Genomic DNA, 144,179 nt, shown 5'->3' with positions numbered 1-144,179 from the left:
GCAATTCTATACCGTTCCCATCCAACAACTATGGGAACAACAACACTTATCCTAGCACCAAAAACTCCACTTCTGAATTAGAGAGCATGCTTAAATACTTTATCACTTCTCAAAAAGCCTTCAACAAGAGTGTAGAAGAGAAATTAGAAAAATAGATAGTCTCTCTTTGAAGGTAGACAACATAGCTCATGATGTAGAGATGCTTAAAATTAGAACTCCCCCCTTGAGGAAAGGAAAACCACACCCATGAATGCTATCCAAGTCCAAATTAATGACAACATAAGATTGCTAGCCAAACTTAAGGATGGATGGGCTAGAGAAAAATAAGAGGGAGATAGGATTAAGAGCCTTCCTACACACACTACCCTTGCTACTATACAAGTTGTTGAGGATCTCAAAACTATCAGCACCCATCACATCCCTAGTCCCAATGGACCTATTAATGGTGATGCTAATACCTCAACTTTAGGACAAGAAGGTCCTTTGAACTTAGAGACTACCAAAAGAATGAGCTTAAATGACATCACCGCCGTTTTAATTAATGGTAGTAATCTTGATTTTGATAATTGTAGTCTTTCTGAAGTTATCACTTTTTTGCAAAGAATGGCTATATACCCCCACACCAGTACACTCAATATTGCCTTCACCGAGCATATTACCAATGCTCTTATAAAAGCTAGGGAGGAGAAGCTCAGGATAGAGACTTATATTCCTAGAAAACTAGAAGATGGTTGGGATCCTATGGTCAAGATTAAATTGAATAATTTCTCTTGCTTTGCTTTATGTGATGTTGGAGCTAGTGCCCCCGTTATGCCCAAAAGAATGTATGATATGCTTGATTTGAAACCTTTTGATCAATGTTATTTTGGTGTTCGTCTTGTTGATTCTTCCATAAAGAAACCTTTAGGGAGAATTGATGATGTTCTTATAGTTGTCAATGATAATTATGTTCCCGTTGATTTTCTTATTATGGACATTTAGTGTGATCTCTCATGTCCAATTATTTTGGGACATCCTTTTCTCTGCATCGTTGGTGCTATATATCATTGACACGAAAGAAGGGACCATTAGATTCCAAATTCCCCTTAAAAGGGAATGGAACACTTCCCTCGAAAGAAGATTAAGTTACCTTATGAGTTCGTTACTCGGGCAAGTTATTCTTTTGGAGTTGATAATACTTGATCTTTTTGCATCATGCCTAGCTCAAAGGCATAAAAGAAAGCGCTTGTTGGGAGGCAACCCAATTTGTTTTTACGTTCAGTTTTAGTGGTCTTGATGCTTGTTACTACTGTAGCAACATCATTGTATCTTTATTTTCAAGATTTGTGCCAAGTTTAGCCTCCGATTGCAAGAAAGTTCAAAAGTTGTGACATGTTGTCCAAAAACAGATTACGTCTGCTTGACGGTGAAATTCGCCAAAAATCACGAGATCATCTTTTTAGTCTGAATTGTTTTGACAATATGCTCCATATACTTGTCTTTCGCGCGTCTGTTCTCAGTTTTTTTATTTGAGTTGCAGAAGTGCCCTGAAAAAATTATTTACTACATGATATTCTGTTTTCCCAGATTCTGCCCTATTTTGCGCTTTCATTGTTTTGAAAATATTAAGCTTGTTTTTCTTTGCAAAAAACTTTTTGCAATCTTGAGAAACAGTAGCTCTTCCTGAAAATCTTTATTTCCAGTAGAGAATAAATTATTTTATTATGGGCACTAACCACTCTAATCAGCTTATGATGAGTTTCGTATGAAGGGAGTTTTCAAGTATGCGATGGAGGATAATGAAAGAAGATCAAGGAGTGTCAAGCGCTCAAGCTTGGGGATGACACCATGAACCCCAAGAAATATTCAAGGAGACTCAAGCGTCTAAGCTTGGGGATGCCCCCGTGCATCCCCTTCTCCATCAACAATCATCAATTCGTCCTTCTCCATGCTATATTTTTATCACTTCATATGTTATGTGCTATGCTTGGAGCGTCCCGCTCTTTACTTTTTAGTTTGTTTTAGTTGTGCTTGCTGTTCATAACAAGTTGGAACCTAGCCTTCTTTGTTTGGGAGAGAAACACGCTCCACTCCACCCTAGAACACAACATATGTTTTCATGCTTATCTTTTTTGTGTGTTCTTTATCTTTTTATAGTTGTTGTCATGCTTAGCTCTTAGTTCTCATGCTTTATCTTTTTAAGAGCTTTTATTTAGGTTGCTTTTGGATCTCGCTTGAGTTATCATGCTTATCTTGTTTAGAGAGTTGGCTTGTTGCACCGAGTTGTGTGTCTTGCATGAGTAGGTAATTGAGGTTGCTATTTAAGTATAGTAGTAACTTGCAATAGTTGTGAGGTATTGATTTGAGTAATGTTTGGACTATTGGTGTCAAGAGCTTGATCTTATTAGTGATAGGTGTCGTATTTTCGGAAATCCGTGTGTATTTTCAAAAACTAAAAAAAATAATAGTTGAGTACTCTAGCTACTACATGGATCGCTAACCTCTGGAGGGGTTGGAATATATAGAGTACCCTCACGTTATCATGGGTCGAGGATGCGCAAGGATAACCAAACCCCCAAACACTCGTCCTCAGGGTACTTTTCTCTTTGTGAATCTCCTGACTAGATGGAGAGTTACCGATAATAAGTGCATGAGTTCTTCGGATTAATGCGAGTATTCGATTGTTGGCACTTCCACCATCCATATTTTGCTAGCCTCTTCGGTACCGTGCATTGCCCTTTATCATCTTGAGAGTTGGTGCAAACTTCACCGGTGCATCCAAACCCTTGGCATGATAAGCTCTGTCATCATAAGCCTCATTATATCCTTCATCAAAACAACCACCATACCTACCTATTAAGGCATTTCCATAGCCTTTCCGAGATACATTGTCATGCAACATCCACCATCTCATGACTTGATCTTCATGTCATACATGCTTTTACTTGATCGAGGAGCCTGCTGCCTCTTGAGCTTGCGTTTTTTTCCATGAAGAGGAAAGGGTGATGCAGCACAAGAGCAGTAAGTATTTCCCTGTGTTTGAGAACCAAGGTATCAATCCAGTAGGAGAATCAAGCCAAGTGTCCAGAGTACCTGCACAAACACAAACGAGCTTGCACCCAACGCTATAAAGGGGTTGTCAATCCCTTCAAGATTGATTGCAAAGTGAGATCTGAAGGCGGAAAGTGCAACGGAGTAAAAGTGTAAGGCTGAAAATAAGATGTGAAGTAGACCCGGGGGCCATAGTGTTCACTAGAGGCTTCTCTCAAAATAGCAAATATTACGATGGGTGAACAAATTACTGTCGAGCAATTGATAGAACCGCGCAAAGTCATGACGATATCTAAGGCAATGATCATACATATAGGCATCACGTCCGAGACAAGTAAATCTATACTTTCTGCATCTACTACTATTACTCCACACATCGACCGCTATCTAGCATGCATCTAGTGTATTGAGTTCATGACGAACAGAGTAACGCCTTAAGCAAGATGACATGATGTAGAGGGATAAACTCAAACCAATGATGTAAACCCCATATTTTTACCCTTGATGGCAACAACACGATGCATGCCTCGCTACCCCTTATGTCACTGGGTGAGGTCACCGCACGGTACGAACCCAAAACCAAGAACTTCTCCCATTGCAAGAATCATAGATCAAGTTGGCCAAACAAAACCCACAACTCGAAGAGAATTACAAGGATATGAAATCATGCATATAAGAGATCGGAAGAAACTCAAATAAGATTCATAGATAATCTGATCATAAATCCACAAATCATCGGATCTCGACAAACACACCGCAAAAGAAGATTACATCGGATAGATCTCCATGAAGATCATGGAGAACTTTGTATTGAAGATCCAAGAGAGAGAAGAAGCCATCTAGCTACCAGCTATGGACCCGAAGGTATATGGTGAACTACTCACGCATCATCGGAGAGGTCATGGTGTTGATGAAGAAGCCCTCCGTATCTGAATCCCCCTCCGGCAGGGCACCAGAACGTGCCCCAGATGAGATCTTGCGGAGACAGAAGCCGCAAGCTTGTGTCTCCGCAAGATCCCATATGGGGCACGTTGTGGTGCCCTGCCGGAGGGGGGATTCAGACACGGAGGGCTTGTTCATCAACACCATGACCTCTCCGATGATGCGTGAGTAGTTCACCATAGACCTACGGGTCCATAGCTAGTAACTAGATGGCTTCTTCTCTCTCTTGGATCTTCAATACAAAGTTCTCCATGATCTTCATGGAGGTCTATCCAATGTAATCTTCTTTTGCGGTGTGTTTGTCGAGATCCGATGATTTGTGGATTTATGATCAGATTATCTATGAATCTTATTTGAGTTTCTTCTGATATCTCTTATGGATGATTTCATATCCTTGTAATTCTCTTCGAGTTGTGGGTTTTGTTTGGCCAACTAGATCTATGATTCTTGCAATGGGAGAAGTGCTTGCTTTTGGGTTCATACCGTGCGGTAACCCCACCCAGTGACAGAAGGGGTAGCGAGGCACGCATCGTGTTGTTGCCATCAAGGGTAAAAAGATGGGGTTTTCATCATTGGTTTGAGATTATCCCTCTACATCATGTCATCTTGCTTAAGGCGTTACTATGTTCGTCATGAACTCAATACACTAGATGCATGCTGGATAGCAGTCGATGTGTGGAGTAATAGTAGTAGATGCAGAAAGTATCGGTCTACTTGTCTCGGACGTGATGCCTATATGTATGATCATTGCCTTAGATACCGTCATGACTTTGCACGGTTCTATCAATTGCTCGACACTAATTTGTTCACCCACCGTAATATTTGCTATTTTCAGAGAAGCCTCTAGTGAAAACTATGGCCCCCAGGGTCTACTCCAAACCATATTTTCAGCCTTACACTTTTTACTTCGTTGCACTTTCCGCCTTCAGATCTCACTTTGCAATCAATCTTGAAGGGATTGACAACCCCTTTACAATGTTGGGTGCAAGCTCTTTTGTGTTTGTGCAGGTACTCTGGACTTGACGAGATTCTCCTACTGGATTGATACCTTGGTTCTCAAACAGAGGGAAATACTTACTGCTCATGTGCTGCATCACCCTTTCCTCTTCAAGGAAAAAACCAACGCAAGCTCAAGAGACGACAGAAGGATCTCTGGCACCACTGTCGGGGAAACACTTTTGTTGATGTAGCAGAAGGATTTCTGGCGCCGTTGCCGGGGAGGATCAAGTCAAGAACTCATCCAAGTAGGTGTCGCAAACTCATCTCTTGCATTTGCGTTTTTCGCCTCTCGTTTTCCTCTTCCACACTTCTGAAAAACAAAATTTTACAAAAAAAATATTTGCCTTTTTTCGTTTGCCTTTCCTTTGCTTGTGTGCCATGTGCCTTCAATATGCTTGCATCTCCGCTTGCTGAAAATCTAGTGATATGGATCCTCATCCACTTGCTAATCTCTTTAAGAGATCCAATTATGTTGATCCAATTGCTAGTGAGTTGAATGCACTTGACTATCTTTATGGAGTTTTGCTTGAGATGTGTGAATCTGAAAATTGTGAGGGAGAAATTTATGAAGTGATTCACGAGGGCTCCTTGGATGAAAAGCATGATTGCAATGGTTTCACTATAAATTCTATTAGTGACAATCATGCTAAAAATATGCAAAACCCTAAGCTTGGGGATGCTAGTTTTGCTATGTCCACTACTTGTTGCAATGATCATGAGTGGGGCGATGATTTTTCTTATGATCTTGAAAATTTGTTTAAGCCTCATGATGAATATGATATTTGCAATATTATTGAAAGTGGGTTTGGAGAAGTCATGACTTTAGTTGATGATAATCCCACTATTTTTGAAGAGCGTCAACTTTGCATGCATGTGGATCATGAAAAGAATATCCTATGTGATAGTTACATTGTTGAATTCGAATATGATCCCACATGTAATTATTATGAGAGTGGAAAATATGGTGGTAGAAACTTTCATATCACTAAATCACCTCTCGTTATGTTGAGATTGCTATTGTCTCTTTCTTATTCCTTGCATATGGTAACTATTGGTTGTTTTGACAATCTGTTTTCCTATAAAATGCCTATGCATAGGAAGTATGTTAGACTTAGATGTGATTTTCACATGCTTTATGATGCTCTCGTTGTGCTTCAATTCTTGTCTTTTGTGTGAGCATCATTGAATTATCAATGCCTAGCTAAGGGCGTTAAACAATAGCGCTTGTTGGGAGGCAACCCAATGAATTTTTTTACTTCTGTTTTGTTGCGTACACACCATCATAATCCTTTTATGATTGTGTTTCTTTTTGTGTTTGAGCCAAGCAAAACCTTTATGACTAGTCTTGGTAGTGGTTGTTTGATCCTGCTGGAAAAAGACAAAAACTTTTCGGTCACGAGATGATTTTTCATTTTTATTCAGAAAGAGATTTTGAGTTGATTCTTTTTGCTGCTGGTTGATATGCCTTTTCCATAGGCAGTCGTAAATTTTCAGATTTTTGAGGTACCATAAGTATACTAAGTATACAGATTGCTACAGATTGATCTGTTTTTGACAGATTCTGTTTTTGTTGAGTTGGTTGCTTGTTTTGATGAAACTATGGATAGTATCGGGGGGTACTAGCCATGGAAAAGTGAGAATACAGTAGCCCAACACCAATATAGATAGAATTCAAGTTTGCTACAGTACCAAAATAGGTGGTTGTTTGTTTTCTTGTGCTAATGATATCACGAGTTTCTGTTTAAGTTTTGTGTTGTGAAGTTTTCAAGTTTTGGGTGATGTTCTCATGGACGAAGAGATAAGGAGTGGAAAGAGATCAAGCTTGGGGATGCCCAAGGCATCCCAAGCCAAATTCAAGGACACCAAAAAGCCTAAGCTTGGGGATGCCCCGGGAAGGCATCCCCTCTTTCGTCTTCAATCCATCGGTAACATTACTTGGAGCTATATTTTTATTCACCACATGATATGTGTTTTGCTTGGAGCGTCTTGTATCTTAGGAGTATTTTCTCTTTGTTGTGTCACAATCATCCTTGCTGCACACCTTTTTGAGAGAGTGAGAGACATGCACTCATCGTGATTTTTGCTAGAATGCTCGTAGTGCTTCACTTATATCTTTTGAGCTAGATACTTTCGCTCATAGTGCTTCACTTATATCTTTTGAGCTAGATACTTTTGCTCTATGTGCTTCACTTATATATTTTAGAGCACGGCGGTGCGTGACTTTGTAGTTGGCTTATGCTATGAAAGTAGTCCCAAATGTGATAGGTACCCAAAGAGGATGCAAAAACCTCCATCTTCATGTGCATTGAGTAGAAAGGGAAGTCTTGATTCCTCTCAATTAGTTTTGAGACATGGATTTGGTAATATTAAGAGCTATGTTAGTAGGGTGTTGTGAATCTAGAAATACTTGTGTTGAAGTTAGTGATTCTCGTAGCATGCATGTATGGTGAACCGCTATGTTAGGAAGTCGGAGCATAATTGATCTATTGATTGTCATCCTTTGAGTTGAGGTCGGGATCGCACGATGGTTAACACCTACCAACCCTTCCCCTAGGAGCATGCGTTTAGCACTTTGTTTCGATTACTAATAAAAACTTTCGCAACAAGTATGCGAGTTCTTCATGACTAATGTGAGTCCATGGTATAGATGCACTTTCACCTTCCACCATTGCTAGCCTCTCTAGTGTCGCGCAATTCTCGCCGGTGCACAAACCCACCATATGCCTTCCTCAAAACAACCACCATACCTACCTACTATGGCATTTTTATAGTCATTCCGAGATATATTGCCATGCAACTCCCACCGTTCCGTCTCATGACTTGTGCCGTCACTCTCATATTGCCTTTGCATGACCATAAGATAGCTAGCGAGAAGTTCCAACGTCATACGCCATGCTAGATCGTTGCACATCCCGGTACACTGCCGGAGGCATTTCCTATAGAGTCATTTCTAAGCTTTGAGCTGTGAGTAAATAAAAGTGTGATGATCATCATTATTAGAGCATTGTCCCATGTGAGGAAAAAAAAGAGGCCAAAGAGCCCAAAAAAAAGAGAAAAGAGAAAAAAAGAAAAAAAAGAGGCCTAAGAGCCCAAATGGAAAAAGGGAGAGAAAAAGAGAGAAGGGACAATGCTACTATCTTTTTCCACACTTGTGCTTCATAATAACACCATGTTCTTCATGATTGAGAGCTTCTTGCTTTGTCACTACCATATGCTAGTGGGAATCTTCATTATATAACTTGGCTTGTATATTCCAATGATGGGCTTCCTCAAAATTGCCCTAGGTCTTCGTGAGCAAGCAAGTTGGATGCACACCCACTAGTTTTCCTTTTGAGCTTTCACATACTTATAGCTCTAGTGCATCTCTTGTATGGAAATCCCTACTCATTCACATTGATATCTATTAATGGGCATCTCCATAGCGTTTTGATACGCCGAGTCAATGTGATCATCTCCTCCTTTTTGTCTCACAACCACCACCACACTCTATTCCACCTATAGTGTTATATCCATGGCTCACGGTCATGTATTGCGTGATAGTTATAAAAAGTTTGAGAAAGTAAGAGTGCGAAAACAATTACTTAGCCAATACCGTGGTTGTGCATGATTTATATTAGTTGTGTGAGGATGATGGAGCATAGCTAGACTATATGATTTTGTAGGGATAACTTTCCTTGGCCTTGTTATTTTGAAAGTTCATGATTACTTTGCTAGTTTGCTTGAAGTATTATTGTTTTCATGTCAATAGCAAACTATTGTTTCGAATCTTACGGATCTGAACATTCATGTCACGTGAAAGAAGTTGCAAAGGACAACTATGCTAGGTAGCATTCCACATCAAAAATTCATTCTTTATCACTTCCCTACTCGAGGACGAACATGAGTTAAGCTTGGGGATGCTTGATACGTCTCCAACGTATCTATAATTTTTTATGGTTTCATGCTATTATCTTGTCAAACTTTGGATGTTTTGCATGCCTTTTATATATTTTTTGGGACTAACTTGTTAACTCAGTGCCAAGTGCCAGTTCCTGTTTTTTCCATGTTTTTGACCCCTTTCAGAGGAGATTTTGAAACGGAGTCCAAACGGAATAAAATCCCCGAAAAGAATTTTTCCGTAACGGAAGAAGATCAGGAGACTTGAGAGCCAAGGCAGGGGGGCCCAGGGGCCCCACAAGCCCTCACCCCGCGGCTAGGGGGGAGGTCGCGGCCCACAGGCTTGTGGGCCCCCTGGACCTCCTTTGCCCTAGGGTTTGCGCCTATATATTCCCAAAAATTCCACAAAAAATCAGGAGATCATCGAAAGTACTTTTCCGCCGCCGCAAGCTTCTGTCTCCGCAAGATCCCATCTAGGGCACGTTCTGGTGCCCTGCCGGAGGGGGGATTCGGACACGGAGGGCTTCTTCATCAACACCATGACCTCTCCGATGATGCGTGAGTAGTTCACGATAGACCTACGGGTCCATAGCTAGTAACTAGATGGCTTCTTCTCTCTCTTGGATATTCAATACAAAGTTCTCCATGATCTTCATAGAGATCTATCCGATGTAATCTTCTTTTGCGGTGTGTTTGTCGAGATCCGATGAATTGTGGATTTATGATCAGATTATCTATGAATCTTATTTGAGTTTCTTCTGATCTCTCTTATGCATGATTTCATATCCTTGTAATTCTCTTCGAGTTGTGGGTTTTGTCTGGCCAACTAGATCTATGATTCTTGCAATGGGAGAACTGCTTGGTTTTGGGTTCATACCGTGCGGTGACTGATGTCAACTGTTCTTCCCCTTTGCAACGGCACGATAAGAATGTTGTTAGCACTCTCCGGCAATTGAAACTAGAAGAATGTTGTTGACGCCCACCAGCGTGTGGGATCGTAGCAGTTTTTGAGGGTAGAGTATTCGACCCAAATTTGTTGATTCGCACGGCGGGAGGTGAGAGAATACTCTCAAGTATCAGCAGCTGAATTTATCAGATTAAACCACACCTGAAAGATTGGTATCTGCAAGAAAAGTAGTAACAACAAAGTAGCGAGTAACGGCAGTGGCAAGGAACAACGATAGTGACAACAGTAGCAAGTAGCAACAGTAGCAAGCGACAGTAGTAGCAATAGTAGCAGTAGAGCAAGACAAGTAACAACAGTAGCAACAGTAGTAGCAGCAGCAGGGCAAGACAAGTAACATCAGTAGCAACAGTAGTAGCAGCAACAGGGCAAGACAAGTAACAACAGTAGCAACAGTAGGACAAACTCGTAGGCAATGGGTCGGTGATTTGTTTGGATGATATTCATCATGCAACAGTTATAACACGGAGAGAGATGTGACCATCTCCCGTTCGTCAATGTGATGTAGGCATGCATTCCGTGTGTCGTCATACGTGCTTAGGGAAAAGAACTTGCATGACATCTATTGTCCATCCCTCCCGTGGCAGCGGGGTCCAAAAGGAAACTACGGGATATTAATGTTCTCCTTTTAATAAAGAACCGGACCAACGCATTAGCACTTGGTGAACACATGAACTCCTCAAACTATGGTCATCACCGGGAGTGGTTCCGGTTATTGTCACTCCGGGGTTGCCGGATCATAACACATAGTAGGTAACTACAACTTGCAAGATCGGATCTAAAACACACATATATTGGTGACAACATAATAATCTCAGATCTGAAATCATGTCACTCGGGCCCTAGTGACAAGCATTAAGCATGGCAAAGTAGTAGCAACATCAATCTCAGAACATAGTGGATACTAGGGATCAATCCCCATCAAAACTAACTCGATTACATGATAGATCTCATCCTACTCATCACCGCCCAGCGAGCCTATGAATAGATTGCTCACGAATGACGAAGAGCTTCATGGAATTGGAGAGGGAATAAGGTTGATGATGACGATGGCGACGATTTCCCCTCTTCGGAGCCCAAGACGGACTCCAGATCTGCCCTCCAGATGAAGAACAGGTGGTGGCAGTGCCTCCGTATCGTAAACGCGACGAAAACTTCTCTTCTTATTTTTTCTAGAACGAAAGTGAACTTATAGACCTGAGGTTGGGGGCGGCAGAGCCGTGTGGGCCCCACAAGCCTGCCCACCGCCACCAGGGGGGTGGCGGAGCCAGGGCTTGTGGCCCACTGGCCCACACCCTCAGGTGGAACTTGGCGCAGATATTTTTTATATTTTCCAAAACTGCTCCCCGTAGATTTTCAGGACGTTTGGAGAACTTTGATTTCTGCACAAAAATAACACCAAGGCAATTCTGCTAAAAACAGCGTCAGTCCGGGTTAGTTCCATTCAAATCATGCAAATTAGAGTCCAAAACAAGGGCAAAAGAGTTTGGAGAAGTAGATACGATGGAGACATATCAACTCCCCCAAGCTTAAAACCTTGCTTGTCCTCAAGCAACTCAGTTGACAAACTGAGAGAGAAAGAAAAATTTGACAAACTCTGTTTGATCTTGTTGTTGCAACTATGTCTAACTCATAACCAGAATTTCAGCAAGATCACAAGTTAACCACATAAGCAAATGACACAAAGGTCTCACGGTAAACTAATATCAATGGCATAATCAGCTAACGAGCAAATAATAATGAGTTTCAAATACCAACACTTCAATCAAAACAAGCATGAAGCAATATGAATAGATGGTATCTCGCTAGCTCTTTCTGAGACCGCAAAACATAAATGCAGAGCACTTTCAAAGATCAAGGGCTCACTAAACATTGTAATTCATAGCAAGAAGATCCAGTCATAGTCATACTCAATATCAATCAAAAGCAAAGCATAAAAATGACAGAGGTGCTCTCTAATTGGTGCTTATACAAGAGGAGGATGACTCGACAGGAAAATAAATAGACAGGCCCTTCGCAAAGGGAAGCATTGATTTGCAGAGGTGCCAGAGCTCAAGCTTTTGAAAACAGATATAATAATTTTGGGTGGCATGCTTTCATTGTCAACGCAATGACCAAGAGTTCTCAATATCTTCCATGCTACTCATGCTATAGGCGGTTCCCAAACAGAAAAGTAAAGTTTTAACTCCCTCACCACCAATCAATCACACTCCACGGCTAGGCGAATCCTCGGGTACCGTCCATACTAACATCAATCCGGGGGGAGTCTTGTTTTACAGTTATGTTTTCGATTTAAACATGGAACTGGGCATTCCAATTACCTGCCCCTTTCTCGTGAATGACTGTGAATAAACACATGTCGAGGATAACACTCCTAGCATGGAAGATACCAATAGCCCCCTGTCACCACATGAGCGCTACGGGCATGCAAAACCGATTATTTCTTGAAGTTTAGAGAATGGCACATGCAAATTTACTTGGAACGGCAGGTAAATACCGCAAATAGGTAGGTGTGGTGGACTCTCATGGAAAAACTTTTGGGTTTATGGAAGTGGATGCACAAGCAGTATTCCGCTTAGCACAAGTGAAGGCTAGCAAAAGACTGGGAAGCGACCAACTAGAGAGCGACAACAGTCATCAAGATGCAATGAGTTTGACTAACATTAAATGCAAGCATGAACAAGATATAAATCACCATGAACACGAACATCATAGAGGCTATGTTGATTTTGTTTCAACTACACGCATGAACATGCGCCAGGTCAAGCCACTTGAAACATTCAAAGGAGAATACAATCCTATCATACTACATCATAGTCATCTCAAAATCTATGTTGGCAATCAAGACAAACCATTATAAGCTCTCAGCTAAATAAGCATGGCATCAGAAACTATGATCTCTAAGTTGTCATTGCAAACATGGTTCTCTCATAACAAAGCTAAATCTGGGTCGACAAGATAGTCATATTTATAAAAACAAAATAGATAGAGTTCATACCAGCTTTTCAGTCTCAGTCACTTCATCATATATCATCATTGTTGCCTTTCATTTGCATGATCGAACGATGTGAACAATAATAAGCGCATTGGACTAATCTGAATCTGCAGGCAAACACAAAGGAGAAGACAAAGTAATATGGCTCTTTGAAATCTAAACAGGTAAGCATGCAAGAACCAATAAACATTGTAACCAATATCTTCTACCTTGACCCAAAGAAAAAGAAAACTATTTACACGGGAAAGCTCCCAACAAGCAAAAGAAGAAAGAAAAATCTTTTTGGGTTTTCTCAAAAGGACACAACACAAGAAAACAAGAAAACGAAAATAAACTAGCATGGATAATAAAGTGGCAAAGTGTAAACACCGGCTAACAAAGTGAAAGCATAAGCATGAATGTAAAGTCGGTGAGAACACGTACTCCCCCAAGCTTAGGCTTTTGCCCTAGCTTGGTCTACTCCCAAGGTGGGAAATCACCAGCTCGAGGATACTCTGGAGCAGACTGTGGATACCACTGCTATGTGAGCTCCTCTGGCTCCCACTGATAAACTGCCGTCTGGTACTCGACTGGCGGCTCGGGCACATGCGCCTGTGGTTGGGCCAAGCCCCAATATGCGTAGATGTCTGAGGGCATAATAGTGTACCTGCCTGCATGAAGATTGAACAAAGAAGGAGCAAGCAAAGTAATAGTCTCACGAGTACCCTGACCAAATACCAGGTTATAAATCATCCGTCTACTAGCATCTCTATCCAGAAAATCATGGCGAACCATGCTGTCATAATCCAGATATTTCTCAGGGAGAAGCATCTCTCCTTCCTCTCCCAGTCTAATGGGTATCTCAAAGTGTGTGGCAAGACGGGTAGCATAGATACCTCCATAGACAACACCTTTAGAACGGTTCAGGTTCAACCGTTGAGCTACTATAGCGCCCAAGCTATAAGTCTTATCGTTATAAAGGCCTTCGTGCAAAACCGCAAGGTCTGGAGAACTAAGTGATCCAGCTTCCCCACGGCCAATCAAACATTTTCCTACAAATAATGAGAAGTACCGAAGCATAGGAAAATGTATGCTAGCAATTCTAGCGCGAGACACTCCTCTCTCCTCTCCAACAGCAATAGAACCAATGAAATCCTCCAAGTCCCGTGGACGAGTGTCATGGATATCCCCAACATAAGGTAATTTGCATACATTGCAAAAATCCTGCAGCGTCATGCACTGGGGGACATCATATATCATGAACTCAACCATGGGAGGATTCTTCCTCGGATAAAAGTTGAAGCTTTGAACGAAAATATTGGTGAGGAGGAGGTATTGTGAGCACTTATCTTCAAAGAACGTAGTAAGACCTGCGTTCTCCACCAAGTAATAGAAGTCTTCATAAAGTCCGGCGGTGCGCAAAAAATCATCACTTGGCCACTCATACGCTCGAACTTCTGTGACTCGAGGGACTACGTACTTGGGGTGGTTCTTCTCATCCTCCTTGGGGTTACGGCTTGAAGAGCCTCTCAAGAACCTCCTCATCTTTTCCTTTTTCTAGCTCTGGAAAATTCTGAAATTTTTAGAGACTTCAAAAGAAAAGTGAATAAAGATTAACCCAACCTGTAGCAACTACTCCTATTAGTGCCTAGAGACCGTATCACGCGCTAAAACTACTTGGGACCAGCTAAAATAAACATTTCTAGCTCAAGAACACATTCACCAAGGTAGCAAGAATACGCGAAGGATAAAGCACTAGAGAAAAAACTAATTGGACCAATGGAGGAGTCACTTACCAAGGAGTAATTTCCCCAAAACGATTCGGAGAATGGTGCCTTGAGCAAGGAGATCAAAAATCACAGCCAAATGAGCAAGAACACGGGTTTGAGCTGCAAAACAATTTTTTCTGGAGGTGGAAGAAGAGGCTGAGAGCTGGAATATGTGGAGGGGGTGCCTGTGGGCCCCACAAGCTTGCACTCCGCCACCAGGGGGGTAGGTGGCGGTGGCAAGGATTGTGGCCCACTGGTCTGGCCCCCAAGCCAGCTCTCAGGCCCAGAAATTTTCAAATATTCCCGAAAAAATCATACTAATTTTTCAGGACCATCGGAGAACTTTTATTTTTGAGGTATTTTTCTCCGGGACGCTAAAACAGAAAACAGGAAAAGCTAAACTAATTCTATCATTTTTCTTCTAAGCAAAATAAATGGAAAGCTCAAAACAGAGGTATGTGACTCTTTGATTCATCCGTTTCATGGTCATCGAAAGAAATCCGTCAATAGGATTGATCAAGTCCTTATGACAAAACCTTCTCGAATTGCAACAGAGAACAGAGAATTTTCTAATTGCCACTAAGTCACCTCAATGGGGATATGTATCTCCCCAACAAGCAAATCATACTTCATCTTGACACGAGGAATAGGGCATTCAAAGCTCCCAATGAGAATCGATGAAGTCTTTTAGGTAGCATTGATGCAATGTACTGGATATCGTTTCTTCGGGAAGTGCACTGTGTGCTCATTACCGTTGACATGGAAAGTGACATTGCCTTTGTTGCAATCTATAACAGCCCCTGCAGTGTTTAAAAAGGGTCTTCCGAGAATGATAGCCATGGCATCGTCCTCGGGAATATCCAAGATAACAAAGTATGTTAAGATAGTGGTGTTAGCAACCACAACAGGCACATCCACGCAAATGCCGATAGGGTAAGCAGTTGATTTGTCGGCCATTTGCAGAGAAATTTCAGTGGGTGTTAACTTATCCAACTCAAGTCTACAATAAAGAGAGAGCGGCATAACACTAACACCGGCTCCAAGGTCACATAAGGCAGTTCTTACGTAGTTTTCTTTAATGGAGCAAGGTATAGTGGGCACTCCAGGATCACCAAGTTTCTTAGGAATTCCACCTTTAAAAGTGTAATTGGCAAGCATGGTGGAGATCTCAAGATCTGGTATCTTCCGTTTATTAGTCACGATATCTTTCATGTACTTGGCATACGGAGACATCTTGAGCATATCAGTTAACCGCATCTGCAGAAAGATGGGTCTTATCATCTCAACGAAGCGCTCAAAATCCTCATAGCTTTAGTAGTAATAGCATGAGTAGCACGACAACCCCGATGGTGACACGTTGATGGAGATCATGGTGTGGCGCCGGTGACAAGAAGATCGTGTCGGTGCTTTGGTGATGGAGATCAAGAAGCACGTGATGATGGCCATATCATGTCACTTATGAATTGTATGTGATGTTAATCCTTTTATGCACCTTATTTTGCTTAGAATGATGGTAGCATTATTAGGTGATCTCTCACTAAAATTTCAAGACGAAATTGTGTTCTCCCCGACTGTGCACTGTTGCTACAGTTCGTCCTTTCGAGACACCACGTGATGATCGGGTGTGATAGACTCAACGTTCACATACAACGGGTGCAAAACAGTTGCACACGCGGAACACTCGGGTTAAGCTTGACGAGCCTAGCATGTGCAGACATGGCCTCGGAACACATGAGACCGAAAGGTCGATCATGAATCATATAGTTGATATGATTAGCATAGGGATGCTTACCACTGAAACTATCCTCAACTCACGTGATGATCGGACTTGAGCTAGTGGAACTGGATCATGAACCACTCAAATGACTAGAGAGATGTACTTTTTGAGTGGGAGTTTAGCAAGTAATTTGATTAGTTAAACTCTAATTATCTTGAACATAGTCCAAATCCACTTTGAATATATTTGTGTTGTAGATCAATGGCTCACACGACAGTCACCCTGAATTTTAATACGTTCCTAGAGAAAGCTAAGTTGAAAGATGATGGAAGCAACTTTGTAGACTGGGCTCGTAATCTTAAGTTGCTCCTGCAAGCTGGGAAGAAGGATTATGTCCTTAATGCTGCGCTAGGAGATGAACCACCCGCCACGGCTGACCAAGATGTTAAGAACGCTTGGTTAACACGTAAGGAGGACTACTCAGTAGTTCAATGTGCAGTCTTGTATGGCTTGGAGCCGGGACTTCAACGTCGCTTTGAGCGTCATGGAGCATATGAGATGTTCCAGGAGTTGAAGTTTATCTTTCAGAAGAACACTCAAAATGTCTGGGTACTCAAACCGTCTAGCTGAGCTGGCGATTGAACTCTCGCAAGAGGCTATCACTGACAGAATTATTCAATCACTGCCACCAAGCTATAAGGTCTTTGTGTTGAACTATAACATGCAAGGGATGAACAAGTCACCCAACGAGTTATTCGCGATGCTGAAAGTCGCAGAGTCAGAACTCCGTAAAGAGCAACAAGTGTTGATGCTGAATAAGACCACTAGTTTCAAGAGAAACGGCAAAGGAAAGAAGGGTAATTCGAACAAGAGCGGCAAGCCTGTTGCCAATCCGACGAAGAAACCCAAAGCTGGACCTAAGCCTGAAACATAGTGCTATTATTACAAGGGTATGGGTCACTAGAAGCGCAACTGCCCCAAGTATCTGGCTGATAAGAAGGCGGCCAAAGAAAAATCAGGTATATTTGATATACATGTTATTGATGCGTACTTAACCAGCTCTCGTAGTAGTGCCTGGGTATTCGATACCGGTTCCGTTGCTCATATTTGCAACTCAAAACAGGAACTGTGGAATAAGCGAAGGCTGGCGAAGGATGAAGTGACGATGCGCGTGGGAAATGGTTCCAAGGTTGATGCAATCGTCGCCGGCACAGTTTCACTTCAGTTACCATCAAGATTAGTTATGAACTTAAATAAATGTTATTTAGTGCCTGCATTAAGCATGAACATTATATCTGGATCTTGTTTATTACGAGACAGTTACTCGTTTAAGTCAGAGAATAATGGTTGTTGTATTTCTATGAGTAATATCTTTTATGGTCATGCACCCAATGTGAGAGGATTGTTCTTATTGAATCATGATAGTGATAATACACATATACATAACATTGAGACCAAAAGAGTTAGAGTTAACAATGATAGCGCCATGTTTTTATGGCAGTGCCGCTTATGTCATATTGGTGTAAAGCACATGAAGAAACTCCATACCGATGGACTTTTGGAGTCACTTGACTTTGATTCACTTGACACGTGCGAACCATGCCTCATGGGCAAGATGACTAAAACTCCATTCTCCGGAACAATGGAGCGTGCGAGTGACTTGTTAGAAATCATACATACCGATGTGTGTGGTCCGATGAGTGTGGAGGCACGCGGCGGATATCATTATTTTCTCACCTTCACTGACGATTTGAGTAGATATGGTTATGTCTACTTGATGAAGCACAAGTCTGAAACATTTGAAAAGTTCAAGCAATTTCAGAGTGAAGTTGAAAATCATCGTAACAAGAAGATCAAGTTCCTACGGTCTCATTGTGGGGGTGAATATCCGAGTTTTGAGTTTGGTGCTCACTTAAGACAATGTGGAATTGTTTCACAGTTGACACCGCCTGGAACACCACAGCGTAATGGTGTGTCTGAACGTCGTAATCGTACTTTATTAGAGATGGTGCGATCTATGATGTCTCTTACCGATTTGCCATTATCGTTTTGGGGTTATGCATTAGAAACAGTTGCATTCACTTTAAATAGGGCACCATCAAAATCCGTTGAGACGACACAATACGAACTGTGGTATGGCAAAAGACCAAAGTTGTCGTTTCTTAAAGTTTGGGGATGTGATGCTTATGTCAAAAAGCTTCAGCCTGAAAAGCTGGAACCCAAAGCAGAAAAGTGTGTCTTCATAGGTTACCCAAATGAGACAGTTGGGTATACCTTCTATCTCAAATCCGAGGGCAAAGTGTTTGTTGCTAAGAACGAAGCTTTTCTCGAGAAGGAGTTTCTCTCGAGAGAATTGAGTGGGAGGAAGATAGAACTTGATGAGGTTGTCGAACCTCTCATCCCTCTAGATGGTGGCGCAGGGCAAGAGGAAACCCCTGTCGTTGCGATACCGGTTGAGGAGGAAGTTAATGATGATGATCATGAAACTCCGAATCAAGTTCCTATCGGACCTCGCAGGTCGACGAGATCGCGTACTGCTCCAGAGTGGTACGGTAATCACGTCTTATCAATTATGTTGTTGGACAACAATGAGCCTGCGAATTATGAAGAAGCAATGGTGGGCCCGGATTCCAACAAATGGCTGGAAGCCATGAAGTCCGAGATATGATCTATGTATGAGAACAAAGTGTGGACTTTGGAAGTACTACCTGAAGGCCGCAAGGCTATTCAGAACAAATGGATCTTTAAGAAGAAGACGGACGCTGACGGTAATGTGACCGTTTATAAAGCTCGACTTGTCACAAAGGGTTTTTCACAAGTTCAAGGAATTGACTATGATGAGACATTCTCACCCGTAGCGATGCTTAAGTCCGTCAGAATCATGTTAGCAATAGCTGCATTTTTTGATTATGAAATCTGGCAGATGGATGTCAAAACGGCGTTCCTTAACGGTTTCCTTAAGGAAGAGTTGTATATGATGCAACCCGAAGGTTTTGTCGATCCTAAAAATGCTAACAAAGTGTGCAAGCTCCAGCGATCCATTTATGGACTGGTGCAAGCATCTCAGAGTTGGAATAAATGTTTTGATGAGGTGATCAAAGCATTTGGGTTTATACAGGTGGTTGGAGAATCTTGTATTTACAAGAAAGTGAGTGGGAGCTCTGTGGCGTTTCTAATATTATATGTGGATGACATATTGCTGATTGGAAACAACGTGGAGCTTTTGGAGAGCATAAAAGGTTACTTGAATAAAAGTTTCTCTATGAAGGACCTAGGAGAAGCTGCTTACATTCTAGGCATTAAGATCTATAGGGATAGATCGAAACGCGTGATAGGACTTTCACAAAGCACATACCTTGATAAAGTTTTGAAGAGGTTCAAAATGGAACAGTCCAAGAAGGGGTTCTTGCCAGTTTTACAAGGTACGAGATTGAGTAAGACTCAGTGCCTAGCAACTGATAAAGATAGAGAGCATATGAGCACCGTCCCCTATGCTTCAGCCATAGGTTCTACCATGTATGCAATGTTGTGCACTAGACCGGACGTTAGCCTGGCCAAAAGTATGGCAGGAAGGTTCCAGAGTAATCCAGGAGTGGATCACTGGACGGCGGTCAAGAATATCCTGAAGTGCCTGAAAAGGACTAAGGAGATGTTTCTCGTGTATGGAGGTGACGAAGAGCTCGTCGTAAAAGGTTACGTCGATGCAAGCTTTGACACAGATCCGGATGACTCTAAGTCGCAGACCGGATACGTATTTATTCTTAATGGGGGTGCGGTAAGCTGGTGCAGTTCCATGCAAAGTGTCGTAGCTGATTTGACATGTGAAGCGGAGTACATGGCTGCCTCGGAGGCAGCTAAGGAGGGTGTCTGGATGAAGCAGTTCATGATGGATCTTGGAGTGGTGCCGAGCGCACTGAATCCAATAACCCTGTTTTGTGACAACACGGGTGCCATTGCCTTAGCAAAGGAACCACAGTTTCATAAGAAGACCACACACATCAAACGACGCTTCAACCTCATCCGCGACTACGTCGAGGAGGAGGACGTGAATATATGCAAAGTGCACACACATCTGAATGTGGCAGACCCGCTGACTAAATCTCTTCCATGGGCAAAGCATGATCAACACCAGAACTGTATGGGTGTTAGATTTATTACAATATAGTTCGCATGGCGATGTGAGGACTAGATTATTGACTCTAGTGCAAGTGGGAGACTGCTGGAATTATGCCCTAGAGGCAATGATAAATAAGTTGTTATTATAATTCCTGTATCAAGATAATTGTCTATTATCCATGCTATAATTGTATTGAATGAAGACTTAGATACATGTGTGGATACATAGACAAAACACCGTCCCTAGCAAGCCTCTAGTTGGCTAGCCAGTTGATCAAGGATAGTCTGGGTCTTCTGACTATGTACAAGGTGTTGTTGCTTGATAACCGGATCACATTATTGGGCGAATCATGTGATGGACTAGACCCAAACTAATAGACATAGCATGTTGATCGTGTCATTTTGTTGCTACTGTTTTCTGCGTGTCAAGTATTTATTCCTATGACCATGAGATCATATAACTCACTGGCACCGGAGGAATGCTTTGTGTGTATCAAACGTCACAACGTAACTGAGTGACTATAAAGATGCTCTATAGGTATCTCCGAAGGTGTCCGTTGAGTTAGTATGGATCAAGACTGGAATTTGTCACTACGTGTGACGGAGAGGTATCTCGGGGCCCACTCGATAATACAACATCACACACAAGCCTTGCAAGCAATGTGACTTAGTGTAAGTAACGGGATCTTGTATTACAGAACGAGTAAAGAGACTTGCCGATAAACGAGATTGAAATAGGTATGCGGATACTGACGATCGAATCTCGGGCAAGTAACATACCAAAGGACAAAGGGAATGACATACGGGATTATATGAATCCTTGGCACTGAGGTTCAACCGATAAGATCTTCGTAGAATATGTAGGATCCAATATGGGCATCCAGGTCCCGCTATTGGATATTGACCGAGGAGTCCCTCGGGTCATGTCTACATAATTCTCGAACCCGCAGGGTCTGCACGCTTAAGGTTCGACGATGTTTTATGCGTATTTGAGTTATATGGTCGGTTACTGAATGTTGTTAGGAGTCCCGGATGAGATCACAGACATCACGAGGGTTTCCGGAATGGTCCGGAGACGAAGATTGATATATAGGATGACCTCATTTGATTACCGGAAAGTTTTCGGCATTACCGGGAATGTACCGGGAGTGACGAATGGGTTCCGGATGTTCACCGGGGGGGGGGGGGGGGGGGGCAGCCCACCCGGGGAAGCCCATGGGCCTTAGGGGTGCCGCACCAGCCCTTAGTGGGCTGGTGGGCAAGCCCAAGAGGGCCCTTGCACACGAGATAAAGAAAATCAAAGAGAAAAAAAGGGGAAGTGGGAAAGTAGAGAAGGACTCCACCTTCCAATCCTAGTTGGACTAGGATTGGAGGAGGAATCCTCCTCCCCCCTTCGGCCGACCCCTTGGGGCTCTCTTGAGCCTCAAGGCAGGTCCCTCCCCCTCCCTCATATATATACTGAGGTATTAGGTCTAATTTGAGACAACTTTGCCCCGGCAGCCCGACCACATACCTCCACGGTTTTTCCTCTAGATCGCGTTTCTGCGGAGCTCGGGCGGAGCCCTGCTGGAATAAGATCACCACCAACCTCCGGAGCACCGTCACGCTGTCGGAGAACTCATCTACCTCTCCGTCTCTCTTGCGGGATCAAGAAGTCCGAGATCATCGTCGAGTTGTACGTGTGCTGAACGCGGAGGTGCCGTCCGTTCGGCACTAGATCGGGGCGGATCGTGGGACGGATCGCGGGACGGTTCGTGGGACGATTCGCGGGGCGGATTGAGGGACGTGATGACGTTCAACTACATCAACCGCGTTTCTTAACGCTTCCTGCTGTGCGATCTACAAGGGTACGTAGATCCAACTCCCCTCTCATAGATGGACATCACCATGATAGGTCTTCGTGCGCGTAGGAATTTTTTTGTTTCCTATGCGACGTTCCCTGACAGCGGCCCCCTCCTGGCCGCGCCACCAGGCCGCCTGGGTGGAGGGTCCACCCCGTGGTGCCCTCATTTGGCCTATATTTACCTCTCCGACCGAAAACCCTATCATAAGATCCAGAATCACGAATTTCTCCACCGTTCCGCCGCCGCACCGCTTCCAAGATCGGGAGCGCCAGGAGACCTCTTCTTGGCACCCTGACGGAGGGAAGATTGACCTCCGGGAGCTTCTTCACCACCATGGACGCTTCCCGGACGTGTCGTGAGTAATCCTCCTTGGACCACGAGTCCATGACCAATAGCTATGTGATGTCTTCTCTCCAATCTTGTGCTTTAATGATTAGCCCTTGCGAGCTGCTCTACATGATCAAGGCATCTATGTAATTTACCTATTGTTGCTATGCTGCGTTTGCTGGGATCCAATGGATTATGAGATTATGTTCAGATTGTGATGAGTTATATATTTGGTTCTCCTTTTATATTACGTTCTTGAGTAATTCATGTATGTTCTCCGTTGCTTTTTATTGCTTTGATCGAGTAGTAGATCGTAACTCCAAGAGGGAGCGTTATGCATGATTGTGGGTTCATGCCCCCTGATGTCTAGCTTGAGTGACAGAAACATGAGACTAGGGGATGTGATGTTGCCACTAGGGAGAAAACAACGGTGCTTCTGACCACGGTTGCAAGGATTGTTTACCTTACGCAAAGTTCGTTAATGAAGTTGTCCGTTGCTTTGAGTTTACACTTTGGGTGGGGCTTACAACTTAATACCAGCGAGATGTTCTGGATAGATATCTCAAGGTGAATGATTAGAGAGTAGATGTTGATGGATAAACGGCCTACTTGTCTTGGCATACTACCCGTTACTTTTGAGCCTCTAACTTTCTAGTGGCATGATTAGCACTGCGATGCATTTATAATTCTGTCAATTGCCCAGCTGTAATTTGTTTACCCGACATAGTTGTTTATCGTATTTTGGGAGAGAGACATCACTAGCGAACATCATGGGACTCTGGTCCATATTACCACCATTGTTTACACCTCCACCATTTACTGTTTTTATTTACTTTTTCGTTGCAATCACTATCACTAGTCCCGCTTGTGTTTTGATCCCTTGCAAACTACAAGGCCGGAGAGATTGACAACCTTTGTGAACTCGTTGGGAGCAAAGTTATTTGTTGTGTGTGCAAGTCCATGTCTTCTGCTAGCGCCAGAGCAGCGGACACCTACTTGTTGATCCTCGGAGTCCTCCTGGTTCGATAAACCTTACAGTCCCTGTGTAAGGAAATCTGTTGCTGACTACATCTCCACCTTTCACTTGGGGTAACCAATGAGGGGCGAGAAGTACGTCCATCAACTCATCATCACCTCTCCTTTGTCCTTCCTCACTCTTCCCCTTCTCCCCTACCTTCTCTCCTTTGCTTCCGTTATCATGGTTCGTTTTCGACTGTAACAGATAGAAGCCATCAGAATCATATCTCGATGATCTCTAAATTAGCATGAAGACTAACATAATGTGCATATGATAACTCGGTTGCAAAGCGATATGACTAAGTTTGTTCTCTCTAGATTGTATATGGAGACTAACAAAAGAACGCACTATTTGCAGGATCTTTTCTATGATTTATTTAATGTGTCAAAAAAATATGCCCTGGGTGGAGTATGTCATGACGGAATAAAGCACATGAACTAAGAATGTGATCCATGTGTTTTTGCATGAGATGCAAAATTAATAGATTGCAAATATATAGTCCACCTCACTTCAGATTGATCACAATTACTCAGTCTTCACATCGTCTCACAATGGAAGCATTTTGAATTTCTGATTGATCCATGTCCCCTTGCCACTCACCATTCTCTGTAACATATATACACGGGTTTATTCTCATATCTCTCATTGAAATACTTCACAGTCTGCTCCTTGCTTCATCCCTAATCTTTTAGATCAGCTTACTTCTTGAATCTCTACACGTAAATAAACACATTCACTCACACACTGAAAAACAAGAGGTAGGAATCAAATAAAGAAGGTGATGAAAAAAGAGATTGGACTAAAGGCGTCCCTCGTGATACCCATATCCTATGAACCCTAGATCATTGTTTATATCTGCTAGATACTGATGCTTCCTTTTTTAATACTACGTTGATGCTTCCTTATCTGCATTAGTATTATCGAAATGGAGATGTAAGCTTTATTATTATACAAGTGAGCTCCATGTGGTTGGACACGCGTGTATGTTACTCATGGAATCTTAGAAGTAAAAATGCTCAAGTTCAACATGTTTTACTAGGTTTACTCATTTTTTCCATGCAAGTGCTACTATACTTGGGTTTTGCCTAATTGTTTTCAATCAATAGAATTAGAGGTTGTGGTGCTGCATCTGCGTGGATTTGGTCCCTGATCGTCCCTCTGCTGTTCGACAAAGGTGTCCATTTATTGTATGTTGAGTCTTGTTCATAGGATATGATGGTTGGTTCATTTGGTGAGTTGTGTATTCGTCCATGTGTATTCATCTTGTATTCATCTTGTGTATAAATCTTGTATTCATCTTGTCGCTAAAACATAACCCCGACAACTTTGATATTGAGGCACATATTAAAACAAGAGAGAGGGGCTCGCTAAAACATAACCCCGGTAACTTCAATTTTGAGGCATATGAAAACATGATTTGCACGTCTGACAGGCATGAGAGATGCGGTCCGCAAATTATCCTCTCCCGAAAGATAGGACAACTCATCAGACAGGAGGGGGAGGAGTCCTCGACGATCGTCTGAAACTGACTGTTATAAAACTTGTCAACTTTGCATGATGTTTGCCACTATCCATTGCTCATATGCATATGATTCCTTTGTTGTGATTAGGTCTATGTTTGCCACTAATCCATCTCTCATGGTTGTATATTGCCATGTCATAATATTTCAGAAACTAGGACAAAGACTTAGAAAAAGAAGAGTTGTTGGGGGATATAATCTGCGACGGAGGTGATGATATCACCTTGTCGTATCTCAATGACACCGATCAAATGGAGGAGGGAGGAGATGACGCCTCCGGTGATCGAATGGAGGAGGGAGGAGATGACGGCTCCGCCGGTGTTGGAGCCTTAACTATTGCAAAGTTCGACGAGGTATATATATATAGACTAATTAAGCATGTGCTCACTAGATGCATTAATTGTTTTGTATGTGCATATATTAATGCTTCTTTCTTATTTTAGCCCTCCGGATCGAGCCAAACTTCTCTAATGAGACGAGGCCCTAAGAAAAGGTTGGGCCAGGATGAACCGTTCACGATCAAAGAAGTCGCTCTAGATGGCCAACCGATTAGTCCCAATAGGAGGAAAGACAAATTTATATATCAATGCGGAGTTATTGTTAGGGACATCGTCTCGATCAGCATCCAATAATGGAATAAGAGGAAGGACGGTGAAGTTTCTTATGTCGACGATAGACAAAAAGATGAGCTTTGGAACTCGCTCATGACGAATTTCAGTCTACCACCAGAGGAGGATCCAAATAACCCAGTTATACAGCAACAAGTCAAGGCTTTCGCTCTTAAGAAGATGACATAACGATTCATGAACTAGAAGAAAATATTGAACGAGTTTGTCGAGAAATCAATACTCCAGAATTCACCGGTCAATATGCGAAGATAAAAGATCACCATTCCGCATTTGTGGCATACAAGAAATCGGAGAAAGCTAAGCAAAGGTCACACGTAAATAAGGAAAATGTTGCAAAGAAGAAGTATCACCATGTTACAGGGTCGGGTTGTTGGAAATATGCCCTAGAGGAAATAATAAATTAGTTATTATTATATTTCTTTGTTCATGATAATCGTTTATTATCCATGCTATAATTTATTGATTGGAAACACAAATACATGTATGGATACATAGACAAAACACTATCCCTAGTAAGCCTCTAGTTGACTAGCTCGTTGACCAAAGATGGTCAAGGTTTCCTGACCATAGAGAAGTGTTGTCACTTGATAACGGGATCACATCATTAGGAGAATGATGTGATGGACAAGACCCAAATTATAAACGTAGCATGTGATCGTGTCATTTTGTTGCTATTGTTTTCTGCGTGTCAAGTATTCATTCCTATGACCATGAGATCATGTAACTCACTGACACCGGAGGAATACCTTGTGTGTATCAAACATCACAATGTTAATGGGTGACTATAAAGGTGCTCTACAGGTATCTCCGAAGGTGTTCATTGAGTTAGCATGGATCAAGACTGGGATTTGTCACTCCATGTGACGGAGAGGAATCTCGAGGCCCACTCGGTAATACAACATCACATACAAGCCTTGCAAGCAATGTGACTCACGTGTAAGTCACGGGATCTTGTATTACGGAACGAGTAAAGAGACTTGCCGGCAACGAGATTGAAATAGGTATAGGGATACCGACGATCAAATCTCGGGCAAGTAACATACTGAAGGACAAAGGGAATTATATACGGGATTATATAAATCCTTGGCACAGAGGTTCAACCGATAAGATCTTCGTATAATATGTAGGATCCAATATGGATATCCACGTCCGGCTATTGGATATTGACCGAGGAGTGTCTCGGGCCATGTCTACATAGTTCTCGACCCCGTAGGGTCTGCACACTTAAGGTTCGATGATGTTTTAGTATAGTTGAGTTATATGTGTTGGTGACCGAAGGTTGTTCGGAGTGCTGGATGAGGTCACGGATGTCACGAGGGTTTCCGGAATGGTCCGGAAATGAAGATTTATATATAGGAAGTTGGTGTTTGCATTCGAGAAGGTTTTCGGGCATTGTCGAGAGTGTATCGGGAGCGACGAATGGGTTCCGAGGTCCCACTGGGTGGGCCCACCATGCCCCAAGGGGTCCACATGGGTTTATTGGATGCTAAATAAGGCATAATGGACTGACAAAGTCATCCAAGGAAAGCCCACGAGGAAAAAGTGGAAAATCCAAAAGAGGTGGGAAATTAAGGAAGGAGTCCTAATCCAAGTGGAGTTGGAGGAGGACTCCTCCCTCCTCTATTTCGTCCAACACAAGGGAGCCTCCCTTGTGGCGCCAAGGCTGCCCCCTCCCTCCTCCTATATATACTAGAGTTTTAGGGCTTTTTGAGACACAACTTTGCCATGTGCAACTCAAACCTATACCACGTAGTTCTTCCTCTAGATCGGATTTCTGCGGAGCTCGGGCGGAGCCCTGCAGGAGTAGATCATCACCACCACCGGCGCGCAGTCACGCCGATGGAGAACTCATCTACTTCTCCGTCTCTCTTGCTGGATCAAGAAGGCCGAGACCGTCATCGAGCTGTACGTGTGCTGAACGTGGAGGTGACGTCCGTTCGGCGCTAGATCGGAACGGATCGTGGGACGATGGTGATTTGAATCACGAAGCTGTACCACTACATCAACCGCGTTTCTTAACGCTTCCCGCTTAGCAATCTACAAGGGTATGTGGATCTAATATCCTCTCATAGATGAACATCACCATGATAGGTCTTCGTGTGCGTAGGAATTTTTTTGTTTTCCATGCAACGTTCCCCAACAGTGGCATCATGAGCTAGGTTCATGCGTAGATGTTATCTCGAGTAGAACACAAAAGGTTTTGTGGGCATTGATGTTCGATTTGCTACCCACCTTAGTTTTTTCTCGATTCGGCAGTATTGTTGGATTGAAGCTGCCCGGACCGACATTACTCGTACGCTTACGAGAGACTGGTTTCATCGACTGACATGTAACTCGTTGCATAAAGATGACTGGCGGGTGTCGGTTTCTTCAACTTTAGTTGAATTGGATTTGACCGAGGCGGTCCTTGGAGAGAGGTTAAATAGCAATTTGCACATCTCCGTTGTGGTTTTTTGCGTAAGTAATATGCGATCATACTAGATACCCATAGCAACCACGTAAAACATGCAACAACAAATTAGAGGACGTCTAACTTGTTTTTGCAGGGTATGCTTGTGATATGATATGGCCAAAGACATGATGTGATATATTGGATGTATGAGATGATCATGTTGTAATAGTTAATATCGACTTGCACGTCGATGCTACGGCAACCGACAGGAGCCATAGGGTTGTCTTTAAACTAACGTTTGTGTTTACAGATGCGTTTACTATATTGCTAGGTTGTAGCTTTAGTAGTAATAGCATAGATAGCACGACAACCACGATGGCGGCACGATGATGGAGATCATGGTGTGGCGCTGGTGACAAGAAGATCATGCCGGTGCTTTGGTGATGCAGATCAAGAAGCACAAGATCATGGCCATATCATGTCACTTATGAATTGCATGTGATGTTAATCCTTTTATGCACCTTATTTTGCTTAGAACGACGGTAGCATTATAAGGTGATCCCTCACTAAAATTTCAAGATGAAATTGTGTTCTCCCCGACCGTGCACTGTTGCGACAGTTCGTCGTTCCGAGACACCACGTGATGATCGGGTGTGATAGACTCAACGTTCACATACAACGGGTGCAAAACAGTTGCACACGCGAACACTCGGGTTAAACTTGACGAGCCTAGCATGTGCAGACATGGCCTCGGAACAGAAGAGACCGAAAGGTCGAGCATGAATCATATAGTTGATATGATTAGCATAGAGATATTTACCACTGAAGCTATACTCAACTCACGTGATGATCGAACTTGAGTTAGTGGATTTGGATCATGCACCACTCAAATGACTAGAGGGGTGTACTTTTTTGATGACTATGTGATAGTTCAGTGTGTAATACTTAATGGCTTAGAAGCAAGGCGCCGAAGACGTTTTGAAACGTCACGGAACATAAGAGATGTTCTATGAGATGAAATTGATATTTCATGCTCATGCCCTTGTTGAGAGGTATGAGACCTCCGACAAGATTCTTTGTCTATAAAGTAAAGGAGAAAAGCTCAATCGTTGAGCATGTGCTCAGATTGTCTAAGTACAACAATCGCTTGAATCAAGTGGGAGTTAATCTTCTAGATGAGATAGTGATGGTCCTCCAAAAACCACTGCCACCAAGCTGCTAGAGCTTCGTGATGAACTATAACATATCAAGGATAAATATAATGATCCTTGAGAAATTCGCAATGTTTGACACTGCGAAAGTAGAAATCAAGAAGGAGCATCAATTGTTGATGGTTAGTAAAACCACTAGTTTCAAGAAAGGCAAGGGCTAGAAGGGATACTTCACGAAACGACAAACCAGTTGCTGCTCTAATGAAGAAACCTAAGATTGAACCCGAACCCGAGACTAAGTGCTTCTGTTATGGGGGGAATGGTCACTAAGGCAGAGCTACCTTAGATACTTGGCTTTGGGGAACGTAGCATGGGAAACAAAAAATTTCCTACGCGCACGAAGACCTATCATGGTGATGTCCATCTACGAGAGGGGATTTCCGATCTACGTACCCTTGTAGATCGCATAGCAGAAGCGTTAGTGAACGCGGTTGATGTGGTGTAACGTCCTCACGTCCCTCGATCCGCCCCGCGAACCGTCCCACGAACCGTCCCGCGATCCGTCCCACGATCCGCTCCGATCTAGTGCCGAACGGACGGCACCTCCGCGTTCAGCACACGTACAACTCGACGATGATCTCGTCCTTCTTGATCCAGCAAGAGAGACGGAGAGGTATATGAGTTCTCCGGTAGCGTGACGGCGCTCCGGAGGTTGGTGATGATCTAATCTCGGCAGGGCTCCGCCCGAGCTCCGCAGAGACGCGATCTAGAGGTAAAACCGTGGAGGTATGTGGTCGGGCTGCCTTGAAAAAGTTGTCTCAAATCAGCCCTAATACCTCAGTTTATATAGGAGGGAGGGAGGGGAGGAGGCAGCCTCAAACCCTCAAGGTTTGGCCGAAATTTGAGGTGGAGGAGTCCTACTCCAATCCTACTTGAAGTAGGATTCCACCTTCCCACTTGGAAACTCTTTCCACCTTGTGTTTTTCCCTTCTCAAACCTTATGGGCCTTAGTGGGAACTTATTCCAGCCCACTAGGGGCTAGTTTATCTCTTCCCATAGCCCATGAGACCCCTTGGGGCGTGACACCCCTCTCGATGGTCCCCGTCACCCCTCCCGGCACTCCCGGTACACTACCGATGAGCCCGAAACTTTTCCGGTAATGCCCGAAAACTTTCCGGTAAGCAAATGAGGTCATCGTATATATCAATCTTCGTCTCCGGACCATTTCGGGAACCCTCGTGACGTCCGTGATCCCATCCGGGACTCCGAACAACATTTGGTAACCAACCATATAACTCAAATACGCATAAAACAACGTTGAACCTTAAGTGTGCAGACCCTGCGGGTTCGAGAACTATGTAGACATGACCCGAGTGACTCCTCGGTCAATATCCAATAGCGGGACCTGGATGCCCATATTGGATCCTACATATTCTACGAAGATCTTATCGTTTGAACCTCAGTGCCAAGGATTCATATAATCCCGTATGTCATTTCCTTTGTCCTTCGGTATGTTACTTGCCCGAGATTCGATCGTTAGTATCCGCATACCTATTTCAATCTCGGTTACCGGCAAGTCTCTTTACTCGTTCCGTAATACAAGATCCTGCAACTTACACTAAGTCACATTGCTTGCAAGGCTTGTGTGTGATGTTGTATTACCGAGTGGGCCCCGAGATACCTCTCTGTCACACAGAGTGACAAATCCCAGTCTCGATCCATACTAACTCAACGAACACCTTCGGAGATACCTGTAGAGCATCTTTATAGTCACCCAGTTACGTTGCGACGTTTGATACACACAAAGCATTCCTCCGGTGTCAGTGAGTTATATGATCTCATGGTCATAGGAACAAATACTTGACACGCAGAAAACAGTAGCAACAAAATGACACGATCAACATGCTACGTCTATTGGTTTGGGTCTAGTCCATCACATGATTCTCCTAATGATGTGATCCCGTTATCAAGTGACAACACTTGCCTATGGTCAGGAAACCTTGACCATCTTTGATCAACGAGCTAGTCAACTAGAGGCTTACTAGGGACAATGTTTTGTCTATGTATCCACACATGCACTGTATTTCCAATCAATACAATTATAGCATGGATAATAAACGATTATCATGAACAAAGAAATATAATAATAACTAATTTATTATTGCCTCTAGGGCATATTTCCAACACTCTCCCACTTGCACTAGAGTCAATAATCTAGTTCACATCACCATGTGATTCCAACGAATCCAACACCCATATAGTTATGGGGTCTGATCACGTCTTGCTCGTGAGAGAGGTTTTAGTCAATGGTTCTGAAACTTTCAGATCCATGTGTTCTTTACAAATCTTTATGTCATCTTATAGATGCTGCTACTATGTGCTATTCGGAAATACTCCAAATATCTACTCTACTATATGAATCTGTTTCACTACTCACAGTTATTCGGATTAGTGTCAAAGCTTGCATCGACGTAACCCTTTACGACGAACTCTTTAACCACCTCCATAATCGAGAAAAATTCCTTAGTCCATCAGTTACTAAGGATAAATTTTGACCGCTGCTAGTGATTCAATCATGGATCACTCTCTGTACCTCTCAACAGACTTTGAGTCAAGGCACACATCAGGTGCGGTACCCAGCATGGCATACTTCAGATTCTACGACCAAGGCATAGAAGACGACCTTCGTCTATTCTCTTTATTCTGCCAGGGTCGGGTTTTGAGTCTTACTCAAATTCACACCTTACAACATAACCAAGAACTCCTTCTTTGCTGATCTATTTTGAACTCCTTCAAAAACTTGTCAAGGCATGCATCTTGTTGAAACTTCTATTAAGCGCTTTCGATCTATCTCCATAGATCTTTGATGCTCAACGTTCAAGTAGCGCAATCCAGGTACTCCTTTCAAAAGTCCTTCCAAACAACCTTGTATGCTTTACAGAAATTCTACATTACTTCTGATCCACAATATGTCAACCACATATACTTATCAGAAATTCTATAGTGCTCCCACTCACTTCTTTGGAAATACAAGTTTCTCATAAGCCTTGTACAAACCCAAAATCTTTGATCATCTCATCAAAGTGTATATTCCAACTCCGAGATGCTTGCACCAGTCCATTGAAGGATCGCTGGAGCTTGCATACTTGTTAGTATCTTTAGGATCGACAAAACCTTCTGGTTGTATCACATACAATGTTTGCTCAAGGAAACCGTCGAGGAAACAATGTTTTGACATCCTATGTGCAATATTTCAAAAATAATGCAACAACTACTAACATAATTCTAATAGACTTTTAGCATCGCTACGAGTGAGAAATTCTCATCATAGTCAACTGTTTGATCTTGTCGAAAACATCTTTGCGACAATTCGAGCTTTTCTTAATAGTGACTTATCACCATCATCGTCTGTCTTCCTTTTAAAGATCCATCTTTACTCAATAGTCTTATGACCATCAAGTAGTTCTTCCAAAGTCTACACTTTGTTTTCATACATGGATCCTCTCTCGGATTTCATGGCTTCCAACCATTTGTCGGAACCCGGGCCCACCATTGCTTTCTCCATAACTCGTAGGTTCACTGTTGCTCAACAACATGACCTCCAAGACAGGGTTACCGTACCACTCTGCAGTAGTACGCGACCTTGTCAACCTACGAGGCTTGTAGTAACTTGATCCGATGCTCGATGATCACCATCATCAGCTTTCACTTCAATTGGTGTAGGCGCCACAGGAATAACTTCCTGCGCCCTGCTACACACTGGTTGAAGTGATGGTTCAATAACTTCATTAAGTTCTACCACCCTCCCACTCAATTCTTTCGAGAGAAACCTTTCCTCGAGAAGGGATCCGTTTCTAGAAATAAACACTTTCTTCCGGATCTGAGATAGGAGATATACCCAACTGTTTTGTATATCCTATGAAGATGCATTTATCCGCTTTGGGTTTGAGCTTATTCGACTGAAACTTTTTCACACAAGTGTCGAAGCCCCAAACTTTCAAGAAACGACATTTTAGATTTCTCTAAACCTCAGTCTATACTGTGTCATCTCAACGGAAATACGCGGTGCCCTATTTAAAGTGAATGCGGTTGTCTCTAATGCATAACCCATAAACGATAGTGGTAATTCAATAAGAGACATCATAGCATGCACCATACCAAATAGTGTGTGGCTATGACGTTCAGACACATCATCACACTATGATGTTCCAGATGGCATGAACTGCGAAACAATTTCCACATTGTCTTAACTGCGTACCAAAACTCGTAACTCAGATATTCATTTCTATGATCACATCGTAGACAGTTTATCCTCTTGTTACGACGGACTTCACTCCTGAAACAGAATTGAACTTTTCAATATTTCAGACTTGTGATTCATTAAGTAAATACTCTTGTATCTACTCAAATCGTCATTGAAGTAAGAACATAATGATATCCACTGCGTGCCTCAGCACCCATTGGACTGCATACATCAAAATGTATCACTTCCAACAAGTTACTATCTTGTTTCATCTCAATGAAAACAAGGCCTTGCTCATGTGGTATGATTTGCATGTCACTAGTGATTCAAAATCAAGTGAGTATAAAGATCCATCAACATGGAGCCTCTTCATGCAATTTATACCAACATGACTCAAGCGGCAGTGCCACAAGTAAGTGGTACTATCATCATTACCTCGTGTCTTTTGGCACCAATATCATGAACATGTGTAACACTACGATCAAGATTCAATAAACCATTGAAGGTGATTATTCAAGCAAATAGAGTAACCATTATTCTCTTTAAATGAATAATCGTATTGCAATAAACACGATCCAATCATGTTCATGCTTAACGCAAGCACCAAATAACAATTATTTAGGTTTAACACCAATCCCGATGGTAGAGGGAGCGTGCGACGTTTGATCATATCAACCTTGGAAACACTTCCAACACGTATCGTCACCTCGCCTTTAGCTAGTCTCCGTTTATGCCGTAGCTTTCATTTCGTGTTACTAATCACTTAGCAACCGAACCGGTATCCAATACCCTCGTGCTACTAGGAGTACTAGTAAAGTACACATCAACATCATGTATATCAAGATACTTCTTTCGACTTTTGCCAGCCTTCTTATCTACCAAGTATCTAGAGTTGCTCCGCCTCAGTGACCGTTCCCCTCATAACAGAAGCACTTAGTCCCGGACTTGGGTTTAATCTGGGTCTCTTCATTAGTGCAGCAACTGCTTTGCCGTTTCACGAAGTATCCCTTCTAGCCCTTGCCTTTCTCGAAACTTAGTGGTTTTACTAACCATCAACTATTGATGCTCCTTCTTGATTTCTACTTTCGCGGTGTCAAACATCGCGAATCGCTCAAGGATCATTGTATCTATCCTTGATATGTTATAGTTCATCACGAAGCTCTCACAGCTTGGAGGCAGTGACTTTTGGAGAACCATCACTATCTTATCTCAAAGATCAACTCCCACTTGATTCAAGCGATTGTCGTACTCAGATAATCTGAGCACACGCTCAACGATTGAGCTTTTCTCCTTTACTTCGTGGACAAAGAATCTTGTCGGAGCTCTCATACCTCTTAACAAGGGCACAAGCATGAAATCACAATTTCATCTCTTTAGAACATCTCTTATGTTCCGTGACGTTTCAAAACGTCTTTGGCGCCTTGCTTCTAAGCCATTAAGTATTTTGTACTGAACTATCGTGTAGTCATCATAAACGTGTCGGATGTTCACAACATCTATAGACGACGCTCGAGGTGTAGCACACCGAGTGGTACCTTAAGGACATAAGCCTTCTGCGCAGCAACGAGGACAATCCTCGGTTTTACAGACTCAGTCTGCAAAGTTTGCTACTATCAACTTTCAACTAAATTTTTCTCTAGGAACATATAAAAACAGTAGAGCTATAGCGCAAGCTACATTGTAATTCGCAAAGACCATTAGACTATGTTCATGACAATTAGTTCAATTAATCATATTACTTAAGAACTCACACTCAAAAAGTACATCTCTCTAGTCATTTGAGTGGTACATGATCCAAATCCACCATCTCAAGTCCGATCATCACGTGAGTCGAGAATAGTTTCAGTGGTAAGCATCTCTATGCTAATCATATCAACTATACGATTCATGCTCGACCTTTCGGTCTCATGTGTTCCGAGGCCATGTCTGCACATGCTAGGCTCGTCAAGCTTAACCCGAGTGTTGCGCGTGTGCAACTGTTTTGCACCCGTTGCATGTGAACGTTGAGTCTATCACACCCGATCATCACGTGGTGTCTCGAAACGAAGAATTGTCGCAACGGTGCACAGTCGGGGAGAACACAATTTCGTCTTGAAATTTTAGTGAGAGATCACCTCATAATGCTACCGTCGTTCTAAGCAAGATAAGGTGCATAAAGGATTAACATCACATGCAATTCATAAGTGACATGATATGGCCATCATCATGTGCTTCTTGATCTCCATCACAAAAGCACCGACACGATCTTCTTATCACCGGCGTCATACCATGATCTCCATCAACGTGTCGCCATCGGGGTTGTCGTGCTACTCATGCTATTACTACTAAAGCTACGTCCTAGCAATATAGTAAACACATCTGCAAGCACAAACGTTAATTTAAAGACAACCCTATGGCTCCTGTCGGTTGCCGTACCATCGACGTGCAAGTCGATATTAACTATTACAACATGATCATTTCATACATCCAATATATCACATCACATCGTTGGCCATATCACATCACAAGCATACCCTGCAAAAACAAGTTAGACGTCCTCTAATTGTTGTTGCATGTTTTACGTGGTGACCATGGGTATCTAGTAGGATCGCATCTTACTTACGCAAACACCACAACGGAGATATATGAATTGCTATTTAACCTCATCCAAGGACCTCCTCGGTCAAATCCGATTCAACTAAAGTTGGAGAAACCGACACTCGCCGGTCATCTTTGAGCAACGGAGTTACTTGTAGCGATGAAACCAGTCTCTCGTAAGCGTACGAGTAATGTCGGTCCGAGCCGCTTCGATCCAACAATACCGCGGAATCAAGAAAAGACTAAGGAGGGCAGCAAAACGCACATCACCGCCCACAAAAACTTTTGTGTTCTACTCGAGATTACATCTACGCATGAACCTAGCTCATGATGCCACTGTTGGGGAACAAAGCATGGGAAACAAAAATTTTCCTACGCGCACGAAGACCTATCATGGTGATGTCCATCTACGAGAGGGGATTTCCGATCTACGTACCCTTGTAGATCGCACAGCAGAAGCGTTAGTGAACGCGGTATATGTGGTGGAACGTCCTCACGTCCCTCGATTCACCCCGCGAACCGTCCCACGAACCGTACCGCGATCCGTCCCACGATCCGCTCCGATCTAGTGCTGAACGGACGACACCTCCGCGTTCAGCACATGTACAACTCGACGATGATCTCGTCCTTCTTGATCCATCAAGAGAGACGGATAGGTAGATGAGTTCTCCGGCAGCGTGACGACGCTCCGGAGGTTGGTGATGATCTAATCTCGGCAGGGCTCCGCCCGAGCTCCGCAGAGACGCGATCTAGAGGTAAAACCGTGGAGGTATGTGGTCGGGCTGCCTTGAAAAAGTTGTATCAAATCAGCCCTAATACCTCAGTTTATATAGGAGGGAGGGAGGGGAGGAGGCAGCCTCAAACCCTCAAGGTTTGGCCGAAATTTGAGGTGGAGGAGTCCTACTCCAATCCTACTTGTAGTAGGATTCCACCTTCCCACTTGGAAACTCTTTCCACCTTGTGTTTTTCCCTTCTCAAACCTTATGGGCCTTAGTGGGACCTTATTCCAGCCCACTAGGGGCTGGTTTATCTCTTCCCATAGCCCATGATACCCCTTGGGGCGTGACACCCCTCTCGGTGGCCCCCGTCACCCCTCCCGGCACTCCCGGTACACTACCGATGAGCCCGAAACTTTTCCGGTAATGCCCGAAAACTTTCCGGTAACCAAATGAGGTCATCGTATATATCAATCTTCGTCTCCGGACCATTCCGGAAACCCTCGTGATGTCCGTGATCCCATCCGGGACTCCGAACAACATTCGGTAACCAACCATATAACTCAAATACGCATAAAACAACGTTGAACCTTAAGTGTGCAGACCCTGCGGGTTCGAGAACTATGTAGACATGACCCGAGTGACTCCTCGGTCAATATCCAATAGCGGGACCTGGATGCCCATATTGGATCCTACATATTCTACGAAGATCTTATCGTTTGAACCTCAGTGCCAAGGATTCATATAATCCCGTATGTCATTCCCTTTGTCCTTCGGTATGTTACTTGCCCGAGATTCGATCGTTAGTATCCGCATACCTATTTCAATATCGTTTACCGGCAAGTCTCTTTACTCGTTCCGTAATACAAGATCCTGCAACTTACACTAAGTCACATTGCTTGCAAGGCTTGTGTGTGATGTTGTATTACCGAGTGGGCCCCGAGATACCTCTCTGTCACACAGAGTGACAAATCCCAGTCTCGATCCATACTAACTCAACGAACACCTTCGGAGATACCTGTAGAGCATCTTTATAGTCACCCAGTTACGTTGCGACGTTTGATACACACAAAGCATTCCTCCGGTGTCAGTGAGTTATATGATCTCATGGTCATAGGAACAAATACTTGACACGCAGAAAACAGTAGCAACAAAATGACACGATCAACATGCTACGTCTATTGGTTTGGGTCTAGTCCATCACATGATTCTCCTAATGATGTGATCCCGTTATCAAGTGACAACACTTTCCTATGGTCAGGAAACCTTGACCATCTTTGATCAACGAGCTAGTCAACTAGAGGCTTACTAGGGACAGTGTTTTGTCTATGTATCCACACATGCACTGTGTTTCCGATCAATACAATTATAGCATGGATAATAAACGATTATCATGAACAAAGAAATATAATAATAACTAATTTATTATTGCCTCTAGGGCATATTTCCAACACTTGGTAGATGAGAAGGCTGGCAAAGTCGACATAAGTATATTTGATATACATGATATTGATGTGTACTTTACTAGTACTCCTAGTAGCACGAGGATATTAGATACCGGTTCGGTTGCTAAGTGATTAGTAACTTGAAATAAAATCTACGGAATAAACAGAGACTAGCTAAAGGCGAGGTGACGATACATGTTGGAAGTGTTTCCAAGGTTGATGTGATCAAAACATCGCACGCTCCCTCTACCACCAGGATTGGTGTTAAACCTAAATAATTGTTATTTGGTGGTTGCGTTGAGCATGAACATGATTGGATCGTGTTCATTGCAATACGATTATTCATTTAAAGAGAATAATGGTTATTATATTTGCTTGAATAATTACCTTCAATGGTTTATTGAATCTCGATCATAGTGCTACACATGTTCATAATATTGGTGCCAAAAGATACAAAGTAATAATGATAGTACCACTTACTTGTGGCACTGCCACTTGAGTCATGTTGTTGTAAAATGCATGAAGAAGCTCCATGCTGATGGATCTTTGTACTCACTCATTTTTGAAACGTTTGAGACATGCAAACCATACCTGATGGTATAAATGCATGAAGAAACTCCATGCAGATGGATCATTTTGACTCACTTGATTTTGAATCACTTGAGACATGCAAAACATACCACATGGAACAAGATAGTAACTTGTTGGAAGTAATACATTTTTTATGTGTGCAGTCCAATGAGTGCTGAGACACGCAGTGGATATCGTTATGTTCTTACTTCACTGACGACTTGAGTAGATACAGGAGTATTTACTTGATGAATCACAAGTCTGAAATATTGAAAAGTTCAAGGCTATTTCAGAGTGAAAGATCGTCGTGACAAGAGGATAAACTGTCTACGATACGATCATAGAAAGGAATATCTGAGTTGCGAGTTTTGGTACACAGTTAAGACAATGTGGAAATTGTTTCGCAAACCATGACACCTAGAACACCATAGTGTGATGGTGTGTCCGAACGTCATAGCCGCGCCCTATTTGATATGGTGCATATTATGATGTCTCTTATCAAATTACCACTATCGTTTATGGATTATGCATTAGAGACAACCGCATTTACTTTAAATAGGGTACCGTGTATTTTCGTTGAGATGACACAGTATGAACTATGGTTTGGAGAAACCTGAACTGTCGTTTCTTGAAAGTTTGGGGCTACGACGCTTATGTGAAAAAGTTTCAGTCTGATAAGCTCGAACCCAAAGCCGATAAATGCATCTTCATAGGATATCCAAAACAGTTGGATACATCTCCTATCTCAGATCTGGAAGCAAAGTGTTTGTTTCTAGAAATGGGTCCTTTCTCTAGGAAAGGTTTCTCTCGAAATAATTGAGTGGGAGAGTGGTGGAACTTGATAAGGTTATTGAACCATCACTTCAACCAGTGTGTAACAGGGCGCAGGAAGTTGTTCCTGTGGCGCCTACACCAATTGAAGTGGAAACTGATGATGGTGATCATTAAGCTTCGGATCAAGTTACTACAAACCTCGTAGGTCGACAAGGTTGCATACTACTAACAGAGCGGTACGGTAACCCTGTCTTGCAGGTCATGTTGTTGAACAACAATGAACCTACGAGCTATGGAGAAGCGATGGTGGGCCCGGATTCCGGCAAATGGCTGGAGGCCATGAAATCCAAGAGAGGATCCATGTATGAAAACAAAGTGTAGACTTTGAAAGAACTACTTGATGGTCGTAAGAATATTAAGTAAAGATGGATCTTTAAAAGGAAGACAGACGATGATGGTGAAAAGTCACCATTAAGAAAAGCTCGACTTATCGCAAAGATGTTTCCGACAAGTTCAAAGAGTTGACTATGATGAGACTTTCTCAGTCGTAGCGATGCTAATAGTCTGTTGGAATTGTGTTAGTAGTTGCTGCATTATTTATGAAATATTGCACATACGATGTCAAAACATTGTTTCCTCGATGGTTTCCTTGAGGAAAGGTTGTATGTGATACAACCAGAAGGTTTTGTCAATCCTAAGGATGCTAACAAGTATGCAAGCTCCAGCGATCCTTCTATAGACTGGTGCAAGCATCTCGGAGTTGGAATATACGCTTTGATGAGATGATCAAAGCTTTTGGGTTTGTACAAGGTTTATGAGAAACTTGTATTTCCAAAGAAGTGAGTGGGAGCACTATAGAATTTCTGATAAGTATATGTAGTTGACATATTGTTGATCGGAAGTAATGTAGAATTTCTGTAAAGCATAAAGGGTTGTTTGAAAGGATTTTTTCAAAGGAAGACTTGGATAGAGCTAGTTGAACATTGAGCATCAAGATCTATAGAGATAAATCAAAACACTAAATAGAACTTTCAATGAAATACATGCCTTGACGGGGTTTTTGAAGGAGTTCAAAATAGATAAGCAAAGAAGGAGTTCTTGGCTGTGTTGTAAGGTGTGAATTTGAGTAAGACTCAAAGCCCGACCACGATAGAAGAAAGAAAAAGGATGAAGGTCGTCCCCTATGCCTTGGCCGTAGGCTCTAAAGTATGTCAAGCTGTGTTCCGCACCTGATGTGTGCCTTGCCATGAGTTTGTCAAGGGGTACAAAAGATGATCCATGATTGTATCACTGAAACAGCGGTCAAAGTTATCCTTAGTAGCTAGTGGACTAAGGAATTTTTCTCGATTATGGAGGTGGTTAAAGAGTTCGTCATAAAGGGTTACGTCGATGCAAGCTTTGACACTAATCCGAATAACTCCGAGTAGTAAAACGGATTCGTATAGTAGAGTAGATATTTGGAATATTTCTGAATAGCACGTAGTAGCTGCATCTATAGGATGAAATAAAGATTTGTAAAGCACACACGGATCTGAAAGGTTCAGAACCGTTGACTAAAAACCTCTCTCACAAGCAAGACATGTTCAAACCCCAGAACTGTATGGGTGTTGGATTCGTTAAAATCACATAGTGATGTGAACTAGATTATTGACTCTAGTGCAAGTGGGAGACTCTTGGAAATATGCCCTAGAGGCAATAATAAATTAGTTATTATTATATTTCTTTGTTCATGATAATCATTTATTATCCATGCTATAATTGTATTGATTGGAAACACAAATACATGTGTGGATACATAGAAAAAACATTGTCCCTAGTAAGCCTCTAGTTGGCTAGCTCGTTGATCAAAGATGGTCAAGGTTTCTTGACCATAGAGAAGTGTTGTCACTTGATAAAGGTATCAGATCATTAGGAGAATGATGTGATGGACAAGACCCAAATTATAAACGTAGCATGTGATCGTGTCATTTTGTTGCTATTGTTTTCTACGTGTTAATTATTCATTTCTATGACCGTGAGATCATGTAACTCACTGACACCGAAGGAATACCTTGTGTGTATAAAAAATCACAACGTTAATGGGTGACTATAAAGGTGCTCTACAGGTATCTCCGAAGGTGTCCGTTGAGTTAGCATGGATCAAGACTGAGATTTGTCACTCTGTGTGACAGAGAGGTATCTCGGGCCCGACTCGGTAATACAACATCACATACAAGCCTTGCAAGCAATGTGACTCAAGTGTAAGTCACGGGATCTTGTATTATGGAACGAGTAAAGAGACTTGCCGGTAACGAGATTGAAATAGGTATAGGGATACCGACAATCAAATCTCGGGCAAGTAACATACCGAAGGACAAAGGGAATGATATACGGGATTATATGAATCCTTGGCACAGAGGTTCAACCGATAAGATCTTCGTATAATATGTAGGATCCAATATGGACATCAAGGTCCCGCTATTGGATATTGACCGAGGAGTGTCTCGGGTCATGTCTACATAATTCTCGAACCCGCAGGATATGCACACTTAAGGTTCGATGATGTTTTAGTATAGTTGAGTTATATGTGTTGGTGACCGAAGGTTGTTCGGAGTCCCGGATGAGATCGCGGACGTCACGAGGGTTTCCGGAATGGTCCGGAAACGAAGATTGATATATAGGAAGTTGGTGTTTGGATTCCGAAAGGTTTTCGGGCATTGCTGAAAGTGTACCGGGAGTGACGAATTGGTTCCGGGGGCCCATTGGGTGGGCCCACCATGCCCCAGGGGGTCCACATGGGTTTATTGGATGCGAAATAAGGCATAATGGACTGACGAAGTCATCCAAGGAAAGCCCATGAGGAAAAAGTGGAAAATCCAAAAGAGGTGGGAAATTAAGGAAGGAGTTCTAATCCAAGTGGAGTTGGAGGAGGACTCCTCCCTCCTCTATTTCGGCCGACACAAGGGATCCTCCCTTGTGGCGCCAAGGCTGACCCTCCCTCCTCCTATATATACTAGAGGTTTAGGGCTTTTTGAGACACAACTTTGCCACGTGCAACTCAAACCTATACCATGTAGTTCTTCCTCTAGATCAGATTTCTGCGGAGCTCGGGCGGAGCCCTGGAGGAGTAGATCATCACCACCACCGGCGCACTGTCACGCTGCCGAAGAACTCATCTACTTCTCCGTCTCTCTTGCTGGATCAAGGAGACCGAGATCGTCATCGAGCTGTACGTGTGCTGAACGCGGAGGTGCCATCCGTTCGGCGCTAGATCGGAACGGAACGTGGGATGGATCGTGGGACGACAATGATTTGAATCACGAAGCTGTACCACTACATCAACCGCATTTCTTAACGCTTCCCGCTTAGTGATCTACAAGGGTATGTGGATCTAATCTCCTCTCGTAGATGAACATCACCATGATAGGTCTTCGTGTGCGTAGGAAACTTTTTGTTTCCCATGCAACGTTCCCCAACACGGGTGTCTACCAGGTTGCCCGGACTACGCGGGGCAAAGTTGAGAACGACATGCTTGATAAAGGGGTCCAGCCAGCGACATTGCACTGCCTCGACCAGTCAAGGACTTGGTTCTTCGGGCATGGGGAGCTTTGAACCCAGAAACAAGGAAGTGTGTTTTCATGAAAGCTCAACTGGAAACACCCGTCTTAAAGATTATCGACGCAATCAAGGATGCGGAGGAAGGGAGGTTCCATCCCAACAAAGAGAAGGACTAGCCATCAAAGGCCCTCGGGAATCCTGAACACCCTGGACGAACACGAGCCACATCAGGCTCCGTTCCGTGGAAGTATGGGTTTCCGACGAGCACTGATTATAGAAGCCGAGGGAGAAACAAGAAAGAGGAAGCAAACCAGATGTTGAGGATGGAAGAAAGATTATCACTGCACGCGAAGAAACAAGAGGCATATACCATTCAACGATCTTCTCAACAGCACGAAGCCCCTTCATTCGATACTGCCCACGAAGCTACCTCACCATCTTAGCAGAAAAGCAGGGCGGCTTCCAGTGAGCTCATTCAGCCTGATATCATGGCTCCTCGCTAATATGGACTGTAGCACGGAGAGGGAACATTGCGAGCTAATTTCAAAATGCCAAAACCTAACATTGAAGGTGGCGGTCGACTATGCCTTACCTCGTCGACCCGATGGAACTTTCCATTTCAATCCGATTCCAGATGGCTTTGTTGTTGTCGGGGTGGATGAGGTGATGAGCGGATTTGAGGGGCTGGAACTTGAATACCCTATAAGTGAAGGGGAGATTCATCTGGAAAATGCCTTGAGTACTACGTGTTTGTAATAGAGAAGCAAATAAAGTAGCTCATTATCTCTAATGAATAAAGTTTCGGTTGGTTTGGTTTGGTTGGTTTTGTTTATTTGGGTTGTTTCGTTCCTACCAATCTCAACCCTTTTATAAGCATTTGTCAATACTGTTACAATTACTAGACTTTATTATATTACCAGCCACTTAGACATTCCAGATCTGGCGGCGGAAATTGTCTCTAACACATCATGCCCCTCCCACAGATTGTGCCCCTCCAAGCCGGTCCCCGACACCCGCCTCCCCTCATCCGATGGTGGAGACCCCGCGGATAGCGTCCTCTACCGTGTCACTCTACCTACAAAAGTGACACTCTCATCGCCAGTTTGTTGTGGGACAAGCATTTGAAAGTTAAGTCCACTAAAAACATTCTTTCCAAATATCCATCTCAAGATTTGGTAAGAAACGTTTTGTAAAAAAAGCACATGTGGTAGATTCTGGTAAAATTATTGTTACCTCCCCAAGCCATTGGATCAAGATTGAAGCATTCTTGTCTCCCTCTAAACTTAAATATAACCACATCCCATATCTACTACTTGTGGACCATATTATTTAAGAACCATAAAACACGGCGTAAAGCTAAATATGTCGGTGTGATCATAGAAATAAAAGCAATATCCCAACTTATGTGTTCTTGCATAGTACTAACAAAGATGTGGAAATATGTATTATTTACAAATGTCATCAGTTGCCATATAAAAGTCCCATATAATACTACTATGAGAATCCATGAACTTCTCAACTTGCAAACTCGTCGTCCAGTTCCTTCATGTAGACCCAGTTGACCAAAACAACTGAAAACTTAGTAAAAAGGGAACAAGGTTAAGGTTAGACAATGATAATAGATTATGGATGATAGGAGAAAATGGTGAAGTGTGTAAGTACGGTTGTCATCAACAAATCGCAAACCAACACAGTAAACATGTATAGAAAGCTACACACTTGTAACCTAAATCATCCCCCTCAGATATGAGACGGTCATGGTCAGATATTGAGACTCAAAATGTAGAAAAAAACTTGGTTGAGGAAATGCGGTCTTGTCATTCTTTGAATCTGCCAACACAGCAAGGTGTGTGCTAGACCAGTACTGTTTCTGTGGTCATCCAAGAACTTTCCCGTGAAAAGAAATATTGATGCACAAAACTACAGATCAACTTGTAAAAGTGGAGTACACAGGTCAAAGGCCCATGTACCGAGCAAGGCAACAAAAGTAAAGTCTTTCATAAGGCATCTAAGACATAATATACATACCCAATGCAGGACACAAAGTTACAGCTGGCAAAATCATACTAAAAACAGAAGTTTCACAAATATACCAGCCATATGGCTACCACACAACAAAAGTTCTTCTGAATAAATCTTGTAAAATACTCAATTCAAAGTTTCAACAAATGTTGACAATAATATTAAGAAATTACCTGCTCTACGTGAATCTTTGAATCTCAGTATATCACGCCCTCATCATTCGTCATTCATTTGTAGTAGGAACTTTGTCTCATGATGTAGACCTGCATCATTTACATAGCAGCGGCTATATCAAAGGGCCGGTGTAATATGATTGAGCTTCAATCAAGTATTTATAGTACTTTGTTTGGGCTTTACGCCTAAGTATTTCTGATAATGGGATTAGATTAGTTTTGACGGAGGGAAGTTAATCATAATAGTTTAATATAAATTAAGAACAAGAAATAAGAATCTCCAAAATAAGGGTCCATAGATAGAAGGAAATAACAGGACATAGGGTTCCATATATAGGTAGATGAATTTTCGAAATAAGAGAATGTGGAGAATAAATAAGAATCTGACATAGAACTTATTCCAGATGACCCACTCGAACACCAAGCAATCACCATCAACCAGGTTGTGCTCCAAGGCGAACTTTCTCCATCCGGCGCTGAGGCCCGTCTTAAGCGCGAGGTAGCGCGTTTCATACTCCTCACCCTCCTCATCCTCCAAAGTGATTGTATGATCACTCCCTAGGAGATACTTCTGGCAGAACTGCGCCGGGAGGCCCTGCAGCAATCCATACCAACGCCCCACAATCATCAGAGAGAACGAGGGAGAAGGTTTTAATAAGGGAGTGAAGTGAATGCAACCAGGAGTGAGTGTGCTTAAATAAATTACCAGCCAGAAGCCTCCGGTGACATGAGACTGTTTCATGGGCTTGATAAAACTGGGGTTGCCAATGCCACCACGCACCAGCTTACCCAGCAGCTCCTCGGCCATGGAGTTGGCATGGCGTCTGGCCTCGTCTGTGGCGTACACTCGATTAATTAGGTCACTCCTCATGCTGCTCCCCCTCCTTGAAAACAATTAATCCATCGATAAAGATAAAGTAGGCATCAAATCAAATGTTACGCTGCATGCAAAGGAATGATGGGGGTACCTCCTAATCTTCTTCTCTACCAAGGTTGTTGGGCAGTCATCCTACATATATATATAGTACATTATATTACACCAAGTTAAATTCTCTTAACTTAAATTAAAGATGTATTGTACGGTTAGTAACTGAACGAATGTAGGCAAACAAAAGTGGGAACCTCGTAGCGGTACTTGGGCTGCTTGGGGAGGCTGGCGACACGGCCGGACTGCCGGACCTGGGCGTCCCGCCGCACCCGCACCCGCTTCACAGACTTGGCCTCCGATCTGACCGGCGAGGGCTTGGGGCCGGCTGCGGAGAGCTGGTGCAGGTGCAGCTCCTCCAGCTTGCGGTTGTCCTCCTCCATCTGCCTCCGGCGCTGCTCCTCGTACGCCATTTCTTCTCTCGCTCGTTGTTGTTGTTGGGGGGAGACGAAGGCAACAGAATTAACTGGAGGAGATGACCTTCGGCGGCCTATAAATCAGGCGAGATTCAAAAGTTCAAACGTTCGAAATCACTTGCGCTTTCTCAGGGATTCTGTTGATGTGATCATCACGCTTTATTTTACGGCTAAGAAAGTTCGTCAGGGCCCGATATTCGTGGCATAATTCCAGAAACAAATCCCGCATTTACAAAATCCAACGTACTCTTGCCGTTTTATTTTATGATACCCACGGTTTCGATAAACTGATCGTAAATAACACACGTAAAAATGGGAAACTCACGTACGTAGAAACACAACAGAAATAGGAACACGATGTATCTTGTCCAAATAAGAAACTCCACACAACAAAAGAAAAATTTCCATCTAAAAAAAAAGGTTTCTCTTTCTATAAAACGATTATTCACAGGAAAGAGTAAACTGGTTTTGCTAAAACACATCAAAATACTTGTTCCCTATAAATCAGCATGTAAAAATGTTCAGAAATTTTTAGCCGTCTTTTCGTGTCCTCTTAGGGTTTGTATTCTGCTCACAAAAGTGTTGCGGCGACGGCTCAAGATGAAATAAGCCCCCCCCCCCCCAAGCCCCGTCTCGCTGATGCGTTTAGCGTCACCTGAGGGTGTGTGGAGGTGTCACCCGTGGATCCTGCATGATTCGGTCAACGTTTGTCTTCGCTGGATCTACCTGGATCCGATCTTTGTTTGGCTGCGTTGGTATGTCTACATGTTCAATACTTATCATCTACATTTCACTTCATCAATGACGGTTACTGTTTTGGTGCACTGGTCATCTGCAGACTTAGCACGACGACTTTCCGACGTCTACTACAACAAGGTTTGCCCGGCTATGATAAGGAAGGGGCGATGATGGTGGCGCCTTCGACACGCTCCAACGCTTATAGTCGTCGTTAGAGGTCTAACGACCTAGATGTTATTTTCCTTACTTCTAGTGTTCTTTACACTGCCATGGTATTTGATATTTGGTGAACAGATCAAAAGTTTTTCCCGCAAAAAAGGATGAGAAGATTCGGGTGAATACCATGATTTTATAGTTGATCACGGCTAAGAATCCTGATACTGGTGAACACTGTTAGTTTCACGATGTTGGATGAATCGAGATCAAACATGCTACGATTGCAACGATCTTCACTGTGGCAAACCTGCCTCCTCCCTGGATCAAATGGCAACCCAATGTAGCTGTCGGTGGGCGGTAGGATGTCAATGTTGGAAATATGCCCTAGAGACAATGATAAAATAGTTATTATTATATTTCCTGTTTCAAGATAACCGTTTATTATCCATGCTGTAATTGTATTGAATAAAAGCATAGATACATGTGTGGATATATAGACAAAACAATGTCCCTAGTAAGCCTCTAGTTGACTAGTTAGTTGATCAAGGATGGTTAAAGTTTTCTGAAATATGCAAGTGTTGTCACTTGATAACTGGATCACATCATTAGGAGAATGATGTGATGGACAAGACCCAAACTATGAACGTAGCATGTGATCGTATCATTTTGTTGCTATTGTTTTCTGCGTGTCAAGTATTCGTTCCTATGACCATGAGATCATGTAACTCACTGACACCGGAGGAATATCTTGTGTGTATCAAACGACACAACGTTACCGTGTGACTATAAAGGTACTCTACAAGTATCTCCTAAGGTGTCCGTTGAGTTAGCATGGATCAAGAATGGGATTTGTCACTCCGTGTGATGGAGAGGTATCTCGAGGCCCACTCGATAATACAACATCACATATAAGCCTTGCAAGCAATGTGACTCAAGTGTTAGTCACGTGATCTTGTATTACGGAACGAGTAAAGAGACTTGCCGGTAACGAGATTGAAATAGGTATAGAGATACCGACGATCAAATCTTGGGCAAGTAACATACCGAAGGACAAAGGGAATGTTGGACGGGATTATATAAATCCTTGGCACAGAGGTTCAACCGATAAGATCTTCGTAGAATATGTAGGATCCAATATGGACATCCAGGTCCCGCTATTGGATATTGACCGGGGAGTGTCTCGGGTCATGTTTACATAGTTCTCGAACCCGCAGGGTCTGCACACTTAAGGTTCAGTGACGTTTCGGTATAGTTGAGTTATAGGTGTTGGTGACTGAAGGTTGTTCCGAGTGCCGGATGAGATCACGGACGTCACGAAGGTTTCCAAAATGGTCCGGGAATGAAGATTGATATATAGGTTGGTTTCATTTGGTTACCGGAAAGATTTCGGGCATTACCGACAGTGTATCGGGAGTGACGAATGGATTCCTGGTTTTTACCGGGAGGGGCCCACCCATCCGGGAGTGAGCCCAATAGTCCTAGGATGGCGCACCAGACCTTAGTGGGCTGGTGAGGCTAGTCCAAGTGGGCTATGGGGCTAGAAGAAGAAAACCAAAAGAAAAAAAAGGAGGTGGGAAGGGAGAGGAGGACTCCTCCTTCCCCAAACCGAATTGGAGTTGGAGTCCTCCTCTCCACTTAGGCCGGCGCCCTAGGGGCTCCCTTGAGCCCCAAGGCTAGCCCCTCCCCTCCTCCTATATATACTAGAGGTTTTAGGGTTTTTGAGACACAACTTTGCCACGTACAACTCAAACCTATACCTCGTAGTTCTTCCTCTAGATCGGATTTCTGTGGAGCTTGGGCGGAGCCCTGCAGGATAGATCATCACCATCATCGGTGCGCCGTCACGCTGCCGGAGAACTCATCTACTTTCCCGTCTCTCTTGCTGGATCAAGAAGGCGGAGATCGTCATCGAGGTGTACGTGTGCTGAACGCGGAGGTGTCGTCCGTTCGGTGCTAGATCGGGACGGATCGTGGGACGACGGTGATTTGAATCACAAAGCTGTACCACTACATTAACCGCGTTTCTTAACGCTTCCCGCTTAGCGATCTACAAGGATATGTTGATCCGATCACCCTCTCGTAGATGAACATCACCATGATAGATCTTCGTGTACGTAGGAATTTTTTTTATTTTCCATGCAACATTCCCCAACAGTCAAAGAGGTGGCCAATCTCATCCTCACTAAGCTTGATTCTTTGGGAGGAAGCGGTAGACTCGAATGCTTAGGTCGGCCTCACTAGGGATGCCAACATATAGAGTACTTATCTCGGGCATGTTGGAAATATGTCCTTAGAGGAAATAATAAATTATTATTTCATTTTTCATATTCATAATTAATGTTTATATTTCCATACTCTAATTGCAATGGTTCCTGAATATTAGATTCAAACGAAAATTCAGTTGCATGTGTGGAAACATATGAAGACCAAGTAGATCCCTAGTCACATCTTTAAGACTAGGTTACATATTGCATGATGATCTTGTTTTCATGATCTTAAGCCATTGTTTAACTAACAAGGATGGCAGAAATAATGACAACATGTTGTTGATAGAACAATGATCTTGGACAGACCTAACTTATGGTGTACTATGAGATCACATCGACACTTAGTTATCAGTATTATCATATTATGTGTTAAAATATCACCAATAACAACCCAAGCTAGCAGACACCACCCAACATGCGTTCTTCCCAAAGAGATTGAAGGAAATATCTTAGAAAAGGCCTTCAAGAAGGCAGATGACGTTCGAGCATGCTGGCATAACCAACATCAACCCCCGTCGACCATAAAGTTTTCGCTCAAAGCGTTATGCCTCGCCATCGAACCACGCACAAACGCCCCATCAAACCCTTTAACGTTGCTTCCACCACATTTGGCTTTGGAGGGGGGCACCTACATGCACCAACATCAATGATAGCAACGGGATCTCCTACCTGCCGCTCTTTGCGGCAAATTGCCGGCCGCACGCACGGGCAGATATCCGATTGGGTCGGCCCAACCCAAGCTAGCGACCCAACAGCGAACATGACTGTAGCGCTAGTATGGAGACCTAACAAATATAGCGTTCTATAGGTATCGAAGGCAGGAACTCGAGTTCACGAGGACATGATATTACCAATAGAACTAACGACCGTAGCTGAATATTTGTTTGTGCGTATCAATTAAGAACCAAAACCATTGCAGATTCAAGTATTTTTAAAATTGCAAACCAAAAACATTTGTTTTAATAAAGAGAAAATGTTTTATGAAATGCAAACATTTTTTCAATTTATGAACAAAATTCTAAAAAACTCAGATATTTTCAAAAAAGGGAACATTTTTTGAAAATACTAAACAATTTTTTCTAACTCTGAAAAATGAATACGTGAACATTTTTTCAAAACGGGAACATTTTTTGAAATTTCTATTTTTTGGAAAACAAGAGCATTTTATGGAACTCTAGAACAAAATTTAAAAACACAAACATTTTTTCAAAACAGGAACATGTTTTGAAATTCCAAAACTAAATACGGGGCCAGAACATTTTTTGAAAACCAATTTTTTTGATACGTTGGATTTTTGTTGAAAATAAGAACATTTTTTGAAATATGCACACAATTATTGAAACAGAACATTTATTTAAACTGCCGAATACAATTTAAGACACGGACAATTTTTGAAATTTGTGAACAATTTTTAGAACAAGAACATTTTTTGAATCTTCTGATTTTTTTGGAAACATGAATACTCTTTGAAATCAGCGAACAAGTTTCGAAACGGAATTATTTATTGAAATCCCCATTTTTTCTGAAGACATTGTGAATTTTTTTAACAAAAGCATAAAGAAACGAAGCTGAACAAAAAAGAAAAAAGAGAAGAAACATAAACAGAAAAAAGGAAAAACGATTAGTAAAGAAACGTAAGAAAGCGAAAAACAAGTAAAAAATGGTTCAGGAACCTTCTAGAATATTCCCAAAACCGGAAAAACCAGGCTAGAACCTTCCAGAATGTTCCCAAAACCGGATGCTTGTACTCGTTAGCTTCTGAGATTGGCTAGCCCAGTTCGATCGCTAGCTAGGTTCATCCGTTGTGTGCGAACGACCGACTACTTGACATCAAATAGAAAAAGCCGACAACGTACAACCCCTATGAAAGAAGAAAGCTTTCGCCCAGAGCGTTATGCCTCACCATCTTTGACCCGTGCCGTTATATATGAAGCTTGCAAGACCAACAGTGACAAACATCAACTGCATCTTTCGCCAGAGCGAACGCTCAATTAAAAAGAGGAAGAAAAGGACACAAACAAGCCACACCGCCATGCATGCTGGACTAGCTAGTTGCACCACCACCGCCACCGCCACTGTAGCCAGGGCACAAACAAGCCACAACACTACTCGTGCAGCATTGAGCCACTAACAGGGGAACACACGATGGGCCACCCACACGACGCGTATCAATTAAAGCAGTGAGGAGCATATATATGTCTTACACGACCAGAGGCATGACCACCTGCACCATATATATGACTGTGGCACACAACCCAAGTTGCCCGACTTTCCAAATTCCAATCGACACGACACCATGCTGACGTACAGGAGCACAACACAATCCCAGCATCAGATCCAACTGCCGCGTCGTCCACATTAGGCAAAATTGACAAAAATGACCCCTGAGGGGAAAGAACTCACGGAGTGACCCTTCGGGGGAAAGATTTCACCCGTCTGACCCTTTTGTGTGGCGCCCGACACCTAGACGCCACACTACACTGTGTGACGCCTAGCCGTTCGACGCCACACCCCCCGACCACCTGGCAGGGAGGGGCCCATCCCCCAGGCCGTGTGACGCCTAAGCCTCAGGCGTCACACATTGTAATGTGTGGCGCCGAACGCTTAGGCGCCACACATTGACTTAACTGGACCGGCCAGCCCCCCTCCCCACCCCCTCCTCATCCCCCCCTCATTCCCCTCCCCCAGCCTCTCTCCCAGCCACTGCCCCCTCCCTCAAATCCTTCTCTAAATCACCAAATTTAAAGGTTTGGACCGGGCATTTGTTGTCCAATCACTCCCCTAAGGTAATCCCCACCTCTTCCCTCATTCTCATCCAAAGAAAAATCTTTTGTGGTCTTTTTTTTTTGCAAATTTGAGGAAACCCTAGTTTTTCATGAAATGTGGGATGTATATGATATTGTTGTATTTGTTTGTATGTTAGGATAAGGGGTATGATGGGGTTAGAATTAGGGTTGTTTGGATGTTTGCATTATGGTTGTTTTAGGGTTAGGCTAGGGTTAGGGATGTTTGGTTGTGTTAGGGTTATGATGGGGTTAGGGTTATGGTTGTTTGGAAGTTAGGCTAGGGTTATTGTAATTGTATGATTGCTTATAAAAAAGGTTCTATGTTTTGTTGTTTAGGTATGGGAAGAACATGTGTTTATGTTCATCACGTGGACAAGGATGCCTTTTTAAAAGGCAATATTAATCCGGACCCGGATGAGCTTGACATGGTGTTCGATTTGTGTCCTAGCTATGGTGAATTGTTGGAACAAGTCCGAAAGGATTTGAATTGGATGGACCCTAGTGATGTAGTTGAGTTTGATGGTAGGCATAATGTGGGATTCGGAATGCACATTCGTTGGAAGACCATGCGTGTCAACTCCGAGCAACGTTGGCTTGCATACAAGGATACGGTGGCCGATTCACTAGACAAGGCTCTAGAGTTATTTGTCATAAAAACAAATGTTCCTAACTTGTTGGATTTGAACCGGGTTGCCTCTTCGATTGTTGAAGCTATTCCCGCACCCATCAACGAAGAGGCCAACATTGAACCTCTTTCTTGTGTCGATGAGGCCAACGAAGAGGTCAACATTGAACATGAACCATTGGTAGAGGCTAATGATGAGCACGATGATGATGAGAATGATGGTAATGTTCTTCATGACAACAATCTTGGTGATTTGGACAAATATAATTTGCAAGAGACAATGGACCATTCTATTCCGTACTCACGTGGCTATGCCTCCGAGTCTGACGATGAGGGTCCCGATGAAGAAGTTGATGAGGAAGGGTTCACGGCAAAGGAGGCTGAAGCTTTCACGAAGGTATTAAAGCGTGATCACCGGACACCATTCTTCGAGGATCTTAGCCTTGCGGATGAAGCCGTGGTTGACGGAGGCGAAGGCATATTGTCTGGAGTTAGGCCACCTTCTCATCGGGACACACATGGGAAGAATATTATTTTGCCGGGGTCAAAGTTCGAAACATTCTTTGAACTGAAGATGTGGTTGGATGAATACTCTGTGACGCATTATAGGCCACACAAAGTTGTTCATTTAAACATGAAGCTGCGTTACACGGTTGCATGTGAGGATAGAGGTTGTCCTTGGATTGTCCGTGCAAGACCATGGAAAGGAGGGCCAGGATGGAACATTGTGAGTTGTATGCCTCACATTTGTCGAGGCAAGAGGGTTGATGGTGCCCTTTCGTCGCAAAGTCATAGACAACTCACCTCCGAGTTCATCGCTTATAGGATTTCCAACTCCATCTCCTCTCTTCCTACAACGAGCATAAAAAGCGTACTAGACCTTGTGAAAGCCCTCTTTCACTACGAGGTGAAATATGGTAAGGCATGGAAAGCAAAGCAAGCCGCATTCAAGATGTTGTATGGTGATTGGGAGGAAGCATACAACCGCATACCTAGGTTGTTGGGAGCTATTGCCCACACTAACCCGGGCATGGTTCATGTGGTCGAGCCGTATGGGGAGAAAACAAGGATTCTGAATGGAAATAGGGTCCGCGTATTTGGCCGTGCATTTTGGGCATTTGAGCAATGTGTGAGGGCTTTCCAGCACTTTCGTCCTGTCATCTCCATCGATGGCACGTTTTTGACCGGACAATTCAAGGGCACTCTGTTGGTTGCAATAGCAAGTGATGCCAATAACCGGTTGATGCCTTTGGCTTTTGCTTTGGTTGAGGCAGAGAACAATGTTAACTGGGAATGGTTCTTGCATATTTTGAGAACCAAAGTATTACCGTTTGAGAGGGAAATATGTGCCATATCGGATCGCCATCAAGGCATACTTAACGCGGTTGACATTGTCATTCCCGGCCATGCTCCTTTGCATCATCGATGGTGCATGAGGCATTTCTGTGCAAACTTCTACCGGGCATGTGGTAGCAAGGAGTTGGTGGATGATCTTCAAGATTGTTGTCAAGCATTTTCGGACAAACGATTTGCAAGATTGTACAATGCTTTGCTTGTAAACAAAAAACTTGATGCAGGTGGGCTTGAGTTTCTTAACAGGCACATTGAACTTCGGGCCAAGTGGGCACGAGCTTATGACGAAGATGGCCGAAGATATGGTCAAATGACAAGTAACATGGCAGAATGCTTCAACCGGGTGTTGAAGGGTGTCCGTGCATTGCCGGTGACGGCAATAGTTCAATACACATTCGACAAGTTGAGAGCATACTTTCTAAAGTACTCGTAAGAAACAGATGATCAGATTGCGGGAGAGAACAAGAAAAAGTATAAGTACCAGTTTCCACCAAAGGTTGACAAAGGTTGACAATTTCTTGGGCCATCATCATCCTCATCTTCATCCATGTTTATAAGTGAGCCTCTCTTTGGTGGGGATTCTCTGTCGATCAACTTCCACTTGTCGCACTTTTGGAGCAACTCCCAACAATGCTCTAATTTGAAGAATTTGCCTTCCGAAGCTTCCATGTCCTTGTATCTATGTTGAGCAATCTTGTCCTACAAAATGTGAACGAAATGATGCAATCATTTCCCATGATACATTATGATGATGCATAAATTGAACAAAGGAAAAACAAACTCACATAGTCGGACTCCACGGTGCCACTTGGAGGTGCATTGCGTACTTGCTCCAAGCAAGCTGCCCAACGACTGCACATAGGTTTGATATTCTCCCAACGCCCTTGAAGTGACCGAAATGTGCGTACAGTCCTATTAGGATACTTTTTCATAATGCGGAAGTATTGATCTTCGATCCTTTGCCAATATCTTTTGGCGGTTTGAGAAACACCCGTGCATGCATCAAGAGACACCACACTCCATGCTTGGATCAAAGCTTGATTTTCTAAGATCGTGTAGTTCTTCGATCTTTGGCTTTTCCCATCCTTTGCTTGCGATTGCTCAAACGCTTCCGATTCGATCTCCTCCAATTCGTCCGCAGCACCATGATCATCCACGCCACCGTCCGTTTCATTGTAGTTGAATGGTTAGAAAGATGCTTGATCAATGTCAACCGTGTTCGTGTCCAACATGTTCATGAACTCGTTTGTTGCATTGTTCGAACCACTGCTATAGCGAACGATAACAAGTCACGAGCTATCAAGACTAATGGCGAAAAATGAAAAGGAATCGCCAAGACCGAAGAGGCATACCTTCCGGCCATTTCGTCGAACACCTCGGCCGCGTGGGGAGCATAATTGTTCAACTGCATCGCCGGAGCACCTCCTTTCGGGGGGGGGGGGGTGAAGTCAGAGGTTGAATAAGGTGGCTTCCTTGAAGCCGGAACCTTCCTCCGCTTTACGGCCGCGGCCTTGCCGTCCTTGTGCGCCGCCAGCCGGGATCGCACTGAGGCGTTGGCGCCCGGAGCGCGGGCCGTCGCGGCGGGGGCAGCCAGATTCCCGCCCTGCACGACCACGGTGCCCTGCCTCTTTCGGGAAGGTGCGACATGTGCTTGGGCGACGGCGGCGGGGGCAACATGGCCGGCGACGAGATCCGCCCGAGGGGAAGGAGCATGCGCGACCTCGACTGTGACGGCGGACAGCATGTGGTCCTCCATGGCGGCGAGGAACGACCGGGGAGGAGGAACCGAAGCTTGCGGATGGGTGGCAATGGTGGCGGAGGGTGCGGGGAACGGGGAAAGGGCGCACGGAAATGTCCGTCCCGCCAAATCTCGCGCCGGATAGGGGTTGAGCTCGGGTCGGCCTCCCAGCCCGTGAAGATGGAGGTTGGGGGAGAAGATTTGCCGCGCCCCGCAAAAAATAATGCGGGTCGGCCGGGATGCCGGGTCTGCTCGTGCGGATTTTCCGGCCCCGACCCGCAATTTGGCGCTCATTTGTTGGTCGGGGCGGGATGCGGGGTCTGCTAGAGTTGCTCTAAGGCACGTAGAGGCCATAGACAATCTCGTGGTAGCAACACCTGTATTCGCTGGCATCGACTCCGACACCTCGTGTCGCTGCCGGGGAGTGACACAAGTGTGTGACGAAACGAAACTTAGGGAGGAGGAAGATCCATTCCAAATATTTATAACCTCAGTTTTTTGCAGAAATGGGAACTTTTTACTTGACACAGTGTCTTTCGTCTGTGTATACTTATTTTCATTCTAAATTGGCACTATGATGGACATCACAAGATAATGCTATCTGCATTTGCCCTCGTTGACATAATAAATCTTGACGGGATCTAATAATAAATCATGGAGGCAACTGTCCGCTGCATGTTGGGTTGCATGGATACTCGCAGTCTATCTCTTTCACTCCTTGGCTCCTTCCATGGTACCAATCTCCTGCGGCCTCTGCAATGGTCTGCTCGACAAAATTGTGATAATCCAGGTAACAACACGCCGAATCAGATACCACAGATTCATCGCAAAAGAAATTGATGGCATAGATAACGTGTTTTACGTTAGAATTTTTAATTCCCTACCTTATTTCCAAGCCTCGGGGAGATTTCTGAATTCCAGGAGATGCCATATAGGGATTGACAGTGTGTGAAGCATGAATCGATGAACAATCCCCAGTCCTCCTTATCTTCGACAACATTCAATGCACCCACCATTGTGTTCCTGAAGCCTATTTCACAGAGAAGCTGAATATTCAGTGTTTCGTTGCACAACAAAGACATTGGTGTTGAATGAGAGAGAGAGAGAAAAAAAGAGAAAATGACAAGCTAAGCTAACCATTGAGGACTTTGATTTGTGTGGAATTGCAGTTCCGGATATTATCCTTGCAACTCGACCATGACTTATCAGGAGCCGACGAAACTGGTACAAGAACATTCCGTACCTGTGGCGAAGAGTCATCGATAAAATAGTGATAACTTTAAAAGAGAAGTTGGAAGAAGAACAAAAAGAAAAATCATTCCAAAATACCTGCCATGAATCATACGCAGAGTTGAGAATAAACATGGGGGTGCGGGTGCTCTTAATAAGCTCTGCGGGGAAGAAACACTAGGAGCAACATTATTTCAGTTAGCATAATCTATTAAGGGAGCAAGTATGACAAGAAAATCAAACTGGACAATGGAAAGTACCTCGGTTGGCTCCTTGTTGGCAAGGCAGTCCTTGGGCAACACTTCTCTAACATTCTGAAATAAATTTATCAAACAAAGAAAAAAATTAACTCAACAGCATTCAGTACAAAGTGGTATTAATCACATGGACGGAAAAATATTTCAGTGCTTATTGATTGTGGCACAAGACTAAACACTTGAAAAACAAGAGTTTTATAAAGCCTTTTCTGGTATTCAAATTTTAGAGAAGTGCAAAACAGGACTAGAAGATGACCACAAGCCTGGATTATAAAATAAGGCATGTCTTTTAAAGTTTGAAGCATGTCTAACAGCAAACCTGGAGGTGAACAACGCCATCATAGACAGACCAAAAGGACCTTTTCCCAGAAATATCCTTTCTGTCGAAGAAAAAAAGTACTTTAGTTCAAGTGCAATGCTGGTGGTGGTGGGTGGTGGGTCACATTTGTTTTCAAAGGGTCTTACACGTCAAGAAAAAACCCAGCATCAGCAAGGCATTTGACTGAAACATCACGAGAAAACCGTGCACTGAAATCATCGCAATGCAGTATCGTGGCTAGACCACCAGCAGAACAGCCTGTGAGGAGGGCCTGAAATGTGTAGAAAAATGAGGAATGTCGCATGGGGTTGTTCGCAAGAAAATAATCAATGGTTGTTGCTGAAATTGACAGAGTAATATTTATATACTGCCGATTCATGTTCAAACTATACGAACTTTGTAAGTTAAGTATGACCTGTGTAGCGTTGGCAAGTCCTTTTTCCATGAGTTCGTCAAGGACCGCTTGGTAGATGCGCAATCCTCTGAAGTAAAGTATGCTTCCATCCTACATCATCACCAATAGAACATTATTACTTGAAGCAACGGAGATAGCGACATCAGACTAAGACTCAGAAAATTCACCTGTGCTCGACCTTCCGCGTCCCCGGAAAACGACGCCCCATCGCAATACCGCACAAACACTTTGTTCCAGTTGTAGAAATCTGATTACACGCTGATCAAAGTTAGTGGGAATACATATGAAACAGGTAAAAAAATACTATATGATTATGTAAACAAACAGGAAGATAACGATGGAACTACCAGGATTTTGCAGCTGATCACTGCCGAGGATCCCAGCACCGGCGAAGCGCATCGGTTTCATGAAGTTGGATGAACCGAGCGCGTACATTCTGCGGTTGGAACAATCCTTGACTGTACTGCACCAACCTCCTCCCTGGATGTATTTAAGTGAATAATATACAAGTCAACCACTAATTGGCTTACCTCGAGAACCTACCTGCTAAACATCCCTACCATGCAGGTTAATCAACTAATTGCCCTATCATGATAGAAACATTAACAATGAAAAGGCATGTGCTTGGTGGTAACAGAAATTAGGGCGCGGGTCTCTATCTCAAAGTATACTTTGGTTATGGAAAATGTACTTTTCTAAAAGCAATGGGTTATCAAAAGTGTATATTTTAAAGATTATCTAGTACAATTTGAGCGATATCTTCTTGGTAATTGGTTACGAGACGTGTATAAGAAGAATAAAATAACTATATACTCCCTCCGTCCATCAATATAAGATGTTTCAGATACTTCAATATAGACTATACATACAGATTGAAACGAGTGAACAAATACACTAAAATGTTTCTATATACATCCATTCGAATAAGAGAAAAGGTTAGAACGTCATACGACTGTTTCATAAATAAATTACATTTGGAATACCAATAGTTAGATTTATATTGATTCATTACTTAAAATTTGATGTAAAAACTTAAAAGTATAGGTCATAAGGCCAGAAAAATCATATTTCATGTATATTTTACACTATGTTTTTATGTTTTTAATTCTACGTGACATAAAATATTTTTTATGATGATTATAATTTTTCTTACGATCTCTTTTTATGTATGAAATAAAAAATATATAACATAAAATTACGATGCATTGATGAAAAAATAAAGGGGGTAAAGAATAATTATTCTTCATCCAAGGTGACGAATAGTCAACCCTTGATATATATTCTTCATCCAGGTAATCCATTTCATCCAGGGTGACGAATACCAATATATATGTATATATTATATAATAATAAAACGGATGAATGTTAGATGAGCTATCTCTATCAGTACAAGAACATTTCTTGTTCTTTGTGCAATTGGGACGACGCATGAAAAGAAAGTATCACCATACGGACCTCGAGATGGATGAGCCAGCGGTTGGATCCGTCGCCGGAGCCTCTCTGCAGGTGGTACCCCGGCGGGGTCCCGTCCAAGCACACTGCTCCCTTCTCCTGCGCGCCGGCGAGCAGGGTCAACGGGACGGTCTCCGGCGCCGGCACGCGGAAAAGTGGCGGACGGAGAGGGCCCGAGACGGACAGCAGCAACAGGAGCAGGACCGCCGCCGGCAGCCCCCACGCGAGCCAGTCCCGCGGACGCCGGCGCTGCTCCGGGCGGAGGAGGAGCGGCTCGGTCGTCCCCGGCGCCATGGTCACGAGAGAAATGGTTTGGTTTGGTTTCGGCTGCTGCTGGTGGTGCTTCCTCTTGCTTGCTCTAAAATATTGTTGCCGGCGAGGTGAGGTGAGGTGAGGTCTCGTGCACTCCACTCGTCCTCTCCCGTAGGTTGGCGGGAAGCTACGCAGATAATAATGGCAGAGGAACCCGCCAAATCCTGTTGAGCTGAAACGAGCTTAATTTGCTACCATTCATTTGATTCTCCCGGTGCAAGCAATAATATAATGGTACCAATTAGTGTCTCCGGATGGATCGATCTCTCCACGCGTCGGGATTCACTCGATGGGTATCAAGATTAGGGCCCTGTTAGGATTACCTCCACTCCACAACTCCACTCCGGGAGCAGGTGGAGTTACAGTAGAAAAACGCAGAGCACCACCTTCACTCCACAACTCCACTCCGGAAGCAGGTGGAGTTACAGTAGAAAAACGCAGAGCACCACCTCCACTCCATAACTCCACTCCGGGAGCAGGTGGAGTTACAGTAGAAAAACGCAGAGCACCACCTCCACTCCACAACTCCACTCCGGGAGCAGGTGGAGTTACAGTAGAAAAACTTTCCCCATTCATGAAAAGTAGGAGTACATATCAACGTCTTTTGTTTTTTCCCCTCATCTTTTCATTCTCAATTTGCAATGCCGGAGATTTCTCCTTTATTTTTACCTCAAAACAACAACTAGCTATGAATTGATAATTACTTTTCAAAAGTGATTATTAACTATTAAAATAACATCTTCCCTTTTTGGGAAATTAATTTCACATGCGGCAATTTGAACATGCTCCCTCTTATCCCTTGTCTTCTTTTTTACTCAGACATGTGAGGTAAGAAAATAAAAATTAATCAGACCATTAATTAGGAGATCAACGGTTTAGATCTATTACATACTCTTATCTTTCATGTGAAAAATGAAGGTAAGAGGGAGCGTGTTAAAACTGATCTTCACATGCCGATTTCGTGCTTGAACTATAAAAAACATCATTGACAACGGTATCCAACCAATGAACTAACAAATGTGATTGAAAAAGGCTGAAGCCTAACCCAAACTCCCCCCATCCACAACCGCTGCCTCAGGTGACACCAGAGGCCACTAACGCAGCCATAAAAAAGCCCCTTCACCATCTCCCAACCCCTCGCCGTCACATGAGGTGTCCATCTGGTAGTTGATGCTAGCGACGGGGTAAATCTTTCTAGTGTTTTTCTTCTATCCAACCCTCCCCGTCTGTTCCTCCCCATCAAGCGTCCAACTTCTCACCGGTGGACCTTGCAATTCCGGTGCCGGATCCGACGATGGCGCTACGCGAGTGAGCGGCTCCCCAAGTTTTGGCAGCTCTGGCAACTCTTCAGCAACAGACGCTCACTGAAGGTTGTGCAACCTTTTCCCAGTCGACTAGCAAGCTAGCCTCAGTGGTGGTAGCGTCTTTGACACTGGTGCACCTGGACCTCCATGGGTCATGACTTCTTGACGCAGGTGAGGCATCCGTGAATTTTCGACAAACCACTGGATGTTACCGCGAATGCTATTTTCTCACCCATTATGAGTCGTAATAGGTCTCACATTAGGCGTTGGCCTACTAAGACAGCCCAATATTGTAACTGGACATAAGTTTTTATGGCTATTTATCTTTTTTCACTATATTGCATCAGTTTATTCAAGTTTTCTCTTGTTTATTTTGGGATTGTTTTAGGGTCCCTTGGTTTTCTGTCTCCGGTTTCCATCAGTTTGCTTATTTTCTTTATTTTGTTCAACACATACATAATTTTTTCGTACACATTGTACATTTTCGTATGCATCAGGAAAGAGTTTTTATAAACATTTGAAAAAATAATAATTAAATACTTGATCAACATGTTTTCAAATATTAGTTTTCAAGTCCACTTTTTCATATACATTTTACATTTTTCTTATACATTGAAAACATAGCTAACTATATGCTTAGAATGTTCATATATATATGATAAACATTTTTTAAATACATGGCATGATTTTTTTTTCAATACATGTTATTTGTTTTTCCATTTTACGTTCAAACATTTTTTGAATGATACAAACATTTTTCGAAAACTATGTGAGCATCTTTTAAAATTTTGTAAGACACAAATACACTTTTGAAATGCGTGAGCTTTTTTCAATCTTACACAACTTTTGGTAATTGTACTTTTTTGGTTAATCGATTTTTTTACATTGTATAATATTTCTACTAAATATCACTTACATTTATTTTGAATAACGTGAATATATTTAATTGGTGAATAGATTTTTCAAATGACACCAACATTTTCTGAAGTACAACCAACATTGTTTTACACTGCATGAACATTTTTTAGACGTGCAATGGGCATTTGAAAAAATTAACTAAATTATTTTTATGTAATATGCGTATTTAACATTTTCCAAAGTATAAACAGAAGTGAAAAGGAAAAACAATGTGACGTCAACGTGACGAAACCACATGGTTACGGTGCTGGCTGAATACCGGCTCTCTGTAGGAGACTCGCCCTCCTCCACGCTTCCCCATCATCTTTAGGCCTTGTTGGGTTGTTTGAGAATTGAAGGGGTTTGGAGGGGATTGGGAGGGATTAAATCCCCTATAAGTCAAATTCCACTTCAATCCCTTCCAATCCTCTCCAATCCCCTCTTTGTTGGGATTAACCGAACAAGCCCTTATGTGTCTGTGGAGGTGGTGGTGCTATGGTCCAGGAAGAATGTGGCAGTCTGGATGTCATCATGGTTCCAAAGATTTTGTACGCGCTCCGGGTGAAAATTGTATATATTGATATTCTTCATCTAATATAATTTGACACGCTAATTAACAAATTACTTTTGTTCAATCGACTGAAATGTGAACTATTCTTAAGTTCTAATTATGCGTGAAAACAAAGTAGTGACATATAATAAATTGAGTTAAGATAGTATGCGTATGTATTTCCAAATTTACATTCTTTGATTTGTATTGAATGCCATATCATTTTAGTTCTTATGTTCCATGTTATATATGAAAAAAATTATAAATTCTCTGCTCAACTAAAAAAAGCGCATAAGGTCCCATCTTACATCTGTTTTTTCTCCCCATCACCCTTCGTCCGTTGTCCCAACCTACATTAATTTTTTTTCAGGGTTTCTACCCCCTTCTGATTTTCATCAAAACAATCTATGGTAATGGAATAAACCAATTCAATCCAAGGTAAATCAATAAATTCACGTCCATAAAGAAATTATTTCTTATGGTAGAAATTGGTACTGATCAGACAACCTTGGTAACCCAATAAGTACAATAATTTCATGGCATGTAAACAAAAATATATAGAATTTAATCCATTATCTTTGACAACACAATAAAGCAGATCAATCATGGGCATTTACATACTTTTTCAGTTTAAGCGATGGCAGAAAATATACTAGGAAATTTTTCATGCTGATTTTCCATTCTCAGTTTACAATGCTAGAGTTTTCACTTTTTTGTTTCTCAAAAATAAATATAGCTATGTACTGAAATTTATGAAAAGTAATTATGAATTAGAAAAATAACATATCCCCTTTCTTGGAAATTTCTCATGCTGATTTCGTGACAACAATATCCAACCAATCCTTGCTGGTGACCACAAATGCTGTTTCTCGCTAGATGCCAATCGTAATTGGTCTCACCTACAGGGTGGAGCTATAAGGCCGATCCAACACTGCAGCTACACATGAGTTTTCCATGATTTTTATCCGGGTTTTCACTATTTTGCATTGGTTGCCTTTAGGTTTTCTTTGTTTTTTTTCTATATATGTTTCACTGGTTTTCTTTATTTGTTTCTTATTCTTTTATTTTTTCTTCTTAAGTCATGCATATATTCCACACATATTTTACATTTTTTTCTATACATTAGTTACATTTATTATACATGTTTAGTATTTTTCAAATACATGATTAACATGTTTTCATGTCTACTTTTTCATAAGCATTCAACATTTTATATATACATATAAAAATATTTATATTTGTATTTAAATTTTTATGCATTACTAACATATTTTCAAGTAGATGTTTTGAACACTTTTTTTAATATGTGTTAAATATTTTATGTTGAGACATTTTACATTATTTTGTTTGAACCTTTTTAATGAAAAACAATTGTTATCGAAATTATCCAAAAGTTTTTTATATTTTATACTTATTTTTTAAAATGTTACAAACATTTTTTTGAAATGCATGCTTTTTACATGTAAAATACATTCCTTTTGAATTATACAAAACAATATAGTTTGAATTATATAAATATTTTCTTTAGTTTTATAACATTTTCAATAGTGCAACTTCCAGTTTTTGAAACATGTTAACATATTTTAAATGTCAAATATATTTTTCTGAATGGGTCAAATTTCATAAAAGTTGGGCAGACACTTTTTTTACGCTGTATGGACTTTTTTCAATGTGCAATGGACTCTTTAAAAATACGAACATTTTTCATAATATGTGTATTTAATATATTTTTTCCAGCATAAAAATATTAAATAAAAACATGCATGACAACAACGTGACAATACCACATGGTTACTGGGCTGGACCACAACCGGCCCCTGTAGGGAAGCGTTTCTCTATCTTGGATAGGCAAGACATAGACTCGGCCTTCTCCATGTTTCGCCACCATCAATGTGTGCTCATGGAGGTGGCGCTGCTATGATTCAAGCCCATGTGGCAATATTGATGTCATCATGGTTTTATGGGTTTGCTCTAGTTCATGGTGAATATTGCGCATTGAGATTCTTGATCTAATTTTAATTGGCATGCTATTTAACAAATAATTTATTCAATCGATGGGAATTCAAAATTTTTTAAGTTCAAATATTCTTGTAAACTAAAGTAGTGACATATAACAAATTAAGTTAAAATAGTATACTTATGCATTTCCAAATTCACATTCCCGAGTTTGTATTGAATGTCATATCATTTTAGTTCTTATGTTCCAGATGATAAAAAGTACACATTTCCAACTACTTAAAAAGAACGTAAGGTTTCATCTTATGCCACTTTTTCTTCCCATCACTTCTTCGTCCGCTTTCCCACCCTTCATCGATTCCTTCAGGTTTTCCCATCCCCTTCTGATTTTCAACAAACCAATCTTTGGTAATCAGATAAACTAAATCAATCTAAGGTACAATATGAAATTCACGGTCCGCAAACACATTCTTTCTTATGATAAAAATTGGTAACGGCCATATAACTTCAATAACCCAAAAAAATAGCAATGAACCCAAGATCCAAAAAAGGGTCAAAAATCAATATGTTATCCTTGATAACACAATAAAACAGATCAACCATGGGCATGTACATATTTTGTCAATTTAAGCAATGGCATAAAATATATGATTTATAATCAAAACTTAATCTTATTCTATGTATTTCTTTTGCATCAAGATCTATCCCATATGACTCTCTTATAGCCTTAAAAACATTTGTCCTATGGCAACACATGGACACATTGTCACATACCTAGTACAATATTATCTTAAAAAAGGCATATCTTATTGGTTTCCTTCTCAGTTAGAGTTGCTTTGTCATCTTGTATCGGTTCAGCCGTTTGGGCTTTATTAATAACGCAGAGCAAAAACCTGTTTCGAGGAGTTTGCGTGCGCGGGGCAAAAAAAGAGAGAAAGATTTTCTTTTTTTTGGGCACAAAAAGAAAGGGAAGGCAAAAATCGAAATCACTAGTTAGCGAATACACCTCCCAACGATTACTCCCACCTTCACAGGTTGCGACAAGTGGCACTGCATGTGTGCCACTTGTCGCAACCCGTGAGTTTTCCCTTTTTTCGTAGATCCGTATTTTCAAAACGTTTTTATCTTCTAAATCATGCGTTCAAATCTCGAACCGTTTTCACCGTTGGCTTTCTCGCGTCGAGATCTTCAAAACTATATCCCATGTTGATAGATTTTGACGAACTTTGTTTCTCATAAAAAACCGGAAGAAAAAAACCATGCCTCACGTGATAGAAAAAAAACCAAAAGACACGTTTTTTTTCCCTTGAGAGACACGGGTTGTGCCTCTTGTGAAGGCAAAACCGTGCCTCTTGCGGAAGCAAAACCGTGCCTCTTGTGAAAAAAAGAGAGCAGAAAACACATTTTTTCCCTTTTTCGGGAGAGGCACGGGCGTGCCTCTCGCAAAGGCAAAATCGTACCTTTCGCATAAACAAAACCGTGCCTTTCGCAAAAAAACAACAACAAAAAACATGTTTGTTTTTTTCCTTTTGGGAGAGGCACAGGCGTGCCTCTCGCGAAGGCAAAACCGTGCCTCTCGCGAAAAAAAGAGAGCAGAAAACACATTTCCCCCTCTTTTTTGGGAGAGGCACGGGTTTGTCTCTCGCGAAGGCAAAATCGTACCTTTCGCATAAACAAAACCGTACCTTCCGTAAAAAAAAAAACAACAACAGAAAACATGTTTTTTCCTTTCGGGTGCCTCTCGCGAAGGCAAAACTGTGCCTTTCGTGAAAGCAAAACCGTGTCTATCGTAAAAAAACAAAACATGTTTTCCTTTTCCTAAAGGCACGGACGTGCCTCTCGCAAAAAACAAAACATGTTTTCCTTTCCTCTCGCAAAAAAAAAACAAAACAGAAAACGAGTTTTTTCACGTAAAAAAAAAAGAAAACAGTTTTTTCTGAAAAAAATTGATTTTTTTTTCGTCCAAAAGTTACGAAAGACCAGTGAAAAACCATAACACCCAAAATCTTCGGAAAAAAACCACTCAAAAAAGACAAAAATGCGTGAAGAAAATAAAAAAACAAAATTAGAAGGAAACGCTCAAACGTGACCAGTTGCTGCTCGCAAAAATGGTAAGCAAGTAAGCGGGCCTGGATCTGGAGCAGGGCTTCTCGGCGTCTACAGCCCAGTGAAGTCCCATCGCCGCAGATATTTCCCCCCGACAGAACAAACCTCGGTCCTCCATTCCATTCCATTCCATCCTCCAAACACAAGCCAACCAACGGAACCTTCCATCTCCAGATCTCGCCTCGCCGTCTCCGGTCTCCCCTCCCCTCGCCCACACCGCCGCCGCCCCTCCGGCGTCGGCGGCGGATCCCCGCGCGCCGGCTCGGCCACGATGCGGCCGGTGCCGGGGGCCACACCCTCTTCTTCCTTGGGCGACGCCCGGCTCAAGCCTCCTTCCCCTTCCCCTACCCCCCGCCCTTGGCACCCCCACCTCTCCTAACTCCCTCCCCTCCCCTACGCTAACCCCCTCTCCCTCCCTCGCTAGTCCCTGTAGCGGCATTTCTCGATCCCCAGGATTGTACTACCGCGGACCGGATCTGCTCATCCGCGGGCTCAGTTGATCGGCGACCGACTCCACCCACCTCTGCTCAGCATTTCAGGTTATTACCAGCCAGGGATCACGCCCTTTTTGTTTCTAGGATCAGAGTGAGCCGGCCATGATAGTCCAATGTGTAAGCCGGGGTCAGTTCACAAGGTAGACAGGCCACGGGGAACCGGGGCTGGTAATATCTTCTACACAGTAGACAGCAAGATGATCCATCATTTGATAGGGCTGTTTATCTCTCTCTGGCAATGCAACGATGCCCCCTAGAGCAAGAGTAGAGTGGGGTTAGTAGAGGCATTTCACAGATTTGTTATCCACAGATATCGTATCTGTATTACTGGATGGCATTTGTATTGTTATTTTTTGGGATTTGAATTAGCAGGACATGGTTATTACGTACTTAATCTCCTCTTTGAATTAAACACAAACTTTGTCGATTGATGATATGTAGTTTCACAGATTTGTTATCCGCTCATATGGTACTACCTGTTATTTAGTTTGCCTTGTTGTTTTCTCGTATTTGAGACAGTGGAGCATGGTTTGCTAATATCTCTACTGCCCGTCCTTGACGAAGCTACTTAATTTGCTCAACAAATGAGATTCAGACACGAACCAGGACTAAAGGGGTTGCGCCATGAGCCAGGCCCTTTAGTCCCGGCTGGTGGCTGGAACCGGGACTGGTGCCTGCCGAGGCCCGACCGGCCTCCTGGCCGCTCGAACCGGGACTGATGCACGCATTAGTCCCGGTTCATAAGTCGACAGGGACTGTTGCTCTGATCTGGTAAAAACCAAAGCCCTGTTTTCTACTAGTGCTTGCTTGCAAATGACAAGTTGGTCAGAATTTTGACCGGCCACTGCCACTTCCCGTTGCTTCTTGTGACCCCTTGGTTGTGTTTTTGAAACATGCAAAGAGATCCCTATCCACCGTCACGCTTTCATGACAACCATAACTTTATCAATTGATGATCTGTAGTTTTTATGAATTCCACTAATATCTAACTGCCTTCTTGCAGCGACAAGCGACTCCATGGGTGATTTGGTTTGTGATTCTGAAATAGTGCTGATGGAGGGTCACGGTATCTCTTCTGTCTGCAAGGATGACATGGTTCTGCTAGAGGAGGCGACACTTCCTCTAGCTGGGCAGACTCTAGGTTCTTGTGCGGAACTCCGTAATAACCAGGAGGGAGGTCATAAACAAGCAAGGGATGCTGGTTCTTTGGACACTGAAGTGAATATCGCAGGTTCTTCCAGCTCAGGAATAAAGAGAGGCAAAGGAGGTGATGGGAACTCCCGTGCAATCTCCAATTACAGTGAACCAAAGGCCTCTTCTACTTATGAGCTCTCGCCATCCTTTCCGGTGAGTTCAACATGTTAGATTATGCTGTGTTTGCTTGAGCTATGCCCACAATGCTTTAAGCGTACTCTGTTATCGAAAGTATCTCTATGAACGGAAAAGGGGTTTTTCGGGTCTGCTGTAGCAACTAGCTGAATGGAGAATAGGAAGGGCAACAGGAAGAGGGGTATTCTTGCTATAATATCCTGACATTGATGTTTGTAGGTGAAAAATGTTTAGCAAATTCAAAAGGCAGTGGTAATATGTTGTGGCGTATTACTAACCTCTTGGGAAACATGTTTCACATATCTGCATTGGAATTTCCAAAGTTCCCTTGTTTGATGTGACCATGCCATTTAATTTTCAGTTCCCAGGCCAATTATACGTACTATTTGTTGCGCCTAACGTATTATTGTGTCCAGCTGTCTAGGTCCATCAATCTGTGTTGTGAATTTGAATGAGCTTACATGTAATGTTAAATTGATCACGAAACTGCTCTGAGTTCAGTTCTGTTTCTACCTTGCTGTAGTGGTGCTGTAGGTCTTGGTACATTTAGACTAGGCTTTCACGATAAGATGATACTGTAACCGTGGCAGCTTTTCTGATCCATAATGCAGTTTAATCCTTGCCTGACTTTGGATCATTTACACATATTGCCTTCCTATTCTCTGTCTAGTCGACGTCAAGGCTTCTCGTCTCTGCTATGAAAGGAGGCCGTGAGAGAAGCGGCAAAGAAGCATCGCCAACCGAAAACCGCCGCGTGAACTGGGCCCCAGATGTGTACGACCCCCCGGTAACCTCGGTCGACCACACGCTCAAGAGCAACCAACAGCGCTCCAGGTCCAGGAAGAAGGACAAGAGTAAGCAGAAACAAAAGCCGAAGAAGAGGAAGTCGCGCGGCAACGGCAAGAAGAGCACCCTCCACGACGCCGCCCACAACCCGCCTGCTCTCGACGTGCCCGGGTAAGACCATAGACATTCCGTATTACTACCTTTGGTTCCATGCTCCGGGAATCATGCATGTGAAATCATCGTACGCTGACAGACATTTTCTCCTCAGGCCGTCTTCGCCTGACGAACTAGGCTTAGGGGAAGTGGAGGAGGCCGAGGTGCTGGACTACAGCGCCTTCAACAGTCAGGAGCCGAAATGCGGAAGCAGCTTCCCACACGAGATCGCCACGGCACGGACGTGTTTCCCCGCCGCCGAGGCATCATGAGGACCGACGGTGGCTCGGGACCCCGGACCCTAGAGGAGGTGTAGATAGATACGGTTGGTGTACATAAATAAGAGAAATCCAGGCTGTGTGAGTGAGATGAGACGAGATGCCCTTTCTATACAAGCTTTTTTTTGGCTGGCATCCTTTATTAGTAGCAAGCAGTGTAGTGTGCTACACGTTTGTAGCCACGCACGGACTGATGAGATTTGAGAATAATTGAATCCTCTTTTTGAGATGGGTGCTGAGTCGGGCTGGCTAAATCCTTATGCCAATCTCATCTTGGCTCCAATGGTCCTGACCTATCACAATGGTATCCACTGTTCATTGATCAGTGACCAGTCTCAGTAGCAGCAGCAGGAGGCTAAATTTCGTGTTTTGACCTTTTTGTGTAACTTGATCCAAATCTGACCTTATTTTGTAAATTTTTTGGGATTTGACCTTTTTCCTACCGTCAATGTCTTTGGCGGTAGGGTATAACAACCCACCGTCAAGCTCCCTGACGGTAAGGGGGACACGTCTTACCATAAAATTTTCTGAAGTGCCGGACACAGTGAGTCTTTACACCTACCGTCGGAGACCTTGGCGATAGGGTTGTATAGGCTGCTGCCAAGTTTCCTATCGCATAGACCTCGGCGGTAGGTATACCCTACCGTCAAGGTTCATGACGATAAGGAAAGGGTCGGATTCCATTTTTTTTTACAAAGTAGGGTTAGATCTGAATCAAGTTACACAAAAGGGTGAAAACATGAAATTTAGCCGCAGCAGGATCTCCGACACTATTGGTATCAAGTCACATCAGTGGCAGACTGTTCAGCTGCCTGCTTGCACTTGCTGGCTACTTAAAACGGCAATGTTGCAGAACACAATGAGAGAAAGAAATAAGAAGCTCAAGTCTAGCAGAGCAGAGCATTCCCTCACTTACTTTGCTAGGCACGGCCATGTCCGCCGTCACCGAGCAGCTCCTCCTTCCCCATGAGCAGCACCGTCGACGTCCGGCACGGGTGCTTGCTGTCACCGTATCGGTCGCAGTGGTCCTGCTGCTGCTGCTGGTGGTGGTCCCTGCCAGCCTCCTCCGTCGTACGCTGCTCGGCGCGCCATCGACGGACCGCGTCGCGCTCACCCTCCTCGCTGGTGCGAAGGAGAAGGGCGCAGGTACCTTACAGCGGCGTCATTCATGTCGAGTTAGTTTGGTTCCTTTTATTTTGCTGAGAAAAGTTTGGTTCCATTTCAGTGTGCCTGGACGGAACACCGCCGGGGTACCACCTGCAGAGGGGCTCCGGTGAGGGCGCCGACCGCTGGCTCGTCCATCTAGAGGTACATACAAGTACCATCCATCAATTATTCTATAATATTGCTCTATTGTTTTCCTTTTTCTTGAGTCAGGGCAAATCAAATTAGCCGCCACCAAGAAAAAAGTTCAGATTGAAGATGGGATGATCTTCCCATGTTATTTGCCTCTTCCGAATTTTGTATTTTTTGATGACTTGTTCAAAAGATGCAATTTCTGTAACCTTTTGAAAAATATATTGCAAATTTCATGACCAAAATGTGCCTCTCTAACTTCTGTTGCCATCAAGCACATGTACCTCTGTCCATCTCTTAGTTTTTTTCCTATAAAAAGGCGCATGCCTGATAAATTATGCATGATGGGGACGCTTAGCAAGTAGACTTAAGGCAGCTGGCAATTAGTTGGTATTTAATTAGTTGATTAATTGACATTCATGCATGTGTTTTCCAATTAAAAACGAACCAGGGAGGAGGCTGGTGCAGCACAGTCAAGGAATGTTCCGACCGCAGACTGTCCAGCCAAGGTTCATCCAACTTCATGAGATCGATAAGGTTCATGGGCAATGGGATCCTCGGCGGTGATCAGCTGCAGAATCCTGGTAGCCACCAATGCTTCTCTCTTGCAGTGACCACTACCTATTTGTTCCATCTCTTTTCATGTCCTTGCGCTAATTTCAATCGGCGTGTTACCAGATTTCTACAACTGGAACAAAGTCTACGTGCGGTACTGCGATGGCGCATCGTTTTCTGGCGACGCGGAAGCTCAAGCAGAGGTGATTTTTTTCTTCCTGAACCTCTGTCTGATGTATGCGCTGTTTTGGTTGCTTCAGCTAATGTTCTGTTGGTACTTATGTAGGATGGAACCACACTATACTTCAGAGGATTGCGTATCTATGAAGCAGTTATCGACGAACTCATGGAAAAAGGACTCGCCAGTGCTACACAGGTCATACTCAATCTATTGGGTTAATATAAGCTTAGCAGCGGAAATGAAAAAAAAAAAACTCATGTTTCTACACATTTCAGGCCCTCTTTACAGGCTGCTCTGCTGGTGCTCTATCCATGATGCTGCATTGCGATGATTTCCGTGCAAGATTTCCTCAGGAGGTTTCAGTTAAATGCTTTGCGGATGCTGGGTTCTTCATTGATGAGTAAGGCTCTTGAAAAAAAATGCAATCTACTAGCGTTGCACCTGAACTGATGTACCACTTTTTTCTGGCAGAAAGGATATATCCGGAAAAAGGTCCCTTTGGTCTCTGTACGATAGAGTCATTCACCTCCAGGTTAGCTGCCGAACATTCTTGAAACTTTAACAGACATGTCTTATCTATATTCAAGCCTTCTGGTCATCTTCTAATTCTTGTTGTACTTCTCTACAAGAACAAGCTTTCGTAAAACTCTGTTTTTTCATGTGGTTAGTCTTGTGCAATATATTTTTATCCTAGCGATTGATGCTATTTGGTACGAAATGCCATTGAGTTCTTTTCGTCTTCATTTTTTTGCTAAATTATATCAGAATGTTAGAAAAGTGTTGCCCAAGGACTGCCTTGCCAACAAGGAGCCAACCGAGGTAAGATTCCATTGTATAATTTGATTTGCTTCCCACACATTGTCCTGTCATCAAATTATGTCAGTAAGTTCTTTAGCTGAAATAATGTTTCTCCTAGTGTTTCTTCCCGGCAGAGCTTATTAAGAGCATCCGCACCCCAATGTTTATTCTCAACCCTAGTTATGATTCATGGCAGGTAATTTTCAAAATTTCTTCTTGTTTTTATGTGCCCGTGTTAGAATTCTCACTGTCTTGTTCATGATTCTTCGCTAGATACGAAATGTTCTTGTACCTGATTCATCTGCTCCTGACAAGTCATGGTTGAGTTGCAAGGAAAATATCCGAAACTGCAACTCTACACAAGTTGAAGTCCTCAATGGTTGGCTTAGCCTGTTAATCCATTTCTTTTTTTCCTCCCACATTCAGCACAAAAGGTTTTTCGGTTTCATGAAACACTAAATTGTTGTTCTTCTCCATCGATAGGATTGAGGAATAAGATGGTCAATGACTTGAAGGTCGTCGAAGATAAGGAGGACTGGGGCATGTTCATCGACTCATGCTTCACGCACTGCCAATCCCTCTCCGGCATCTCTTGGCATTCGCCAACCTCCCCGAGGCTTGAAAATAAGGCATGGAGTTAAACAAATGACTACCATATCACATTGCATACCCATGTTATCTTTGATGCACCATATCCTGGTTGTAATGATATATTTTGGTCACCATGTTTTTGGAGCAGACCATCGCAGAAGCTGTTGGAGACTGGCACTCTGGAAGGAGCCAAGGAGCGAAAGAGATTGACTGCAAGTATCAGTGCAACCCAACATGCAATAGTTTACCGCCTCCACGAGATGTTACTGCATTCGACCGTGTCGAGATCTACTAAGTAAAGGTTCAAGAAGGGGGGGGGGGGGCAGCAATCGTCATATTGTACTGGTCATCAAAGTGAAAATAATATTCATCATGCATGAAAATAATAATAATCAGGATCTTCAAGCTATAAATTCTGGGACCCTGTTTCAGATAGTTTTGATGTGGACATTTGTAATGACTTTGATCTTCCTGTTATTAACGATTAAGGTCTGCAAGTGAGAATGCGCCCAATGAAAATGTTCATCGAATGAGAACTAAAGGTAAGTTATTTATAGTTAAAACATCAAATGATGCTCACGTGCCAGAACCATGACTTGGTTTTGACTTTTGAGATCTTATGGGTTTCAACTCTCTTACCTATACCAATTTGTTTGAGACTCAAAGGCTTTGTTGTTGTATTGTATTGACATAGTTAAAGCACCAAATCAGCATGTGGAGTTTTGAAAATAAGGAGCTGAGTTGTTTTAATTAGTTTACGAAACGACTGCTTCAAATTTCAATTCATAGTTAGCTTTCATCTCGAGAAACAAAAAGGAGAATTCCCTAACATTGTAGATTGAGAATAGTAAAAGGAGGGAAGATATTCTTAGGCACTCCTTCCACAAATAGGGATGGCATAGATGGTGCTATCTGTGTGATCTTATCTTGATATCCATCATGTCGGAGCAAATCTTCAACACGCGGGAACATTGGTTTAAACGTAAAAAAAATGTGTGTGAAGCCACTTAGATGTAGCAGAACGTAGAAGAAGGTACCATTGCCTTTTGCCGGAAGATTTAAGAGAAATGATTCGATACGACCGACCGGCTGAAATCCACGCACGCACCCTCCCAACGATTCAACTAGCGACACATAGGATGCGGGGCCCCCATCTATGCTGTCTCTCCCCTCTTTCTTCCACCTCCCGCATCTTCTTTCTTTCTTTCTCTCTCTTCTCCCATCGTACATACTGCTCCTCCGTTTCTTCCTCCCCCTTCTTTGCAGCAAGCGGCCGCGCGTCCTACGCTCTGTCCCGCCGCTGCCATCCCCGTGCTACAACCGAGGGAAGGCACCGGAGCTTCCATGGCCGGTTGGAGACGTCGTGTTGGGATGTGTTCTGATCTTGCTGGAACCAGCCAGAGTTGAAGCTGGATCCAGTAGTCTTTTTCCCACAACCGAGGACGAAGGTGGAACCAACATCTTGCTTCGTGAACAATGTAACTTGAGAATTGGCCGGGCTCGATCGGGCTTCAGGACAGTTTTTTTTTCTCGGTCGGTATTTTCGGAAATTGGTCAAAAATCGGCGCTTTCGCTACCCACCGAAAAATTTGAATACCGAACGAAAATTTTGAACATCTATGTTATTTCCACCATAGCCAGTACGGTACATACACAGAAGATTTCGCTTGTCGTGGTGGTAAATCAAAAAATTGAGGGAACTACACGCTGACCGCTCGAACAGGTACTTGGTTGTGTTTAGCGAGGCTTCAAATCATTTATATTTTGAAGCAGAAAAACGTTCAAATTCAAAATTCATTTAAAAAATCCGGGCAAAATAAACCCAAAAATTTCAAGATTTTCCGGAAACCGGATTTTCGGTGCCCCCCGAAAAAAATCAAAATCGAGAAAAAAACCCCGCCAGAAGTCATCATAGAAATTACAGCACTAAACATGAAGTGATTAGCATTTTCTATGGGCAAATGGCCGCTGGCTGGGTGCCTTACTGCCTTTTGTGTGGGTGAGCTGGCTCCTTCACTGGAGTAGCGACAGATGTTATCGAGATGGTAGCTTTAAACTTATTGATGTATGCCTTTTTTTTACGGGGTATTAATGTATGGGTATGACTTTATAAAGCCTTTGTGAATTTTAATAAAATGGATGCATGCATTTTTCAGGTGCAGACTTCAAAGAGCAAACTGGCCTGTACTCGGCAATGTCGCCGGTTCCGGTTGTGACCACTGTAACTTGAAAATGGAAAATGGAGAAAAAGAAGGACAAAATACAATTATATAGTCAGTTCTTGTAAATGGGGATGACGTAGATGCTGCAATCTGTGTGATCGAATCTTGGACGTAAGAAAATTTGGCACCCATTCATTTGTTTAACAGCGCGCCAACTTATATTACAATGGAAGACGGGGAATACGACGAATGGGGCATCAATATTTCATAAGAAGCAGCAGCAGCGGCTGTGATCCGACCCTCTTGTCCTTGACGGCCATGGAGCCAAGGACACCCCAGACCGAGCAGCTCCTCCTTCACCCAGAGCAGGGCCGAGACTGCCGTGCATGGGGCCTCTCGGCGCTAGTCCTGCTCCTGCTGCTACCTTCCGCCGCCGGCCTTCTCCCTCCTTTGCTGTTCCGCGCGCAGCGGCTGGAGACGACAGTCCCCCTGACCCTCCTTGCCGGTGCGCAGGAGAAGGGAGCAGGTACTCCGCCTTCCAGTCGTTCGTCGCACTATATTAATTACTTCTCCGTACATTCATTTTTGCGACAAGTAATTCAGGACGGAAGAAGTAGATTGTACCGTCCAGCATTTCGTCCGTTGATCTCAGGTTAATTTGATTTCAGTGTGCTTGGACGGGACCCCGCCGGGATACCACCTGCAGAGAGGCTCCGGCGACGGCTCGAACAACTGGCTCATACATCTACAGGTAGGTAGTATCATCCACCCATTGTCTTACTCTCTGTATGTTGCTATGTTTTTCCTTAGCCACCAGCAAAAAAAAAATGCCATACTGTTGATGACGTGATCTTACAATATTCTTAACTAAGCATAACCACATTTTTTGTTTATGCCTTCGTACATGATTTTCATGTTCACTCCCTCTGTTCACAAGTATAAGATGCTTTAGATATTTCAATATGGACTATGTATGGACTAAAATGAGTGAATAAACACATTAAAACGTGTCTATATATATCTAATTCGAAAAAAGGTTGGAACATCTAATTCAGAAAAAAAGATGGAACATCTTGTAAAGTACTTAGATTCAAGGCAGGGCAATTAGTTGATTGAACTGTATATTTTTCCACTGAAAAACACCCAGGGAGGAGGCTGGTGCAGCACTGTCCAGGATTGTTCCAGCCGAAGAAATTCCAGTCTCGGTCTCGGTTCATCCAACTTCATGAAACCGATATTGTTTGCCGGGATCCTAGGCAGTGACCAGCAACTGAATCCTGGTAATCATCAACGCTTCTCTCCTCAAACCAGCCCCTTCTATCTGGCCCATAATTTCAAGTTGCTCCTCTTCCTGTTTGGTTGGACCTTGCACTAATTTATATTAGTGTCCAATTAGATTTCTACAATTGGAACAAAGTGTATGTGCGCTACTGCGACGGGGGATCGTTTTCTGGGGATGCAGAAGGTCAAGCGCAGGTGATTATTCTGCATACTGGTACGATGTTGCTACTTTGGTTGCTTGAAATGATGTTCTGTTGATGATGATATAGGATGGAAGTACACTTTACTTCAGAGGATTGCGCATCTATGAAGCGGTTATTGATGAACTCATGGAAAAGGGACTTGGCAATGCTACACAGGTCATATCTAATTTGCTGAGTTCATATAGTTTTTAGACGAAACATTAGACGTGAACAAGAAAAGAAAATACTTATATTTCCACACATTTCAGGCTCTTCTTACAGGCTGTTCTGCTGGTGGTCTAGCCACGATGCTGCATTGCGATGATTTTAGTGCAAAATTTCCTCGGGAGGTTTCAATTAAATGCCTTGCCGATGCTGGGTTTTTTCTTGACGTGTAAGACTCTTGATATTAAATATAATCCACTAGCATGGTATGTGAACTGAAGTACCGGTACGTGAACTGAAGTACCGCTTTTTGTTTGGTAGAAAGGATATATCTGGAGAAAGGACCTTTTGGTCTGTCTTTGATGGTGTTGTTCAACTTCAGGTTAGCTGTTGGACATGCTTCAAACTTTAAAATAAGATCTTCCGATCACCTTATCCTTTGTGTACTTCTGTAAAACATGACTACTAGATCAAGCCTTTTACAACTCTGTTTTTTTTCATGTGGTTAGTCAGTGACGACACTCACGAGAACATTGCAAAATTTCTTGTAATGTATGCCACTTTGTACCAAATGCCACTGAGTTCTTTCCCCCTCTTTTTTTATTTGCTACACTTATTGCAGAATCTTAGAAAGGTGTTGCCCAAGGACTGCCTTGCCAAAAAGAAGCCAAAAGAGGTAGTTCTCCCTTGTCTATTTCGTTCTAATTCCCACACTTACATATGTCATCATATTACGTTGGTAACTCTATTGCCCCTAGTGTTTCTTCCCCGCTGAGCTTATAAAGAGCATCCGCAGCCCAATGTTTATTCTCAACTCCGCATATGATTCATTTCAGGTATTTTGAAATCTTCTTCTTCCTGATCTTGTTCTTCGCCTTCTCATTTATTTATCCATGATTCTTTTCCATAGGTACGATATGTTCTCATACCGGATTCGTTGGCTCCTGATAAGTCATGGTTGAGTTGCAAAGAAAATATCCGGAACTGCAATTCCACACAAATGGAATTCCTTAACGGTAAGCTTGTCTTGTCAATCCATTCATATTTCCTCTCTCACTCAGAACCATGCCTTCTTTGTTTCTCAAAACAAATAATATTCTGCTCCTGCATCGATAGGATTCAGGAACACGATGGTGGATGCATTGAAGGTTGTCGAACATAAAGAGAAATGGGGATTGTTCATTGATTCATGCTTCACTCACTGCCAAACGGTCAATGACACCTCTTGGAATTCACCATTCTCCCCGAGGCTTGGAAATAAGGTAGAAAAAGTGTGAGGAATCTGTGTTGTGTGATTCACCGCGGTTTTGCTTGGATTCTCACTATTTTATTGAGCAGACAATTGCAGAGGCTGTAGGAGATTGGCATTGTGGAAGTAGCCGAAGAGTGAAAGAGATTGACTGCGAGTACCCATGCAACCCAACATGCAGTAGACAGTTGCCTCCATGATTTATTACTACACTTCACTGGATCGCAACGAGATTTGCTATGGAAAGATTCAAGAAAGAAGGTCCAAATGCATCTAGAATTATGCAATGTTGTATATCATAGTGACAACATGAAAAGTGTATGCTCAGCCTGATGACCACACGTCAAGTGAAAATTTCTGTTGTGTGAAGATCTGAAATTATTCATTGTACATGCACCAATTCAGCACGGGAAATATCTGGAAAATAGACGTTTCTTCAAAACTTTGATTCACATTTATTTTTGGTTTGGGAAAACATAAAAGACAAAACCATAACATGTTCTCATATGAGAATGGAGGAGGGAGAAAAAGACAAAATTCATTGTGCACATGATTGTTCCTTTGTTTCTCCAACCAAAAAAAATAAACTTGAGAATGATTTTTATTAGATATTTGATATATCCTCAATATATCTACCACGAGGAAACTGACACCCCGAGAATCGCGGTCTGGCGATCTGGGGTGACCTCTCTGGTGACTGGTGGTGCAAGGCCCGGCGCCGGCCTTGCCCGCCGGCCGGGAGGGGATCTGCTCGCTGCGACAACCTGGTTCCCAGCCTGGGAATGGGATCGTCTCCTGCCAACAAAACTGGTGGTCGATTCTGGTCACTGTCCAATGACGAATCTGACGAGGAGGAGGTGCAGACGAACACGGCGGCATCTCCAACACCATCTGGTATAGTCTGCGAATCAATTCTTGTCGGACACTCCGAAGATCAAATCGCTAGATCTGTTGATGGTCTTGTGCCATTGGCTGACGGAGCCTGGAATGGCCTAGGGGACAAGGAAGAGGACAAGGTCGAGGTAGTCCGGCGGGGTGTTCATCGGCGCACATCTCAGAACGCCATTAAGCCATGGAAGGGGCCTCTCCCAAAGGTGCGTTTACCAGCCATAACCTTAGCGGATTTCTTTCTAAAGTGCAAAAATGAGCCTATTAGGGGTAAACACGGGCGGTCGGCGGTCAAAGGACGGCAGCCGGTGGCCACATCGATCCGATCGGATTGCCATATCCGAGAGGGAAGAGCAGAACGTTTGAAATTTTTGATGTGCCAAGATGGGCCAAATAATACGGGTTTTGAACAAGTGGCGGCTGGGTATAAGGCCCAGCTAGCTACGATACAAGTTCAACCGAAGGTTCGATCGATGTCCTCTGATGAAAAAAATCCAGAAGGAAGTGTCGGGATAGGATACGGATCGGCTAGGGTTTTTCCTGGAGTCTTATCCCATCCAAAGCCAGGGTTCCCGTCTCAATCTGGGAGAGCTCGACGCATCCCTTCCTTGCAAACGATGGCGGCGGCTCGTCCTAATGTTCCTGCTTGCTCGGCGCAGGCGGAACGGGAGACGACGTCTTCCATTGCTGCAGCTGCGGGAGCCGGAGAAGTTGGGCCTGCGGGTTTGCGAGAAGGGCAGCGGCCACCTGATGCTGCTGATCAGCGGGATCACCAGGGTCAGGGTCATAAACCTGCTGGTAGAGGAGGCCCTGTTGCTGCGGGTGATCAACGTCAACAAGGGCGTGGCTTCAATCATACTGGAAGAGGCGGTCCTGCAGCCATGGGAAACAGAGGTGGCGGTGGGCATCAGGGGTACATGAACTACCCTAATCAATGAAACGATTTCAACAGCCGCTCGAACTGGAATGCAGGAGGGGGACATGGTGGAGGAGGAAACCAGTGACATCGCCCTTTTCAACCCCCGGAAGGGAATTTTGTTGAAGGTGCTAGAGGGGATAACTTTTGGCAATGAGGTGGTGCCGGAGTTCGTAACTTCGGTCGAAATAATTCTGGTCCGATGTGGAAGGAAGTCTCATCATCGATCGGAGGGGAGGTGTAGAAAAATAATACCACCACTGATTCTTCGCAGCATAAAAATTCTGAGGACATGGAATTGGCGCGAGCAAATAAGGCTGCTCGCAAGAAGGAGAAACTTACGTGCTATAGATGTGGGGTGTCGGGGCACTTCGTGGTGGATTGCACAACTATCTTATGTGACATCTGTTTGAAGCTTGGACATACGGATGCAGCATGTCCATTGCTTCTAGTTCCCAAGCCAATCATGAACATCTATGGGGTTTGTCATAGCAAACTAATGTTCTTTGAGACGCAAGGATCTTCTTCTGTCCTTGCTCCTCCTCGTCTTGAGAGTTCAAGGATGGGTATGGTAAAAGTTACTAATGGTGAGTTGTCTGCCGGACAAGTTTCTCAACAAATGAAAAGACTTGTTTCTGAGACATATAGTTGGGATCCGATAAGAGTAGATGATAATTCCTATCAGGTGGAGTTTCCTAGAAGAGAAGACCTACAACGCTTACTCACTTTTGGTGTTAGTAAGGTCAGTGGGAGCAAATGTCTACTTGAGTTTGAGGAATGTATTAAACCGGCACCACAGGGTACTCAGTTACAGAAGAGGTGGATCAGATTTTCAGGTATTCCAGAGATACTTCTTAATGATTTCCTTATTGTATGGAGCTTGGGTTCTTTGATTGGGAAGACTGAGAAAGTGGATATGCCTTTTACTTGTAAAAGGGGGATTGCCAGATTGCTTGTGATGGTGCTTGACATTGAGCAGATACCAGATTTTGCTCTCGATGTGGAGGTCGAGGAGGTGGTCCATCAGGAACCACATGATGGTGATGTACACATGGCTGATGGCGAGGATAGAGATAGAGATCGTGGTGATGCTAATCAGGATAAGCATCCCGAGGCACCAACATATAACATCAGCCTATCCTTGCCTAATATTGATAAACCGAGTGTCACAGGGGGTGCTCCGTCCTCTTCTCATGCGCATATGGCTGAACTAAGGTTTGGTTCGTTCCAGGTAATGTCAAGCTTAGGAGAGGATGTTGATGCAAAGGTTTTTGAACAGCCGATTGATGAGGAGGGCTCTGTCACCCTTGGTACCTCACCTGTGAGGGGTTCCAATATGCAGTTTGGTAATGAGCAGGATAATATGCAGAAAGCTGCAACCACACCTAAAGGGGATTCGAACTTGTCTATTACTCCTGATTTGAAGGAGAAGCACATAAATGCTGCAGCCACACCTAGACTAGATTCGACTTTGTATATCCCTACTGATCCGAAGGAAAAGCACATGATGTCGGCCATGAGGGCTGATTCTTTGCCGGAGCAGGAGTGCTCAAAGGAGGCGATTTCTCTCCCCTTTCCTAATACTGTTAGTGATGAGCCAACGTCTTGTTGCAAGGACAATCACTCTTCAAACAGTAAGCAACAAATATACTCTTTTATATCTGATAATCCTATCTTTGACTCCCTCTTGATCAGCATTATGTTGAACGCGCGACAACAAGGAATGTTATCAATGAGTTTTCCAAAGAGGATGTGGTCTCTTTTGGTGGGATTCCTGATCCTTCTGCGGATGATCGATGCTTCAGTTAGCGGATTCAGGAGAAGCCTGATGTAGATGATATGTCGATGGGTCGTGCCATGAGGGCTGCCAAGATACAAGACGCTGAAATGACTACAGGTATGGTTATTGATAATGCTCCTTCAATTCTAAAATTATCTGATTTAGAGATATTGAACAAGGCTAGCGACATATGAATTTCTCTGGGTTCATCGAGTAAAAACATAGCTAAATCCATCAATGATATGCTTGATTTAGAGACTGATAGAAACATAGAGTTTGTTAAAAATATAGCTGCATTGAAACCAATGACTGAATCGGATATTAATGACTTAGGAGGAGTAGAGCTCCAAACTATATGTGATTCATTATTACATGAAGAGGGAGAAGAAAATGAAGTGGATAATATGGATTTGGAGGGGTATATGGCCTCTTCGAATGACGATGTTTATCCACAACCAATAATACCTATTGAGGATACCAACTGTATTCAGGGAAAACCAAAGAGACCTTGGAAAAGGAAGGTTTTTCCTGAATCAGCGGTAAGGAGAAGTGCGAGAGTAAAGCAAAAGAAAAAAAATTCTATGATGAAATATGAAAGGAATTTTTTGGAATAGCAGAGGTCTTGCGGACTTGGCTAAAAAAAGATTCCTTAGGGAGGCATCTCTAGAATATAAGCTAGATTTTATGGCTATACAAGAAACTCGAAGACATAATTTCACACCTCAATTTTTAAATTCTTTATTAGGAGGGGTCGAGTTTGATTGGCATTGTTTGCCACCAAGGGGAAGATCCGGTGGGATCTTACTTGGGGTCAAGTGTGAGACTCTAGAGGTGATGAGCGTGGTTTATGGGGAGTTCACCGTCAAATTTCGTGTGAGGTCGAAAGTTGATGGTTTCAAATGGGCTCTTGTGGCTGTATTGTTGGGGAACTTCGCAAGGGAAACAAAAATTTTCCTACGTGCACGAAAACCTATCATGGTGATGTCCATCTACGAGAGGGGATGAGTGATCTACGTACCCTTGTAGACCGTACAGCAGAAGCGTTAGTGAACGCGGTTGATGTAGTGGAACGTCCTCACGTCCCTCGATCCGCCCCGCGAACAATCCCGCGATCAGTCCCACGATCTAGTACCGAACGGACGGCACCTCCGCGTTCAGCACACGTACAGCTCGACGATGATCTCGGCCTTCTTGATCCAGCAAGAGAGACGGAGAGGTAGAAGAGTTCTCCGGCAGCGTGACGGCGCTCCGGAGGTTGGTGATGACCTTGTCTCAGCAGGGCTCCGCCCGAGCTCCGCAGAAACGCGATCTAGAGGAAAAACCGTGGAGGTATGTGGTCGGGCTGCCGTGGAAAAGTCGTCTCAAATCAGCCCTAAAACCTCCGTATATATAGGTGGGAGGGAGGGGACCTTGCCTTGGGGCTCAAGGAGCCCCAAGGGGGTCGGCCGAGTCCAAGGGGGAAGGTTTCCCCCCCCCCCAAACCGAGTTGGACTTGGTTTGGTGGGAGGGAGTCCTTCCTTCCCTTCCCACCTCCTCCTTTTTTTTTCTTTTCTCCTTGATTTTCTTCTCTAGGCGCATAGGGCCCTCTTGGGCTGTCCCACCAGACCACTAAGGGCTGGTGCGCCACCCTCATGGCCTATGGGCTTCCCCGGGGTGAGTTGCCCCCCCGGTGAACTCTCGGAACCCATTCGTCATTCCCGGTACATTCCCGGTAACTCCGAAAACCTTCCGGTAATCAAATGAGTTCATCCTATATATCAATCTTCGTTTCCGGACCATTCCGGAAACCCTCGTGACGTCCGTGATCTCATCCGGGACTCCGAACAACATTCGGTAACCAACCATATAACTCAAATACGCATAAAACAACGTCGAACCTTAAGTGTGCAGACCCTGCGGGTTCGAGAACTATGTAGACATGACCCGAGAGACTCCTCGGTCAATATCCAATAGCGGGACCTGGATGCCCATATTGGATCCTACATATTCTACGAAGATCTTATCGTTTGAACCTAAGTGCCAAGGATTCATATAATCCCGTATGTCATTCCCTTTGTCCTTCGGTATGTTACTTGCCCGAGATTCGATCGTCAGTATCCGCATACCTATTTCAATCTCATTTACCGGCAAGTCTCTTTTACTCGTTCCGTAATACAAGATCCCGTAACTTACACTAAGTTACATTGCTTGCAAGGCTTGTGTGTGATGTTGTATTACCGAGTGGGCCCCGAGATACCTCTCCGTCACACGGAGTGACAAATCCCAGTCTCGATCCATACTAACTCAACGAACACCTTCGGAGATACCTGTAGAGCATCTTTATAGTCACCCAGTTACGTTGCGACGTTTTATACACACAAAGCATTCCTCCGGTGTCCGTGAGTTATATGATCTCATGGTCATAGGAACAAATACTTGACACGCAGAAAACAGTAGCAACAAAATGACACGATCAAGATGCTACGTCTATTAGTTTGGGTCTAGTCCATCACATGATTCTCCGAATGATGTGATCCCGTTATCAAGTGACAACACTTGCCCATGGCCAGGAAACCTTGACCATCTTTGATCAAAGAGCTAGTCAACTAGAGGCTTACTAGGGACAGTGTTTTGTCTATGTATCCACACAAGTATTGTGTTTCCAATCAATACAATTATAGCATGGATAATAAACGATTATCATGAACTAAGAAATATAATAATAACTAATTTATTATTGCCTCTAGGGCATATTTCCAACAGTCTCCCACTTGCACTAGAGTCAATAATCTAGTTCACATCACCATGTGATTCCAACGAATCCAACACCCATATAGTTATGGGGTCTGGTCACGTCTTGCTCGTGAGAGAGGTTTTAGTCAACGGTTCTAAAACTTTCAGATCCGTGCGTTCTTTACAAATATCTACTCTACTATACGAATCCGTTTCACTACTCATAGTTATTCGGATTAGTGTCAAAGCTTGCATCGACGTAACCCTTTACGACGAACTCTTTAACCACCTCCATAATCAAGGAAAATTCCTTAGTCCATTAGTTACTAAGGATAAATTTTGACCGCTGCTAGTGATTCAATCATGGATCACTCTCTGTACCTCTCAACAGATTTTGAGTCAAGGCACACATCAGGTGCGGTACACAGCATGGCATACATTAGATTCTACGGCTAAGGCATAGAAGACGACCTTCGTCTATTCTCTTTATTCTGCTGTGGTCGGGTTTTGAGTCTTACTCAAATTCACACCTCACAATGCAACCAAGAACTCCTTCTTTGCTGATCTATTTTGAACTCTTTCAAAAACTTGTCAAGGCATGCATCTTGTTGAAACTTCTATTAAGCGCTTTTGATCTGTCTCCATAGATCTTTGATGCTCAACGTTCAAGTAGCGTAATCCAGGTACTCCTTTGAAAACTTCTTTCAAACAACCTTGTATGCTTTACAGAAATTCTACATTACTTCTGATCCACAATATGTCAACCACATATACCTATCAGAAATTCTATAGTGCTCCCACTCACTTCTTTGGAAATACAAGTTTCTCATAAACCTTGTACAAACCCAAAATCTTTGATCATCTCATCAAAGTGTATACTCCAACTCCGAGATGCTTGCACCAGTCCATTGAAGGATCACTGGAGCTTGCATACTTGCTAGTATCTTTAGGATCGACAAAACCTTCTGGTTGTATCACATACAATGTTTGCTCAAAGAAACCGTTGAGAAAACAATGTTTTGACATCCTATGTGCAATATTTCATAAATAATGCATCAACAACTAACATAATTCTAACAGACCTTTAGCATCGCTACGAGTGAGAAAGACTCATCATAGTCAACAGTTTGATCTTGTCGGAAACATCTTTGCGACAAGTCGAGCTTTTCTTAATAGTGACTTATCACCATCACCGTCTGTCTTTCTTTTAAAGACCCATCTTTACTCAATAGTCCTCTGACCATCAAGTAGTTATTTCAAAGTCTACACTTTGTTTTCATACATGGATCCTCTCTCGGATTTCATGGCTTCGAGCCATTTGTCGGAATCCGGGCCCACCATTGCTTTCTTCATAACTCGTAAGTTCATTGTTGCTCAACAACATGACCTCCAAGACAGGGTTACCGTACCACTCTGTAGTAGTACGCGACCTTGTCAACCTACGAGGCTTGTAGTAACTTGATCCGGTGCTCGATGATCACCATCATCAGCTTCCACTTCAATTGGTGTAGGCGCCACAGGAACAACTTCTTGCGCCCTGCTACACACTGGTTGAAGTGATGGTTCAATAACCTCATCAAGTTCTACCACTCTCCCACTCAATTCTTTCGAGAGAAACCTTTCCTCGAGAAAGGATCCGTTTCTAGAAACAAACACTTTGCTTTCGGATCTGAGATAGGAGATGTACCCAACTGTTTTGGATATCCTATGAAGATGCATTTATCCGCTTTGGGTTCGAGCTTATCAGACTGAAATTTTTTCACATAAGTGTCGAAGCCCCAAACTTTCAAGAAACGACAGTTTAGATTTCTCTAAACCTCAGTCTATACTGTGTCATCTCAACGGAAATACGCGGTGCCCTATTTAAAGTGAGTGCGGTTGTCTCTAATGCATAACCCATAAACGATAGTGGTAATTCGATAAGAGACATCATAGTATGCACCATACCAAATAGTGCGTGGCTATGACGTTCAGACACATCATCACACTATGATGTTCCAGGTGGCATGAACTGCGAAACAATTTCCACATTGTCTTAACTGCGTACCAAAACTCGTAACTCAGATATTCATTTCCATGATCATATCGTAGACAGTTTATCCTCTTGTTACGACGAACTTCACTCTGAAATGGAATTGAACTATTCAATATTTCAGACTTGTGATTCATTAAGTAAATACTTTTGTATCTACTCAAATCGTCAGTGAAGTGAGAACATAATGATATCCACTGCGTGCCTTAGCACCCATTGGACTGCATACATCAAAATGTATCACTTCCAATAAGTTACTTTCTTGTTTCATCTTAATGAAAACAAGGCCTTGCTCATGTGGTATGATTTCCATGTCACTAGTGATTCGAAATCAGGTGAGTACAAAGATCCATCAGCATGGAGCCTCTTCATGCAATTTATACTAACATGACTCAAGCGGCAGTGCCACAAGTAAGTGGTACTATCATCATTAACTCGTATCTTTTGGCACCAATATTAAGAACATGTGTAACACTACCATCGAGATTCAATAAACCATTGAAGGTGATTATTCAAGAAAATAGAGTAACCATTATTCTCTTTAAATGAATAATCGTATTGCAATAAACACGATCCAATCATGTTCATGCTTAACGCAAGCACCAAATAAAAATTATTTAGGTTTAACACCAATCCCGATGGTAGAGGGAGCGTGCGACGTTTGATCATATCAACCTTGGAAACACTTCCAACACGTATCGTCACCTCGCCTTTAGCTAGTCTCCGTTTATGCCGTAGCTTTCATTTCGTGTTACTAATCACTTAGCAACCGAACCGGTATCCAATACCATCATGCTACTAGGAGTACTAGTAAAGTACACATCAACATCATGTATATCAAATACACTTCTTTCGACTTTTGCCAGCCTTCTTATCTACCAAGTATCTAGAGTTGCTCCGCCTCAGTGACTGTTCCCCTCATTACAGAAGCACTTAGTCTCGGGTTTGGGTTTAATCTTAGGTCTCTTCATTAGTGCAGCAACTGTTTTGCCGTTTCACGAAGTATCCCCGCTAGCCCTTGCCTTTCTTGAAACTTAGTGGTTTTACAAACCATCAACTATTGATGCTCCTTCTTGATTTCTACTTTCGAAGTGTCAAACATCGCGAATCACTCAAGGATCATTGTATCTATCCTTGATATGTTATAGTTCATCACGAAGCTCTCACAGCTTGGTGGCAGTGACTTTGGAGAACCATCACCATCTCATCTGGAAGATTAACTCCCACTTGATTCAAGTGATTGTCGTACTCAGACAATCTGAGCACACGCTCAACGATTGAGCTTTTCTCCTTTACTTTGTGGACAAAGAATCTTGTTGGAGGTCTCGTACCTCTTAACAAGGGCACAAGTATGAAATCACAATTTCATCTCTTTAGAACATCACTTATGTTCCGTGACGTTTTACAACGTTTTCGGCGCCTTGCTTCTAAGCCATTAAGTATTTTGTACTGAACTATCGTGTAGTCATCAGAAAAGTGTATGTCTGATGTTCATAGCATCCACAGACGACGCTCGAGGTGCAGCACACCGAGTGGTGCATTAAGGACATAAGCCTTCTGTGCAGCAACGAGGACAATCCTCGGTTTTACAGACTCAGTCTGCAAAGTTTGCTACTATCAACTTTCAACTAAATTTTCTCTAGGAACATATAAAAACAGTAGAGCTATAGCGCAAGCTACATCGTAATTCGCAAAGACCATTAGACTATGTTCATGACAATTAGTTCAATTAATCATATTACTTAAGAACTCCCACTCAAAAAGTACATCTCTCTAGTCATTTGAGTGGTTCATGATCCACTTACACTAGCTCAAGTCCGATCATCACGTGAGTTGAGTATAGTTTCAGTGGTAAGCATCCCTATGCTAATCATATCATCTATATGATTCATGATCGACCTTTCGGTCTCATGTGTTCCGAGGCCATGTCTGCACATGGTAGGCTCGTCAAGCTTAACCCGAGTGTTCCGCGTGCGCAACTGTTTTGCACCCGTTGTATGTGAACGTTGAGTCTATCACACTTGATCATCATGTGGTGTCTCGAAACGACGAACTGTAGCAACGGTGCACAGTCGGGGAGAACACAATTTCGTCTTGAAATTTTAGTGAGAGATCACCTCATAATGCTACCGTCGTTCTAAGCAAAATAAGGTGCATAAAAGGATTAACATCACATGCAATTCATAAGTGACATGATATGGCCATCATCATGCGCTTCTTGATCTCCATCACCAAAGCACCGGCACGATCTTCTTGTCACCAGCGTCACACCATGATCTCCATCATCATGATCTCCATCAACGTGTCGCCATCGGGGTTGTCGTGCTACTCATGCTATTACTACTAAAGCTACATCCTAGCAAAATAGTAAACGCATCTGCAAGCACAAACGTTAGTATAAAGACAACCCTATGGCTCCTGCCGGTTGCCGTACCATCGACGTGCAAGTCGATATTAACTATTACAACATGATCATCTCATACATCCAATATATCACATCACATTGTTGGCCATATCACATCACAAGCATACCCTGCAAAAACAAGTTAGACGTCCTCTAATTGTTGTTGCATGTTTTACGTGGTGACCATGGGTATCTAGTAGGATCGCATCTTACTTACGCAAACACCACAACGGAGATATATGAATTGCTATTTAACCTCATCCAAGGACCTCCTCGGTCAATTCCGATTCAACTAAAGTTGGAGAAACTGACACTCGCCAGTCATCTTTGAGCAACGGAGTTACTCGTAGCGATGAAACCAGTCTCTCGTAAGCGTACGAGTAATGTCGGTCCGAGCCGCTTCGATCCAACAATACCGCGGAATCAAGAAAAGACTAAGGAGGGCAGCAAAACGCACATCACCACCCACAAAAACTTTTGTGTTCTACTCGAGAAGACATCTACGCATGAACCTAGCTCTGATACCACTGTTGGGGAACTTCGCAAGGGAAACAAAAATTTTCCTACGCGCACGAAAACCTATCATGGTGATGTCCATCTACGAGAGGGGATGAGTGATCTACGTACCCTTGTAGACCGTACAGTAGAAGCGTTAGTGAACGCGGTTGATGTAGTGGAACGTCCTCACGTCCCTCGATCCGCCCCGCGAACAATCCCGCGATCAGTCTCATGATCTAGTACCGAACGGACGGCACCTCCGCGTTCAGCACACGTACAGCTCGACGATGATCTCGGCCTTCTTGATCCAGCAAGAGAGACGGAGAGGTAGAAGAGTTCTCCGGCAGCGTGACGGCGCTCCGGAGGTTGGTGATGACCTTGCCTCAGCAGGGCTCCGCCCGAGCTCCGCAGAAACGCGATCTAGAGGAAAAACCGTGGAGGTATGTGGTCGGGCTGCCGTGGAAAAGTCGTCTCAAATCAGCCCTAAAACCTCCGTATATATAGGTGGGAGGGAGGGGACCTTGCCTTGGGGCTCAAGGAGCCCCAAGGGGGTCGGCCGAGTCCAAGGGGGAAGGTTCCCCCCCCCCCCCAAACCGAGTTGGACTTGGTTTGGTGGGAGGGAGTCCTTCCTTCCCTTCCCACCTCCTCCTTTTTTTTTCTTTTCTCCTTGATTTTCTTCTCTAGGTGCATAGGGCCCTCTTGGGCTGTCCCACCAGACCACTAAGGGCTGGTGTGCCACCCTCATGGCCTATGGGCTTCCCCGGGGTGAGTTGCCCCCCCGGTGAACTCCCGGAACCCATTCGTCATTCCCGGTACATTCCCGGTAACTCCGAAAACCTTCCGGTAATCAAATGAGGTCATCCTATATATCAATCTTCGTTTTCGGACCATTCCGGAAACTCTCGTGACGTCCGTGATCTCATCCGGGACTCCGAACAACATTCGGTAACCAACCATATAACTCAAATACGCATAAAACAACGTCGAACCTTAAGTGTGCAGACCCTGCGGGTTCGAGAACTATGTAGACATGACCCGAGAGACTCCTCGGTCAATATCCAATAGCGGGACCTGGATGCCCATATTGGATCCTACATATTCTACGAAGATCTTATCGTTTGAACCTCAGTGCCAAGGATTCATATAATCCCGTATGTCATTCCCTTTGTCCTTCGGTATGTTACTTGCCCGAGATTCGATCATCAGTATCCGCATACCTATTTCAATCTCATTTACCGGCAAGTCTCTTTTACTCGTTCCGTAATACAAGATCCCGTAGCTTACACTAAGTTACATTGCTTGCAAGGCTTGTGTGCAATGTTGTATTACCGAGTGGGCCCCGAGATACCTCTCCGTCACACGGAGTGACAAATCCCTGTCTCGATCCATACTAACTCAACGAACACCTTCGGAGATACCTGTAGAGCATCTTTATAGTCACCCAGTTACGTTGCGACGTTTGATACACACAAAGCATTCCTCCGGTGTCCGTGAGTTATATGATCTCATGGTCATAGGAACAAATACTTGACACGCAGAAAACAGTAGCAACAAAATGACACGATCAATATGCTACGTCTATTAGTTTGGGTCTAGTCCATCACATGATTCTCCGAATGATGTGATCCCGTTATCAAGTGACAACACTTGCCCATGGCCAGGAAACCTTGACCATCTTTGATCAACGAGCTAGTCAACTAGAGGCTTACTAGGGACAGTGTTTTGTCTATGTATCCACACAAGTATTGTGTTTCCAATCAATACAATTATAGCATGGATAATAAACGATTATCATGAACTAAGAAATATAATAATAACTAATTTAATATTGCCTCTAGGGCATATTTCCAACATGTATATGGGGCGGCACAACCACAGCTAAAACCTGGTTTTCTAGCAGATCTAGTTAGAATTTGTGGGGACGAAACACTTCCAACTTTAGTTGGAGGAGATTTTAATATCATTCAAAGGCAGGATGAAAAAAACAATGATAACTTTGACCCAAGATGATCCATGATGTTTAATATGGTTATTGAGAGCCTAAATCTGAGAGAGATTGAGCTTACTAGTAGACAATTCACATGGCTAACTCATTACCGGTGCCAACATATGAAAAGTTGGATCGGGTTCTCTCTAGTGTTGAGTGGGAGCAGAAGTACCCCCTTGTTAATGTGCATGCTCTACAGAGAGCTATTTCAGATCACACGCCTCTTCTGGTTGACTAGGGGAGGCCAACCATATGGGCAATAAGAATTCTTTATCATTTGAACTAAGTTGGTTCGAAAAAGAAGGTTTCATGGATCTCATAGCTAACGAATGGGCTAGAGATTTAGGAGGAGCTACCAATGTAGAAATATGGAAAAACAAAATCAGAAATTTACGCCAATTTCTCAGAGGGTGGGCGAAAAATCAGAGTGGTATTTATAAAAAAGAGAAAGAAAGATTCACCACTCTCATTGAGGATTTAGATATCAAGGATGAGTCGGCTTAGCTAAATATGTTTGAAAGAAATATTAAGATTGAAGCTGAGATGAAACTACAAAAACTTTTGAGAGATGAAGAGCTCAAATGGGCTATTAGAGCTAAGGTGATGAACGTCGCTTATGGGGACGATAACACTAAATTCTTTCATATGATTGCAAATGGCAAACATCGAAAGAAGAAAATTATCCAATTAGAACAAGATGAAGGAACAATTATAGATCATGAGAATTTAAAATCTTATATCTCTGAATATTATAAGAGTCTTTTTAGTGCACCTGTGGAGACGACGATCTCCTTAGATGAAAACAAGGTTAACGATATACCTCAACTCAATGAACAGGAGAATGAGGTTTTATCAGCTCCACTTACAGAAAAAGAGGTGTATGAAGCAATTACTAACATGAAACAAAATACAGCGCCGGGTCCTGATGGGTTTCCTGCAGAATTTTATAAAAAGTGTTGGCATCTCATGAAGGGGGATCTCATGCCAATGTTCCAAGATTTATTCAATGGACAATTACAGTTATTCCACCTTAATTTTGGAACAATTACGTTGTTGCCAAAAAAGGCACACGCTATGCGTATTCAACAGTTTAGACCATGTCAGTTTCAAAATTTTCACAAAGGTTGCCACTAATAGATTAACGAAGATAGCAGATTCTGTGGTTCAGCCAACACAGTTTGCGTTTATGTCAGGGAGACACATCTTGGAGGGTGTGGTTGTCTTGCATGAAACGGTTCACGAAATGCACATAAAGAAACTAGATGGGGTGATTTTTAAAGTCGATTTCGAGAAAGCGTATGATAAAGTCAAGTGGTCTTTCCTTCAACAAGCCTTACAGATGAAAGGATTCAATGGAAGATAGAGAAATCAGGTCGATACTTTCATTCATAAAAAGTTAGTGTAGGAGTGGAGGTCAATGACGATATTGGTCACTACTTTCAAACGCATAAGGGGTTAAGACAGGGTGATTCAATGTCTCCGGTGTTGTTTAACATAGTACCAGATATGTTGACAATACTGATTGATAGGGTCAAACAGATGGGTCAAGTAGGTGGTCTAATTCCACATTTGATTGATGGGGGTATTTCCATTTTACAATATGCAGATGCTACAATTACTTTCATGGAGCATGATATGCAGAAAGCGATTAATATGAAATTGGTCTTATGTTTATTTGAACAACTGTCGGGGTTGAAAATAAACTTTAACAAAAGCGAGCTCATTTGCTTTGGGAAAGCAAAAGAGGAGCAGGATGCTTATAAACAGTTATTTGGATGTCAAATGGGAGCACCTCCATTTAACTATCTTGGTATTCCTATTCATCATAGGCGATTAAAAATTAAAGAGTGGAAATGTATCGAAGAACGATTTGAAAAGAAATTAAGCTGTTGGAAGGCTAAGCTTATGTCCTATGGAGGAAGGCTTGTATTAATAAATTCGGTATTAACAAGCCTACCTATGTTCTTATTGTCTTTCTTTGAGGTACGAGTAGGGGTACGAAAAAGACTAGATTTTTACAGATCTCGGTTCTTTTGGCAAAGTGATGATAATAAGAAGAAATACTGATTAGCGCGTTGGGATATAATATGCAGACCCAAAGACCGGGGGGATTGGGCATAGAGAATCTGGAAGTAAAAAACAGATGTTTACTCAGCAAATTGTTGTATAGATTATCCACAGAGACAGAAGGAATGTGGATTTAAATACTTAAAAATAAGTATCTAAATTCAAAATCCCTAGCGCGGGCTACAGCTAGACCGGACGACTCACCTTTTTGAAAAGGGTTAATGAAGATTAAGGTTAATTATTTCCAAAGGGTGAAATTTATAGTAGGGGATGGTGCATCAACAAGATTTTGGGAAGATACTTGGCTTGGAGATACACCGCTAGCACTACAATACCCCATGCTCTACAATATTGCTCAACGTAAACAGGACTATGTGTCCACGGTGTTACAATCAATTCCTCTCAATATAAACTTCCGATGATCTTTAGTAGGAGCATGTTGGGAGGCATGGTTGCATTTGGTAAGAAGGATTATGACCGTACAATTATCTGTCCAACCGGATAAGATTCGTTGGATATTATCCGTGAATGGCGTCTTCTGAGTGAAGTCCATGTGTACGGATCTGATTAATACAGGACCTTTACTTCGATCAGTTCATATTTGGAAAGTCAAAGTGCCCCTAAGAATCAAAATTTTCATGTGGTTTTTGCACAAAGGTGTGATTTTTACCAAAGATAATCTAATTAAACGTAATTGGAGAGGCAGATCTAAATGTTGTTTCTGTGAACAGGATGGAACAATAACACATCTGTTTTTACATTGCCCTCTTGCAAAACTACTTTGGTGCACTGTTCGTATAGGGTTTAATATGTCCACACCTTCATGCATTAATGCTATATTCACAACGTGGCTCAACGGAGTGGACGTGCGAATCTCTAAACTGATTAGGATTGGGATATGTGCTCTTTTTTGGACTATATGGAACACCATGAATGATTTGATTTTTAATGGCAACAAATTCAATAACTTTTTGCAGGTCATTTGCAGAGCAACTTATTGGATCCATACGTGGTCATTACTCAGTCATGTGGACTCCAGGGAGCTTATGGATACTGGGTGCAACCGATGGGAGATGGCCGCACGGGTTATCTTCAACTGGTTTGGATGGCGTGTTAGTAATAGACTAGGTGTATAGGCATCGTAGTCTATTATTATTTACGTCGGATGTGGCAGTTTGCTTTTTTAAGGGATTGTCCTTTTTAGTTTTTCTTTGCGAGATGCAATTTTTTGTGAAACTATGATACTACTTTGTTATTTTAATAATATGTCTGCATGCATCGATTGATGCAGAGGCCGGGGGTCAAGCCTCCTTTTCCAAAAAAAAATCCTCAATATCTTCCCAATTTTTGTGTTGATCAATGCTTGCTCGTCGGGATCTTAAAAAAACATCACACCACAGTGAAATTTAGGTGACACACTTCTGTGAACAAATGGCCACCAATCTCTACAGGAGATATGTCAGCATAGCTGTCAAGCTTTGTCCTCATCTCATATGTCGGGAAAGGTATGTCATCGCGGACAAATTATGTGTCGGCAACCACGTAGTAACAATGTATCAGTCGGCAAGTACTTGGCTACATCTTGTCTGTCAGTACATGTGTGGGCTCTAACAGATTTCCTGTCGGTGTTGATACATGCTTAGCGTCATCCAATATGTTGGCATAGGTAGGGTCTTCAGAGACAGATTAAGTGTCGGCACATGTGTACATGTGTCAAGCAAAAAATTAAGCGGCAACTTTGGTGCGCAAGAGGATAAATTTCAGTTACACGCGGCCCAAATTTGACTCACGGTGGCCGGATATCCTCAAAATCCGAGACGCAATCTAGATCCGCCCGCTACATCCCCACACCCCCTTCCACCGCTGCCATCTGGTTCCATCCCTCATCCCTGCCGGCGACGGTGAAGGTGTCCTCATCCACGCGCTCCAAATTTTATGTTTTTTCTTCTTCTTTTCGATATTCATTTTTTGTTTCCAGATTTTAATTTTTGCCTGAAAAATATGCCCGTTGAAACCTATTAACACGAAATCTATTTTTCAAGATCTCGTCGCGAGAAATCCAACAATGAAAATGACTCAGGATTTGGATGAACGGTTCAAGAGATAAAATATTTGGAATAAAAAATCTATGAAATAAAGGAAAAACACCAGGCCACTTGTCATGGCTTTAGAAGGTGGGGGTAACCTTTGCAAAGGGATATAAGGATCCAATGGCAGCATGTCACGTCGTAACAAACCGTTGGATCTGGAACAGACAGCCCAGATCGATGACTATAGGAGCGAATCATTGTAGCTATACTGTTGGTGTGATTCTGTAGACAAATCATTTTAGATGGTGTACTGTGGTTTGAGTATACTATTCATACAGATCGGACGGACTGGAGAGGGGAGCAAGATACCTATTGTTCATGGTGACATGCCCATAGCATGCCACTGTATCTCAATCCTTTTGCCAAGGGTAGGGTAACCCCTTAACTTGTGATTTCGTAAAATGGTACGGAAATGATATAGATGGAAGAAATAGAGTGTACGCAACTTTCTTGATGTAAGTTGGTGTCTGATCTAGTCTTGATATATATATGAGCAAATCTCAGTGCCTGGAGACATCAAACCTCTATTTATACTACTTTATATAGACATAAAAAAAATAGCAGTGTGCTTGGACGGAACGGAACTCCGCCGTCCAGAGAGGCTCCGGTGACGGCTCCAACAGCTGGCACATCCATCTACAGGTACATACGTACTATCCATCCATCCATCCAATGTTCCCTGCATCTTTTTCTCCTCTATATACATATCACAAGACATGGATGAACACTTGTATGTCTTTCCAACGACCAAGGAGGCTGGTGTGGCACAGTCAATGATTGTTCCTATCGTAGAATGTCCCATCTCGGTTCGTCTAAATTCATGAAAACCGATACAGTTCGCCGGTGCTGGAATCCTCGGCAGTGATCACCTGCATAGTCCTGGTAATCACCGATGCTTCTCCTCCACACACACCAGTCCATATCTATCTAATTTGTTCCATTTTTTCATGTTCCTCTGTGTGTTTCCCTGAATATTTCTTACTTCTTATATGTCTTGAATTGTACTAATTTTGGTCAGCATGTTATTAGATTTCTACATCTGGAATGAAGCCTACGGATGATACTGCAATGCCGCTTCATTTTCTGGGGATGCACAAGGTCAAGCGCAGGTAATTTTTCTGGATTGTCATATACCATATGATGCCTTTGTTTCTGTTGCCGCATGTGATGTTTTGTTGGTAATGGTGTAGGATGGAACCATACTTCACTTCAAAGGATTGCGTATGTTAGACTGTATAGTTCTCTGTATATATACGGGTACATTATAATGTACCCTTGATACATCATCTATAAATATATGTGATAGGTCACCCCTAGAGGGTTGAGCCAGTTCTGCCAAACCCTTCGTTTAACATGGTATCAGACTAGGTTAGGGTTTTAGGTCGCCACCTCTCTCCTGGCCGCTGCGCCGTCGCTCCGCCTCGGGCCGCCGCCGCCGCCGCGATCTTCTGTTCGCCGCCGACGCTGCACCGTCCCGGGCCGCCGCTGCGATGACGACCACCGCCACCGCTTCCGCCTCCGCCGGCTTCCTCCCGGCTCCCTCGCTGCGCTCTCTCTCGCCCGACCGACGCCGCTGCTGTCGCTGCTCCGATCAGCACCCGCAGCGTCGGCTCCATCTTCTCGGCGGCATTGTTCTCGCCACCACCACCGGCTGCCGCACCTCCGGTGCATGTGCTGCCATTGGTTCCCTCCTCGGGAACCCCCTCGGCGCCTGCTATGGTCGCCACCCTCTCGGCGCCGCTGGTAGCCGCCTCCACGCCGCCTGCCACGACGCCCGCCATGGAGCCCTACTTCGACGCCAACACTGCTCACCCACCGCCGCCGATCGGTGCCTACGGGGCTCCGGCGCCTGTGACAGCGGCTACTGGGGCGTACACGCCGCCTGCTTCTTCACGCCGGGGAGTCTACCTGCGCCGTTCCAGTTCGGCCACCTCATCACCATCAAGCTATCTTCGGATAACTACGTGTTCTGGCGTGCGCAGGTTCTTCCACTCCTTGGGAGTCATTACCTCCTCGGCTACGTCGACGGCTCCTATCCGTGCCCTCCTGCGGTCGTGGACAGCGTCAATGGACCCGTCTACAACCCCGCGCATCGCGTCTAGACAGGGCAGGACCAGGCGAACCTCTCGGCTATCCAGGGGTCGCTTACCCCGGAGGTTGCCGGGATGCTCATCTTCGCCAAGACCTCTCACGAGGCCTGGACTATCCTGGAGCGCCCTTCGCGTCGCAGTCGCAGGCGCGTTCCAGTGCTCTTCGTCGCCAACTTGGCGAGTGCAAGAAGCTCAATGGCACGGCCACTGCCTTCTATCACAAGGTCAAGTCCATCGCAAACACTCTGGCCTCCATTAGCCAGCCTCTCACCGACACCGAGTTCAACTCCTACACCGTCAACGGTCTTGACGAGGAGTATGATGGCCTTGTGGAGATCATCAACGAGCGTGGCCACACGTCTCCGATGCCGGCACACGAGCTCTACTCGCGTCTTCTTCTCACCGAGCAGCGCGTGGAGGCGCGCCACACTCGTGGCGGAGGTCTTCCCTCGGCAAACGCCGCCTACAAGGCGGGTCACGGCGGTTCGGGCCCTGGTGCCCACTCGCCCCCCTCGGGCAAGGGTCCCCGCGCCGCTCCTCTCGCCCCCCTCCTGCATCGTCCCTTGGGGGGGGGGGGGTCTTCCTACCCGGGAGTGCCAGCTCGGTGGACGTGCGGGTCACTATGCCTCTAAGTGCCATTGCCGCTTCTAGAAGAGTTTCCTTGGCCTCTACAACGACGGCAAGGACTCGCGCAACAATGAGCGTCAGGCGCAGTTGGCTGATAAGCCAGCACCTCGGGAGCAACATGGACACACGCAGTCCTATCCCGTCGACCCCCACTGGTACATGGACAGTGGGGCTACGGATCACCTCACCAGCGAGCTCGGCAAGCTCCACTCTCGTGAGGCCTACCACGGCACCGACAAGGTTCACACCGCCAATGGAGTAGGTATGCGCATCTCTCATATTGGTCAAGCATCTCTTCTCACTAGCCATACAAATAGGAGTCTTCAACTTCGTAATGTCCTTCGAGTTCCTGCTATGACGCGTAATCTCCTTTCTGTTCCTAAGCTTAATGCTGATAACAATGTTTTCTGTGAATTTCACCCCTTTGATCTTTTTATTAAGGATCAGGCCACGAGGGACGTTCTTCTTAGCGGACGGCTATGCCAGGGTCTCTATCGTCTGGAGCATCCTGGCGTCTCTCGGGTTTTTAGTGGAGTTCGTGTTTCGCCGTCACAGTGGTCATCCTGCCACTCCTATCGTCCGACATATTTTGCGTTGTCATGAGCTTCCTAGCATGTCTAGTAATAAAGATGTAGCAGTGTGTGTTGCTTGTCAGCAAGGGAAGAGTCATCAACTTCCTTTTTCAGCATCTAGTCGTGAGGTCAAACATCCTCTTGAACTTGTCTTTTCAGATGTATGGGGTCCTGCCCAGACTTCTACCAGTGGTCATAATTATTATATGAGTTTCATTGATGCTTACAGTCGCTTTACTTGGCTTTATCTTCTTAAGCGTAAATCTGATGTGTTCCATATAGTTGTTCAATTTCAAAAACATGTTGAACGCCTTCTCAAGCATAAGATTGTTCATGTGCAGTCAGATTGGGGTGGCGAATATCGCAACCTTGATTCCTTTTTCAGCTCGCTTGGGATCGCGCATCGTTTAGCATGTCCACATGCACATCAACAGAATGGTTCTGTCGAACGTAAGCATCGTCATATTGTTGAGACTGGTCTTACTCTTTTGGCCCATGCTTCTGTTCCTTTTCGGTTTTGGAGTGATGCTTTTACCACCGCATGTTTTCTCATCAACCGTACTCCTACTCGTGTTTTAGACATGAAGACTCCTATCGAACTCCTTCTTAATGAACAACCTGATTATACCTTTTTAAAGGTGTTTGGGTGTGCTTGCTGGCCACATCTACGTCCCTACAATAAACGTAAGCTGGAGTTTCGTTCTAAGAAGTGTGTTTTCCTTGGCTATAGTTCCCTTCATAAAGGATACAAATGTCTTCATGTTCCCACAAATCGTGTCTATATATCTCGGGATGTTGTGTTTGATGAACATGTGTTTCCCTTTGCCAACTTACCTGTGTCCACCCATGAGTCGCCATCTATGCATTCATCCTCTCTTGCCTCTGACCAATTTGATGATGTTGCATATGCTCCTATTTTGTTACCTAACCATGGTGCAGGTGTTGGTAGAGGTGCTCGTCTTGAGCTTCTGGATGAGCCTGCAGCTGCACCGGCTGCTGCCGGTCGCGACGACCGCGGTTCCCTGGCGACGCCGGTTCGGTCGGCCCCCCTCTCGGCGCCGGTGCAACCGGCGGCCTCGCCTGCGCCCGGGCTGCTGCCGCTGGCCTCTCGGCCCGCGCCACCCCCGGCGAGTCCTCGTCCCGCCTCGTCCGTGCGGCCGTCCTCGCCTGCGTCACCGTCGCTTCGCTTGTCGGCGCCGTCCAGCCCCTCGCCGACTGGGCACCCGTCATCGCCGTCCAGCCCCTCGCCGGCTGGGCTGTCTTCACCGCCGCCCAGCCCCTCGCCCGCTGGGTCGTCTTCCCCGATGCCCAGCCCTTCGCTGGCTGGGCCCTCTTCGCCGACGCCCAGCCCCTCGCCGGCTAGGCTCCCATCACTGCCGCCCAGCTCCCCGCCGTCTGGACCCTTGCCGGTTCCTGTGGCCTCTCGCCCACACACGCGCAGCCGCAGTGGTGTTGTCTGCCCTCTTAAGCGCACCGACGGCACTATTGCGTGGTATGCCTCTTGCATGACTGCTGCTCTTGCGGATCTGTCCTCGGAACCGCGTACGTATCAGGCTGCGATGACTATTCCTCATTGGAGAGAGGCTATGGAGTAGGAGTATCACGCTCTTCTTCGCAATGAGACGTGGACTCTGGTTCCTCCACCCCCTAGGGTCAACGTCATTGATTCTAAATGGGTCTTCAAGGTAAAAAAATATTCTGATGGGTCTATTGAGCGCTACAAAGCGCGTCTTGTTGCTAGGGTATTTCGGCAGCGCTATGGTCTTGATTATGAGGACACTTTCAGCCCAGTGGTCAAACCTACTACTATCAGGCTTCTTCTGTCGCTTGCAGTTACTCGAGGTTGGTCTCTCCGTCAGCTTGATGTGCATAATGCTTTCCTTCATGGCTTATTGGAGGAGGAGGTTTATATGCGACAACCTCCTGGTTTTTATGATCCTGATCGTCCTGATTATCTATGTCGTCTTACCAAAGCACTCTATGGTCTGAAGCAAGCACCCCGTGCCTGGCATGCCCGTCTTGCGACAGCTCTTCGTGCTCATGGTTTTGCACCATCTACTGCTGATTCATCGTTATTTCTTCTACAGAAACCTGAGGTCACTATGTACTTGCTGGTTTATGTAGATGATATCATTCTGCTCAGTTCTTCACAGTTTGCTGCCGACGCTCTTGTTCGTGCTCTTGGTACTGATTTTGCTGTCAAAGATCTTGGGAGACTTCACTACTTTCTAGGTGTGGAAGTGGCTCCTCGGGATGATGGTCTTGTTATGACACAAAAGAAGTATTCATTAGACTTGTTGCAGCGAGCTGGGATGCTTAAGTGCAAGACGTCCACTACGCCTATGTCTACCACTGACAAGATCACTGCTGTTGATGGTGAGCTTCTGTCCTCTGCTGATGCTACTATGTACAGGAGTATTGTTGGTGGTCTTCAGTATCTGACGATCACGAGACCCGATCTCTCTTTTGCGGTCAACAGAGTTTGTCAGTATCTTCATGCACCCCGTGACACTCATTGGTCTGCTGTTAAGCGCATCTTGCGCTATGTACGACTTACAATGTCTCATGGGCTTCACCTTCGGTCGAACCCTACTGGGGTGCTCTCAGCGTATTCTGATGCGGATTGGGCTGGCAGTCCGAATGACAGGCGATCCACGGGGGGCTATGCTGTGTTCTTTGGCTCCAACTTGATCGCCTGGAGTGCTTGGAAACAGGCTACTGTGTCACGTAGCAGTACCGAAGCTGAATATAAGGCTGTGGCCAATGCCACTGCAGAGCTCATATGGGTACAGTCTTTGCTTCAGGAATTGGGGATTTCACAACCGCAGCCTTCTATACTTTGGTGTGATAACATTGGTGCTACATACCTCTCGGCGAATCCGGTGTTCCATGCTCAAACCAAACACATCGAAGTTGACTATCACTTTGTGAGGGAACGTGTTTCTCAGAAGCTATTACAGATCAAGTTCATCTCTTCAAAGGATCAACTTGCAGACATCTTCACCAAGCCATTGCCTCTACCACAGTTTGAGGCCTGTAGGCGCAATCTTACTCTCCTAGATTCTTTAGGGAGCAGTTAAGATTGAGGGAGGGTGTTAGACTGTATAGTTCTCTGTATATATACGTGTATATTGTAACGTACCCTTGGTACATCATCTATAAATATATGTAATAGGCCACCCCTAGAGGGTTGAGCCAGTTCCCCCAAACCCTTCGTTTAACAACGTATGTACGAAGCGATCATTGATGAACTCATGGGAAAAGAACTCGCCAATGCTACACAAGTCATACTTAATTTATTAGCACTAGTAGAAAAAGGACCTATAGTCCCGGTTCCCAACTCCCTTTAGTTCCGGTTGTGTCACAACCGGGAGTAAAGGTCTTCGAGGCTAGAAAAAAATAATGCCTCCTACCAATGCAAATGGGGGATTCAAACTCAAGACCTCATGTGTAATGCCCTACACAGCTTACCATCCCACCTACACAGAATATGTGATTTTAAATGGGATGCTTTCCTTTTGAACTAGCCTATGAAGGACCTTTAGTCCGGATTGGTGTTATCAGCCGGGACTAAAGGGTCCTTTAGTCCGGATTGGTAATACCAACCGGGACTAAAGGGTTAGTGTTATCAATCAGGATTAAAGGATCAAGCCCTTTAATCATGGTTGGTGACACCAACCGGGACTAAAGATGACAGTGCCGTCCGTCCGCTCCTAGCCGTTCGAACCAAGACTAATGCTCGCGTTAGTCCCAGTTCGTAAAGCGGTCGGGACTATTACTCAATCGAGGCTAGGACGAAAGCCTTGTTTCTACTCTATAGGCTAATATAAATTGAGCAATTGCCATTAGTACAAAAATCGCATCCTTGACTACAATTGTTAGTTATGAACGAGAACCATGATAAAATGAAGAGAAAAAACATATCATATTTCTACACATTTCAGACACTCCTTACAGGCTGTTCTGCTGGTGGGCTAGCAACGATACTACATTGTGACGATTTTGGTGCACGATTTTCTCACAAGGTTTCGGTTAAATGCCTTGCTGATGCTGGGCTTATTCTTGACGTGTAAGAATCTTGAAAAAAAAAGTAAGCCACTATCATGTTATCTGAACTAAAGCACCACTTTTTTTTCTAACAGAAAGGATATATGTGGACAAAGGTCCTTTCGATCTCTCTTTGATGGAGTATTTCACCTCCAGGTTAGCCATTGGACATGTTTAAAAATTTAAACACATTCCTTTTTTTTTGACAAGTTTTCCTTTTTGCACTTCTCTAAAACATGACTATCTAGATAAAATAAAACATGACTATATTTAGATAAAATAAAACATGACTATTAGAAAAAGCTTTCTAAAACTCTTGATTTTGCAAGTGGTTAGTGATGCAACAGTCGGTAAAACACGAAATATTTTTCCACCCATGTGATTGATGCCACTTTGTACTAGATGCCACTGGGTTTCTTCCCGATCTCATTTTTTTTGCCAATTTATTTATAATGTAAGACTGCCTTGCCAACAAAGAGCGAACCGAGGTAGTTTCAATTGTATAACTTAATATGCTTCTCGCTCTTAAACATGTGATCAGGTTATGCTAGCTAGTTCGTTAGCTGAAATAATGGTGTTCCTAGTGTTTCTTCCATACAGAGCTTATTAAGAGCATCCACACCCCCATGTTTATGATCAACTCTGGGTATGATCCAGCACGGGTAATTTGAAAATTTCTTCTTCTCATTCTTCTTTCCACTTTGCTATTGAATTTTTCACCATTTCATCGATTATTCTTCACCATAGATACGAAATGTTATCATACCAGCTTCATCGGCGCCTGATAAGTCGTGGTTGAGTTCCAAGGATAATATTCGGAATTGCAATTCCACACAAATTGAAGTCCTTGATGGTTAGCTTAGCTTGTCAATCAGCTTGTTTTTCCTCTCTCATTGAGCACCAGTGTTTTTTCTGTTCCCGAAACACCAAATATCACCCTCCCACATCGATAGGGATTAAGGACCACGATGGCTAATGCATTGAAGGTTGTTAAAGATAAAGAGGACTGGGGATTTTTCATCGACTAGTGTTTCACTCATTGCCAAACGGTCCTTGACATCTCTTGGAACTCAGCGATATCTCCGAGGCTTGTAAATAAAGTAGGGAGTACAAAATCCACTGTTAAATCACATTATTTGCTATCCCACTTTGTTGCTTGGATTGATATAGGTTCCATTACCATTTTGTATATGGAGTGGACCATTGCACAGGCTATTGGATATTGGCACCGTGGAAGCAAGCAAGGAGTCAAAGAGATTGACTGCAAGTACCCGTGCAACCCAACATGCAATAGTCAGTTGCCTGCATGATTTGTTAGTACATTGGATTGGTCGAGGTTTACTATGTAAAGAGTCAGGAAAGAAGCAGCAAAAATAAAAACAATCATCATATTCTATATGCAATCAAAGTGAAAAGTAATGATCATATGTAATAAAAGAAGTGCCGTTAGATCAATGACAATGTATCGAGTGAAAATGTCCATGGAGCGAAAATATATATTTGTATTTCAAGCACCAAATCAGTATGGACATTTTCCAAAAAATGAGGAGTCGTTTGATTAGTCTATCTATCTATCTATATACCTATATATATTATCTACTAAAAGTAGTTGACTGGGCAACCAGAAAAACAGAATTACGCTAGAAAATCCCACAAAAAGCAGTAACAAAGTGTAGCCATTGTATGTACATAATATCAGCTAGTATGTGGTCCCGTATGAACACAACCGAGATCTGATCAGTAAAAGGCTAAGGATAATGATGCTCTAGTCTCATTCAGTTTTCTATAACCAATGCAAATCAGTAACAGTTCTTTGTGGACCAACTTCACTATTTTCATTGGGAACAATAGTTAAACTTCCCTTCTTAGGATGCAATGAACATGAGTTGCACACTTACTATCAGGATCTTTAGTTATTGCAGGGACCGGTTAATCATAATAATGATGATTATGATGTGGCATACAATCTTGTAATCTTCGGGCCAGTGCTGCCATGCTGAGATGAACTAATTAATCTTTTTTTGGAGCTAATCCTTACTGTTGTTGATGTGCTAGCCCATCATGTCTTCATAATTCCGACTGCCTGGCGTTGCAAGTCGGTTCTGTGAGATGTAGCCCAGGTTGATCCCTTCCTCTCCAACTGCTTTGGCGACCGGAGACGAGACGAGAGAGGTGCTTGGTGCAGCCATATATACATAGTAGTTGTAGGTTTACCATTTCCCGGGTGGATCCAAGCAGAGGTTGCATTGGACCAGATTATTTTTCCTTCTCTTAATTTTGGGTCCTCCTTGTAAAAGACAAAGGGACTAGTCTATAATTCTGCTGGAACTCTTTGTGAACCGTATTGTATCCCTGGTTCTTGTTTATTGCAGTGTGTGTGGGTCCTTAGGGGATTCTTTGCCACGTTCCAAAAAAAGAAAAAGAATAAAACACCCGACTGGCACATTGATATCTATCCATACTAGCTTGTCCAACTGCTCACTGATTGATATTTGATCCTGACCGGCCTCCATCCAAGGATCACCATCATACAGCTTGATCGCTCTTAGTGCATTCATTCATACCAAGAAAATGACTTACCAGCAGCCCTTCTCTCTCCTACTTAAGCAAGAGGGTATTGGAGCATTCAAACCGTGGAGCTTGAGCAAGAAGATATGGCGCCAAGCAACGTACCAGCGGCACTGCTCCGGCTCCTGCTGCTGGCCACTTCCGGCCTTCTCGGTCCAATGCTATCTGGCGCAGCGCCGGTCGAGCCCGTTGAGGTCAGCCTCCTCGCCGGCGCACAGGAAAAGGGAGCAGTGTGCTTGGACGGGACCCCGCCGGGGTACCACCTGCAGAGAGGCTCCGGTGGTGGATCCGGCAGCTGGCTCATCCATCTAGAGGTCCGTAGTGTCATCCATCCCTATATATATAACTAATACTCCCTCCGTCCCATATATTAAGTGTCCAAAACGTTCGTATATTATGGGATGGAGGGAGTACTGTTTAATTTTTCTATATCGCTATCTTTTTTCATGTCTCATATGAATTAGCAATAACAAAAACAACATCAACAAAGAGCTAGTGTCACGGCCCTTCTCGTAGGCATTGTCTTGGAGTCATCTTGATTGCAGGGTTATGCCGCCGCTTAGTGCGGGGATGTTGGGGTGTTGGCCCTAGGTCAGTGTGGCGTGGCCTCTTGTTTAGCAATGTTGACGGTTTCAAGCGGAGTTGGGTCACAGCTGGTTTGATAGTCAGTTTCTTCAAGTGTGTTTCAGTGCATCACCGTGCCTTTGCAAAGTCAAAGCTGCAGAGGAGGAGCCCTGGTGGTGACGATGACATGAGATTGGTGATGGGTTGCTAAGGTCATTCGGTGCAAGCTTAGTGCTTTTTTCGTGCAATGTTCTTTGTCAGAGTTATCTAGTCACTGACGTGTGTAATCGATTGCTTGGTATAGGAAGGCATGGGTCTCGGCACCTGTTGCCGTGATATATTCGTTGGTGGTATGGTGAAGTCAGAGTCGTTGGCTAATGGAATTATGCGATTATACTTGATGACAGCTTCACGACGGTGTGTGTGTCTTCATGTGGCATGTGGGTAGCCAAGTTGGCCGGTGTTGCCTTATATGTTATAAAGTAGAGATGCATCTATTGATGCAGAGGCCGGGGCTAAGCCTCCTTTTAAAAAAAAAGTAGAGTGTTGTGATAGTTTCCGTCCGTTTCCCACTAATTAACTGGGAAGCTCCACTTCTTATTAATTAGTTAATGAGATGATGTATAGGTTTAGCCCTTCGTTTTGATAAAACAAAAAAGATCATGTCTCGGCATAAAATTTCCATGTCTCACCATTATTAGCCACCATCCATCCACATATTGCCATGTTTTTATTTATCATGTCCCACACAAGTTAATTAGCCAGCAAAAAAGAGGAATATTAGATTGGTGACGGGATCTTGTAACGTTCTTAACAACACAATATTTCGATATATACACAGAACATGCCGCCCAAATTATGTTTGGCATCAAGCACATGCCGCCCACTCCACATCTTTTTTTGATCAAAAGATGCTTTCCTAAATGCATGATGGGGATGTTTAGCAAGTGGACTCATGATAGGATAATTATTAGTTGACATGTATACTTTCTCAACTGAAAACACACAGGGAGGAGGCTGGTGCAGCACACTCAAGGATTGTTCCGGTCGCAGAATGTCTGTTCTTGGTTCATCAAACTTCATGAAACCACTACAGTTTGCCGGTCATGGGATTTTTGACAGTGATGAGATATATAATCCTGGTAATTACTGGTGCTTCACATCCAGTCCACTCGCTGTCTATTTGTTCCATCTGTTTCCATGCCTTCTTACCGTTTGTACGTTTGCGTAGGTGATTTTGTAATCTGTTTGCTATGTCCTTGCACTAATTTTGATCATCGCATTATTAGATTTCTACAACTGGAACAAAGTCTATGTACGGTATTGCGATGGGGCATCATTTGCCGGGGATGCAGAAGGTCAAGCGCAGGTGACTTTCTAGATCGTGGTTCGGTGTTGTTGTTTTGGTCGCTAGAGGTAATTCTCTGTTGGCAATGGTTCAGGATGGAACCACAGTTTACTTCAGAGGGTTGCGCATCTATGAAGCAATTACTGACGAACTCATGCAAAAAGGCCTCGTCAATGCTACACAGGTCGTACTTGATTTACCAAGTTCATCGAATACCAAGAACCGTTTGTACAAAAATATTCTGCGTGACAACCATTAGTTGTGACAATAACCATGTGAAATGAAAAAAAAACTCATAATTCTACAGATTTCAGGTGCTCTTTACAGGTTGTTCTGCCGGAGGTCTAGCCACGATACTGCACTGCGATGATTTTAGTGCACGGTTTCCTCAGCAGGTTTCAGTTAAATGCTTTGCGGATGCTGGGTTTTTTCTTGACGTGTAAGAGTCCTGAAAATAAATACAATCCACTAGCATTGTACGTGAACTAAAGTACCACTCTTTTCTAGCAGAAAGGATATATCTGGAGAAAGGTCCTTTTGGTCTTTATACAACCGAGTTGTGCAGCTCCAGGTTAGCTGCCGAGCTTGCTTGAGACTTTGAAGGATATGTCCTATTTATAATTATCAAACCTTCCAGCCATCTTCTAATTTTTGATGCACTTCTCTAAAACATGCATACAATAATAAGATTTGTAATACTCTAGTTTTTTCACGTGGTCCTTCTTGTGCAACACTGAAAAAAAAATCTATCCTTGTGATTGATGTCATTCGTTAATAAATACCATTAGTGATTTTTCTCCCCTTCTTTTGCTAACTTAATTTCAGAATGTTAGACAAGTGTTGCACAAGGACTGCCTTGCCAACAAGGAGCCAACTGAGGTAGTTTCCGTTGTATAATTTGATTTGCTCCTCACACTTACGCATGTCATCACCCGATTATGCTGGTAAGTTCGTTAGCTGAAATGTTGCTCCTAGTGTTTCTTCCCCACAGAGATTATTAAGAGCATCCGCACCCCCATGTTTATTCTCAACTCTGCGTATGATTCATGGCAGGTATTTTTCAACATTTTCTTATTATTATTCTTTTATCCACTTATGTGTATTGATATTCTCACTGTTTTATATGTGGTTCTTCCCCATAGATACAGAACGTTCTCCTACCGAGTTCATCTTCTCCAGAAAAGTCATGGTTGAGTTGCAAGGATAATATCGGAAACTGCAACTCAACCCAAATTGAAGTTCTTGATGGTTGGCTAAGCTTGTCAATCTGCTTCCTTTTACTTTCTCAATCATCACCGAAGCTCTTGCTGTTGTTTGGAACACTAAATAATATATATTCTTCTTTGATAGAATTCAGGAATACAATGATCAATGATTTGAACATTGTCGAAGATAAGGCAGGATGGGGCATGTTCATTGATTCATGCTTCACTCACTGCCAAACGCTCTTTCGCATCTCTTGGAATTCACCAACATCCCCAAGGCTTGGAAATAAGGCAGGGAGTTCAAAATTCTACTAGAAACTCAAATTATCAGTGTTATCTTTGATGCACCATATTGTCGCTTGGATTGATATAATTTTGTTACCATTTGTTGAGCAGAACATTGCAAAAGTTGTTGGAGATTGGTACTTTGGAAGGAGCCAAGGAGTGAAAGAGATTGACTGCCAGTATCCGTGCAACCCAACATGCAATAGCCTCCCACCTCCATGATTTGCTACTACCCCCTCCGACCCATATTAATTGACGCTGTCTTAGTAGGAAGTTGTACTAAAACATCATCAGTTAATATGGATTATTGGAGGGAGTATACTGGATTGTGTTAATATTTACTATGTAAAGATTCAAGAAAAACAATTCTTCATATTGAATTGTCCATCACAGAGAAAAACAATGATCACACATAATGAAAATAAGTATGGCAGGTGGGTGACAACGCATGGACTAATTTTTTTTAAAATAATTTATATTTCAAGTAAACTATCATTGGAAATTTTCCCAAAAAGATGACTTATTTTGTTAATTCGTCAAATGTTGCTTCAAAATTTTTATTCATGTTTATTTTTGTCCGAAGAAAGTAGGGAATAGCAGAAAAACGTATAAAAAACTCATTTTGAACAACCGCCATCTCAATTTGTCCTCTATTTTTTAGGAGATGTTCAGTTTCTTCTCAATATTTTTAAATTTTGTGTGTTTAGTGAACTGAGATTTAGTCATGTTTGTAAGAATGAACGCAAGCAGGTAATACTCCACTTATATACTATCAAATTCAAGAGGGCAGCTTGGTGATGGCCACCCCCAACGTACCTCACTGTCATGACAGACATTTGTTGTCTGTCCATCTTCCACTTCCCCAATGACTAGCTTTCATAGGCTTTAATAAAATATTCAACACTTAAGCTTCCCACTACATCATATCAAACTTACAATTTTTATCAAATTTCGAAAGATATTGCCATTATCCTAGGATATGAGCTTTCATCTACTTTTGGTTTCCAACTTTTAGAAATCTAATTAGAGCAACTCCAACCGGGCGACCCATTTCATCCGTCACAGTCTGTTTGGGTCGCCACGGACAAAAATGGAGGCCCAGCGCACCGACCCATTCCCAAAACGCGTCCGTTCCCCGTCCGTACGGACCCATTTCAGACCCAAATTTGGGGTTGAAATGCATCGGCGCGGACGTGAAGCGGATGCAGCGCGCGCCCTCTCATGTCCGCGCCCGTCCACATGTGGCGCCCTGTCAATAACACGGGACGTCTTTATTAACGACGACCGCTCATCACGGGCCCACGCGCTAGTGACCCCAGGCGTCCTTTTTAATCCGAGCATGCGGGAGGGGGGGGTCAGCCTCATCATCTTCCAGAAGTCGTCCCCATCTAGCCACCCGCTACTCCCTCGCCGGCGACAAACCCTAGCGACCACCATGGGTTTCTTCTCTAGCTCGAGCTCTGACAAAGACAAGGGCAAGTCCCCCGCCGTACCGGTTCACATGCTCCCCTCGCCGGCGTCTTCCCGTCTGCCGCGACAGTGGATCAGTGTACTAATGCACCAGGCGAGGTGGCACTGGGAGCACCGCACCCCCTCCCTTGTCCCGATGTCATGCTGCCGCACAACTGGCATTTGGATCCGAAGAGGATCCCAGTGCCAGCGGTGCCACGGTCGGCGCGGGCGCATGTGAAGGAGGTGAGGCACCGACGGCAGTAGTTGACGTCAGAGCAACGATGCAACCCCATGTACGCTGCAGTCTCTTCCGAATGGGAGGCTTGGTTTGCGTGGCATGAGGAGCAACGTTGACGTGGCGTTTGAGACATGGTGGCTAGACCATCGCCACCCCTCGTCGTGCGTGAAGAGGACCGAGAGGTGGAGGCCGTGTACCATAATGCGCTGACGGCCGTCCTGCATGCAAGCGAGGAGGAAGCACACCTCAAGGAGGAGGAGGAGAAGGCGGCTTACCAGGCGCGGATGGCGGAGGCCATGGCGGTCTCCGCTGCCAGCGACTGCATTGTGCCGCCGCTGGCCCCATTGTCCGCTGCCATGGCCGAGCCAGGGCCGCTGGCTTTCAAGCCCGAGCAGTATGTCTCGGATGGGGTGGTGCGCGAGTGGGTCAACGCGCCACCTGTTTGGTTGGGTGCAACGCCGGAGCGCGAGGCCGAAGCTAAGGAGGAGGAGCGCCGTGCTACCCTGCCAGCGCCGGTGCAGTCACCGATGAACGACGTCACCGCCTCCTGGGAGACGACCTTCCCCTGGGCTGGCCCGGCGCCGACGCTCGTCAACCTCACCGGCCCCGACGACGACGACGATAAGGACGCCTAGGGCATCGTGCCTCCTTGTTTTTAGCTTACTTAATTTTTCTATTTAATGCAATGTGAACTTGTGGGACTATCGCCGACCCTTGAGGCCAACATTAATATTTAATTAACATTTTTTGTATATTTTCAATTTTTTTTCACGTCGCCTAAAAATAGGTTATTGTCGTGTTGGGCGCAAGCGTCGACCCAATTACAAAAGCGGATATGGATGTCCGCCGGATCGATCCAAACGGAGAAAATACCGACAAACCACGTGTCCGTTTGGGTCATGCGGTTGGAGTTACTCTTATATGCCTTCACCGTTACCCTAATTCGATGCTAGAAAATCAAAGGAAGACACTTGTTGATGACACCACCTGTTTTATCCTAACAAATATAGTTGCCTTTTCAGTTTTTAGTAGCCTTTTTAAAATGTATATTAATAAAAAAAACATAAATGAGCTCGGAATTACATCATATCAAACTTTCTGAAAGTTTGATCATAATTGGAAAATATTAACATCATCTTTCCAAAATTAGAGATATCAACTCCATGGGGCCAATTTTTAGAAAAAAAAAATCACATGTTTCTATCATGCTAACACAAAATTTGTAGAAACTGAGTATGATTTTTTTGCAAATTCAACTTCCAAAAAATTGATGGAGAACTTGTAGAAATTTGAGGATGAAACATTTCACCCGCGGCCATGAAAATGTAGCCAAATACTAAATACAGATGAACATTTGATTTTATTGGCGCTTCATAGAAATTCTGGGTTGAGTACATAATTACTACAAGTATGCCTTTTTACACTGGTATAAATCATACATCATTTTCCACATATCGAACTCTCTAGTCTTAGACACAAGTACGAATGTAGTGTCCCATGCATACGATGCCTAGAGTACAAACATTAGTGCTACAAACAGATGAAGAATTGATCATGTAAACATAGATTATTTTTGTTAGTTACATCTTAGGTAGACACACATTCACTATCAAATTATCTATAATATAGTTTATTAAACACACACACTATCAGGAACGATTTTAGCACTAGTAGAAAACGGGCCTTTGGCCTGGACCCTTTAGTCCCGGCCTGCCTCTGGGCCGGGACTAAAGGCCCGGCCACGTCGCCCCAATTCTCATATCGTCCCTCGAGGCTTTAGTCCCGGCCCGTAAGGAGCCTTTAGTCCCGGTTCGTGTCCCAAGCCGGGACTAAAGGGCTACGCGGTGGGCAGCCCGCATGTGCGCCACCTTTAGTCCCGGTTTGTGTCTCAAACCGGGACTAAAGTCCTCTGCCTATATATAGCACAACCCCCCTCTCCCCTCTTCCTTGCATTTTTCTTGGATGGAGGGTTGTGGGTGGGTGCTTGCTCTCCACTTTTTTTGATGCACTAGAGGTGTTTGTTGAAATGTGTGTTAGAGCGATGCCGCTTCAGTTCACCGAACACAAATACGATATGAGATGCCTGAGCCATGCTTAAACCTCTTCCTCTTTATTTCTACTTATTCTAAAAGGTTAGCAACTATATTTACTCGTTTAGACCGTGCGGTACTAATTTTTAGGATCGTGATTGTATTTGATATACTGTCGTATAACACAGATGAGTCATCCATGGATGTACGGTGATCGACGCACAGCCGCTTACAGAGAAGGCGTGCATTCTTTTCGAGATGCAGCCGATGCGAACAAGCATGGTGGTGGCTATATGTTTTGTCCATGTGTTGAATGTCGGAATGAGAAGGATTACACTTTCTCAAGAGTCATTCAGAGCTACCTGCTTCGGTCCGGTTTTATGTCTGGCTATAATGTTTGGACCAAGCACGGAGAAAGAGGGGTTATGATGGAAGACGACGATGAAGAAGAAGAGAACGATGATGACAACTACCGATCTATGTTCCCTGAGTATGCTGATACCGCAATGGAAGACAATGAAGAAGAAGATCAGGATGAAGAACGGGAACCAGATGAGCCCGCTGATGCTCTTGGCCGGGTCATTTCTGATGCACGACTAGGTTGCGACACAGAAAAGGAGAGGTTGCAGTTCGAGCAGATGTTACAGGACCACAACAAATTGTTGTACCCAACTTGTGAAGATGGCCAGAAGAAGCTGGGTAGCACACTGGAATTGCTGAAGTGGAAGGCAGAGACCGGTGTGACTGACTCGTCATTCGAAAAGTTGCTGGTACTGATGAAGAAGATGCTTCCAAGAAAGAACGAATTGCCCGCCAGCACGTACGAAGCAAAGAAGCTTGTATGCCCTCTAGGATTAGACGTGCAGAAGATACATGCATGCCCTAATGACTGCATCCTCTACCGCGGTGAGAAGTACGAGAATATGGATAAATGCCCGGTATGCACTGCATTGCGGTATAAGATCAGAAAAGATGACCCTGGTGATATTGAGGGCGAGCCACCCAGGAAGAGGGTTCCTGCCAAGGTGATGTGGTATGCTCCTATAATACCACGGTTGAAACGTCTGTTCAGAAATAAAGATCATGCGAAGTTGTTGCGATGGCACATGGAAGATCGTATGAAAGACGATAAGTTGAGGCACACCGCTGATGGTCGGCAGTGGAGAAAAATCGAGAGAGAGTTCCCGAGATTTGCAGCTGACACAAGGAACTTATGGTTAGGTCTGAGTACAGATGACATGAATCCTTTTGGGGAGCAGAGTTGCAGTCACAACACCTGGCCCGTTACTCTATGTATCTACAACCTTCCTCCTTGGTTGTGCATGAAGCGGAAGTTCATTATGATGCCAGTGCTTATACAAGGTCCAAAGCAACCCGGCAACGATATTGATGTGTACCTAAGGCCACTAGTTTATGAACTTTTACAGCTGTGGGCCGAACCAGGTGTACGTGTGTGGGACGAGCACAAACAAGAGGAATTTGACCTTCGAGCGTTGCTTTTCGTAACCATCAACGATTGGCCTGCTCTTAGTAACATTTCAGGACAGTCAAACAAGGGATACAATGCATGCACGCACTGTTTGGATCAAACAGAAAGTATATATCTCGACAACTGTAGGAAGAATGTGTATCCGTACAATCGCCGTTTTCTTCCGCCCAAGCATCCCTTAAAGAAAAAAGGCAAGCATTTCAATGGCAAGGCAGAACCCCGGGGAAGCCTGTCATCCGTACTGGTGCTGAAGTATTTGATATGGTCAAAGATTTAAAAGTAATCTTTGGAAAGGGTCCTGACAGCCAACCTGTTCCTAACGGCCCTGATAAGCGCGTACCCATGTGAAAGAAGAAATCTATATTTTGGGAGCTACCCTACTGGGAAGTCCATGAGGTCCGCTCGGCAATCGACGTGATGCACCTGACGAAGAATCTCTGCGTGAATATTCTAGGCTTCCTGGGCTTGTATGGGAAGTCAAAAGATACACCGGAAGCACGGGAGGACCAGGAACGTCATAAAGGAAGAGATGGCATGCATCCAGGGCAGTTTCAAGGGCGTGCCAGCTACGCTCTTACTAAGGAAGAGAAGGAAATCTTCTTTGAAGTCCTTTTCAGTATCAAGGTCCCGACTGGCTTCTCGTCGAATATAAACACTACTGGAATCCAGAAATTTGCCGTCTGCTTGGCCTTTGCCGTCAGCTCACACATGGCAAAGGTACTCTTTTCCGTCAGCTGCCACAGTGCTGACGGCAAAGAGGTGGCAGATGGAAAAAGATTATTTTGCCGTCAGCCACTTCTTTGTCGTCCGCTGGCCGACGGCAAAGAGCCCTAAGCGGACGGCAAAGGGAGGGCGGACGGCAAAGCCCCGCCACACAACGGCCGAAACGTCACCCCACACACCCCTCCCCTTTGCCGTCTGCTTGGGGCCCTTTGCCGTCCGCCTGGGAGCGCGGCGGACGGCAAAGGTGACGGCGGCCCACCACCCAACCACCCACCCGGTGCCTCCCCCCCCCCCCCCGGGACCTAAAGGGAATCGTAAATATGAAAGACAAAAAATTCCAAAACCTAAAGTCTCATGACTGCCACGTGCTTATGATGCAATTGCTTCCGGTTGCATTGAGGGGAATTCTACCGGAAAATGTTCGCCTGGCAATTGTGAAGGTATGTGCATTCCTGAATGCAATTTTTCAGAAGGTAATCGATCGAGAAAGTCTATCAGGGTTACAGATTGATGTGGTCCAATGTCTGGTCAGCTTTGAGTTGTTGTTCCCGCCATCCTTCTTCAATATAATGACACACCTCCTAGTTCACCTAGTCGAAGAGATTAGAATTCTCGGTCCTGTGTTTCTACACAATATGTTCCCCTTCGAGAGGTTCATGGGAGTCTTAAAGAAATATGTTCCTAACCGTGCTAGGCTAGAAGGAAGCATCTCCAAGGGCTATGGAACAGAGGAGGTCATTGAGTTTTGTGTGGACTTTCTTCCTGACCTTAAGCCGATTGGCGTTCCTGAATCTCGGTATGAGGGTAGGCTGACAGGAAAAGGCACACTAGGAAGGAAAGCAAAAGTATGTATGGACGGGCATTCTTTCTCTCAAGCACACTACACAGTTCTACACAATTCCACCGTGGTGGCTCCGTATATCGTGAGACACAAGAATATTCTACGCTCCGAAAACCCGGGGAAGGCTGACTCTTGGATTAAAGGGGAACACGAGAAGACTTTCGGCAGTTGGTTGCAGACACATCTCATGAATGACGACACCGTTGAAGATGAGTTGTACTGTTTGGCCAGGCCACCATCTTCGACTATATGTACTTTCCAAGGGTATCAGATAAATGAGAATACATTTTACACGGTTGCCCAAGATAAAAAGAGCACCAACCAAAATAGTGGTGTCCGCTTTGATGCAACAGACGAGAATGGGCACTGTTTGGAAACATATTATGGGTACATAGAGGAGATATGGGAACTTGACTATGGACCTACTTTTATGATCCCTTTATTTCGGTGCAAATGGGTGAAGCTGACAGGAAGCGGGTTAGTTGTAGACCAAAAGTACGGCATGACAACGGTGGATCTTAAAAATCTTGCGTACATGGACGAACCATTTGTCCTAGCCAATGATGTCGCTCAGGTTTTCTATGTGAAGGACATGTCTACATTAACAAGAAAAAGAAATCAGCAAAAGAAGATATCATCCGATGAGCCAAAATGCCACATAGTTCTTTCAGGGAAAAGAAACATCGTGGGAGTAGATGACAAGACAGACATGTCAGAAGATTATAATAATTTTTATGAAATTCCGCCCTTCAAAGTGAAAACTGACCCAAGCATCCTACTGAATGATGAATATTCTCCATGGCTACGACCCAGAAGAAAACAGAAATAATAGATAGGAATATTGGTGCAATAATGTAATAATGTATTAAACCTTTTATGTAATGCATGTATGGAACGTACTAAATTTCAAACACTTTTCATTTTGATATTATCCATGTAAGAGATGAGTTCTCGTTCGAAACCCTGATACTTCGAGAGAGATTGTCCGTTTTGTACACGAAGTGCATCCAGTTTTTGTCATAGCCCTCTCAACTTTTTAACACGTGCTATGTGGGTGAAATGATGATAGCATGCCAACTTTCAACATTTTCAGAGTTCATTTGTAGTGCTTTTCAATTTCAGGGTCAACTAGCTCAAAAAAAATAAGTAAATCCACGAAATATACCAAATGAAGTCATAAATTGTTGAAATTTTGTGCTGTGCCTTTGAATGGTGCATTTTGAACACACAAAAAGTATGGAGTTCAAATAAGTTCACAAAAATGAAATCCCTTTGTAAGAGATGAGTTCTCGTTCGAAACCCTGATACTTCGAGAGAGATTGTCTGTTTTGTACACGAAGTGCATCCAGTTTTTGTCGTAGCCCTCTCAACTTTTTAACACATGCTATGTGGGTGAAATGATGATAGCATGCCAACTTTCAACATTTTCAGAGTTCATTTGTAGTGCTTTTCAATTTCAGGGTCAACTTGCTCAAAAAAAAAGTAAATCCACGAAATATACCAAATGAATTCAGAAATTGTTGAAATTTTGTGTTGTGCCTTTGAATGGTGCATTTTGAACACACAAAAAGTATGGAGTTCAAATAAGTTCACAAAAATGAAATCCCTTTGTAAGAGATGAGTTCTCGTTCGAAACGCTGATACTTCGATAGAGATTGTCCGTCTTGTACACGAAGTGCATCCAGTTTTTGTCGTAGCCCTCTCAACTTTTTAACACATGCTATGTGGGTGAAATGATGATAGCATGCCAACTTTTAACATTTTCAGAGTTCATTTGTAGTGCTTTTCAATTTCAGGGTCAACTAGCTCAAAAAAAATAAGTACATCCACGAAATATACCAAATGAAGTCAGAAATTGTTGAAATTTTGTGTTGTGCCTTTGAATGGTGCATTTTGAACACACAAAAAGTATGGAGTTCAAATAAGTTCACAAAAATGAAATCCCTTTGTAAGAGATGAGTTCTCGTTCGAAACCCTAATACTTCGAGAGAGATTGTCCGTTTTGTACACGAAGTGCATCCAGTTTTTGTCGTAACCCTCTCAACTTTTTAACACATGCTATGTGGGTGAAATAATGATAGCATGCCAACTTTCAACATTTTCAGAGTTCATTTGTAGTGCTTTTCAATTTCAGGGTCAACTAGCTCAAAAAAAAAGTAAATTCACGAAATATACCAAATGAAGTCAAAAAGTATGGAGTTCAAAAAACCATGTTATGAAATTAAATATTATCATTGGCGATTCATCTCTATTATGAAATCAAATATATCAAAAAACCATTGCAGAACATATGACCAAATTAATACAAGTTCATCATCACATTAAAGCCAAAGAACAGTAGTGATCAAATGTTATTATTGCAAAAAATAAATACATAAAGTTCTCTTATAAAACAACATACAACTATGTAAAACATTTAAATGCAACAACAAACGCGATCAAAATCGCAACTAAGGTAACAATTGACCCAACATCATAATGATACCAAGCCTCTTTATCATTGGCATATTTTCTAATATTCCTAATCTTCTAGCGCATTCCATCCATCTTCAAGCGCATTGCATCCATCTTCAACCGCATCGCATCGATCTTCATCTTGCGATCATCGATGACATCGGCGACATGCAACTCCAGTTCCATATTCTTATCCTCAATTATTTTCAATTTTTTCTTCAAGTATTTGTTTTCTTTTTCAACCAAATTTAACTTCTCGACAAGAATTCTTATGTGGGTTGGAATTTCCGGTTCACATACCTCCTAGATTAAGAAAATATATGTTACATTGGTCGTCATAATTGTCATAAACACTAAATAAAACAAATAGTTATAAAAGATAATATATACCACATCTGAATCATAGACAGGACGAGGGCCGACGGAGGCGGATACCAAAACCATCGCACTATATAATAACAAAAAATAATGAAAGTGAGTAATTTATATAAGTATGTATGTAAATCATACAAGTAAGATTTTTTTAATTTTAAAAAGAAGATAAGAACAAGAGGCTCACCACGGTGGTGCTCGCAGTTGGTGCACGGCCAAACCTAGACAAATATTAAGGAAAATGGAGCTTGGAGGTCGAGCTTGGAGAGGAAAAAGCTTAAGTAGAGTGGCTCGGGCATTTCATCGAACACGTCATGTGCATGAACTAGAGTGGCAAGAGCATGGCATGGTCACACTTCAACAACCAAAAAACAGGGGATATATATGGTGGGCAGGGGCGATGGTTTATATAGGCAAAACTTTAGTCCCGGTTCTTTCCATGCCCCGGGACTAAAGGCCCCTGCTTCCCGCCTTCTGGTCAGCCAAAAAAGGGCCTTTAGTCCCGTGTCGTGGCTCCACCCGAGACTAAAGGAGTGTCTTTAGTCCCGGTTCTTTCCACGCCCCGGGACTAAAGGCCCCTGCTTCCCGCCTTCTGGTCAGCCGAAAAAGGGCCTTTAGTCCCGGTTCGTGGCTCCACCCGGGACTAAAGGGGCTTTAGTCCCGGATCGAGCCACGAACCGGGACTAAAGATCCACCTGTATAAGCGGGAGATAGAAAATTTCGAACCCAAATCGTCCATTTCTCTTCTTCTTCCTCTCGTTCTCTCCTGCCCGGCGCGGCAAGCGACGAACTCGACGACGCCGTCAGGCTGCCCGCCGTCCTGCTCGCCGCCGCCTGCCGTCCTCCTCGCCGTCGGCTTAGTCCTGCTCGCTGTCGCCGTCCTCCTTGCCGCGCGCCACCCCGTCCTCCTCGTCGTCGCCGTCATCCTGCTCGCCGCCAACGTCCTCCTCGCCGCGCGCCGTCTACACCTCCGGCCGGTAAGCCCCACGCCCCCTCCTCCCCAACACTCCGGCCAGCCGTCCTCCTCGCCGCCTGCCGTCCTCCTCGCCGTCGCCGTCGTCCTGCTCGCTGCCGCCGTCCTCCTCGCCGTCGCCGTCGTCCTGCTCGCCGCTGCCGTCCTCCTCGCCGCACGCCGCCCTCCTCGCCGCGCGCCGTCGACACCTCCGGCCGGTAAGCCCCACGCCCCCTCCTCCCCAACACTCCGGCCAGCACAAGCAAAGAAGAAAAAGGAGAAGAAAGGAAGAAGAAGGAGAAGAAAGGAAGAAAAAAGAGAAGAAAAGAAAAAAAAGGAGAAGAAAGGAAGAAAAAGGAGAAGAAAAGAAGAAAAAGGAGAAGAAAGGAAGAAAAAGGAGAAGAAAGGAAGAAAAAAGATAAGAAAAGAAAAAAAAGGAGAAGAAAGGAAGAAAAAGGAGAAGAAAAGAAGAAAAAGGAGAAGAAAGGAAGAAAAGGAGAAGAAAGGAAGAAAAATAGAAGAAAGGAAGAAAAAGGGAAGAAAGGAAGAAAAAGGAGATGAAGAGGAAAAATAGAAGAAGAGGAGAAGTAGAAGTAGAAGAAGAAGTAGAAGAAGAGGAGAAATAGAAGAAGAGGAAAAAATTAGTTTAGGGTTAATAGAACTAGTTTAGTTTTGCTATTGTATATGCTTAAGTGTCCAGGACTCGGCTCCGCCCGGCTGGTATTTTAGAGTTTAGGTTCTAGCCAAGACCGAGGACTAAAGGTCCTCCTATGTAAAACGAACCTTCGAAGTTTCCAACCCCTCTTATATAGTTTGTTAGTTTATTAGTTAATCAAATGTCCGTTTTTTTGCAGAACTATGGATCCACATATCAGGAACCTCGAAGAGGAAGAACTTCTCGAAGATATAATCAAAGACGGCCCCGACGTTGAACCAGCCAAATCTCCGTCGTCATATCTAAACGACTCCGGATATGGAATGGAGGTCGAGCGACACGAAGATGAAGCCGCCGATGGAGCAGGAGATAGGTCCAATGACGGAGAAGGTGATAGCTCCACTGATGGAGAAGCCGGTGGAGAAGCCGGTGAAGAAATAATAAAGTCCGGCGAGGTATACATATGAAGTTCGACAATCACTTGTAATATGTGAAAAATATTGGAGATAGCTTTATATTGTATACATATACATTCATTTGATGAATGTTTCTCCCTCTTAGGCCTCCACATCGAGCAAATCTACGAAACGAGGCCCGACTAGAAAGTTGGATGCACGGACGCATTACACCTTTGAGGTGATAATGCCTACAGGCGAACCCAAGCTTCCTAAGAATGCTGCTGACACATTGAAGAAGCAATGAGGAGTTCTCGTTAGGGATCATGTCCCGATCAGCGTTCGGGAGTGGAACAAGCGCAAAGGGGCGGCCGATAGTGACTATGTCGCCGAAAGGTACAAAGATAATCTTTGGAATGATCTCATGTCACATTTCAACCTGCCAGAATGTGAGAATGAAGACGCCGCAGACAAACTGAGGGCCAAAGTCAAGCAGTGGACTCTAAAGAAGATGGCCGAACTGTTCCGTAGCTGGAAGAAGAAGCTATGGAAAAACTATCTGAAGACAAAGAACGTGCCAGTATTCGAGGGGTATCTAGCCAAGCAGGCGAATCAGTGGAAGGAATTTCAAGAGTACAAGGAGTCAGAAGATGCCCAGGCATTATCAGAAAAGAACAAGATAAATGCCGACAAGAAGAAATATCACCACAAGCTGGGGCCAGGGGGCTATGAGACTGCCATCCCAAAGTGGGAAAAGAAAGAGCAAGATCTGATAGATAAAGGCATCGTACCTGAACCACTCCGTGATGAGTGGGAATGGAGAGCAAGAAATTGGTTCCTTGCGCATGGTGGGTCGTACGACGAAAAAACAGGGGACCTCATCTGCAATGACAATCTTAGGATACCCAGGGAGAATTGGAAAAGGATAGTGAAAGAAATTAAGGAGGGACAAAGAAAGTTCACTGCAGATAGAGATAAAGATTTGCTCACACTGGTCCTCGGCAATGACGAACATGGAGGACGAACGCGAGGCTTCGGTCCATCTTACCCGTGGTGGCTTGGGTTTGCCAGAGACCAAGACATTTACAGAAGCCGAGAGAGAGCAAAGAAGCGGCAGCAGGATGAGGAGAATGACAAGTTCAACCAGTTGCTTGCCAGGATTAACGAGCAACAGAAGTAGATTGATGAGCTTAGAGGAGTACCGCGCCAGGAAGATCCTGCACTTGATATTACCGGCGCTCCATCTAAGCAGAAAAGCAGCGTGGCTGAATCTGAGGCCCCGCCCGACGATGAACGACGAATGATAGAGGGCGGTCCCGGCTACCCCGTGGATGGAATCAAGGATTCAACATCATGTGAACTTCATCAGAAATTCAAGAACATATCCATGAAGGTGGCTGTCGGACAAGCTTTACCTTCTGGCCCTAATGCACGCTGGCATGGCCGTGAGATTCCAGCTGGCTTTGCTAAAGTCGGGGTGGATGAAATCATGACGGGGTTTAATGATATGGAGCTCGACATAGCTGGACCCGAAGATGAAAGGACACTCGGAGAAGTACTGGGTGGAGTCATCCTATGGGACAAGAACTACATCAAGCTTCCAGGCTCGGCCCCAAGGACAACACCGCCTCCGAATCATCGCAGGTCACCTACACCTCCATTACCTCCAAGCCCTCCACATGACGTCGGCCAGCACAACACGAGTCCATCTCGATCACCGCCGCCGGACTTGGGTCGTCCGTCTCCGCCGCTGCCCGCTCCGGATACAAACCCTGAGCCTGCCACAGATACAAAGCGGGAGCATGCCACCAAGAACGCTCCGCCGCTGCCCGCTCCGGATACAAACCCTGAGCCTGCCACGGATACAAAGCGGGAGCATGCCACCAAGAACGATCCGCCGCCGCCCGCTCCGGATACAAACCCTGAGCCTGCCACGGATACAAAGCGGGAGCGTGCCACCAAGAACGCTCCGCCGCTGCCCGCTCCGGATACAAACCCTGAGCTTGCCACGGATACAAAGCGGGAGCGTGCCACCAAGAACGCTCCGCCGCCGCCCGCTCTGGATACAAACCCTGAGCCTGCCACGGATACAAAGCGGGAGCGTGCCACCAAGAACGTTCCGCCGCCGCCCGCTTCGGATACAAAGCCTGAGCCTGCCACGGATACAAAGCGGGAGCGTGCCACCAAGAACGCAACGCCGCCGCCCGCTCCGGATACAAAGCCTGAGCCTGCCACGGATACAAAGCGGGAGCGTGCCACCAAGAACGCTCCGCCACCGCCCGCTCCGGATACAAAGCCTGAGCCTGCCACGGATACAAAGCGGGAGCGTGCCACCAAGAACGCTCCGCTGACGATTCCTAAGCCACAGAGCACCCCGAAGCGCAAACGGTCGCCCCTCCCAAAGGTACGTCATGCTAATCTTCCTATCGGACCTTATGATCGTACCCCCGAGGAAAACGCGAGGATAGCAAAGGAACATCATGATGCGCAGATGAAAAAGAAGGAACCCGACCCTTCTATCACAGTATGACTTATACCATAAGCCTGATGACTATACACGCACATTGCAGAAGGAAGTGAAAAAGAGAAGATCTCGATCACCGCCGCCGGACTTGGGTCGTCCGTCTCCGCCGCCGCCCGCTCCGGATACTAAGCGGGAGCGTGCCACCAAGAACGCTCCGCCGACGATTCCTAAGCCACAGAGCACCCCAAAGCGCAAACGGTCGCCCCTCCCAAAGGTACGTCTGCTAATCTTCCTATCAGACCTTATGACTTACACCATAAGCGTGATGACTATACACGCACATTGCAGAAGGAAGTGAAAAAGAGGAGTTCAACTACAAGCAAGAAAATATCAGACGTTCCTCAGCTTGGACAACAGGCCAAACAGTCGATCCCACCCCTCAAGGTGTTAACCGAGAATGTTCTCCCTCCGGTGCAGGGGCTAGCTTTAGAAACAGCAAAGGAGTTGGCGGCTCAATGTGGTATCTCGGTTGAAGAATTGCTGTCTTCCCAAGACGACAAGATACCCAAGGCTGTGGTAGCCCCTAAGCCAAAGTTTGTCATGGGTGAGCCTTTGGTCAGCAAAGATGATCTCCCAACAAATATGCGTTACTTGCATACATGGTACTTAAGTGAATCAAAGAAGGGGAGAGCGATGATCGTGCTGAGTGTGCCACGGGAGTACCCGCCCCGAAGAAATCCATATCGACTTTGATGAACTCTTCCAGATGTACAATGCCGACGCCCTCGACAAATCGCTTATGAGTTGCTATTGTCTGTAAGTTTTTCAATTCGTTGTCTACATATAACTTGTTTAGTTATTTCAATTCATTGTCTATATATAACTTGTACTCTATTATGCAGAATGAAGATTCTGGATTGTAAAAGTAAGAGCATCATAAATATTGGGTTTATTGACCCAGATAAAATACGTATAACGACGCTAACTAATTATCCCAAGGAGACGGAGGAAAACCTTCTAAGGTTTCTAACAGATCAAAATTTCTATGACCACATACTGTTTCCATACAACTTCAAGTGAGGGTCTTTACTCTGTTGTGTCCATTCACTTATAAGTGTAATTGATAAGTTACTGACACATATGTATATATATATACATGTGCAGCTTCCATTGGATTCTGTTGGACATTCAAATTGATAAGGGAAGAATTGATGCCTTCGACCCATTATCGAGACCCTTGGAACAGTTCCAAAGCCTGCAGGACATGCTCCAAGGGTAATTTTAATCATTCTTGCGCTCTATCGGTCTCTTTCAATGATTTTCTGATATATCAATTATTGAAAAACTTAGCAAATCATTATCCTTGTCGGGCAAGGTTTGGAAGCGGTTCAAGTTCGTGACTCCTGGTAAATTTCCTGAGAAGCTGACCTTTAGAGCGGCTCGGGTAAGTAGTAGTATGATATACTTCTATTAATTTTCAATACATTTATGATGCTAGATTATTATTTTGATTATATATATTCTATTCTCGTAAAGTGCGACCAGCAGCCACGGGGAACGCATCTATGCGGATACTATGTTTGCGAGACCATTCGCACGTTTACCTCTGAGCTCAAGGAGCACAGATTCGACGTAAGCAATGAACATTCACACCTCTATTTTTACCCGTCATTCTTTGTTATCATGATTGATATTCATATTCATCTCCTCTTCTTATATAGCACACGGCCATGAGGATGAAGGTCCTACCAGAGCAACGCGCGATTGCTGTTGCAGAGGAGCTTGCGGGATTTCTGAGAACGGAAGCTATAGATGACAAAGGACGATTTAGTGTAAATAGGGGTCATTACTGATGTTCGTCCATGTAATCGAATAGACGGGCTCTAGTCCCGATAATTCAGATCTGCATATAATTGTATATATATGCTCGCTTGTAAGATAAGTTAATCTTATATATATACGCATAATTATTTCTATTTAAATTATATGAAAACTAATTCCCGAACACCAAACGAGGCATCACGTTTATCTCCCGAACACCTAAACCCTAAAACCCTAAAACCCAAAAATAATTTTCATTCAAAAAAAAACCCAAAAACCAGCAAAATCTGAAAATCTTTAGTCCCGGACCGTGTAATGAACCGGGACTAAAGGGCCTGCCCCTGGGGCGCTACGAGGCGCCCACGTGGAGCACCTTTAGTCCCGGCGTGTAAGAGGACCGGGACGAAAAGGTTAGGCCTTTAGTCCCGCCCCTTTAGTCCCGGTTGGTGAACCGGGACTAAAGCCCCTTACGGGCCGGGGCTATAGGCCCTGTCCCCACTAGTGTAGGGGGGACGAGGGGGGTGCCCCCTAACAAATTGATTTTTCTACTATGATAGTGGTTGTTGTGGCCAAAAAATTTCACTTCATATGAATTTTGTCCCCTCCATGAACAAACTTGCCCCCCCTATGCTTGCACGCTGGCTCCGTCCCTGCACACTATAGATATTGCAGATACAAAAATTATTATGAAAAGATATAAATCAAACTAAATATGCATATGCATATTATAATTTAATAGTTGTTGAAATCACTTTTCATGTAATTTAGATTACTTAATAACATCATACAAAAATATGTCTTTTTAAACGTACAAACAAAATTTGAAAGGCATTATTTAAAAAAGGGGTTCTAATTAAGCAATAATTGATTTGCAATCTTCTTGGGAGTTATCATATAAGACAATGTTCAAGTTTTTTTTTGAAATACTGTAAATTTCTCAGAAAAATAAGGGTCTTATATACTACAACAAGTACTTATATGTCGTAGCCCACATTGAGATTTATCTGTCGCGTGCAACCTCAAACTGTCTTTCCTACCGGGAGTGAGATGGATTTTTGGAGGAACAACAACGCAATGGAGGAATAGAGAGGTTGATGGGGAGAGGGTGAATAGAAGATTGCAAATTTAGCATTGGTGCGCATAAATAAGTTCTCTAGATATGCAACGAACGTGTCAACAACCTATACGACAAGTCAAAAGCTACCTAATCTAGTAAGCAAAAGCAATAACAATATAACAATAACAAGCAACAAATAATGGAATGTGAAATGGATTAATCAGAAGTTCTAAACAATAATGTATCGAGAAGTTCGCATTGATCTTGGGGGAGGGCTAATATATGTTGGTGAGGTGCAAGAGCCAAAGTGACTTGAACGCCGGACGACTCACCCAATCTCCTTTGGACCACCTAAAAGAAGGTCCTTAGATCACTAATGGTTGCAATCAAGAGAGGATCTTATATATAACAACAGGTACATATATGTCATAACCCACAACCATTTTGAGATTCATCCATGCCGTGCAACCTAAAATTAATTTCCCTGATAGGAATGGGATGAAGCTTTTGGAGGAACAACAACGAAATGGATGAATAGAGAGGTTGAAAGGTTGAAGTTGTCGAATGGTGGTGGGGGTGGGGGAGGGTCAATAAATGACTATGAATTTGGATATCTCGAAGTTCACACTTATGTTGGGGGAGTGCTAATATCTGCTGGGAAGGTGCGAGAACCAAAGCTTCCGGAATGTCGTCGAAGGCTCACCCCGATGTTATTTGAGCCACCGTAATGATGGTCCTAAAATCATAATTGTTGGTCTGGAGGTAACCAACAAAATGTTACAAACTTCTTCGGAGAACGCCACATACAAGGGAACTTGGGAAAGGACTCCAACCAGTGGAAGTCCCCATAACACCAAGAGAAATGAGACCCACCTAGAATCAAATGGCGTTGGACTTATTTTCGATGGGTGTGTAGACAATGCCCTTTGAGATCCAGTTTGGACAGTACAAGGTTCCCGTGCCTTTTCCCCAAGGAGTGACCCTGAGTTATCGTACCCACAAGAGGATGTGCTCTCCGTCAAAGGCTTTGACAAGTTATTGCTAACGAATTAAATTACAATTTTTAAACTTGACCTTTAACAACCTTGGGTGTAAACACTAGTATTACAAACAAACATGGGTATTAATCTTACTATGATGATCTTATATTTGCCCTCGGGATCTTAATAATATTAAAGTATGCTCTCGAAGAAAACTGCTATGATGTACTTCGGACACGAGTTGATGTGGGGGATGTATCTGTTAGGAATAAGCAACTTGTATTCCCATGAGGCCATAGGCCGATATATACATTTACATGTGTGGAACATATGCAGGAAACCCCTTATACAACGGGATACATACAAAGGGGTACATGACTTATATTATAAGTCTAACACCCCCCCTCAAACTCATGGTGGATGAACAACACTGAGTTTGGAGAGATAAAAGCCATGTTGTGCTCTGCTCTGGGCCTTCGTCAGGAAATCCACCAACTGTAACTCGGAGGCACATATTGAAGAGCAATAACCTGATCCTGTACACCAGCGCGCACATAGAAAGCATCAACAACAATATGCTTGGTGAGCTCATTCTTCACAGGATCACGCGCAATGCTAATAGCACCTGTACTGACAGATAAGAGGAGAGTCGGTGTAGTGATAGAAACACCAAAATCCTGAAGTAACCACCGTAACCAAGTCACCTCTGCCGTCAAAAGAGCCATCGCTCGCAACTCAGCCTCGGCACTCGAACGGGAAACTGCAATCTGTTTCTTCGTCTTCCAGGCAATGAGAGAACCACCAAGAAAAACACAGTAAGCAGAAAGTGAATGGCGATCTGAAGGATCACTAGCCCACGTAGCATCTGAATAGGCCCGAAGCTGTAAAGAACTGGAGCGAGGAAAGAATAGACGGTGAGAGATCGTGCTCCGAAGATATCGGAGAACACGAAGGAGATGACTATAGTGAACCGATGTGAGAGCGGAGACGAACTGACTCAGAATATGAACCGGATAAGAGATATTTGGACGTGTGATAGCTAGATAGACAAGACTGCCAACAAGATGACGATAACGCATCGGGTTAGGCAGGGGATCACCATAAGTAGCACGGAGGTGAACATTGAGCTCCATAGGAGTCTCAACAATGCGCTCGTCAGTAAGAGCAGCACGAGCAAGAAGATCCTGGATATACTTTTCCTGGGATATAAAAAAGCCATCAGAGGTAGAAGAGACTTCAATCCCAAGAAAGTAGCGAAGAGGTCCAAGATCAGACATAAGAAACTGCTCACTAAGACGGGCCTTTACAAAGGCAATATACTCGGGGTCATCCCTAGTGATGATCATATCATCAACATAGAGACGAAGAAGAGTCCGACCATGAGGAGAAAGGTGAATAAACAATGTTGGATCATGAGCACTCGCTGAAAAACCAGCGGCAATCACCACAGAGGCAAAACGCTCAAACCAGGCGCGAGGGGCTTGCTTAAGGCCATAGAGAGAGCGAGGAAGACGACATACCATGCCATCAGGAACTAAATACCCAGGTGGTGGCTCCATGTACAGCTCCTCACGCAGCTCACCATTAAGAAAGGTATTCTTAACATCAAGCTGAGATATAGACCAGTGGCGTGCAGAGGCCATGACAAGAAGTGTACGAACAGTGGTCATATGGGCCACATGAGCATAAGTCTCGTCATAATCACGACCATGCTCCTGCTGAAAACCACGAGCCACAAGACGAGCTTTGTGACGCTCAAGAGAACCATCGGAGCGAGTCTTAACCTTGTAGACCCACTTACAAGTGATGGGACAGACTCCAGGAGGAAGGGAAACAAGATCCCACATACCAGTGCGTTCAAGAGCAGCAATCTCCTCTGCCATCGCAACTTGCCATTCAGGATGAACAACAATCTGACAATAGGAAGTCGGCTCAAGAACAGCAGCACCGACGGTGGGAAATCCAAGGCGATCAACAGGCAGACGAGGGCGAGAACGCAAGGCATAGGGAGGCTGAGATGACGATGACGACACATCCACAGAGGCATCCACATGACGTGAACGACGAGTGTAACACTGAGGAAAAGATGGAATAATGCAAGGGGGGATCACCAAGGTAGAATCGGGGGGTGAAGACATAGAAGTCACCGGAGATGAAGGTGCAAAATCCGGTGACATGCCAGGAGAGGAAACCGTGGGAGATGGTGGTAGCATATCGGCAAGAGGTGGAGAAGAAGAGGGAGCGGAACGAATAGGCAAAGGCTCGATGGGGGTGAGAGGTGTATCAGGAAAAGTGAGGAAAGAGATATCCTCCACTGAAAAGGTCGAGGAAAATGGGCGTGGGTAGAAGGGACGAGACTCGTCAAAAGTAACATCCCGAGAGATACGCATCCGACGAACCGATAGGATCCCAACAACGATAGCCCTTATGCTCATCACTGTAGCCTAAGAAGACACACTCAACAGACTTAGCGGTCAGTTTGGTGCGTTCACGAGGGGCAAGAAGAACATAGCAAACACAACAAAACAGGTGAAGCATCGAATAATCGGGAGAACAATCAAAAAGACGCTCAAAAGGAACACCACCCTGTAGAGCAGCAGAAGATTGTAGATTGATGAGATAGGTGGAGGTGGAGACGGCCTCAGCCCAGAAATGAGGCGGGAGAGAGGCAACAATCATCATCGCACGAGCCGTCTCAAGAAGGTGACGATGCTTGCGCTCAACCACACCATTCTGAGCATGAGCACCAGGACAAGAGAACTGAGTAAGTGTACCCTGCTCAGCGAGAAATCCACGCAACATCTTGGAGATATACTCTCCAACAGAGTCAGCACGGAACACACGAATAGGCATAGAGAACTGAGTGTGAACCATGGCAGCAAAACGCTTATAGATAGATAATACCTCACTACGAGAAGACATAAAATAGATCCACATGTATCGAGAGAAATCATCTATAAAGATAATATAGTAGCGATGACCTCCCTTCGAGGAAAAGGGAGCTGGACCCCAAACATCCGAGTGAACAAGGTCAAAAGGACGCTGAGACACAATCTCGCTATGAGGATAAGGTAACTGAACCTGTTTACCAAGCCGGCAGTCCCGACAGTCTAAAGACACACCACCGGAGACTGATCCAAGAAGACCACGTCGAACTAAGGATGAGAGACGAGAGCCACATAAATGACTCAAACGACGATGCCACTGTTGAAAAGAGCTGGTAGACAAGGCAACAGAGGAGGAGAGACTAGCTGCGGTGGCAGTGGATGTAAGGTGAAGCCGGTCAAGCTCCCAGAGACCATGAGAGTCGCGGCGCCGGGGGCCAGCACCAAGAAGAGCACCAGTGTGACGGTCCAGAACTGAACATGAGTCAAAGTCAAGAATGACCCGACAACCAGAGTCAACAATCTGGCCACCAGAAAGGAGCTGCATGGTAATCCGAGGAACATGAGCAACATCGGGAACATGAAAAGATGAAGTGCTAAGAGTGCCTCGGCCAGTAACCGGGAGAGAAGTACCATCAGCAGTAAGAACATGAACAGGAGAATAAAGAGGTCAAGTAGATGACAAAGTGGATGAATCATGAGTCATATGAAAAGATGCTCCAGTATCAAGAACCCACGGAGATGTACCTGCGTGTGTAGAAGGTGGTCTCACAATGCCAGAAGAGTCCGTAGCAGAACCAACAGAACCTGTCGGTGAAGAAACAAAAGATGGAGCTAGCAGACATCGAAATCGTCCAATCTCCTGCTCAGTCAGGGGCGCAACTGAAGATGTCGATGTAGACACACCTGACAACGGAGAGTCGAAGGCAAGCAGCAGGGCGCGAAGTCGCGCAATCTCGTCCTCGGTGAAGTACACAGCTGAAGTAGGCGGCGTAATGGCACGAGGAGAAAAGCGACCACCACCAGCTGTGGAAGCCACTAAATACGGCGGTGTAGCATGTCCAGTATCGTCTGCAAAGACCGGTGGAGAACACGAGGCCGTGTGCAGACAAGCACCAAGCGTCAAGGGAAGACGCGTGGACAAAGAGTAGTCCATGGAGTCATAGGCACCAGGACAACCAGTGAAAGTCGCGAGAGGTGTCGGGGAAGAGCGACATGCACCGATGAAAGTCGCAGAGGAGTCGGTGTAGAGTGACAATCACCATATGTAGAGCTTGCAGGAGCAGCAGAAGAACTACCAACACGACCGTCAGTCACGGGAAGCAAGGGACTGCAACGTTGCACGCTGGTGGAGACCATTTTTTTAGAAACTCAGTCAACGAGGGGAAAACAGGTCAGCCTCTCGATCTGAAACCGCGTCGATGTGATCTGGAGGCAGGGCAGAGCAAAACGGCTCGATCTGATGGGATCTAGCGACCCGATCCCACGAGTTCAACCGGTAGCAGGGGCCTACACACTAGTAGAAAATTGGCCTTTTGTCCCGGTTCGTAAGGGCCTTCTGTCCTGGTTTCGGAACCGGGACTAAAAGGTCGTTACTAATGCCCTTGGCCTTTAGTCCCGGTTCTTACACGAACCGAGACAGATGGGCCTCCATGTGGCCGGTGCGGCGAGCCCGGGCAGGGGGGCCTTTAGTCCCGGTTGTTGACACCAACCGGGACCAAAAGGCATCCACGCGTCAGCATTTCAGGTGATGGGTTTTGTTTTTGAAAGGGGGGGGGGGTTAGGGGGTTTTGGGGGGTTAATTTAGGTGTTTCATATATTGTGTTAGCTAGCTAATGAATAGAGAGAAGTGTCCTCTCTTATCTCCGTGCTTGGTCGACGCTGCATACTATACATATAGAGAGGACTAGACACGCTAGCTAGTAAGCAAATGAAGGAAACAGAAGATCGTCATGAACATATGCATACAAAGAGAAGTGATATCGACCACCTCTCCTTCTCTGAGAGATTGGTCGAACAACAAGTTCTCGTATATCTATCCGACACTAGTGGCTACATATATACAATATAATTATCTCTTACAATATAATATCCTAATTAAAATTCAACTCATTAGGGTACACATGGTATTCTCCGTCTTTAGCGATCACGTGGTCAAGAAAGAATGCCACCAATTCCTCTTGAATTCCTCGCATACGATCTGCTGGTAGGAGTTCATTCCGCATCCGATATATCTAATTTGAAGAAGGGGGTCAATACATATATATGAATAAATGAAACTGAACACAAATGATGGTAATAAAATAAAATTGTGAATATTATTATTTACGCACGTCATATTGTTTGTCAGAGTAGCCCCGCTCACAGGTCACGTGGCGGATGGACTCGCAAATGTAGTATCCATAGTAATCATTCCCTGGTTCCTGCCAAAACCACTTTACAAGAAATAGAGGTCAATCAAACTGATAGTTAGCAAGCATGCTAAATGGTATTGATCAAACTAGCGCTTGAATCACTAGGAGATGCGTGGAACATACTACTATAGTACTTACTTTCGGGTGTCTAAATTGCAGCTTCTTCGGCAGTCCCGGAGTTTTTGCGGTGAATTTTTGCCAAACCCTGTCAGACAAAGAAAACAATTACTTGATATGAGGAAATGAACGAAGTTGTCGATATGGTGCGATAATGATCGATTTAACTTACTTCGCTAGAATTTCAGTCATGTCCGCGTACTCGTTGGGATCTTTTCATCTCGAGTCTAAGACGGTTACTAGTCCCTGCTCAAGCTTAATCTCTAGGAGAATATAGTGGAAGTTGCGCACGCATGCATAACTCATCAATTACATTACTATAACCTTGACTAATAAGGGAAACCGAATATGCACAAGACAGTAACACTCACTGGAATTTGTAAGGGAAGAGTATTATAGCTTTGTTTTGATTCAATACAAACGATTGTAGCAGGTTGGCCTCGGTATCTTTGGCCTGAGATTTAATAATAAATGCATCTACGAGATTTGTGTTAATGAACCCAATATCACCGATTTGTCTTTTCTTCAATTTGATGATCTTCAAACTGCATATAATATAGTGAGGATAATTAAAAATACATGCAATGAAAGAGCTGACCTATATATAGAGACTTAATGACAGAAGTAGTACTACTTACAGGCAGTAGCAAGTGATCATTAATTTATCGAGGGCCTTTAGATTGAAAAACGGGAAGAACTCCTCAAATGGAACCATCAACAGTTCAAGTCCAACGAGGTCATGCTCCTTTCTAACTCCCTGCGTCAAAATATTACTCCTCCAGACTCTTTGCAAGTTTTCATGTACCAATCATGGAATCTTCGCATCATCGTTGTTAGAGATCTTTCATCTTTGACGAGAGGCTTCCCGTACACGTATTTGTGTTCGTCCACTTCCAATAAATCAAAATGTGCATCATCGGGCAGGTAATCTGCAGGATTGGTACCGGGCAACAAGATCCCCGGATGATTAGCGACGATATCGCTAGACACCTTGAGCGGGGCGAACGATTGGTTCGCTTGTTTGCCGAGTTGGGCAACTTTTTTCCCAGCTCGTCGTTCTGCTAACCTTTGATCACTGACAGTACTTTCCGACCGCTGCGCTTCGATAAATGACTTTGTAATAATGCGCTCATAGTTGCCTTTCGTCGGAGACTTTGGTGGTTTCTTCAGGGCAGCCAGAGTATGCTTTGCTTTTACCGGATCTATCTTCTCCTCCGGAGGTGGATGCTTTTTTGCTTTCACCCCTTCAAAGAAGTTCTTCACTTCGGCTTCCACGATCTTCTCGTTTTCCTCCGGGCTCCTCTCGTATGGTAACTTCTCTAGAGGCTTCAGAGAAGGACCGTATTTGTATTGCCTGCCTCTGGTTGTACTGCTACACGTCGGAGCAGACGGAGCGACTGCGACTGTCTTTCCTTTCTTACCAGGCGGAGGAGAAGGACTACGCGCCGGAGGAGCTGGAGCGGCGACGGGTCTCTTCAGCCCTTGTTGACGAGGCGGAGAAGGAGGAGGCAGCTGGCTGCTCGGGCGCGCCGGCGCAGGCGGAGAAGGAGGCGGAGTGCCGTCACGCGCCGGAGAAGGAGGCTGAGTGCCCTGATCACTCGCCGGAGGAGGCGGAGGAGGAGGAGGAGGAGGAGGAGGAGGAGGCGGGCCCTGACTCGCCGGAGGAGGAGGAGGAGGCGGAGGCGTCCAGTTCGGAAGGTGGATGAGCTCCTTCCGCCATAGGCATGGAGTCTTCAGAGAAGAACCCAGCCGAATCTCCCCTTCACCCGTAGGATGGTCAAGCTCAAGGTCCTCAAATCCTTCCGTTATTTGATCCACCATCACCCTAGCATATCCTTCTAGAATCGGCTGGCCGTGGTAGGTTGAGCCAGGTTCATTAGGTATAACAGATCCAACAGCCGCCTTGACTTTGGATGTCATCCATTGCGTCATAAGGTAGCAATGTTAAGACTCTGTGATAGCATCCACGGGGTAGCACGTGAAGACAGGCTCCAGCTGCTGAGTCTGCTCGGTGGAAGCCACGCTGCTTCTCCGCTGAGATGGCGGGGTAGCTTCAGGGGAAGCTTCGGCAGGTCGTTTGCTGCGATCTGCTTCTCGTTCCTCTAGCCGTTGTACCCTTTCGTGCAGCGCCTGCAGTTGGCTATGCTCCGCTTTCTTCCTCCTCTCCTGGGTTTTGTAACCCCCTGCGTCCGGAAACCCAGCCTTCCATGGAAGGGAGCCTAGCATGCCTCGTGTCCGTCCACGGTTCTCAGGATTCCCGAGGGCCATTGTGAGCTCGTCATTCTCTCTGTCTGGAATGAACACCTCTTCCTGTGCTGCGGCGATATAGTGCTGAAGCTTCCTGACGGGTATTCGCAGTTGCTCTTCCGTCCAAACGCACTCCCCTAATACAGGGTCCAAGGTTCCGCCAACCCCGAAGAACCAAGTCTGGCAACTGTCTGGCCATCTCAATGTCTCTGGTTTGACCCCTTTAGCAATCAGGTCATTCTCAGCCTTGTCCCACAAAGGTCGGGCTTTGAGGTAACCACCTGACCCCGTGCGATGGTGATGCTTCTTCTTCGCAGCATTTTTCTTGTTTGTCGCTGACATCGTCTTACTCTTTTCCGATGTCTTGTGGGCCACAAACGCGGGCCATTGATCTCTGATCTTCTCAAACCGGCCGGTGAATTCTGGTGTCTATTCTTTGTCGACAAACATTTTCAGATCATTCTTCCACCTCGTGAATAGTTCTGCCATCTTCTTAAGAGCATGAGACTTGATCAATTCCTCTTTAACTGGCTTCTCTGGATCCTCCTCTTGCGGTAGGGTGAAATTTTCCTTAAGTGTTGTCCAAAGATCTTCTTTCCGTTTATCGGAGACATAAGACGCCGGCACCTCAGGGTCTTCCTTATTTGGCTTTAACCATTGCTGGATACTAATCGGGATCTTGTCCCTAACAAGAACCCTGCATTGAGCACTAAATGCATCCCTTGTTCGGATGGGTTCAATCGGCTTACCATCGCGCGCGATTGCTGTGATCTCAAACCTTTCATCCGAGCGCAACTTTTTCTTCGGGCCTCGTTTCTTTACCGAAGTTGAGGTCGATCCGGAGGGCTAGAGAAAAAAAGAATAAAGACGAGAGTTAATTAATATGTGTACATATGAAAACAATGAATGCATCAATTAACTAGTCAGCACGGGCTTAACTAATATAAATATACCTGGCCGGACTCGGTTCGGTCAACGGAGCCGTCATGAACGCCCTCTTCTTCACCCGGTCCTTCTAGATCATCATGAACGCTCTCTTCTTCACCCGGTCCTTCCAGATCATCATGAACATAGCCCTCTTCTTCACCCGGTCCTTCCAGACCATCGGTATCTCTGAGAAACGATGCAATGGCATCACTTCCTTGTGCGATTATCTCCCCCAACATCGCTTCTTCCTCTTCGTCTCGGGAGTGATCCATAGTTTCTGCAAATATTTACAACATGTCAATTATTATTCAAACATGGTACAGATGGATATATATTAGTGGCAAACGTAGAACTAGCTAGCTAATCACAACATGTTAGTGGCCTTGACGCTGCTTCTCTAGGGTTTGGGGTGGCCTAGACAACGCTTCAAGGGTTTGGGGTGGCCTCGACACAACGCTTCAAGGGTTTGGGGTGGCCTCGACGACAACGGTCTTTTAACTTGGTAAATTTGGGTGGCATCGAGAGAGTTTGTCGGGTAGGGGCGCGGCGGGAGGGGGTAGGAGACCAACATCGTTTTTCTCTAGGATTTGGGTGTCCTCGAGAGTTTTGGTCGAGCGAGAGGGCCAAGGGGGGTGCTCCCGTGGTATAAGTTATCACGGTCGAGAGTGGGTATATATATCGACCGCCCCTCATGTCGAAGTTATCCGGGAGGGGGTTATATCGACAACGACGCGACATACATATACATGGGAAAATAATATTATCGGGGAGGGGGTATATCGGTACCCCCCCTCGTGTTGAAGTTCGGGGAGGGCGGCGACGGCGGCGTGGTTGGGGCAAGGGCGACGGCGGCGTGGTCGGGGCAGGGGCGATGGCGATCGACGGGGCAAAGGGCGGCGACGGCGTCGACGGGGCGGGTAGGGGCGCGGTAGAGGCACGGCGAGGGCGCGCGGCGTGGTCGGGGGGCAGGGGCGACGACGGCGTGGTCGGGCCGGGCCATGGCGGCGTGGTCGGGGGCAGGGGCGACGACGGCGAGCTCGGGCAGCCTGGCGGCGTCGTCGGAGGAATCGAAGAAACTGACGAAATTTTCACAACTGCTGGCTTATATAGCAAAGCCATTGGTACCGGTTCGCGGCACCAACCGGTACCAATGCCCCCTTTAGTCCCGGTTGGTGCCACCAACCGGGACCAAATGTCACTTTTCAGCAGCCCAAAGGGCGGGAAGCGGCGGCCTTTGGTCCCGGTTGGTGGCACCAACCGGGACTAAAGGGTGGGCATTGGTACCGGTTGGTTCCACGAACCGGTACCAAAGGCCTGTGTGCTGCCCGCGTCGCGACCAAAGTTTAGTCCCACCTCACTAGTTGAGAGGGGCGCGAAGTGGTTTATAAGCCCCACTGTCGCACCCTTCTCGAGCTCCTCTCCACTGCAGATTTACGGGCCTATTTGCGAATGCTTTGCCTGATGGGCCTTCTGGGCCTACTGCGGGCCTGAATCCTCGCCCATGGATGGGTTTCTAGTCGTATTCAGGCCGTGGTAGCCGAGTTGGTGGCAATTTTTTTTATTTTTTTCCCAGTTTTTTTGTTTTCTTTTTTGCTTTATTTATTTTATTTCTTTTTTGCATTGGTACCGGTTGACTGCCACACCCGTGGTGCGGTTGAATGTTTAGTCCCACCTCGCCAAGCGAAGGGCTTCTCAGCCTGTTTATAAGCTCCGCCGCGGCTGCAACGTGGAGAGGAACATCTATTTTTTATTTTTTTCCATTATTTTTGTTTTGTTTTTTGCTTTATTTTTGTTTTGTTTATTTTTTTAGTTAGCTTATTTTGTTTTGTTTCTCCTTACAACAAAATATTTTTTTTCTAATTACTTACTTATTTTATTTTATGATAATTCTTTTTGCCATTAAAGTTTCTACCAAAAAAAGTTCTTTACGAAAATTCTTTTTGCTTTTAATTATTTTTAACAGAAAATACTTTGATAATTTTAGTTGCGTTTACTGATTATTTTTTCTTTTATTTTTTGTTTTGTTTATTTTGTTTTGTTTCTACTTATATTCAAAGTGCTAGTTAGCTTATTTTGTTTTGTTTCTCCTTACAACAAAATACTTTTTTTTTCTAATTACTTATTTATTTTATTTTATGATAATTCTTTTTGCCATTAAAGTTTCTAACAAAAAAAGTTCTTTATGAAAATTCTTTTTGCTTTTAATGATTTTTAACAGAAAATACTTTGATAATTTTAGTTGCATTTACTGATTTTTTTCTTTTATTTTTTGTTTTGTTTATTTTGTTTTGTTTCTACTTAAATTCAAAGTGATAGTTAGCTTATTTTGTTTTTTTTCTACTTATAACAAAATAATTATTTATTTGATTTTATTTTGTTTGTAATTACTTATTAATTTTATTTTATGATAAATCTTTTTGCTATTAAAGTTTCTCTCATCTATGGTGGACACTCCCTCACCTGATTTTTCGACGGTCGATGATGGCCGATATTCCTTCTTCCCCTAATGCATAAAAAATATCTAGCACAAGGAGAAGAAGGAAGAGCGACCCCCATAACAACAACCGGCATTTTTCTTCTCTCATATGCATGAGCTAGAGTGGCAAGAGCATGACATGCATGCTCACACCTCAACGCCCAAAAACACAGGAGAGGGGTGGGAGGGGGAGGGTTTATATAGGCAATCCTTTAGTCCTGGTTCGTATCTAGTGGTTCTAATAACATATGCGGCATGCCACGTGTTTGCGCGACACGCCACGTGGTTTCGCTGGATCTTTAGTCCTGGTTTTTGTCCTGAACCGGGACTAATAACATATGCGGCACGCCACGTGTTTGCGCGTCACGCCACGTGGTTTCGCTCGATCTTTAGTCCCAGTAACTCGTCTGTTACAAAGGGATTTCATTTTTTTGAACTTATTTGAACTCCATAGTTTTTCCGTGTTCAAAAGGCACCATTCAAAGCCACATTATCAATTTACAACCCTTTCTGACTTCATTTGTTATTTTTCATGCATTTAATGATTATTTTAAGCTATAAGACCATGAAATTGAAAAGCATTTGAAATTAACTCTGAAAAGGTTCCAAGTTGGCATGGTATCATCATTTCACCCACATAGCATGTGCGAGAAATTTTAGAGGTTACGGCAAAAACTGGATGCACTTCGTGTACAAAACGGACAATCTCTTTCGAAGTATCACGGTTTCATACGGAAACTCGTCTGTTACAAAGGGATTTCATTTTTTTGAACTTATTTGAACTCCATAGTTTATCTGTTTTCAAAATGCACCATTCAAAGCCACATCATCAATTTACAACCCTTTCTAACTTCATTTGTTATTTTTCATGCATTTACTCATTATTTTGAGCTATAAGACCATGAAATTGAAAAGCATTTGAAATGAACTCTGAAAAGGTTCCAAGTTGGCATGGTATCATCATTTCACCCACATAGCATGTGCGAGAAAGTTGAGAGGGTTACGGCAAAAAATGGATGCACTTCGTGTACAAAACGGACTATCTCTTTCGAAGTATCACAGTTTCATACGGAAACTCGTGAGTTACAAAAGGATTTCATTTTTTTGAACTTATTTGAACTCCATAGTTTTTCTGTGTTCAAAATGCACCATTCAAAGCCACATCATCAATTTACAACCCTTTCTGACTTCATTTGTTATTTTTCATGCATTTACCGATTATTATGAGCTATAAGACCATGAAATTGAAAAGCATTTGAAATGAACTCTGAAAAGGTTCCAAGTTGGCATGGTATCATCATTTCACCCACATAGCATGTGCGAGAAAGTTGAGAGGGTTACGGCAAAAACTGGATGCACTTCGTGTACAAAACGGACAATCTCTTTCGAAGTATCAGGGTTTCATACGGAAACTCGTCTGTTACAAAGGGATTTCACTTTTTTGAACTTATTTGAACTCCATAGTTTTTTTGTGTTCAAAATGGACCATTCAAAGCCACATCATCAATTTACAACCCTTTCTGACTTCATTTGTTATTTTTCATGCATTTACTGATTATTTTGAGCTATAAGAACATGAAATTGAAAAGCATTTGAAATGAACTCTGAAAAGGTTCCAAGTTGGCATGGTATCATCATTTTACCCACATAGCATGTGCGAGAAATTTGAGAGGGTTACGGCAAAAACTGGATGCACTTCGTGTACAAAACGGACAATCTCTTTCGAAATATGAGGGTTTCATACGGAAACTCGTCTCTTACGAAGGGATTTTATTTTTTTTGAACCTATTTGAACTCCATAGTTTTTCTGTGTTCAAAATGCACCATTCAAAGCCACATCATCAATTTACAACCCTTTCTAACTTCATTTGTTATTTTTCATGCATTTACTTATTATTATGAGCTATAAGACCATGGAATTGAAAAGCATTTGAAATGAACTCTGAAAAGGTTCCAAGTTGGCATGGTATCATCATTTCACCCACATAGCATGTGCGAGAAAGTTGAGAGGGTTACGGCAAAAAATGGATGCACTTCGTGTACAAAACGGACAATCTTTTTCGAAGTATCACGGTTTCATACAGAAACTCGTGTCTTACAAAGGGATTTCATTTTTTTGAACTTATTTGAACTCCATAGTTTTTCTGTGTTCAAAATGCACCATTCAAAGCCACATCATCAATTTACAACCCTTTCTAACTTCATTTGTTATTTTTCGTGCATTTACTGATTATTTTGAGCTATAAGACCATGAAATTGAAAAGCATTTGAAATGAACTCTGAAAAGGTTCCAAGTTGGCATGTTATCATCATTTCACACACATAGCATGTGCGAGAAAGTTGAGAGTGTTACGGCAAAAACTGGATGCACTTCGTGTACAAAACAGACAATCTCTTTCGAAGTATCAGGGTTTCATACGAAAACTCGCTGTTACAAAGGGATTTCTTTTTTTTTGAACTTATTTGAACTCCATAGTTTTTCTATGTTCAAAATGCATCATTCAAAGCCACATCATCAATTTACAATCTTTTCTGACTTCATTTGTTATTTTTCATGCATTTACTGATTATTTTGAGCTATAAGACCATGAAATTGAAAAGCATTTTAAATGAACTCTGAAAAGGTTCCAAGTTGGCATGGTATCATCATTTCACCCACATAGCATGTGCGAGAAAGTTGAGAGGGTTACCGGAAAAACTGGATGCACTTCGTGTACAAAACGGATAATCTCTTTCGAAGTATCACGGTTTCATATGGAAACTCGTCTGTTACAAAGGGATTTCTTTTTTTTGAACTTATTTGAACTCCATAGTTTTTCTGTGTTCAAAATGCATCATTCAAAGCCACATCATCAATTTACAATCCTTTCTGACTTCATTTCTTATTTTTCATGCATTTACTGATTATTTTGAGCTATAAGACCATGAAATTGAAAAGCATTTGAAATGAACTCTGAAAAGGTTCCAAGTTGGCATGTTATCATCATTTCACACACATAGCATGTGCGAGAAAGTTGAGAGTGTTACGGCAAAAACTGGATGCACTTCGTGTACAAAACAGACAATCTCTTTCGAAGTATTAGGGTTTCATACGAAAACTCGTCTGTTACAAAGGGATTTCTTTTTTTTGAACTTATTTGAACTCCATAGTTTTTCTGTGTTCAAAATGCATCATTCAAAGCCACATCATCAATTTACAATCTTTTCTGACTTCATTTCTTATTTTTCATGCATTTACTGATTATTTTGAGCTATAAGACCATGAAATTGAAAAGCATTTGAAATGTACTCTGAAAAGGTTCCAAGTTGGCATGGTATCATCATTTCACCCACATAGCATGTGCGAGAAAGTTGAGAGTGTTACGGCAAAAACTGGATGCACTTCGTGTACAAAACAGACAATCTCTTTCGAAGTATGAGGGTTTCATACGGAAACTCGTCTCTTACAAAGGGATTTCATTTTTTTGAACTTATTTGAACTCCATAGTTTTTCTGTGTTCAAAATGCACCATTCAAAGCCACATCATCAATTTACAACCCTTTCTGACTTCATTTGTTATTTTTCATGCATTTACTGATTATTATGAGCTATAAGACCATGAAATTGAAAAGCATTTGAAATAAACTCTGAAAAGGTTCCAAGTTGGCATGGTATCATCATTTCACCCACATAGCATGTGCGAGAAAGTTGAGAGGGTTACGACAAAAACTGGATGCACTTCGTGTACAAAACGGACAATCTCTTTCGGAATATCAATGTTTCATACGGAAACTCGTTTGTTCCAAAGGGATTTCATTTTTTTGAACTTATTTAAACTCCATAGTTTTTCTGTGTTCAAAATGCACCATTCAAAGCCACATCATCAATTTCCAACCCTTTTCGACTCGGGCGTTAGTCCCGGTTCGTAATGTACTCCAAAGTGCGCCGGTCACCGTACATCCATTGGCGGTTCATCTCTATTATGAAATTAAGTATATATCAAAAAACCATCGCAGAACAAAATGAATAGAGAAATGACCAAATTAATACAAGTTCATCATCACATTAAAACCAGAGCACAATAGTGATCAAATGTTATTATTGAAAAATAAATACATAAAGTTCTCTCATAAAACAACATACAACTATGTAAAACATTTAAATGCAACAACAAACGCGATCAAAATCGCAAGTAAGGTAACAATTGACCCAACAACATAATGATACCAAACCTCTTTATCAATGGCATATTTTCTAATATTCCTAATCTTCAAGCACATTCCATCCATCTTCAAGCGCATTGCATCCATCTTCAACCGCATCGCATCGATCTTCATCTTGCGATCGTCAATGACCTCGGCAACATGCAACTCCATTTCCATATTCTTATCCTCAATTATTTTCAATTTTTCCTTCAACTATTTGTTTTCTTTTTCAACCAAAGTTAACTTCTCGAGAAGCATTTCTAGGTGGGTTGGAATTTCCGGTTCACATACCTCCTAGATTAAAAATATATGTCACGTTGGTCATCATAATTGTCATAAACAATAAATGAACCAAATAGTTATGAAAAGATAATATATACCACATCGGAATCATAGACAGGACGAGGGCCGAGGGGGGCGGATACCAAAACCATCGCACTATATAATAACAAGGAATAATAAAAGTAAGAAAATTAGACAAGTATCTATCTGAAGTCAGAATTGTTTCCTTTCAGAAAGAAGATAAGAACAAGAGGCTCACCACGGTGGTGCCGGTGACGAGATCGGCGCGGGCGATCGAAGGCGGTGAAGACGGGGCCGGGACGGGGCGTGACAGACCGCTAAATCTAGACAAGTCTCGTTGAAAATGGAGCTCGGAGGTCGAGTTTCGAGAGGAGAAAGCTTAACTAGTGTGGCTCGGGCATTTCATCGAACACCTCATATGCATAGGAGGTGAACTAGAGCACCCAAATGCCCTCCCCTCGCCGGCTCGACAAAAACAAAGCACTGTTGGGTGCTCTGCAGCGGCGGTGGGTATATATGTAGGCAAGTTATTTGTCCCGGTTCGTGGCATGAACCGAGACTAAAGGTTGTGGGCCAGCAGCGAGGACCATTGGTCCCGGTTCGTGGCTCGAACCGGGACAAATGGTTCCACACGAACCGGGACCAATGCCCACGAGGCCCCGGCCTGCCCCCTGGGCTCACGAACCGGGTCTAATACCCCCCCCCCCATTGGTCCCGGTTCTTGAAGAACCGGGACTAATGGGCTGGCCAGGGCCGAACGGTAGCCCTGTTTTCTACTAGTGACAGCGGGCGTTCAATCCGGCAGCAGGGGACTGCGGCAGGCCTTCGATCCAGCAGCAGGATGGACTCGTCAGCTGGAGGCGGCAGCTGACGACGAGACCGGCTGAAGGCGACGGTTGGCTGACGACGAGACCGGCTCGAGGCGGCGCGATCCACCAGCGGGTGGGGGCGGCAGCACGAAGGACTTGTCAGCTGAAGGCGGCGAGAGAAGGAGGGTCAGCGGCGGCGGGGATCCTATAGGATTGGTAGTAGGAGAAGGAGCCGGAGTCGATCCCGTCCTGGATCGATTCGAGCCGGAGTGGGAGTGAGGATTCGATCCCGTCCTGGACCGATCCGATCTGGCGATGGATCCGATCTGGAGCAGCAGGAAGACTGGGACGAGGCAGGGCACGAGGTGACGAGGAGGAGTTGCTGCCTGACGGGAACGAGCCAGAGAGGAGAGCGGCGGCGTGGAGCGGATCAACAGCACGAGTTGCGACGTGCAAAAGTTAACCTAGCTCTAATACCATGTTAGGAATAAGCAACTTGTATTCCCATGAGGCCATAGGCCGATATATATATACATGTATAGGTGTGGAACATATGCAGGAAACCCCTTATACAACGGGATAAATA

General features: G+C 43.9%; 6 protein-coding genes and 1 pseudogene across 12 annotated transcripts; 5 read left to right on the top strand and 2 right to left on the bottom strand.

Moving 5' to 3' along the window:
• Nucleotides 1-45,379: 45,379 nt before the first annotated feature.
• LOC123445728 (B3 domain-containing protein Os06g0194400-like) lies at nucleotides 45,380-46,663 on the bottom strand. Its single transcript, XM_045122758.1, has 5 exons — nucleotides 46,448-46,663; nucleotides 46,294-46,334; nucleotides 46,032-46,209; nucleotides 45,714-45,920; nucleotides 45,380-45,415 (listed from the first exon to the last, which is right to left on the bottom strand). Exons 1-5 carry the CDS (start codon nucleotides 46,661-46,663, stop codon nucleotides 45,380-45,382), a joined length of 678 nt encoding a protein of 225 aa, XP_044978693.1.
• A 10,138-nt stretch (nucleotides 46,664-56,801) lies between these two features.
• Nucleotides 56,802-60,500, bottom strand: LOC123445727 (pectin acetylesterase 5-like). Its single transcript, XM_045122757.1, has 11 exons — nucleotides 60,006-60,500; nucleotides 58,898-59,030; nucleotides 58,718-58,797; nucleotides 58,551-58,640; nucleotides 58,282-58,406; nucleotides 58,136-58,196; nucleotides 57,820-57,873; nucleotides 57,659-57,736; nucleotides 57,467-57,572; nucleotides 57,214-57,359; nucleotides 56,802-57,092 (listed from the first exon to the last, which is right to left on the bottom strand). Exons 1-11 carry the CDS (start codon nucleotides 60,294-60,296, stop codon nucleotides 56,982-56,984), a joined length of 1,275 nt encoding a protein of 424 aa, XP_044978692.1. The 5' UTR covers nucleotides 60,297-60,500; the 3' UTR covers nucleotides 56,802-56,981.
• Nucleotides 60,501-67,267: 6,767 nt separating this feature from the next.
• LOC123445725 lies at nucleotides 67,268-70,396 on the top strand. Of its 2 annotated transcripts, none has more exons than XM_045122755.1 (4): nucleotides 67,268-67,666; nucleotides 68,625-68,968; nucleotides 69,621-69,907; nucleotides 70,005-70,396. In XM_045122755.1, exons 2-4 carry the CDS (start codon nucleotides 68,639-68,641, stop codon nucleotides 70,159-70,161), a joined length of 774 nt encoding a protein of 257 aa, XP_044978690.1. In that variant the 5' UTR covers nucleotides 67,268-67,666; nucleotides 68,625-68,638; the 3' UTR covers nucleotides 70,162-70,396. The 2 variants fall into 2 exon arrangements, with proteins under 2 accessions (XP_044978690.1, XP_044978691.1); XM_045122756.1 differs by lacking the exon at nucleotides 67,268-67,666 and adding an exon at nucleotides 67,853-68,392.
• A 624-nt stretch (nucleotides 70,397-71,020) lies between these two features.
• Nucleotides 71,021-74,052, top strand: LOC123445722 (pectin acetylesterase 5-like). Its single transcript, XM_045122747.1, has 12 exons — nucleotides 71,021-71,313; nucleotides 71,393-71,475; nucleotides 71,915-72,047; nucleotides 72,142-72,221; nucleotides 72,305-72,394; nucleotides 72,475-72,599; nucleotides 72,671-72,731; nucleotides 72,965-73,018; nucleotides 73,116-73,193; nucleotides 73,271-73,376; nucleotides 73,481-73,626; nucleotides 73,737-74,052. The coding sequence occupies exons 1-12, from the start codon at nucleotides 71,100-71,102 to the stop codon at nucleotides 73,881-73,883; spliced, it is 1,317 nt and encodes a 438-aa protein (XP_044978682.1). The 5' UTR covers nucleotides 71,021-71,099; the 3' UTR covers nucleotides 73,884-74,052.
• Nucleotides 74,053-76,038: 1,986 nt separating this feature from the next.
• On the top strand, nucleotides 76,039-79,047 carry LOC123445724 (pectin acetylesterase 5-like). 2 transcript variants are annotated; one of them, XM_045122753.1, is made up of 12 exons: nucleotides 76,039-76,276; nucleotides 76,419-76,501; nucleotides 76,898-77,030; nucleotides 77,147-77,226; nucleotides 77,301-77,390; nucleotides 77,483-77,607; nucleotides 77,700-77,760; nucleotides 78,001-78,054; nucleotides 78,137-78,214; nucleotides 78,289-78,394; nucleotides 78,495-78,640; nucleotides 78,717-79,047. In XM_045122753.1, exons 1-12 carry the CDS (start codon nucleotides 76,069-76,071, stop codon nucleotides 78,825-78,827), a joined length of 1,275 nt encoding a protein of 424 aa, XP_044978688.1. In that variant the 5' UTR covers nucleotides 76,039-76,068; the 3' UTR covers nucleotides 78,828-79,047. The 2 variants fall into 2 exon arrangements, with proteins under 2 accessions (XP_044978688.1, XP_044978689.1); XM_045122754.1 differs by lacking the exon at nucleotides 78,137-78,214.
• A 17,375-nt stretch (nucleotides 79,048-96,422) lies between these two features.
• Nucleotides 96,423-104,686, top strand: LOC123442306 (annotated as a pseudogene).
• A 1,271-nt stretch (nucleotides 104,687-105,957) lies between these two features.
• Nucleotides 105,958-109,707, top strand: LOC123445723 (pectin acetylesterase 5-like). 5 transcript variants are annotated; one of them, XM_045122751.1, is made up of 11 exons: nucleotides 105,960-106,219; nucleotides 107,479-107,611; nucleotides 107,759-107,838; nucleotides 107,912-108,001; nucleotides 108,132-108,256; nucleotides 108,328-108,388; nucleotides 108,643-108,696; nucleotides 108,793-108,870; nucleotides 108,960-109,065; nucleotides 109,168-109,313; nucleotides 109,419-109,707. In XM_045122751.1, exons 1-11 carry the CDS (start codon nucleotides 105,992-105,994, stop codon nucleotides 109,527-109,529), a joined length of 1,212 nt encoding a protein of 403 aa, XP_044978686.1. In that variant the 5' UTR covers nucleotides 105,960-105,991; the 3' UTR covers nucleotides 109,530-109,707. The 5 variants fall into 5 exon arrangements, with proteins under 5 accessions (XP_044978683.1, XP_044978684.1, XP_044978686.1 ...); XM_045122750.1 differs by having other exon boundaries at nucleotides 108,325-108,388; XM_045122748.1 differs by having other exon boundaries at nucleotides 105,958-106,219; nucleotides 108,325-108,388; nucleotides 108,960-109,313.
• The last annotated feature ends 34,472 nt before the right edge of the window (nucleotides 109,708-144,179 follow it).

The sequence above is a fragment of the Hordeum vulgare genome, chromosome 3H (genome assembly GCF_904849725.1).
Source record: "Hordeum vulgare subsp. vulgare chromosome 3H, MorexV3_pseudomolecules_assembly, whole genome shotgun sequence".
Taxonomy (NCBI): Eukaryota; Viridiplantae; Streptophyta; class Magnoliopsida; order Poales; family Poaceae; genus Hordeum; species Hordeum vulgare.
The sequence above is the reverse complement of the archived record's forward strand: the minus strand, read 5'-3'. Positions and strand labels throughout refer to the sequence as shown.

Excerpts from the sequence above, each read along its gene's own strand:
- LOC123445728 (XM_045122758.1), bottom strand. The coding sequence starts at position 46,663 with ATGGCGTACGAGGAGCAGCGCCGGAGGCAGATGGAGGAGGACAACCGC. Across the intron at positions 46,210-46,293 it reads GTAGAGAAGAAGATTAGGAG|GAGGGGGAGCAGCATGAGGA; the intron begins GTACCCCCATCA and ends ATTGTTTTCAAG. Across the intron at positions 45,416-45,713 it reads TCATCTGGAATAAGTTCTAT|GTCTACATCATGAGACAAAG; the intron begins GTCAGATTCTTA and ends TAAATGATGCAG.
- LOC123445727 (XM_045122757.1), bottom strand. The coding sequence starts at position 60,296 with ATGGCGCCGGGGACGACCGAGCCGCTCCTCCTCCGCCCGGAGCAGCGC. Across the intron at positions 59,031-60,005 it reads GCTGGCTCATCCATCTCGAG|GGAGGAGGTTGGTGCAGTAC; the intron begins GTCCGTATGGTG and ends AAATACATCCAG. Across the intron at positions 58,197-58,281 it reads GCTGGGTTTTTTCTTGACGT|AAAGGATATTTCTGGGAAAA; the intron begins GTAAGACCCTTT and ends TTTCTTCGACAG.
- LOC123445725 (XM_045122755.1), top strand. The coding sequence starts at position 68,639 with ATGGGTGATTTGGTTTGTGATTCTGAAATAGTGCTGATGGAGGGTCAC. Across the intron at positions 68,969-69,620 it reads AGCTCTCGCCATCCTTTCCG|TCGACGTCAAGGCTTCTCGT; the intron begins GTGAGTTCAACA and ends TTCTCTGTCTAG. Across the intron at positions 69,908-70,004 it reads CCTGCTCTCGACGTGCCCGG|GCCGTCTTCGCCTGACGAAC; the intron begins GTAAGACCATAG and ends TTTTCTCCTCAG.
- LOC123445722 (XM_045122747.1), top strand. The coding sequence starts at position 71,100 with ATGTCCGCCGTCACCGAGCAGCTCCTCCTTCCCCATGAGCAGCACCGT. Across the intron at positions 72,222-72,304 it reads ACGCGGAAGCTCAAGCAGAG|GATGGAACCACACTATACTT; the intron begins GTGATTTTTTTC and ends GTACTTATGTAG. Across the intron at positions 73,627-73,736 it reads CCCCGAGGCTTGAAAATAAG|ACCATCGCAGAAGCTGTTGG; the intron begins GCATGGAGTTAA and ends TTTTTGGAGCAG.
- LOC123445724 (XM_045122753.1), top strand. The coding sequence starts at position 76,069 with ATGGAGCCAAGGACACCCCAGACCGAGCAGCTCCTCCTTCACCCAGAG. Across the intron at positions 77,761-78,000 it reads ATGGTGTTGTTCAACTTCAG|AATCTTAGAAAGGTGTTGCC; the intron begins GTTAGCTGTTGG and ends CACTTATTGCAG. Across the intron at positions 78,395-78,494 it reads ACAAATGGAATTCCTTAACG|GATTCAGGAACACGATGGTG; the intron begins GTAAGCTTGTCT and ends CTGCATCGATAG.
- LOC123445723 (XM_045122748.1), top strand. The coding sequence starts at position 105,992 with ATGGCGCCAAGCAACGTACCAGCGGCACTGCTCCGGCTCCTGCTGCTG. Across the intron at positions 107,839-107,911 it reads ATGCAGAAGGTCAAGCGCAG|GATGGAACCACAGTTTACTT; the intron begins GTGACTTTCTAG and ends GCAATGGTTCAG. Across the intron at positions 108,871-108,959 it reads CTGCGTATGATTCATGGCAG|ATACAGAACGTTCTCCTACC; the intron begins GTATTTTTCAAC and ends TCTTCCCCATAG.